This window comes from Solea senegalensis, linkage group LG14, assembly GCF_019176455.1.
Source record: "Solea senegalensis isolate Sse05_10M linkage group LG14, IFAPA_SoseM_1, whole genome shotgun sequence".
Taxonomy (NCBI): Eukaryota; Metazoa; Chordata; class Actinopteri; order Pleuronectiformes; family Soleidae; genus Solea; species Solea senegalensis.
Genome location: NC_058034.1, coordinates 9,110,995 through 9,255,173, shown reverse-complemented (window position 1 = coordinate 9,255,173; position 144,179 = coordinate 9,110,995). Strand labels below are relative to the sequence as shown.

At 40.9% G+C, this 144,179-nt stretch overlaps 1 protein-coding gene across 28 annotated transcripts; it reads left to right on the top strand.

Annotated features, from left to right (window-relative positions):
- The first annotated feature begins 54,623 nt into the window (after positions 1-54,623).
- adgrl2a (adhesion G protein-coupled receptor L2a) lies at positions 54,624-142,934 on the top strand. Of its 28 annotated transcripts, none has more exons than XM_044044105.1 (28): positions 54,624-55,316; positions 74,525-74,710; positions 92,596-92,809; positions 101,687-101,796; positions 103,337-103,396; positions 107,684-107,698; positions 108,824-109,624; positions 119,905-120,201; positions 120,896-120,999; positions 121,753-121,938; positions 122,479-122,517; positions 124,281-124,464; positions 125,143-125,265; positions 125,800-126,005; positions 126,643-126,816; positions 127,025-127,234; positions 127,811-128,031; positions 128,594-128,660; positions 132,421-132,512; positions 133,836-133,880; positions 134,148-134,174; positions 134,865-135,033; positions 135,168-135,296; positions 135,815-135,911; positions 137,550-137,678; positions 138,363-138,380; positions 139,653-139,691; positions 140,336-140,400. In XM_044044105.1, exons 2-27 carry the CDS (start codon positions 74,635-74,637, stop codon positions 139,688-139,690), a joined length of 3,831 nt encoding a protein of 1,276 aa, XP_043900040.1. In that variant the 5' UTR covers positions 54,624-55,316; positions 74,525-74,634; the 3' UTR covers position 139,691; positions 140,336-140,400. The 28 variants fall into 28 exon arrangements, with proteins under 28 accessions (XP_043900040.1, XP_043900041.1, XP_043900039.1 ...); XM_044044106.1 differs by having other exon boundaries at positions 139,653-139,705; positions 140,336-140,397; XM_044044104.1 differs by lacking the exon at positions 139,653-139,691 and having other exon boundaries at positions 138,363-138,414; positions 140,336-140,471.
- The last annotated feature ends 1,245 nt before the right edge of the window (positions 142,935-144,179 follow it).

Sequence of the window (144,179 nt, the reverse complement as noted above, 5' to 3'; positions counted from 1 at the left end):
AAATATTTTTGAGAAAAAAGTTGTAATATTACTATAAAAAGGTTGTAATATTATATAATGCAATTTAATTAAATGCATTATTGTTATGTTTAAATAGCATTTATAACTCCAATAGCCATTTCCTCCTCCACATAAGAGGATGATTTCCTCAAAGTCTGAGTGTGGGATTCTTTCTTCGAAACAGACTCAGTTTCTTGCGCACATCTTTTCACAGTCCCAATGTTAATGATAACGTGGTGCTGATGTACCAAAAGATTTTATGCATTTCGCTATTTGTGAAGCCCGAACCAAAATGTTCCACGTTCCTCATCTTGACGCAGGTTGCAGCTGATAGTCTGAGATTTTGCTTGAATCATAATTTTGACTTGATTCTCGGACAAAATTAAAAAACGATTTACATCAGTTTGGCCCTAATACTCTGTCGATGTATATACAGCATGTCTATATAAATAGAGAGAGAGAGAAAGGGACCATTTTGAGCTTTATCCTCTCATTTTTCCACTTTCATTGACAAACCACTGACGGGCTCATCAGCTAAACCTCCTTTGACATAATCCCTTCTTTTAACTACTTAAATTGTAAACATGTCTACAAGACACTGAGGCTTCTTCTCGTCCCTGGTCTGTTGCAAAGTTCACGTCATTAGGTCCAATTGTATATTGCACCAGAGTGAAGCCTGTTGTGAAACTCTCACGTCAGCTTTTAAATTTTTATTGCACTTGATGCAAGATTGTTACACTATTCTGAATCTGTAAAGGGCCATCAATGGAATTCATTATCCACTATCAACTACAAAATGATCCAGCAGCTGGATGGTGGGGTTTAAAAAAATCTATTGTCAATTATATTTTTCACTGATGAGATAGCAATGGATTTGACTTGACTCGTCAAATTAGCTTCAATAATCGCTGCGGCAGAAAATGGATAAAAAACTGTTCCTCTGTGTAACTTCTGGAACAAGATAACCAAAATGTGGATAATTTGTGCCTATGAGAAATCATTACCCACTGTTAATCATGCTGGAGGTTTGTCTTGCTCATTGTCAGTCCAGTATCGGCACACTTTGTAATTAAATCAGAGATTATCTGTGAAAGGTTTTGGTTCAACCAGTACTCGTAAACACTCAAAGCTGCAGTGACACACTCAGTTAGTCCTCTCCACAGCACCTGCAGTGCAGTCTGTCCAATCTCTGAGAAGAAACTTCATGACAACACTTACGAGGATTTTTGCGTGAAAGACGCCATTTTCAGCAATAGGTAATGCAATAATTGTTGTACGACAAACACATAGATTACATCACACATAAACAATCAGGATGAACTGAGTCGTACTCATCGGTGTCTATTTGACAATCTTGTTTAGTCTTGTTGCAACAAATAGTCCTGAAAATGAACAGTCACGGAAAGATAATACCCTTTAGTTTCACTGGGAACGTGCTCTGCTTCCCTTTGCGCTGCGAGATATAATGGACGGGGGAGTTAAAAAAAAAAATAAATCACCCGGGATTCTGACCAATGAATCATTTTATACGCACGCTTCCATTCATTTCATAAATATTCTGCCTGAGAGGGTAATTAGTGCAGGTGTTTACACATATTTCTGCCATCAGGATGCACAGTAGGATCACAGTTGGCTGCATGGGTAACAGGAAGAAGGATGAGCTACAGTTGGGCAGGTATACACTATGAGCAACAACATTTCTCGCTAACATATTCAGCAAATGATGGAGGTTCAACGTATCTCCCAACTCCCAGATTCAGTATAAATTTATATTCTAGCGAGGTCAATAGTAGAAAGACAGCTCCCTGGAGGTGGGAGTTGCTCTCAAGTAGAAAGAAAGGTTCAATAAAAAAAAAGAGATTCAAATTGCTTAACTTTACAAGGCCATATCGAGAAGTAAATCAATTCATCATCTTCCGAGCAATAATGAAACAATGTAGCTCAGAAAGCACATTATTCTACCACTGCCTTATATTGAAACTCCATTCCCCCTTTTTCCCCCAATATAAGGGAAATACTCCAGGTAACACCACAGAGACCTGTTTACCAGTTTCCTCACAACCACTGTGACCTACTGTCTGTCTGATGCATATGGCCCACTGCTATGTCTGATAAACCATCACTGCTTTCTGTAAAAAACTGATGACAGCTCTTTCCCTGAGGTGTGTCTATAGTTGTTCCATTGCCCACACCTCTTTAGCCCAGACACAGAACAGCAGTTGCATTATTGTTTTTTTTTTCACAGAACAGCAAACTAAAGCAGCACACAGACACTCTGCTTTTGACTAAAGTTAAGTGTGCCATTTTCAGTCAAATAGACCTCTCAAAGAGCTTTAGACTACATGCTGTTTACAAATCTCAGTACAATGATCAGGGCTAATTGTAGGTTCAGTATTTTTGCCCAACAAAACCTCCACCTGTAGACTGTGGAGGAGCTGTGAAGCAGGCCACTGACCTTCTGATTAATGAACAGCCTGCTCCATGTCCTGAGCTGGAGCCACCCCAAGGCTTTACTCACAAAAATAAAACACAAAAAAAAATCACGTCCTACCTGATTTAGAGTTCACTGTGGCTCGACAGAGAGTACCAGGCTTGTTTTCATGGTCATGGACACTTCCTGACATATCTTTGAGCAAGACACTTCATATGGAGTGTAAATAGAAGAATCCCTCTAAAGTTTCAATGAAAATTTCTTTATCTGGCTAAAATGTAATTTGGACACTCTGAATTAACCGTAGGTGTGAGAGTGAATGGTTGTTTGACCTGTCCAGGGTGTTCCCCCGCCTTTCACTATCAGCTGGGATTGGCACCAGCACCCTGCGTACCCTCATGTGAAGGATAAAGCAGTAGAAGATAGATGGATGGATGGCCAAAATGTTATGACAAAGATAAGTTACTTTAAACTACTTTAAACTTGCTTCACAGTATATTGAGTCATTCTTGATTAGCATCAACAGTCAGTGCACTGTGGTCTCCTTCCACGGGTGAAGTGGTAATTGTGTGTGAATGTCTCTTTGTAGCGGCGAACAACTCAGCGTGTTGAAAGGAGAAAGGATGAAGCCCTAATGTAGTTGAATAAAAAAAAAAAAAAAATGAAAACAAATTGGTCTTCAGTTAAAATGCCGTAATGTTTGGTTCATAGGTCTAGAGACAGCTGGTCGACCTTGTGCTGCCGGACAACAAAGGTGGGATAATTAAAAATAATGAAAAGTGTATCCATAGTCTATTACGTCTTGATAATATGAACCTTTCCAGTCACATTACACATGGTGTTATTCTGGATCAATCACAATGGCAGTATGGTCCTTGGAGGCCTGGCATTGATAGGAGATTTCATTAGCACCTGAGAAAACTTTTCACCGTGCAGTTACTGGCCAAACTGAGGTCCAGTGAGTGGGTTCCTTAGAGAGACTTGTGTCCTTAATTAGTTTTATTAATAGAATATATCCATCTGTATGGCACATTTCCCGTGGTTGGAGTGGCTGTTCGTACACTGCCATTTAAAAAAATGAAAAATCCTACTTTATCTTGCCAGGTGGCACTGGTTTACTGTGCCAAAACAAGTATTTCCCATCCAGAAGCAAAGTGTGCTGTAAATGATGTGTTTAACACCATGGTACTATTTTCATATATCGAAATCAATAACAACCCAGCAGCCATGATTTCCACACTGTGTACGCAGACACATCGTGTACATTGTGATTTGGATGATTCCAATTATTTGCAAAAGCGATGCTTTGACATGGCCTGCCAAAAGTGCAAGTGTCATCCTTGCTGTTATCATACTTGTACTAGTCATACAAGTTGTTGTACATGACGTAAACAACTGATAGATAGATAGTCACGTACAGTCTCAGGGCAACACCAGCTTTGATGTCTGTCAAATTCTGTAAGTACTGTGCAAATGTTTTAGGCGGAGTGAGCTATAACAATAGAAACATTATACATCAAATCAATATTTGGCATGACTACCCTTTGCCTTCAAAGCGGCCTCACTTCTCCTCAGTACACTTGCACAGTTTGTGAAAGAACTCAGCAGCTACTGTAGTGGAGAACTGACCACACATCTTAAAACTTTGACTCATCATTTACCTGATAACTATCCTACAAAAGTCCATGGTTTGAAGGCAAAGGGTGGTCGTGCCAAATATTGATTTAATTAAAATGGCTCACCTTGAATTTTGAAAATTGATTTTTAAAACATTAGCATTTATGTTTGTAACAGCTTTATATATTTTTTCCACATCTGTGTATTAAAACCTTTGCACAGTCCTGTATACATATTTATATATACACATTTTCACATATAGGAGTTGAAAGTCATACAGACTAATTTTCTGGGATGTAATAGTTAATTATGTGGTAACAGTTGAGTTGACAACAGTTGGCTGGTGGCGATGTGGTCAGGAAATCTCATGGAAGCTCAGAAAATTGTAATTGAAATACCCTGTTGTTACTGTTATTAGCCATAAAATATTACAGACAATATGGTACCTCATGGTACACTGATACCTCAATGTGCAGCTTGAACCAAACAAAGTGTTTTCTTTTCCCTATAATTCTTAATATTTTCTATATATAAACTGTACATGTAAACGTACGGATTCAGTATGTTTACATGTTGTTCTATTACTTGTTTGTTCTATTCTGGCAACAGCACTGCAGTTTCCGCGTCATAGACCGGGGAGGAAACTTTGGTGCATGTGCAGAACGCCAATTCCGACTCCAGTCCGACTAAGTGTATACATGCAGGAGTAATCAGACTATAAGTCACATTATCCAAGTATGTTAGTCTGACTAAGACTAGCTCGATTTTAGTCAGACCAACGTGTTTACATGACATTAAGAAACATGACATTAAGTCTAAGACATTGTCTTAGTCTGACTAAGACATTGTCTTAGTCTGACTAAAATTGGACTTTTAACAAGCATGTGAACTAGGATGATGTCTCCATTAGCTGCTGAACAATCAATGAATGGCTGTTGACTTTATCGTTACTTCTCACTTTTCACTGCACACAAGCACACTGGTTGGGTAAAATACCTTGGTCTTGACCGTATGACAGTAAACACAATCCAAAACACGCACACACTGTGCATTGTGCGCCCACCTTCCACCCTGACCATTACACTCGAAATATGTCACACAACTGTACTTGGGGAATACATAAAGGTAACAGTTTCAACAAGTTTAATAACAGATAAATAAACATAATTTATATATGTCCTGCAGTGCTATGGCCATTTCTTGTTTGTCTGTCCAACATGTTGTTACAGTGAGTTATAATTTTTGATGTATGAGCTAATCACAGTTCACTGAAATATCTGTCCCACCTTGTAACAGTTTCTATTATCTGGGAGAGTTTGCCACACAGGCACAGCAGGTTGATTCATTGAAAATCAACAAAACATATTTTAGCAGTGATGTCGTTTTTTACACGGTGACAATTCAAAATACTGTCAGGCTCCCGAAAGAAAAATGTGGCCAAATTAAAACTTTGCTGTATTTTTCAGATCCTTCTTTTTTTTTGTACATTATAGTTCAGTAAGTTGTATTTTTTCAGTGTCACTCATTGCTTTGAGTGAACTGCACATATGAGTCCTCTCTTTGTCCTGGTGAAAGCTCAGCAAAGTCATCATATTTGTTGTGAAACTGCTCACGACCATAAATGCAGTTCGATAACTTTGTTGTGACGCTGCAAACAACGAGCTTAAGTATGTAAAGACTCACAGACAGAAAAGGAAACATGATATGTACAAATAGAGTAATGGGGGAAAGACATACAGAAAACAGTCATGGGTTTTACAAGCACTCTTAATTATGAAGCCTCAGGTTTATCTTTCAAGGAAGACAGAACGGCTAAAAACACTCAAAAAAACACACACACCTCTACCAGCGCTTTACAACTCTATTAATGTTTATGGGGTTATAATGAATTTGGATCCATAAAAACACTTAATTGATGTTTTATTTTTTTTTCCTTTTTTGCTTAGTACCGAGTGTAAGTTATGTCATGAGGAGCACGAGAATGAGGTCTGCCAAATTCTAAATGAGGCAAACTCATGCACTCGGAGTCAATTTATCAGGTTGCCATGGTGCTACAATGGCAAAACAACACACAACCTCCTGGCAGTTTTATTCTTTCAAACTAAAACCTTAATTTTAAGCTTTGTTTTGTTTTTATTAATGACCACACTGTTTGTTTATATATTATATTGCATTCATGTATTCTTATATTCAGTCTGACCAGTCTTATTTCACTATTAAGAGAAAAGGGGTTTGAGATTTCTTGGTATTTATAAAACAAACACAAACCTTCTGGGTGAATATTATGCTGGTTTAGTGAAATCGGCAACATTTATTGCTCGTGACTTTTCGGACTTAAACTCGCCACCTCTTTGTCTGATGCTTTATTTCACCAACTTATAAATAATATGATTATAATATACAGTATGTATGTATGTATGTATAAATATATCTATATCTATATGTATATATATGTGTATATATGTATATATGTATATATATATATATATATATATCCCTGAACACATCAACATGTGTGGGATGATGTATTTTTCAATCCATGCTGTTTGGAAATCATCAAGTATTTTATTTTTGACAGCTGACTGCACTGCCGTCATTTATCAAAATACAGAATTTAATATTTGGACCAAAACACAGCAACTATAAAACATTAAATGCAAATGATTACTGTTATTATTCATTTCATTCGTTCAACATCTACCGCTTTAGGGGACGCGGCGCTGCTGGTGCGAATCCCAGCTGACACAGTGTGAAAGGCGGGGCCAGAGCAGGGCCAACATAGAGAGACGAGCAGTCATTAACTGACACACTCACACCTATGGACAATTTAGAGTGTCCAATTAACTTCTGCATGTGTTTGGACCTTGGGAGGAAACAGGAGAACCCAGGGAAAACCCCCACACACACAGGGAGACACTGCAAAATCCATACAGAAAGGCCCGGACCGGGAAGCGACACTGTATGGCCCTGCTATTCTTATTATTAGTTGTAGGATTAAGTGTTCTGCTGCATCTGCAGCTTCAGAAATGTGCACCAAAAATCTAAATGGGCTATATATGCTGAATGATTGTCACCTGATGATTACCCTCAGTAATCAAAGTCTGTAATGCTGCATTTTTCATGCGAATCTGTGCGCTCTATCAGATTGCTGCCTGAGGAATGTGGTTTCTCCTTGGACCCGGATTTTAATTAAAATAGACTGTTTTGAAGTAGGACTATAGTCATTATCTGGCAAACAGAATGGGGACATTTTTTTTTTCCCCAGACTGTAGAGGGAATACAGACTTTGTTTTCAAAAACTTAACTCGTATGAAATATTTATATGTTTTACTTGGCAGTGACGTGAAGCCTGTCTCCAGCTTTTCATGCTGCTCGATTTACAGCTGCTTCAGGCAGAGCCTCGTGAACAAGCAAGTGGAATGTGACCGCAGACGCAGAAATGTGTGCAGCACCGAGATAAATGAGCGAACGGTGCTGTTACTGTAATAGATGTGGTTCCAAATTTTATTGGAAACAATCAGTCATCGCGGTATAAATTTGTGAGATGTGAGCGTCCCTCCTCTTTATGAAAGGTGGGAGATTCTTTCGGCGTCATTTAAGTAAGGAGAGCCGCGTTTGATCATAATAATCTAAAAGCTAAAGAGAGAGAAGATGGCTTTTGAAGTGCTTGTTTTATACACGACAGTTTGTAATTTTATAGCCACGCTGTCCTGGATCCAATGGAGTCTGTTGTGTTGCATTGAAACATTGTACAAATGCTCTCACATGCTCATATACTCCGGCTCTTTCAATTGAATGACAGAGGGCATAGTGTACTGAGAAAGTGAGGAAAGCCCCTTGTGGCCATATGGCTCTGAGTCTTCACCTGTGGTCTCTTTAATTACACCGGGGACAATAGGTCAGTTGTCTCAATGCAGTTGTGAAAGTAACATCTTTACAACACAGAGAAGCATGGAGAAAGCAACTGTCAGCAAGGATTTCTCCCTGTCTCGCTGTTTTTTTTCTCCCTTTTGATCTGCTCGGCTTCGATGGTGCTAAGCACCGGGGCAAGCAGTCGTGTGTAAGAATATATTTGAGAGAGAAGAGCCATTTGGATATTTATTCCATTCCTCACTGCTGGGTGAAACCACTTAGCATTTAGAATACGGGATGAGTTCCATCTTTGCAGGTATATGACACAGTGGGCAATCACCGAAACCCATGATGGTTCGGCGGAAAGGTAGACATGGCCCTGGAAATCATTGTCAAAGGATTGTGTTTACCAGAGACGTGATTAATATTCATAATAAACAAAAGGAGATCTTTTGCATAGAGTCACATATGCTTTTCTAAACAAGAGGATACATCAAGTAGGGTGTTTACTCATATTTCCTTTACTGGTGTTCACCTTATTGAAGCTGTGGTTCAGATTATATGGAGCAAAATAAAAATGTTTAAACATAAAGTATATAAAGAGGCTATAATAATGTGCAATATAGAGTGTCTTATATCCTTTTTTTTTTCAGCACAACCTAGGCAATCTGATGAAAAACAAATTTAATTTTCACCAAATATATAAACGCACAGTTACTGGTACTTTTTATCACAGCTAAAAATGTGATATACAATGAATCATAACTTTGACTCAACAACACATGAGAAGACATTTTTAAAGCCTAATATGTGACCTATAAAAACACAACCCGCAGGATGTCCATGGAGGGAGTTGTGTATTATTCCCACGGCAAATTACCATGGGTGTACCTGCGGCAGAGATCCGTGCCACGTGAGCCTTAAGGGTTAAAGGGTTGACTTCAGAATATTCCATATTGCAAAACACCCTACTAGGTCGTGACGTAGCACAAACTGAACCGAAGACTTTCATTTATGTGCTTGTCGTGTTCGAGACAGTGTTATGGTTGGGGTGCGGAAAAATCATTTTTCAAGAATGTCAGCCACTGTGACTTTGATAACAGTAGTGGAGTTTCCATAGAATATCAAGCTGTGCAGCAAATACACAGCTCTGTGGGTAGTCAAACAGTCATACTTATGAGATGCATAAAATTGCTTGAAATAAGGTATAAGCTGGTTTACACCCAGATGGTTGCGCGTTATGTTGCACTGAGTCAAATTGAACAGAACAAAATAGTGTTTAACTGTCTCCCCTGCAGTGTCGAAATAATGACCCATCTTTGTGTGTGTTCTCTCTCTCTCGCTCACACACACACACACACACTCTCACTCACTGTTTCTCAGGTTTTTTTTTCTCTTCTTTTTTTTTGTCTTTTAGCCAATTGAGATATGTAGCTCTGCAGGAAGAGAAATGCTGTATCTCGTGAAACAAGACTGTGAAGAATTAAAAAAGGCTGTTATTAATCCAGACATTGTCAGTAAAGGGTTTCAAGTCTAATTTGTGCAGTCGTCTGTCCCCATACAGGAGACATTCCTAATAACATCTATCATAGCAGGGTGACTTCTATTTTTCTGAAGAAGGTGCGATTGTAGGATACCAAATATGTTTGGTAGTCCTCTTAACAAAACTGCAGACTGTATCCACTTCACTCATTCACATCACTTTTTGTTGATTGATTAGGGATATAATAATACATACATCATCACCCCCGCCCTCCGCCTCGTAGGGAATTATTTCAGACTCATGAGACTCACCAGCAGCAACATGCAGCTGCTCCGTTGGAACTAGAGACAGCTGAAGCTGTCGAGGAAGGACTTTCTTGCATGACCTTGCTTGTGAAGAAACCATGTCGTACAATTTGTTGCGGTATATTTAAAGGAAGAAGAAAGTGATTCATTCATAGAATTAAGGGGAAAAAAAAATCACAGTGATTCTGTCATGGTGGATAAATATCCAACCTCTCTGTACCACACTGGAAAAAAAGAACATGGCAATCACCACCGTGACCGCTACTTGTGTCTTATCAGCAGCATGGTGTGACTGATACTGAAGATCCCACGGAGCCATTAGTGTCCTCTTTTTCATTTTGACACTGACTTCTGGATATCTGCCATCACTTAATATTATATTACAGCATCAACAACCCTCCGTTTATCTTTATTACTGGCCCTTAATCTCTTGTGACAGTTAATCATGTTTCAAGTTCTTAGGGTCACTCCAGTTCTTAGCGGCTCTCAGCGCTGTCTTTGGTTTGGTGTTTGGACACAATATTTATAACTGCGGATTACTATGTGCGGCCCATCGTACGGCGTGCGCTCAGTCACAACTTGTGTCTTAATAAGTGAAGTCGCCCGTTCTCCCTCAGTGCTGGTTAGCCGTGCTGTGATTAATGTCTTCATGGTCTGGTCAAAGTGTCGATATCTTCAACAGCTGGGCCCATCTGTCATCTTTTTTACAGTGACACCCTTGAATGTAACTCAGGTCCTATCAGGGAGGCCATCCATCAAAGTGGTAAACAGAGACGTCTCACATTAGCAGCCCTGAACACTTCTCATCATATACCATAACAGACAAGCAATCATCTGATATTATGTAGTGCCACGGGCTAATGTGAAATATTAACGGAAATATACAGCACACCAGCTGCCAATTGGCTGGGGCATCTGTGCTTAGTGTAATGGGTGGGTAAAATGTAATAGTCTGGAGACGAGAGATTGTAGATTTGCTTCCAAAACTGTAAAACTAGATCAGGGCTGACATCAGTACAGAGCAAATAATTGTTTGCAGGATTCCCTTTCTCTCTCTTTACCCCCCTTTTCTTTCCTTAACCGTGGTGTGTGTGTGTGTGAGTGTGTGTAAATAAAAGGCACAGTGACCATTTACTCTGAATACATTGTGGCCGCCTATCGATTTGGGTCGCACACACGGTGTTGTAAAAATCTGAGACGCAAAGTAGAGAAGACCATTTCGCTTGTAGTTAAACTAGATCTGCTTTATAGGACACTCATAAAAGTGAGTGATATGTACAACCACCTTGGAATGGAACGCCTTCAGATGCGTTACATTTGCTGCCATATTGTTTCCTCTCGGAGGCGGGGGATGGGGGTGGAATCGGGGACGGGTGAGGTATCTCTTTATTTGACCAACATGACAGACTCACCACCTGCTGAGATAAATGTTACGGGGTGGAGGCCATGGGCCAGCTCACGTGTAGGATCAATGTCCTCGTTCTCTCCAGCACCTTCCCCACACTTCCCAATTCTCGCAGTCCAACACAGCGCTCAACCCCTGGCTGGGATTATGCTGACACGATAACAGGAGGAATACATGGACAATGGAAATCAAGATATAGAGCTTTTTGTAAGCGATGGATGTAAATGTGGGTAGAATACGTGTGGTCATTTGGAGAGCTTCCCCCTAACACAGCTGTTTTTTGAAACTAAAGCCCCATTTCTGTTTTTGTATTATTCTATCTGCTCCGAGCAAGGATAGGCCTTCTCTTTTTATATTCACAACCCGAAACATTGATAATGGTCTTAGCAGCTGTGGGGATTTTACGTATAAATGTGTTAAAGTAAAAGATAAAAATGTGGCAATAGCTCAGATAAAGCATAAGTCTCCTGGCTCTTGTGGCTGACCATTGTGGTCCATTATTTAGATTGAACCAACATAAAACCACATGGAGTTAGGAAAAAGAAAAACTCTATTAGATAAAGGAGGCCAAATTAAGCACAGGTCCCCTGAAATGGGAGGGAGGATAGTGTTTCTTTGACTCTTTGAAACCCAAGCACACTCTGGCACACGTTTAGGATGAGAGCGGCTAATTGCATTAGCACCTCTGCATAAAAAGTCAGTCAGTTATGAAAACGTAATGGGAAACAGGATTCCTCCTCAATGCTTCGCGTAATGCACAACTTTTTCATTTCCCCTTTCGGAGGATTTTGTGTTCCTTCCCATCTGCCGTGGCTGAAGCGGAGTTACCCATGATGGCAGTCGAGAACACCTCACATGTATTTGAGAAATAAAGCAAACGAGGTAAATAATCAGGACAGTTAAATGGAAGTAGTTTCATTTCCTTGGGTGTAAACAAATACCCTATGCAGTCCCCGGACCAGAGCTGTGGGTGATCGGCTGCTGTAACTCAACAGAACACTTTGCCCTGAGCTAAACATAATACTTCCTGCACTTAACTAAATCCATTTTTCAACCCTCAGAAGAGTTATCATACACCAGTGCTCCAGCGCACAAAGGCCTGCTGATGTTAAAGGTGCGCAAAACACATAAAACACCAAAAGGACGGTGAACATTAATAAGGATTCAAGAGTGAGGCAACAAGGGTTCAGATGTGCTCTTTTTTTTTCTTTTCTTTCTTTTTCCTTCAGTGAGCTAAATATAGGGACAATATGTGCTTTTTAAATGCTTGTTCCGGGTCCTTCCATTGCACTGTGATTGCCCATATTTTTCAGTTGTCCTTTTGACTTGTGCAAACCAGGACGTCGGTCAACAGGCCACTGGCCCGTCACTTCCCATCGGTATGGATTCTTCTCTCAATGCGTGGGCTCCACTTTTCATATTGCGCTGCTGAATACTCTGATCATGAACCATGACTTGCAGCCATATGTATACACAGAATAAAATGTGCTATTATGATGTAAATGGTATAGTTTACATGTAAGTAAAAAGAAAAAACAACAACTAAGTCGTCATTTTCACTTTTCACCCTGTCATGGGGAGATGCAGGAAGTCTAATTACCGTCATGGAGCAGCAGGGCTAAGTCCAAAGCCAGGATACTTCCCTGATGCCCCATATCTGTGATGCTTTGAAGGCTACGACCTAGCAGAAACCCGTTTTTTACCCCATTTGTTTAACTCGAGTTGTAATGGTGCTTGCATGTTTCCGTCTATCGCAGCAGTAAAGCAGTAGACTGGTCGGCCTAAGGTCCCGCTGTGAAGCACCAGTGGATTAAGCACATGTGAAAACATGCATGGCCACTCAACATTAGATCACTCCCCATGCTGTCCCCGAGATAGCGCTCTTAATTAGAAGGTCCCCGAATCTTGCTGCCCAAACTCGGGGTTTTACTGCTCACATTTAGTTTCTCCGCAAGTTACGATAAGACATGCATGCACAGTATATTGTGAATATTCGCTGTAATTACGCTACTTTGGAGTAGCTTTATAGCTTCCTGTTGGACCTCTCTTTCCTTCCAAGCACCATCTCCATTGTCTCTGGTGATTAGGCCGTTACTTACCTGAACTTCAACCCTAGACAATGGCCAATTTTGGCTCAGGCAGATGATGGGGTGCCGTATCAAAGCCAAACGAGATGGCTGCCAATTAGAGATGGCTGCCAATTAGGGAGTGCTTCCAGGTGCGTTTCAATGCAAAGCTGTACCAGAAAGTGCACCCTGTGGTGTCCCGATCCACAGACACTTTATAGTGGGTGGATTTTAACACAAAGTGTCTTCGTCACGAGTAAAGTGACAGCGTTCTTCTCAGTACTGAACTTGACTTTGTAATGATGTTCTTAGCAGGCGGAGAAATTGACTTGCTGCTGGTGTCGTTTGTGTGACCTCTTTTTTCCCCCCTTCCATTCTGAAAGTTAACTGGACAAAATCGAGTAATCCATTCGCCTGCTCTCTGGATCGACTTCAGTTCAAATGCTTGGAATGCTGGACAGATCCACTCCTCTGGGATACAATAGATCCTCGAACCAAATGTTGCACAGGTAAATTCGACAATAGATTTCCGCTAAAGAGACATAAGAGTTGTCCGTTTTTATCAAGTGTAAGTCTACTGCTCTGACTCGCATGTAAATGTAAATGGTATTTTTTTGTTGTTGTTTTTTTTTTAAATGACAAGATAACTTGGACTCTTTCTGACTTTCAGATATAAGACATTGCTATTTTGAGCATTTGCGTAGAACTACTGCCTTTAATTGCATTTTACTCAGAACAGGTTAAGTCACAACAAAGTCACAACAAGGGTTCTTGTGAGTGTGTTTCCTGAATTTCTTAACTACTGCACGGAATTGCACCAAAGTGGCCTTTGAAACCTATTTTTTTTTTTTTAAGCTGTGATTCAAATAAAATCAAGACAAGCTCGATAGGAAGAGCAAGCTCGCTGCTGCTGCTGAAAATGGTGAGGCGCTACCTCTGTGATTGCTAAGGCCACCATGGAATAAAGATTAGAAGAAACTCACTAATCACAGCGGATGTCATTAGCATATCACCAATAACGACATGCAAAAGAGAAAAGGAGAAGGAATTGCCTTATAATGCTGGTTAAAGCACGAATCAATGCCATGTATGGATGCACACAGCTGCTTGACAAACAGACACATTCACTTCCAAACATGGGTAAAGGAAGTGTCTAATAATGATGTTTTTTAAAAAAAATGTTTTTGTCTGAATCATTCGCTGAAGCACTTGATGTTAATATCACATTCCCCCTCTCTCTTTTGATCAGCTTTTGCAGCTGGGCTGCCCTCCCTCACTTGGATGCATCAACAAAGCGTGAAGTGGCCACTCTAATCTGGTTAAGTATTGCCTGGTTGGGGAGAAATTAGCTGAATTCTTTTAACTTTTCAAACAAACATAATGCAGTCAAACTTGCTGGATGAGAATCAATTGCACGAACTGAAAATAGGTTCAGGGATGGGGTGTGTGTGAGGGCGGTGCGGGTGGGGGGTAGGAGGGTGGTATCATTTCATTTCTGGAAATCATCTAATGCATCTATTCAAAGTCAAATGTCGCACTGGAGTCGTAATTCAGTCCAGTGAAATGAATGACGCGGAGCAGAATCTGTTGAATGCCAGAATGTGCTTCGTGAATCTTGTTCAGCCAATGGCGACATGTTTTCATCAGCGTCACCACACAACACGTTACTCCCTGCCTAAAAATGTCAAATATTGCACAGCTTATTGGTGGCATTTTACTGCAGTAATGTTGCATTTCTCATGTGTATTGAACAGAATAGCTTAAAAAAAATGTTTTTGACCCTCTTTAAATATAAATTGCTTTGAGGCCACAGTACTTAAGTGGTAAGTAACACATATAAGCATGATTTATACAAAACCTAAACTGGTGTTGTCAATTTATGCTTCCCCTAAAGGCTTTCAGTGAGCTCCATGGTAACAGACTTCATCCTCCTGCTGACATTACATCATGCTGATCGGTATATTTGTCAGTTTGTTTATTTGAATCTATACTTGTGCTATATTTATTTCATTTTTTATATAACCAGATAAAAGACCCATTCAGATCAAGACCTCTTTCACAAGCGTGACCAGGCCAAGAACACACGTCGTAGTTAATAACAACGGGGAGATAACAGTTACAAAACATTGAAATATAGTAAATAGACAAACAAAGTGCAGTTCGGAGTGTATTCCAAGCAGAGGGTGGATTAGATCAAATTTTTAACCGAAGAGGAAGAGATTTTAAACAGTTCTTCTGAGGAAGAATGATGGGAGTGCAAGGAAATGAGGTTTGAAGATGCAATCCCACACAAACGGAAAGACAAAATCTTCCAGATGCTGAATTTATATACCCCCCTTTTTCCAAACCATGAACATAAACAGAATTTATAAGCTGTAAATTCAATTTTAAATCTTGAGTGGTGAGTCAGTGGAGCCAGTTTTATTTTTTTTTTCTTTTTTTCAGTTTAACACATTAACGTAATCATTGATGACATATCGTGGTCATTTTATGAATGAATACATTTCTTAAATACAGCCTCTTATATTTCGCGGCGCTGCTCTATCATGTCAGACGCAAGTGATTCTGTCAATGGAGCTCGAATTGAATAAATCACCCTTTTCACTAAAAAAGTCATGTTTGTTTTTGTGTGTAAAAAGAAAACGAATATCCATCTATGTACCTGTCACACAATAGTGTCTGTAGATTAATTACCACAGAATAGGAAAATAAATCTCAGTTTAATACTGTTTCAATATCGGCACAACTTTCACGAGATGAAATTGTGAACAAAACAACTGTTATTGTCGACTTTCCTAACAGATGGTTTGATTGTGGGGGGGGGGTGGAGAATATGATCACAATACAAACATTTTTGTTGTATTGAACATTTTCTCCCATTGGATCTTTAGGGCAGATTGTCTTCATTTTTCAATGTGTCTAAACCCTTTGTTGGAGAGAGATCTGTTAAAGCTGTCTTGCTGCTAATAAACTACCATTATTCCCCCCCCAACAAGGCCGCGCTCATTAATAATGCTTCTGTCACATGCCCATTCTCTACTGTGAAAGACGAAAATATCATTAATTACAGTTTCTGTCACCCTCTGACAGCTGAAGCGATTGTTCCAATCCTCCACTTTCATTGTGTCCATACCTAGTGACCACCTATTCTTTACTGTCTCAATGGGGATGTCCAGCATGTGAGAGCCACAAAGGCCCTGGGAGATCTCACCACACATTGCACGGCTTCTGTCCCAGCAACACATTAGTCATCCAAGGAGCGAGTGCGAGTGCGCGCGCGGTGACAAACTCAAAATGTAGATCTATTTCGCTCTCTCAAGTACAGATTAAGAGGAGAATAAGTCAAGATTGAGCTGGTTTATGTTCATGGAGGATTTGTTGCATTTTTACCTCCGTACAGAAATATCTGCCACCGAGGAACACAGAGGGATTAGACGAGATAGACTAATGCTTACAGCTGCTGAATATAGAGACGTACATTCTTGTATGAATGCATACAGATTTTTATTGCATGTTGGAATGCTTATAACTGAAAAACGGCCAGCGTGAGTAAAAGGAAACAGTTGCGGGATGAGACGCATGCATGCTGAGTATTAACCAAGGGAGATATTCCGATTGTTTATTTTACATTATGTAAACTACAGAGAAGCCCACAGTCGCACACCAACTGTTCCCCAGAGTGTTGCTATGTCACACAAATATGTGGCTTACTTCTCCGAGTTGCTTTTATTCATGCCTCCGAAGGTAATACTGCAATATACATTAGTTAAAAAAAAGAAAGAAACGGAGACAGGAATGCATGGGTCTATTTAGTGCCATCACGTTCGTAAAACACGACGTATGAGATTGCACACAGAGCTCATTTTAATTTGTTTATGTGTGCTCACTTTGATTGGCTACATGGGTAAAATAAGCACAAACACAACTGTTTCTCTAACTCAAACGGGCCGTGTTGTGCAAAAATGAGTTAGGAAATGTTTTGTTTTTGTATCAGTGCTTTCAAGTGCATCTTTAAGAGATTTGAGCCTGTGGGACCAACACAGTCAAAACACAATTATACGAAATGTACAGGCGACTGCTAGTTGATTTAAATTGGTTATCATTCAAAGGAAATTATACAAAATTTGAATGAATATTTAGAAAGAAAAATTTAAAAAAAATTAAAGAACTGATTGACTTTATTCTCATTCAAACACTCCACTGGTGCCGTCATGTGTTGCTTTGTTTGAATGTTGGCCACTACACAGGTCAGTCAATGGACGAGAGTCAATACAAGATAAACTGCATTATCAATAATGCAATAGCCTAATTAAAACTCTCTGTAGCCAATGTGTGTATGTGTATGTATATATATATATATATATATATATATATATATATATATATATATATATATATATATATATATATATATATATATATATATATATATATATATATATATATATATATATGTTCAACTTATGCTGAGCTGGAAAAAGTACTGGCTGTGATTTATCTTTATAATAAATCAACACCACCGTGAAGAAATTAAATGCTATTGATAAATATTAACACTGGTCTGACATTCATATCAGACAAAGGCTTCTCAGGGAAAGATTAAATGTGTCGTTTGTTCTTCTTTTGCTGTCCAGAACAAAGCAAAGAAAGATTTCCTTTTCTATTCCGTGGCTGTGATGAACCAGGTTAATGGCTAAACTGTCAAGATGTCACACTCTCTGGAAGTTATTGATGAAATATTCTATCACATATTATTTTATCCTCAAACGCAGGATTATGTGACACAATAACGCAGGCTTTGGTTAAAGTGTCCCAGGATGGTTAAGCTTTGAAGGATGTGATACTAGAAACTGATACACGTGTGTAATTAAACAAGGACAAGTGATCAGTGATAATGTATCATCCAGCAGAGCTGAGGTACCGGCTTCCTACGAGCCGGTGTTACCGGAGACAAATGACTTGCAGCGGTCGCTTTTAACTTTGCACGGTGAAGACACGCAGAGGGAGTATCTCCCTCACAGTGGTGGCCCGGCAAAGACAAATGGACACTCATAATCCCCCCACTGATGGAGAATGTGGTTTATTAGAATACAATAAAGAGGATGTGCAGTTGTTTTCGTGCAGGGCTGTTCAGTTCCCGGCTCATTCCTCACCACGCTTGCTTTCATTTCATATCATTCGGTTTTGTTTTGGAGTGGCTTAAGCCATCTGCCTTCAAAGTTAGATGAGTTGTCTGTCAAGGGGGACGAGAGTCTGAAATGTATTATTACAGCCTGTTTTTGGAAATCAAGTTTGGCAAAATGCCAGCGTGCACTAGATGTTTTAACTTAAATGAAATGTGCATTCCTCTGTGTCCTCAGGATGCTGGGGCCTCATGTGCAGGAAACAATAACATGGGGCAGACTTAGCTTATATCGCATGGATATTATATTGTGCCTGATTACATGCAAAAGGTTTCTCAATCATTCTCCAATTTGTTATAGGTGAGAGAGGGGGTTGCAGCGAAGGCCGGCTTTTTAAAATACTTTTAAATGTAAGTAATTATTATAGATATTAACCCTTTGAACATGGAGCCTTTTAGGCTGTTTTTTCCATTACTATGTAACAATGTATATCCAGAGGCTATAAAAATGTGCAAAGTGGAGTGTTTTATAACCTTTTTTTCAGCGCCACCTATAGGCAATTTAGTGACATCATTTGTATTCCATTTTCACCAATTATATTTAACCTTTACAACACAGCATTTAGGCTTCTTTTTTTCCATTACTATGTTAAAACAAATACAGAGGAGACAAGAATGTGCAATATAGCGTGTGTTACATCCTCTTTTTCAACACAACCTATAGGCAATCTGATCATGTGAATTGTTTTGACATGTTCACCAACTATAACAAACACACATACTAAAATCTTTTACAATCAGATTGAATATGTAAAATTTGGAAATAAGTCACATTTCAAAGTTGGCTTGGCTCGTTTTTAGGAACAAAAATCAAAGAATCTATTTATTTTGTCACTACTCGTATAGTTTAAAAAAATATATATGTACAATATAAAATCAACAACACATAAGAAGACGTTTGTAAAGCCTGAAGATAAGGACTTGTGTGATCTGATCGAATTTGTGAAATTTGTACAAACTATGTTGTGACTTCTACACAACTACTTTGTTTTGTTTGTTTTTTGTTAAGAGATATGCACTATAGAATGAATCATAACTATGACACAATAACACATAAGAACCAGAAAAAAAATGCATTTTGTAAAGCAAAATAAAGATGTGATCTATAAACACACACCCCCAGGGTGTCCATAATAACAGTTGTGTATTATTCCCACAGCAATTTACCAAGGGTGCGCCTGCACGGGCACTAGGGGTTAGACTGTAGTTTGTAATTTTCACCTCTACATTGTCATTCATGTTCTCCTTACGCTTGCAGCCCCCAAAACACATTTGCTTTGCTTGTGTCCTTGAACACAATCCAGACCTGTGGTGTTAAAAAAGATGCTTCATGGCTTCCTGTGCCCTGTCCTCTCCTGCAGGGATCCTATACACACACACACGGTGTCAGGCCTGGTGAATGTAGATGAGCTCACCTCAGCTGACTTGCTTTTTGCTTTCTTTGATAGACCTGCAGACTCCCGCCAGGTGCTTTTATCTTTGTTAGGAAAAGAAAAGAAAAAAATCATGCCGTCTTGATCATGCAGGTAGTTCCTCATCATTTCCATAATAGCCCGTGAGAGAGATTTCACTTTAGAATATGTATTGAATTGACATCATTCATTTGGGCTCACATGGAAGTTTGCAGATTTATGTTTTAATTATGAACATAATTACCAAGGAAATAATTAATCAGCACAAATTAGCAGAGCAAATAGTTAAAAAAAGAGTTTTGGGGGAATACACAATGCTATCAGTTATAGTGAATAACAAGAATTCAGGGAGCTTTTACAAATTTCCGGAGAGGGTAGCTACGTTAGCTTGAACCTTTCCGACACGCTTTCATCCAAGATTCTTTTTTAAAATGTTTCCTGTTTTACAGAAAGGTGTCGTCGAGTAAGTTTATTTTGACTTAATGGCATTTTCTTTTACATTTTGTGGAGCCAGTTAGTCACAGGAGTGACACACAAACAGACAGGTTTACAATCACAGGAGATGAGGAGGGATTTTCTTGAGTTCCTTGAGTTAACATGAGATGCATACGTGAACCCAGTTCTCGTTCATGCGTCCTCCATCCTGAGAGAGCAATGTTTCATACATGATCGATCAAAAAACTGATCATGGGATACATCAGTATTCTGCATGTCTTCCTAATCTGGCCAGGTATTAACAGGGTTAATTAATCATCTTGATACTACAGTTGACAAATCATAGCAAGAACTTGAAACTTGAAAACACAATATTACATGACATAGCAATGAAGATCTTCATGATGATATTTCACAGAATTTTAAAGTAAAGGTGTTTATTTTGATATGGAATGATGTAAATGTCATACCAAAAACTAAATTCAACGTAATTCAAACACCAAACATGCTTATTAATATGTGATTTAATTCAGTGTTGAATGTAATACATATAATAATGTGATAATTGTGACCAAAATGTATTTTTATTGTCGTTTCAAAAACGTTGCAAGCTAACATATTTAGTTTTGTATTGTGTTTATATTCTATCACCTCTGTGGCAGCTGTGTTTAAAAAAAGTTTTTTTATTATAACTTAATATTTAATGACACCTCTGCTTTAATACAATATAAGCAAAACGGATAAACAGTTAAAATAAGTCTTTATGATTTAGGTTAATATTTGTAGCCTTAAAATAAAATCCTATATTGTAGAGGAAGAGGAAAGTAGGTGGAAGTAGGTGGTCAGTGATGGCCTTTTTAGATAGAAATTATAAGTATTAATATAGCTGCAACTATTTAAAGGGCCACCAGTCTCGGTTATTGCTCCAAAAAGTAAAAACTTGCTATTACATATTTTTAAAAATATTTCACATGGGTATTTTACACCTCATTTCTTGAGTTAAATGGCTTTAAAGTTTATCAAACATGACACCACAGAACTGAATATCAATTTTAATCTCTGTGGCTTCACGGAAATTTGCCGTTTTCGGGCGTAAACAGCGTTTGCTTCGGTAAATTTCAGTAAGGCGCATAATTGTAGCTGAGCATGAGATTAGATTTCATTCAGCATAGATTTCCTCTCCAAATCAGGTAGTGCGGTGTGGATCACCTGTCCATGAAAAGCACAGCGAAGAAGCCTCACGTGTCGCTGTGGGTTAGTATCTTAAATGCTCAGGCGAGGTGTCGTTTGTTGTGCCTCCCGAAGCGGGCTGTGCACTGTGGATTACAACCAAGGCTAACGTTTAGCCGCCAACCCTGACAAGCTCTAAAAAGCTGCCACATATGTCTGCGACGACTCCATTTGTCATATGACAACATGACCTTTGGATTCAGACCCATCTGTTCTGCTTCGCGTGTTTACATGGGAGCAAAGAAGCGCTTTGTCTCTGCTGCAACTGGAGCTCATGCAGCCCACACACACACGTTAAAAAAAATCCTCCTCAGTGTTGGTAAGCTGCTCTGCATTTAACTTTATATCTTCATTTATCTGATATAACCTGCTCTGCTGTTTTGGCCTTAATTAAATCCTGGATCACCTTCAGTCTATTGCAACAACCTGAGAGTGAGTGTGTAAGAAAATCAATGTGAGCTTAAATCTTGTTTATTTGTTCATTTAAAAGAACAGCGTTGTTTAAAGACATCTTTTACACCTGCATTACAGATATCTTTATTGTCAAATGGGGGCACTGCAAGACTCAATTCTGTCTGGTTATTGCTTTATAAAGTTGAAGAACATAACTGTTGTCTCGTCCGCTGTAGCTATTTTCATTAACCCCTGAGGGAAAGCTCTTCATTGTTTAGCTGTTAAATGCTTGTTAACAGAGTGTTTGGTGATACAGACAGATATCGTCCAGCGTTTATCTCGTATCATTCTAACACTTCGCTCTTCGTGTGTCCAAGTTCACGCCGATAACCCTAAAAAAAATGAAAAAAAATGAAATAAAAAAAGATGGACTGTTCTACATCTCCCTCTTACTTGTCCTGATTTACACTGTAAGTAAAGGAGATGTGGGCGGAGGCCAGCAGCCCCGTGTGGCTCTTAAGCACTCTGCGTTTGCCAAGAACTCATTCTCTTTTGAGCAATCAAATGAAATTCAAATGATGTGATTTAAATCCCTCTTGTAGTTTTTACCTCACCCACACATTCGCTTTGACTTGCAGTGGAAATAGACAACTTTTTGGCTCAAACTCGTCACGATGATGGTAAAACTGACTGCAGCGCGTTATGTCCACCTCCATCCTCCAGCATTTACATTAATCCCAGATGAGGCTTGATTTCCTTGTATGACTCTCCTTGACTGACGGATGAGTTTTTTTGTGGAAACATTTCATCTAATGGCCTGTATCCACTAGCGGTTATTTTGCTTTTCCTTTTTTTTAGTAACTGCTCAGACGAGCTTCCAAGCAAGCCGAGCTGCCGGCCACTGATTGGCGTGAGTGAGAGTGTCGTCACAGGAAGAGGCATAAGCGCGACGTCCGACACAAGGATCAAACGATGCCGAACTGTCGATCGGTTAAAAAAACTTGAAAATCCTGAAAACGTGGGTTAATCTTCCACATTTAGCAATGAAATGACTACCATCTCATCGTTTAACAGAGGAGTATTTAGCGACCGCACTGCTGAAAGCCGGCGTTTCGCGAGTCGCATCGCAACCCCTGTCATTGTTCAGTAACTGTGTCAGATGGAGTCTGTGCTCCGGTCATGGAGGAAGTACTGAACTAATCTCTTTAATTAACAGATTGCAATGATTCAGTACCTTGAAAATAACTGCTTTACAAGTCACTCGTTTGTGTGTGCGTCGCATATAAAACGAAGGCACGAGAGTTTCACGCTGTGATGACCCCGCCCACGTTGAGGAGGTACTATGGTAATGGGAAAACCAACCAAACTATGGAGAGGCGAGCCAAGGCGGTACTATGTAGTGGAAAAACACCTTAAGGTTGTTCATGCTATTGGTTGTTAGGACACAACACTACTGTCTTAACATGACTGACAGGACTCTGCTGTTGACCTGAACTCTGATGCCCCCCAGAAGTCTGTGTAAATGTGTCTCTGACTAAATCATACATTTAAGAAAATAATTACTGAAAACATTCAAATCTGATCTACAAGCTAAACTGAATTGCAAAGAACGTATGTATTTATTTATTGTGGTGAGGGTGGTCATATGCTTAGCCACCCCCCCCTTACAAAACAGAAATATAATACAATTCTAATGAAATGAAATGACTAATAAAGCAAAAAGTGCATTCGCATCAGTGATTCTCTCACTCAGATGCAACTTGCTGTCACTGGAGCAGTTTTCCAGTGAGCTATGCCTCTGTTCTACAAATGAGTCTCAGGTGAAAAGTTGCAGAATAACTCTCTCTGCTGTGTAAATGACACGCGAATGACAGGATGAAGAAGAGGGGGATTGATCGCGTTAATTAAGAGCGGACGATCTACTAATAAATATGTCTGAAGCCAGTCTCTCACTTGGCATTCGTCATCCTGCCAATACCTCTCCATCTCTTTTTACTCCATCACATTTTGGTTGCAGTTTTGTTTTGTTTTTCCGAACACATATTTATTACTCCTTTACATGGACATTAAACATTTGTCACATTACCGATATGGTGGACTATCTCTCCTCACAGTTTCCGTTATATTAGTGATGCAGTTATGCAGACCCGGCTGTGAATGATTTATTTTTACTTCAGATGTTTTTAACATTCTGGATAATCCTCGCATGATCTCTATTATGTTCCTTTGTGCGCGACTGTTATTCCACAATTAATTTTAACAAGTGAAAAAAAAAGCCACAATGAGTAAATACGATGCACATTTCGATAATTTTCTCTTTGTTGTCCTTTATTTACATAACAGTAATAACAATAATGGTTATTTTCTCCAAGCAATAATTTCCTCTTTTGCATTGAGCCCCATGAGCTTTTTGAAATAAATTGCCCAAACAATAAAAACAAGAGACACAGGACTATTCAAATTAGACTCACAGTCTCGGCAGGCCAAGTGTAAAATTGCTTTCACCTCATCTGCGTTGACCAGCAGGCCAGGTCATTACTGCAATTCCACCGCAAAAGTGTTTCCCTGCAAATCAATTCATAATGTGGATAATAATAAATGACTGCAGGACAGCCGGGTGTGTATGAAGACTACAAAGACTGTCTAAAGTGAATGATAATTAAGGCAAGGCCAGCCCAGAGGACTGAAACATTTTATTTCATAAAACATGACTTCACTCTTTATTTTTCTTTCTGCCCTCGGTTCACCTGCTGCATAAGAACGTAAAACATAACTTTAAAATGTCACTGCAGCCGGTTTAGTCTTCCACATGGTGCAGTGGTCTGTGTGTCTTCATTGTCTGGACATTTGGAATAAGGACGTATTCAGTTATTATTATAGTATGTCAATCATTTTGCAACATTAATCAACTGTGTTAAAAAAAAAGAGTTTATATTGTATATACAATGCAGCTTAGATGGTGACATTGGTTAAATATATTAGGCCCCTAAACAAACCATGCATCCATCTTCTACCGCTTTTTCCTCCACATGAGGGTCGGGGGCACTGTGCCAATCTCAGTTTACGTGGGGCGGAAGGAGGGGTACACCCTGCACGGGTGGTACTTATTTTAGTACCTGCTCAGTCGAGGTTCGAATTAATGTGTGACGTCGCCAGACTGCCGTGCATTGATTGGTCAAGAGCGCCGTCACAGGAAGAGGCACAAAAATCAAACCGAACAACGACGAACTGTAGAAAAAATGGGTTAATCTCCAACAATTAGGTGTTTTTAACGACAGTATTGCCAAAAGCCTGCGATCGCGAGTCGCAATCCCTGCCACCGTATTTCAGTTCAGTGACCGTGTCAGATGGAGTCTGTGCTACGGTCGTGGAGGGAGTACTGAACTAATCTTTTTAATTAACTGATTGTAATGATTCAGTACATCGAGAAACAACAGCTTTACAAGTCACTAGTCACTAGTTTGTGTGTGTGTGTGTGTGTGTGTGTGTGTGTGTCGCATCTAAAACAAAGTCACGGCAGTTTCATGCAGCCGTTGAGGAGGTTCTATATTGTAATGGAAAACCAACCAAACCGTGTAGAGTCGAGCCGTGTCAAGCCGAGCTGGGACCATATAGTGGAAATACGCCAATAGAGACAAACAACCATCCACTCTCACAATCAAGAGAAAATCCACACACACACACAGGGAGAACATGCAAACTCGTGTTCCCGCTGGGTCACAAACCCAAAGGCAAGAGTGCCAACCACTACCTAAACAAACCATTCCATTGGAAATTGTTTACATCATTTGTTTGCTTTTTGGTGCAGTGCTAAAACAATTGGTGACCACCATTATTCTTAACTGTGTCATCAGGGAGAGCTTTTTCTTCCTGACAAGTATGTTTTTATTGTCCATAAACCTTGACACATTTTTAAATCAAACTGTTGAATAATAGGGTAAATCATCTCCTCATTTTCGAATTGGACAGGGTCCATTTGAGCTGATGAAACGTCAGTACCTTTCTGATTCATTTTTAGATTATGCCCTGAAATACATACAAATTGTGTGACAATAACACTTAGCAGCCAGCAGTAGTAACTTACTCTGAAAACCTCTCAGCAATAAGTGAGCAAACAAATCGGCAAGGAGCCCTTCCTGCTACGCCACTCGCTTGTCAGTGGGAGCCATTACAATTTATGTGTAACGCTTATCTTACTGAGGAAGCTGATGAGTAAATAAGTCCCAGGGGAACAAGCCCAGATAATGTAAAGAAGTGGCAGTGGGTTTCGTTCCTAACTTAGTAGTTTGCTTTTTGCCAGGAAGTGACCCCCGTCCTGGAGAAATTTGACCTGGGCAAGGGGGTCAGCAGCTTGTCACAATTATCCTTTAGGTCCTTCTACTTCCACTTTAGGAAAAGAAAAAAAAGATTGTGTCTCCCACTCTGCTTTTAGTCAGGCGGGGGTGACACAGGAAGAGAAGAAGTTTATCAGCCCATCAGCACCATTGCATGACATGGGAAGACAGCCAGACATTCTTCTCACAGGGGATCAGTGTCTTTGGCTCAGTTTCTGTTTTGGTGCATCCTCTGCCACTTCACTGTTGCTGATAGTAACCCATCTGGCAGCCACACATGACTCGACTGCCTGGAGGTAAAGAAAACATGCAAATCCAGTCATTGCAAACTTGTTTTTTGTTTTGTTGTTGTTGTTTTTTTTTTTAACTTTATATGAATCTTTTCATGACCCGTGGTTTTTCTCTTCATCTCTGACAAAATTCTCAGAAACTGCACACCTGTAGCGCAGAGTGTTTCAGTAAATTACCCGCAGTGTGACTCTGTTGCGTGGCACTTTCACTGCTCGTTTAAAGACAGATGTTTTAAACTATAATGACAGTGTGAAACTTCTGGTTTCCTCCACTGTGTGTTCTGTATTTCTGCTACAGCATAGATCTAACGAGTGTAAAACCTACCACTTTACACATTATCTAAAGTGAATTGGCTCCTCTTTTTTGTCAGTTTTAGCCAGTGATTTTTTTTTTAAATAAAAAATAAAATATGTAAACACATAACGTATCAGTCAACATGGGTCAAAGGTCACAAATGCTTTAACTTTCACCTGTCATCATTCATTCACCTGTCCTCATAGTTCACCTCTCCTTATTGTTCACCTCTCCTTATTGTTCACCTGTCCTCATCGTTTACCTGTCCTCATAGTTCTCCTGTCCTCATCGTTCACCTGTCCTCATCGTTCACCTGTCCTCATCGTTCACCTGTCCTCATAATTCGCCTCTCCTCATCATTCACCTGTCGTCATCATTCACCTGTCCTAGGTTTCCAGGTTTTTACTCAGTAACAGATGTGATTTAAATGTAGCGAGGTACAGTAGGAAGTTAAAAAAAGTACACAAAAACCTACTCAATTACTGTAACGTGAGTAAATGTAATTCCTTACTTTCCACCTCTGACAATGTCATAAATTATTTTCAATTTACTGTCATTTTAGACATTTGTTTTAAAATAATATCATTTTGAAAAATATCTATCAATTAATCAATCTACTATAGTTAGTTCCTTGGAATAAGAAATGCTATGCTGCAGCATACTGACAAAGTTCTTGCCGAGATATTTGTCAGTTCACTGCTAATGAGCCAACAAAAGATAAATAGACATTCAATAACAGTTAAGATATTTCTGAAGGCTGGCTGTCAGATGAAGTGGGTCACACATGAAGCCAATCATTTTCTCTCTGATCGGTCCATGTGTGTGCATGGCACAGCACTCAGTCGTTGTTAATCAATTTAACTTCCTCAACAATTCGCATAACAAAAGTGGGACAAAGATTTTGCTTCCATCAAAGATAATACATATGATGTGGTATCTATATTTTTTCTGGATGTTCTGTATATACCCAGGTCGATTTGTACATTTCAAAGTATCCACTGTCTGCTCAGTGCATGCTGGCAAAAGCTCCGCCAAATATCACTGTGGAAATAATGCAGTGTACTCCTTTTTTAAAAGCCTCAATTAAATTAGCCAGTGAGTGAGTGAGTGAGTGTGTGAGTGAGGGAGAGAGAGAGCGATAGCTTTCATTCATTAAGTCGAAGCCTGGTGTCACATCTACTAAAAGTTTGAGTCTTTGTGCTTGTTAGCGATATTTTTTTCCCCACTGTGTGCTTCACAATGGGGTGTGTCATTGTTGCAGTGCACAAGCAATAATGTACAAAGTAGTTCACTTTAAGTACATTTCATTTTAATTTTCACTTAAAATCAACCATTGACCATCAGCCAGTTAATAGAGTTTGCCATTTTTCATGGGTGTGACAGCACTTCCCCTTGAGGATGCAGTCGAGTCATTCGGAAAACCAATGGTTTGTTTATTTAAGAATTTGTGGGGCAGTCTCTGTTTAGATGCACTTATTTGAGCAAGGTGGCTGTTTCTCTGGATCTGTCTGGATCAGTTTAGATTAAGGTCTGCGTTATTACTCAGCCCGGCAACAAACATTTAAGTCAAGGTCAAATATACAGTGAAAAGGGTTAGTTTGATTGTTTTGAGTTATTAATCGTATTATGTTGTTAACCTTTCTAAATATGTGATTATACGGATTATACCCCCCTACTTGCCACGAAATACTAATTTGTTCCCACTGAATAGGGTAAAACGTACACACGAAATATTCATTTGTGGCCATGAAATACTAATTTGTTCCCCTGAAATACTCATCCAGAATGCAGCAGCTCAACTGGTCTTCAATTTACCAAAATTCTCCCACACTACACCGCTCCTCCGCTCCCTTCAGGGAAATACTAATCTGTTATCAGGGAAATACTAATTTGTTCCCACGGAAATACTAATTTGTTCCCATGAAATAGGTCAAATGTCCATCTATCCTTCTTCTACCACTTTATCCTCCGCATGAGGGTTGCGGGAGTGCTGTGCCAATCTCAGCTGACATAGGGCGATAGGTGGGGTACACCATGGACAGATCACCAGTCCATCACAGGGCCACATATAGAGACAAACAACCATCCACTCTCACTCTCACACCTACAGTCAATTTTAGAGAGTCCAATTTCCCCATATTGCATGTTTTTGGACTGTGAGAGGAAACCGGAGAACCCAGAGAAAACCCACGCACACACAGGGAGACAGTAACGCAAGCAAAGAGGGCTGAAGCTTTGCGATATGTGGACAGAGATAGTGAGATTGAGTTTTATTTTAGGTTGAGAATGAGTTCCAAAGATATTCTTAAAAGCTGTTGAGAATATCTTTGGATATCATTCCCAACCTAAAATTAAACTCGATCACACTATCTCTGTCCATCATGAAGATTCAGCACTCTTTGCTCACTTCGGTTGTGCAAGTCTTTCAGTAATTCATAAGAATGTTATTAACATTATGCGTGCACACGTTTTACCTATTTCGTAGGAACAAATTAGTATTTTGTGGCCACAAATAGTTTTTTTTTCTTTTCGCCTCATGTCTGGGGCTCTGTATGATTAACTGTATTCATTCCCTTGTTATCCCTTGTGTTTTATGTGACATTGTAAAAAAAACAACACATAGAGCTGCGAGAGCAAAAGGACACAAGAAAAATCTTATCTTATGTCTCATCTGAACAATGAGGTTAAAGAAGCAGACTCGAGATCATATCTTACAGTTGCTATATGGCAAACCAATGGGCATTGAAAAGTGTTGGATTAAAAGATTTGGATTATTCCACCCTGCTAACCTCAGCCACATGAGCTCAAGTGGCAAACTGCATCCTGCCCTTTGCCGCCTCTCTGTCAGTGAGGTAATTATACTTACAGTGGTAGGAGAGGGTCAGGTACTTTCAGCCTTGGACCTGAACTATGCTATTTTCTCCATATCCATCCTCTAGTACTTCATGAATGACCATTATTTTGGTCATTCGGGGAAAAAATGATCAAAAACCACCCACTGTACAAGTTCTCATTTGTAGCAGCACTAAAATTAGTATTTTTCTCAGCCTCGTGTTATAATTGGTTCAAGTCTGTGAAACACAATTTCTGCTAAGCAGCTTTTTGCTGTTTTGAGTTATTAAACTACATTTATTCTAATGATGATTATTGTAAACAATTATTCTTGTGGTAAAATGAAACACGTGTAGTTGCTGCAGTTTTTGCAAGAAAGGCCAACCTGACCGTGAGTAATATATGTAGGTGGAATTTCTATTAAGTGCTGTGTCATTTCCTGGTGGACCGAGGCAAAGTCATTATTGGAAATGTCACAAATTATTGCTCGAGTTTTTGTGGATGGTTGTGGGTGAAAGTAACACGTCGTAAACTTTTGTAGTATTATCGACTTCCATCCATGAGTTTTTGATGCCAGAGTGGCAATTATCTCAAGAAAACCCACTGTGTTATAAAAGTGGTTTAGTATGAAAGGTATAGTTCAAGGTTTTTGGGCTGTGCTTGTATTAGACACCGACACATTAGCTATGTCCAAACCCATGGGCTGGATGCAGATGCCTCCATCAACTCAGCGCATTGTCGTTCCAACAGCGTCACGTATGGCCGGTCTTAAGACCCCAGACACCCTTCTGGGTCTGAAAGAGACACATTTGATTTAGTTGAGTATCAATGCACAAATGTAATGTCACTGTGAGCGTTAACCTGCTACTAAACAAACAGTCACTGACAAGGAAAATATATTCTCTATTATTTAAAATTATTTATTATTGGTCGTGCAAATGCTGATGATAATAATGAAGTAAAAGTATGCTGTGTGTGAGCCAACTGTGAATATCCACTAAGCCATGGAGAAGCTGGTGCTTGACTAGTATTGATACAAATGTAATAGTATAAACTGCATTAATTATAGTTCAACATTAGAGGGAAGTAAAATCACAAATATGGCCTAGCATTAGTTAGCTTATGACTTGGGCCGGCTCTGCAGTAAAGTAAATGGATTTTTTTTTTGGTCCTAACGCTTAACCTCAGTCCTATCCTGATCCCTTACCATGACCTCATACTCTGACTTTCTTTACTGCTGCTCTACTCTGAGCGTCGAGATACGCCACCAATGGGTTTATATCGGAGTTACAGTAATTGAAAGCTCAGTGTGTCTCTTTCAGACCCGGAAGAATACCATGTGCGTCTGCCAGTCGATGCCGAGGGACGTGACAGAGCTGCAGTAAATGACGCTCTCGGGATGAGAACGGGTTGGTCAACCGCGTCCTTCAAAGGAGACTGAAGTGAGACAGTCTTCCACAAAGAGAACTTACCGGCTACGTCACCATTTCGGAATTCTGGGTTCCGTTTTGTGAACGGGCAAGCAATTGGCTGCAACGGAAGGTGTTGACAAATCAAATTGAATTGGGATGCCTTACGCTGCTGCACAGTGATGCATTTTGACAACAACCAGTTGACTAATGCACACTCTGGAGGATCCAGCCTGTGGACTGGAACAACTATAGTCAGCGCTGACTGCACTATGTGCATCCCTTGTGCACCCTGCACTGAGAACCAGCCTGAGACATGATCACAGTGAGGAAAACAGATTTAAATCACATCACTTAATCTCACTGTTAGACGGCTTTCTTCCAACATTAAACTCCAGAAAAAGATAAAATCCAGATAAAATCAACCATTTTACAACACAGCACACATGAGCTGTTGATCTACTGCTGTCTCCATGTCCTGTACATTTTAGTTGGCACTACAGTTTTTTTTTCCTTAAATATTGATTAGGTCCTTAAGTATTTATTCAACTTTAATAAACAGTATCATGCCATGCCATTCAATAGTCTTTTATTATGCCATTACACATTATAGTTACATATATCATTTACTTATACTGTATTTAGAGGAAAGAGAATCAGTATTGATGTAATTAAAATATATTAGAGTAGAAAAATGAAGTAATTGGTTTAGTGTTTAACATTATCAAATGTACTTAAGGATAATATCCATTCATTCCTGCCTCCACAGAGCCAAGGTGCTACCATCCTCTGCCTCTCTCATGACATGTTTACATCTGATGCTTCTACATATTAAACCAGTACATGGCTTATTAATAGAATTTATGTGCCATATACCGTCTTGTCAGCAATAGCCTGCCTAATTATCCAAGCTGAATGTTATTGGTTTGCTTTATTAATGGTCCATGGCATTGTCAGGGACAACCAATAAATATGGCACTGGGGATTCCACCAAATGAAATGGGAATATTTCATTCTTTTAATGAAGCTCTGTCAATGCTCAGAGCATACACCCTTATGTAAATATGCATATGATCCTTCAAAGACATATTATGCAAAGGATGGGCAAGTGATGGTAGCTTACTTCCTTTTACAGCCGAGGAGCTGCTTTGAGCCACCGCGGTCCCTCATCATAAGAAAAACAACAGCATTGCATACAGATAAGCTTTACCGCATCCTTTTTTTTTTTATCACAATGATATTGTTCACTGTGTGGATTTAATGAGCACCACGGGGCCCTGGCATGACCTAACTATCATTTTGAGGGTAACCAATCCCATTGGAATTAAAGGGGAAAGCTTACATTACAGATACAGGCATTTACAGCAACGGGTCAAGGCATCAAAGTGGCACCCTTGTTTTTTTTCGCACCCTTCACTGGAACATAATGGAAAATCAAACTTCATTATCAGTACATCGAGCCGTAAAAGACAAATGTGTGTGTTACTGCTCACACTATGATTTCCACTGTGTTTTATGTGCTCCCTCAGGAGATGTTCTGGCTTGTTGCAGATCAACCATAAATCCCAAACTTGGTCTGTTTTCTTTTTTTCTTTTTTCTTTTTTTATCAGACAGGGAGGCAGCTGTCTGCCTGAAAATTGACCATGGCTCAGGGCTGGATAGAGACCTATTTGACAGGCCCCAGTGAGGACTGAATAGACAGCAGTGTCTGATAAATGGCCTGTGTCCGTCTTGATCACAAAGCACTCACACCAAGTGAGACACCAACATATAGTATGGATGAGTGAGTGTGTGTGGGCAAGTCCAACGTTCTCAATAGACCTTTGATGTCACACTTTCAGTGTTTTCCTGCTAATCAATAGAATGGAAATCACCAACAAAAACAATGTGATTAACCACTCATGATGCATCTGGGGGCTTTTTTTATGTGCTGTTGAAAAATGTAAACGCAGAGCAGATAGAACCTCCTTTGGCAGCAATAACCTCAATCAAGTGATTGCAGTAATTAAAGATCAGAACTCTTTATAGGGTCAGCGTTCTGCTGAGTAATAGCCATCTCCCTGACATCATCTGATGATAGATTTCCCACTAAATTCCGCCCCCCAATCGCCACAGTATAAGTTTTTACGTGATAAATAAACAATTCTATCTTTAGTTATCATCTGTTTGTACATGCGGTTGCATTTACCTGTAGTTTACTGTATTATTTCTTACTGAATTGAGCATTCTGCATCGTTCCTCTGGAGTCATTTTACCGAGGCATTCATATATGAGGAATACATCGCCACAGTGTTAAATCATTTCTGTATGCAGACAGTTTGTCAAACTGTGGGTGGATCAATATTAAGCAATATGAGAATATTTTATAATCCCCTCCACCTTTGGAGCAACACTGACTTTACTTACAATAAATTCTGTGTCTACATAAGCGTAACTTGGATGAGGATCTCCCCGTATCTTATGAAATATAAATGTGCGTACCTTTTTATTTTACCTGCCACAGAGCAAACAAGACATGTTTGTGTCTTATTAGTTAGTAAAAAAACATTAAAGCCAACAAAGAGTTTTAGCCAAAACTTGACAATCCAATAAATAAATGTATCCAATAAATATAAAATATGCATATTTTTGTTCCGATTTCTTTCTGTTTTAGATACTTATCTGTTCATCCCTTGGCAAACTTGCATTGGAACATGTTGGCTTTCTAACGTGTCAGTAAAATACAGAAAAGACACCAGTGTGACAATGGCATTGGTTTCAAATTCGAAACTATTCCCCTTAAATACTGTCTCATCTCAGTAGCTTTTTTTACAGGATTTGATGTGGAAATCACACGTTATTCTGAGTGCCGTTTAGCACCAAGTTGCAAAATGTAAATCCCGGTAGAAAAAAGGCTTTTGTCAGTGGGAGAGGTGACCCTAAATACATCCTTCAGTGGCTGCTTACTGATGAGTAGAAGGAAGCAAAATTGTCCTTCAAATGCTGTTATTATTTGAGCAAGCTATTGCAATGCACGGTGCACAGTGAGCCCAGAGCATGGGTTGCATTTGCTGTACACTCCACTGCAAAATGAGACTAGTCAAGCCCTAATGTAACCAGCAAAAGCTGGATAAAAATCTTTACAAACTCAATTATGAATCAATTTGAGTTTGTGTCAGACAGTCTGGTGCCAACAGAGTGGATTTTTTATTAACTTATGGTCTGGGAAGAATGAAACACTTTTCATTTGTGTACTTCAGTATGTTGCTTCATGATTCAGAGGAAGGGTGTTCACACTTTGTCTTGCAGGGACTTATCTCGCTCATGGTGCACGGGTTGAGAGGCACTCCGTTTTGTGTCCTGATTGTGACATTAAAAGAGTTTGTTTCCAGTTTGTTACCTCACTCCTTGAGATAGTGACATTTGCAAAGCAAAGCAGAAGGTATATCAACAGTTGATTGAGTAATTGGAATTAAATCCCTCCCGCATTGATTCCTATTATTTGAGTTCAGATGGATTTTTACACTGCACCCCACTGTCCTGCTCTAGCACATCAAACTGGGTCACAGGCTTGCATATTCATGATCCTCACTGACAACTCCCTGCTATTCCATGTCAAGACCTATGTTAATTCTCAGATTTGCTCATTTGAGCTTACTTGAAACTATTTAACTTCACTTCCTCAAGTTGCGAGCACTCCCAAAGCCAGTTTGACAACTGTGGCCCAACTGGAAAGAAAACACTGTGCTACTCTTAATTAATACATCTAACATCCACACAGAGATTTTCCCAACTTGTCTCCCTGCTTTACTGGGCATATGGCTGCCATTTTGAAGGGTCACTCGGGCTGCAGCTGTGATAGCTGGAGATGTTATTGATTTGAACAAGATAGCCAGGTGGCCACTGTGGTTTCCAGAGGATGCTGTTGTTTTGCACACAAATAGATTGAGCTCCAATTCTCATGCGTCACTGGAGAAATGACAGTTGCGACTTGAATATTACAAAATGTGTTCGGGCGGTTTGACCCACAGCTCATCAACATTACAATCCATGTGTCAATCACTGTCCCTCCCGCCATTATCATCGGCCAGTGGTCGCCTCTTGACGTGTGCGGACAAAGTATTTGCACATGCACACATACACACATAGGTCCCATTGGTTCCATTAAAAGTTGCTCTTGCTTTTGTCCCTGTATCATACACCTGCCATTTCCCAGGAACTCCGACATTTTCCCGGTCACTCCCTAAAGGTCAATAAAGCACTAAAGAATTGCTCAACAGAAATGACAGTATTTCACCCCCCCCTGACATTTACACTCAGTGTGTGATGACCTCTCATTAGCAAGAAAGTGGGTCATATGGATCTCGTCGTTATCAATTCTTGAGTGAGAAACAGAAGCTGTGTATGCTTCGTCTTGGGAAATAAAACAGCCCTCATGGTAGTCATTACTACTTTGCTGCCAAGAGCGCCATCATTAATTGGAAATGGTGTGGAATGCTTGGCTTCTATCAAGTTGACTGCGAAGTGAAGCTTCCACGGCCAAACTGTGGGCGCATTCACAACAGAAAACAGTAGGAAGGGAGGCAAATGTGATGGTAACGTGCCATGTTGGATTTCAAACGGAAGTATTTTAATGGGCAAGGTAGTTAAGAGAGCCATATTTCTACGTAAAGTAGAGCTTGAAATACACTGCCCTGATGTTTTTTTTCCCCTTCTTTGTTTCTTCTCCTTTCGCTCTACATTGGCTGTTTTTGTTCCTCGTTCTTTTCTCTTTACCCGTCATTCAAAATTACCACCACCCTGTTGATGTTTCTTGAAGATGATTATCCACTGAGATTGGGCTTCTGTAGCTGAACACACCCAGGGGAGCCTTATCACCCCCGCTGTAATAGACAAGAACAAAAGGAGTGGAGAGGGGAAGGAGAGGAGAGAGGCAAGAATTCCTCTGAGTTACAACAAAGAACACAGTCAAATCTTAACACACACACACACACACACACACACACCCGCATCACACCGTCTATGGCAGCTGTTCAACCTGCTCTCTGCGAGGTTGGCTCGATCCTCATCTTACCCTCGGAGGGAGATATACTGAGGCATATTGATCATGGTCTGCTTACAGCTGTCATTAATTCAGGCAACTCTGAGCTTAATGAGAAGTTTTACTTCTGCTGTCAGTGCCCCAACACACACACACACACACACACTCCTACTTAGGACACGTGGAAGCCGAACAATATATAAACAATCTTTCTCTTTATCAATTTAAGAAAACTTCTCCCTAAACACGGCATTGTTTCAGGAAACACCCAAAACGACTCTAAACGCTGTAATACATGCCAGGCCTGTATGTGGCGCTGTGACACCAAAAACAAAGAAGAAGAAGTTGAGCATGCACGCTGTGTGCAAACCTTTTCTAGGCTTTATTCAAACGAGTATAGCTTACAGTGTACACAAACCAGGGGAGAGGCAGGAAGTAAAAGTTATCATAAAGTGAACAGACCAAACAAATTTAAAAAAAAAAAAAAGGAGGAGGAGGATGATGACAACGATGACGGAGATAGCGACAGTGAATGCCAGTGAAAACACAGAGGCGGGACTGTGACATCATTGTTTTCCCATTGGTTGTCTGCACAATAATTGCGAGGGTGGTGTTCTGAGGTTTTCCCACTGTGGGACTCGTTGCCAAAAGTGACCATTTCTCTCCCAACATGCCGTTTCTGTGTGGATGCCAGGCGATACGATAAAAAAAAAAAAATCATTGGCAGATTCACGTAGACTCGTTTTCGTGTGGACAGACCCTGACTGTGACATACTGTCGATGTTGCCCCCCCCCCCACTCAATCCAACATTTAAAGCTTTATCTCATAAATGAGAACCTGTGGTAAACAGGCTAATCTGTTTGGCAGCACTCGTGGTCATGGCTGAATGAAACATTTGACAATGTTAAGCCCCTGAATCTTACTATCTCTCTCTGGCAAAAGGCCTCTCCTCTGCCTCCCTTTAGGGCTCCTTCATTGTTAATCCTACTGATCGCATTCTTCTTGCTCCTTGCCTTGCTGCAGGGGTGTGGCCGCACTTTTGTCTCGGCTGACAGAGAGTTCATTATGTGATTGGCGAGGAGCTAATGCAATAACGCTCGTCATGTGCCGCTACTGAGGCCAAGTCCAGCCATTCACACAGCACTCTGCTCTTCTTCCTCTTCACTCTCTCCCTCTCTCTCCCTCTCTCTCCCTGGCTTGTTGAGGCAGCCTGCCACCTCCTGTGGTGACAGGTTTTCTCTTAGGTATTTAATCACTTGTCTTGCAAAGCCCCTTTTAATTGATATTACCCATTGGATGATAAGCTTCTGGAGTCTTAGCGGGCATGAGATAGTCGTTCGGGTCTTTCATGCTACAATGTTTGGCTTGCTCCTCTCACTCTTTTTCTAATTGTCTTTCTCGCTCTGTAATTCTTACCACAGGTCTGTACCTTTTTTCCACCAGGTGGATGACCCTTTATTCCTCTTTGTTTGTACGTTGCTCACATTGCCTCCTTCTTTCTACTCCTCCTCCAACCTTTTCCTGCTCGAATGTAGCCCAGTCATGCATTTTGCCATGTCTCGTTGGTAATACAGGTGCTGTTCCAGCCTCATAGAGTGCAATATACTCCATGATCCAGTTAGCAATTTCATTTTTTATCTGACATACGCAGACCCATGAAACCACTATGACACGCCTCCCCTGTCACGAACTGCCAGACGTCACCGGTTAACACAGCTAAAACTCATCCAGCTTGTGTCACTGGCCGTGTGGGGATTTAAATCGAGTAGTTTTGCAGAGGTCTCATCACTCAGCACACAAAATGCTAATTTACCATCCAGCTAGTTCAGGCACATTACACACTTATGTAGAAGTACCATAATTAGGTCACTAACAATCTGTTATTTAAATTCTCTCTCACACGTGTGCATGAGCACACACAGACACACACACTCACACACACACACACTCACACTGGAAGATAACAAACCAGTGGTAGCAGCAGAATTACTCTTTTTAAAGTGCCACCGATGACATCATTCCGTATTAAACAGCTCATCCTGTTTTTCTCAGTCAGCGTCTGCGTGGCTGACACAGACTCTAGAAAATGATCGCCTTGGAATGGGCACCCTGGAGCACGCTGACTTCTTCTGTGTAGAGGGGAGTCTTTCGCTGGAAGAAGGATGATGTTATCAGGTCAAATTCTACAGGGCATTGGTTTTGCCAATAGAAATGCACATTCAGTATCACCTTTTGAATGGGATCCATCTCAGTGGGTCAAATTCAATATGAAAATGCATAAATCAGCATAAAGTACAGTAAACGAAAATTTTAATGTCAATGCATATGTATGTATATACAGAATGAATGCATTTGCACTTACCAAACTGGTTATTTACCTGGACAGATAACATTTGGTAAATGATTTGTATGCTCTCAGTGACCACTTCAGTGTAGGTACCCCTGTTCAAAAGATTGTTAACACAAATATCCAGTTAATCAATCACATGGAAGCAACACAATGCATTTAGAGGAGTGGCTGAACTACTGTGATTTTATTCTACAGTTTACAGAGAATGGTCCATAAAAGACAAAAAAGGAGGAAAATCCTCCAGGGGTCAGAGGAGAATGACCTGAATGACAAATGGTAGAAAGGCAACAGTATTCACTTGATAGAGCCAAGTTTAAAACCAAATACTTTATATTCAAATACTTTTCTGATGTAATTTACTGTTAACTTAAGCCTCTGCCCTGCTGAATACAAGTCAACGAAAGCTTGCTTTGCTCAAACGCACCCTCACACTGCAGGCCACAAAACAAACGAGTGGTTATGTATAATGAAGAGGTGCCTTCTAAAACAACTCTTAATGTAAAGATAAAAAAAATAAAATAAAATCTATATGACACCAGTGCTACATCTGAATTATTCATCAGCTGTTATTATGCCCTTTCATTTACGTGTACTAATTGGAACGGCTGCTGCACATGCTCCTGTATAGTAATTGTTATGCTTAAGCTGTCAGGTGCATATAATGAACGATACATCTCTCATGCTTTGTGTTTATGTCGTTAACTCTTTGATGATTTTTGAGTGATGCATCAAAGTGGGGAATGGATGCAGAAATGTAGCCCCCCCCCACAGTTCAGATGTTTGATTTTGCTTTGTCCAGATTTGGTCTAATGATAAATCTATCCATAAATGCAAGGATTGTCTGTGTGTCTATCTGTCTGTTAGTCACTTACCTGTCCAACATGTTGCCTAGCAGGCTTTAAACTTGGCAGGTGACTGACTGAGGGCACCAGTGTGTGCAGTGCCGATCAACGTTGGTCTCATTTGGATAAAAATGACAACAGATCTATCGCTCAAAAAGCCGTATTGAAATCTGCACTAGAACAGGATGAATTTAACTTTAAAGGTAGGGTTGGAGATCCTGGAAAAATAGTTAGAGCAGGCTAGAATTTGAATTCAAAAATCCAAGGCCCTTTCTTCAGACTTCTCTCTGAAGCTTTGCCTCCAGAGCACAGGAACGCACAACGAACGGTACTTTTCGGTGACGCTAACTTCTTTGGATACTTGTTCAAATGACAATGTGATGCGTTCACTTTTTTCTGCCATGACGTTGCTGCAACGTTGGATTTAGCAAGCTAGCACAAGATCTGGCACTGTCGTTTGTGCATGCGCGATTAGTGCACAAAGAGGTTTACGTGCATGGGGTGGGGGGGGCAGATGGCAGTTTGATTGATGCATCACGATCCAATTAATTAATTTGGACCGTTCATTATGATTGGATGAAGTTTTACAGGCCTGTCAGGTGACAATGCACAGAATGCACAGATGCAATATTCTGTTTAACGTTACAAAACCAATATTAGGCAAGACATTGCACATTAGAGCACACACATCATCATCATCATGGCTGCATAATGCAAAATAAATAAAATAAAATCCAAAATGATTTTGTCTTACAGTTTCCCAAATTTCTAAGGTGTAATATTCAAATGTATGATTCAATTTAGCTTTTTGGAGATTGCATTAGTGTGAACATTATCCCTCACATTAATGTTTCATCTGCAACCACTAAAAAGCAAAAGAAGTACAACTGAGGATTGTCCCCCATGTCCTCAGGGATTGAGACAAAACTACCAGACTGCACATTCATAAAAAAAAACGATTGCAGCCCCATATTGCCCAGCTACAAATATATCATATTAATAATTTGCTGATTATTTAAGTGAGTGAGTTTTACTTGCAATGAAGCAGCTCCTACTTTATTATTACCTCAAGTCAAGTGCCCAATCTGAACAATCTAAATTCTTCATCACTTGCATTATATATAAAACATCCTTATTTTCTACCTGGGTGTATTACAGCAGACAAGCACACGGCATAGCTGGAGCCGCAGTGAAAGGAAGTATTTTACAGTTAAATGAAAGCCTTGGGCATCCGCATTTGAAATGTATTCAGGCGAGCTGTAAAGGACCTAACACAACTCAGGACTGTAAGTAGTAAAATGAGCCGGTTAGAAAGGGCTGCAACAGAAAAAGGGAGCGAGAAGTCAAGGAATGGACTACAGACGGTGTAAAGTGTGAAAAAGTGCCAACAGTGTGGACGGGCATGACCTAAGAAACAACCGTGTGAAGGTAGAAGGACGAAGCCACCTGAGCCTCAACCTTGTCTGAAACAGGAGTGCTTCGTTGACAAGCCATCACTCAGAGACTCCGACAGGGTTTTCAGCAGACCCCCGTCGTCCGCAGCCTTTCTCCTGACACCAGCCCCTGGACACACACACACACACAAACACAAACCCTACACCACGCTGTATGTCAGCACTGTCATTAGGGTAATTGCTGATTACACACACAGTTGCCTCACCCAAGTCCACCATATGTGCATCAATCCACAACCAGCTTTTCTTACATTTGCCATGCTTATTACTCAGACTGTGAGGAATGGGGGGGGATGTTTTACTTTGAGCGGTTACAGCGTAATATTTACTGCCTTCCTTCTCTTACCGACTGTCAACTCGTGTGAGATATGGCGAGCCAGACGTTACAGGTATAAAGATGAAAACTCACGCCAAATGCTTTCATTTCGGCGGCCTGCTCAATGAGAGGTGGACAAAGTGTCACAGACGGGTAGCTGTGAAAAATGACCCTCGCTATGCCTTTAGACAGTCAAGGTGTCTGCATGATTCAAAGAACAGAATGTCCCGCAGTCTTTGACAGTCTGTCCTCTCTGACAATTTTATGTACGATCGCAAATCAATCTGGTTTGTAAAGCCTTAATCCCCCAAGAATCAAAGAATCAATGCATTTATATCTTTATTTGCTGAATTAAGTTTAAAAACTTGTTGTTTTAACAAAAATCTCTTACCGCTTGACAAACAGGTTCATCAGTTCATTTAAAACCTGGTGCAGTCACATGTCAATTTCTGTTTGGCGGGTAAAATGAGTTCTCCTTGTTAAGAATGCTCTTCGATAACCGTGTTAACCCTTTCAAACAAAGGCTTACCTTTGCAGTTGCACCAATCGGGAGCAATATAAAAGGGTTGCCATGCCAATCTGGCCCTCTCTATTTATTTTCTTCTTATGTTGATTCCAGGTGATCACACTGAGCTACCTTTTTAAATGTGTTTTTTATCGCTATTTGTGAACATCGTGAGGATAAAATTGCCCCCGCCTCAGACCTTTGTGCTCGCTTTTTGTGGAAAGGCCAAACTCTGGTGGAGGTGGCGAGGATAGTGGGATGGAGATGGCGCATGAGGTGAGCAGTCCTCCATCAGTGCCAGGTGATGAGTTTATTCGTCCTCACCCCTCAGAGGCTCCGAGGTTATGACCTCCCATCCATTCCCTTATGCTCTCATTCATTTCACTTTCATAAGCACCAGTAATGACTTTGCTCCAATGAAAGGCGGCGAGAGAGAGGGCTGAAACACTTGTTGGCGGGAAGTGGAATCGTCTTCCTCCTTTGGCAATTGGTTGTGCTGTTAGAAAATGCGGCAAGGGGCTACAGCTATTACTGAGGTCACGCAGGACAGGAACAACAATTATTTTCACCTTCTCATGTATACACTGCTGTAAGCTGGCACTCAAACAGATTGACACATGCCTGAACCTGCACATGCATTCATATATAGCGATAGCACACACACACACACACACACACATGCACACTCTCACAGTAGCTGATGAACTGATGGCTTTCCGCATTGCAATATGCTTGGGAGCCTGTACAGGGATTAGCAGCTCATTTCAGTCGCAGCGCAGTTGGCCTTCACACTCTCCCAGAGGAGCAGGACAGCTGTGCGGTGGTCCTGTTTAGAGAGCGCGCTGCTGTGTGTGTGTGTATGTGTGGAGGAGGAGTGTTTGGGGGGGGGGGTGCATAGCGTATGCTTATCTGACACCGAGGGGCAAATTTAAGATAGTTCAATACCAGCTTAACCATTACACCCCGCTGCACTTAACTGAAACGGGATAAAGCAGGTGACTCCCACACCTCTCAGGAGATGTCTTATTATATCGCTCCTCACTTTAAACAAACTACATGGTTGTGGGGATTTCTAAAGGCTTCAGCTCAGGCATGTGTTAGAGAGGATTTGTGATGATTAAAAAAAAAAGAGAGAGAGAGACGCTAAAGGGATCCAGCTAAACTTTAAAAGTAAGTTCCAGCTAATTTGAAAAGATAAACATAAACATCGGTCTCTTTTTTCACCGTGCTACTCAAGGCGCGCACAAGGCCCCGACTTTGTTGTGATAATTACACGTGAAACCACTAACTTTAATTACATTCTGGCCAGAACAAACTGCTCTGGTGACTCCCGGCTGATAGGATCCAGGTGGACCTGATTATGAAAATGCATGAAAGGTCTTGAGTGATGAGGGGTCATGTGAAGATGCACGGTCGGGATCTCACACAAACCTCGTTTGGGAAGAAACTGTAGGTATCTGTGGTCACTGAAAAGCAAATAAATATTTAAGTGGAAGTTAGCTGCTCTGTCAGGTGGTGACAAGGCTTCTGCACTCAAGGCTTCTGAAGTGTCACGGTGTGAATTCTTGGATTTGATGACCTGCACTTGAAACCCCTTTGGACCCACTGACACATTCTGTCTGTATACATAACCCCCTTTTTTTCCCAGCTATTTGGATTCCACATCAATTTTTTAAAGAAAAATGCTGCTGCACAACTTTTTACTGATTAGGAAATAAAAGACAGGTTTACACTTCAACATGTTATTTAGCATGCAATGGTTGAGGCTGTCATTGTTGCCAGCCGTATAAATGCTGGATCGGAGTTGCTTTGTTGTTTCAGGTTAAATTTCATGGCTGCTGGTGGGCCAGCTTCTGGAATCCTAAAACGTCAACTGTCAGCTCCAAAGCAAACACTGCCAACTCCGGGAACGAGTGGAAAAATGGAAACAGAACAAATCCAGGGGTCAGTGCTCCAAGAAAATAATCTTGCAGCATAATAACCTATGACATGAGTCAGGGACTCACTTCTCTGGTTATTTCCCAGGCACTCTGAGGGTTTCCCAAAAGTTAACAATAAAGGGAAAAGATCCTCACCAACTGATTTTGTAGACAAAGGAACCTTTTATTGGCCTGTATCCATCCTATTCTATCAGGCACCATGAACTGTTGTGGCATTTACATGAGAAATGGGACTAGCAGCAAGCCCGGGCTCCACCTCACAGTAAGCTTCCTCTATAATCCAATCTAGAGCATTGGTATGGCATTGCAATACCAAAGCTGCAGCAGCAGGGAACTGCTTTGTGAGGAGCGGAAGGGTCATATAATTTTGAGACCCCCAAACTGTGGCAAGGTCACTGGATTTGCTTTTCTGGTTACCTCTTGCTGTGTCGACACAAGGTGTGGGATTATGAATCTGAACTATGAATATTTGAGGGATCCAGATGGGAAATAAAGAGTAACAAAGAAAGACAGTGTCAGGGAGTTTATCATGATGTTTTTGTATAATGAAGTAAGATCCTATCCTCAAAACCTGTTGGACACAAACAAAAAAAACATAAATATTTACTAAGTCCTTAGAGACAAAGTTACAGATACAATTGTCTTCCGTCAGACCTTCAGCCATTGTGGACCTGTGCTGTAGACGTATGAGAAGAGTTCGAGCCTCATTGTTCCAAACACAACAGCTGTGACTTAATGAGTCCTTTCCAAAGTGCTCGCCCTTTGCCCATGCCTGAGCCGCTGCTGCTTCTACTGCTGCCTCCTCATTGACCACATGACCATTGTCGCCAAAGGTATTCACTGGGTCTTAATGGTAAGACACACAAGAATGCGATGGTGGCTGAGCCTCTGCCACCTCCGACTCGTGGTGGGAAAAACCCTGGACTCAATTCCAATGGCTTATGTTTACCATGACAAACCAATGACCTATGGGTTCACTTTTGTAATTTGGAGAGAACCTCCCACACACAAACAGAGGGAGACAGATACTTTCACACCCATCTTTCTCTGACTGAAACTGTGTGTCTTTCTCTGGATCCTAACAAGGATCTTGGACTTATTTATTTCATTTTGAGAACCGTAATTGTCGGCATCCCTGTTCAACACAGACAAAATAACAGGGATGGAATTCTTGGCTCACTTTTGTGTCAAAAAAACATGTCCCGACGTGGAAAGGGCACTAGTTTTGACATTAAACTCGGGCCTATTTGATCTCTGTGGATGCAGAGAGCTGAAAAGACGGGAGAAATGTTATGTCGTACAAACCTGCACCCTGGCAAAGGAAATTAGGATGTTGCCATAGCGATTGAGATGAAATGTAAAAGTAGTTCTTTAATTAAATCCAGCCTCTTTTGTAGAGTTGACAGTGAGTATGGCCGTGACAATGGGCACCCATAATATTAAAAGTCCATCATTAGACAGTTCCTGTGGAACCACGCGATTTAATTGGTTTTACTTCCACACACGAGGCGATTTGAGCGAGAGCGCCGCATGCAAGGTTTTTTCACACGTGTGTGCTGCTCTCGGGCTCATGACAGAGTTGCAAAATAAGACACTTACATGGCATTTTTCTGTCTTTTTCTCCCACACTCTCTTCAGCGGAGTTCCGTGTGATCCAAGAATAATTGTGTCGAGCGCTTTGTACTCGTTTATCCCTGTGGAGGGGAGAGAAAAAAAAGCTGTGCCTGTCAAACCGCTGCATATGCATACGAAGTGGTGCGTCTGTTTATTAAGGACGATACAAACAAATGTGTATTAAGAGCTGGGGGCAAAAGATGATGCTGAAGAGCCTGGAGTTACACATACTTAACCCCAGGAATAACACAGCATGGAGCTGTCATTTGAGTAAGGTATCATTATCACAGCAGGTCTGACTTCTCAGTGAAGGCTGACAGCTTTATGATTTGATTCACTTGTGCTGTGCAGTAATTAAAAAACAGGGTAGCATTGGAAACTCTCGAACACAAAAAGTAGAGAGCTGATATTGTATTATTTGTGAATTGTGGACAAGCCATTATTGTGTGGTTCTTATATTTGTAGATGAATGAAAATCATTTACATAAACAGCATATCTTCAATCTGTTACTCAGCAGCAAGCTTAAAAGTCTTTCGTAATTCCCCTTTTAAAGATATTTCAATTCATTTCCCCTTTCCACGCAAATGGAGATGGCATTTTAGGGTACCTGAAACGGTATTTTTTGAGTGGGAAAATCTCAAAACACCGGCCTTGTGTTTCCGCATACAGACAGCGAATACGATACTTTAGGATAGCGATGACGTCATATTCCCACCTCTCTCTTGCACTGTCATTCGTTATCTTGTGTTTGGAGACAGTTTTACCAACTACTGTCAATGAAAAGTAACCAAAGATATCACTCGAATACGTCATGTCTTTGGAGATTTCACACACGGGGGTGAAACAAGTGTTGAAGAGTAAAATAAAGAGAAAACAAAACCTATGGCTTCTCGCTGTGTGTTTCCGCAGTAAATACAGTTAGATGGATCGCACTCGTGCAGCAGAATGTTGCATTTCCTTCTCGTAAAGTATTTAGGTTAATGACAGAAAGTCACTTTTTTTTTCCCCGCTAAATACAGTACGGGCAAGGAAACGGCACGATACGTAAACTTTTTTTTAAAAAACGGCGAAGACAAAGAACGTTTAGGTCTCCTGCCGTTTACGTCTGGACGCGTGGCCTAAATTGCAGCCATACTGAGTTACTTGGAGCATAAGTCTGGATGACTGTGAAACATGAACCTCAGAGAGGAAATGGCTTGTTAAAAAACAGATAAGTCAAATCCATGATAACCTTTCACCCCTGGGGTTGGACTGGGCAGGCACTTCTCCCGGAGTCCCTCCCTCAGCTCTTGGACATGCCATGCAAAGTGAATGACATGATATTAAAGCACTTCCTCATCAAGATTGAAAGGCGTATATTCCTTTCTTTTTTTGCCTGCAAGCAGTCAATTATTTGACAAGTACACATAATGAACAATGCAAGACTAGTCAGAATTTAATCAAACAGCAGAGACAGGGGCCCAGTGCAGATGGGAAATGATTAACACAGTTAATCATACAGCCCAGCGTTAGGTTAAACATGGCAAGCCTATCCCATCATCTGAAATATGGATGGGCTCCAATGCGTATTTCCATTTTTCCATTTCCTTTTGCCCATGGAACATTTATTGCATTTATTATGTTGACCCCTATTTATTCTGCTGCATTCACAGAGGTATTTACGTTATCCCTGACACCTCAGACTCATTTCCTCTCCTTGGTGCAACTCTAACAAATCTGACAAATTTGAGTTTGCTAACACTGTAGAAATTGTCAAACGCAGTCAAATGGTAATTGATGAAAAAGTTCTTTGGTTTTTGCCTCTCAGAGGGCTGTTTTTTGAGAGATGATGCAGAAAGCAGGTCAAAGTAGAACAGATGGGCCGACAGTTATCGTTGATCCAAAGCTTTTTATTCGCAGCAGTTTGACACCAATCTACTGTATTTTATCCTTCCACCTTACAGAAATAGACTAATGATCACTGAGTTATTTGGACTTAAGTGGGGCTTTCAAATTCACAGAAACATGCTTTTTTTTTTTTTTACTCCACTGGATTTATTTTGCAGCTTCATGACCTAATTAGGCTAATTTACCAATTTAGATTTTACATTAAATAATATAATTATCGTTTTAATTGATGACACTTAAAGGTTTGCAACATTTTGACCAGCTATAACAATAAATACAACACACAAGTTAATAAACCAGTATTAGCTATACAATTACGTATAAAAACATTGGGACATTTTCCTATTCTGCTCCTTTCATTTGTAATAGAGTGTGTATTGCAGTATTGCTACATTGATTAAGTAAATAATCTTGAGGCTTCCCCTTAGCACTGGTATATTTAGTTTATTTTAGTGAAGTGACCAGTGAAATAGGCACAGTATTTACACAGTATCTGCATTGCAAATCTGCAAAACATCTTATTTTGGAAAGTCACAGAAAGTCTGGAATGAGTATTGTTCCTTCCCCACTTTAAAATGGAAGAATAATTAGCCATGATTACAAAGTATCTCTTGAGAAATTGGGACAACACAGTTTAGTTCACTGTCCTCAGAAATCAGAGTTACCCTTTATTTCCTTGTCTCTTTCCCTCTATTGGATTCATCTGCTTCTCACTGTGCCAGGGAATATACGCCACTAATCAAGCAAACTATATGATTGGATTGGAAAATGATTAGGACTCATGTTGATTAATAAACATTTGTGGCTAATGACTGGGATGAATGCATATTAACATAGGTGTACTGTGCAGGTATAGCCTTTGCTGTGTGGCTGTGGGTGCACCTGTATTACCTTTAATTGTTTAAGTTTAAGTTCATTGTTTAAGTTTTGATAGATGGAAGAAGAGAAAAAAAACATCTAATATTGTTTTTGACTCTCTACAAATCTACATCAACCGCTATGGCCAGCGTAAATTTTTATTTTTATGCCTTGGTGAGCAGCCTCTGTATTTAGAACAGTAATGTTTTATGGAAATAAGCTATATGTATTTAAAACTTATAATTGTGTTCCTTTATACTGGCACAAAGCAGTTACTTTTAAATTAGCAGAATTAATCAGAATGCAAAATTGAAGGGAGGGGTGTGTGTGTCCGCAGTGGTGAATGCTTAAGTAAGATTTTGCCTCAATTAAAAATTCAGGCAATTATTGTAAAAGATTATTGACCTCTAAAGGGACTGGTGAGGTCACGTATTTTCTTCTGTCTCTGCAATATAGTGTTCATCTTCATTAGAGAGAACAATTGAAGGCGTTTGCGGCTCCTGCTGGAGGGTATTAACGCAGACAGATTATCCTCTGCACAGTTCACTAATAAAGATGATTTCCGTTATTGTCTGTCCAGGTAAAAGGACATTTTGAAACACTGTCCTTTTCACACTGACCTTCTCATTCTTCTCATTATGGCTTTTTAGACTTTCTTGTGTGACCGCAGGTCTTTTTCATGCCAGTGGGACATTTTGTACAGTTTTCTTGTGTCAGAAAAGTATCACTTCTTGGGTTTTTTGTGTTACACTGGGAACTACTTTACTTTCTCCCAGTGTATTTAGACATTAAAGGTTACTGCTTGGTTGAAAATACATGTGTAAGGCAGTAAACTGAACACATATTCATTTACATTTTGTTGCATGATTTATTAATAGGGCCCCACAGTTGGTGTAGTGGTTAGTATTCTTGCCTTTTCAGCCAGAAGACCCCGGTTCGTGAGCCAGTTTAGGACAAGGGCTTTTCTGCATGGAGTTTGCATGTTCTCCCCGTTTGTGCGTGGGTTTTCTCCGGGTTCTGCAACTTCCTCTCACAGTCCAAAAACATGCAATATGGGGATTAGGTAAATTTGAAACTCTAAATTGACCATAGGTGAGAGTCGGTGGTGTTTTTTGTCTCTATGTGGCCCTGCAATGGACTAGCGATCTGTCCAGGGTTCCACTGGCGACCCTCATGTGGAGGATAAAGCAGTAGAGAATGGATGGATTATGTTTTGTTCATTTAGAGTCCAACATTTCACCCAGAGCGGTATGCACATGGTCTAAAGCACATGAAGCAAGTTCATTTTAGGGCCAAATCCACCTTTGCAAGTTTCAAAAATAGGAGAACAGTCAGTGTCCTGTATGTTCAAAGGGGTTGTCAGTATCCTTTAAATTAATCACCATAAACTAATCCGATCCATTTCCTATTCCCTTTAAAATCCAATTGTGCTTAGACCTTGGTAGATTGTGTTGTTTCATTATGTGAGAGATGGCCTCAGTGTGCAGTGGAAGCAGATCACCTGTGTGGATGCTTTTGTGAAAAAAAAAAACGATCTTGATTCTAACCCTTGAAATAAAAGTGAAATACTGTAGCACTGGCTTCAGAGCAGGTTTCTGTGGGTCAAAAGCACCATTGGTTTTGACCTGGACATGACCACATCTCATTTTATGCAAGTACAATCATTTCAAATAGCAAATAGGTTGGTCGACACAAACCCAGCTACTGCGATGGGCTTAAATGATGGTCTTGGTGCTGCTCTGTACTGGTTGCATAGGATCATAAATCGGTGGTAAGCTACTGAAAAAGTTTGCTTATTATTTCAGAGGTCCTTTGACCATTTAAATGGGGTGTCACAAATTTACTCAGTTGCTGCACAACCATTCTGAGTCATAATACATCAACTTGATGAATTACCATTGTGATAAGATTGTGTTTGACAGAAAGCCTTTGTTTCAGGTGTGTTGCAATCAGGAACTAATGGGTATTTCTTTGAACTCAAGTCCATTTCAAAGTACAAAGCCTTCACTGCATGTACAGTGCAAAACCCCACGTCTTTTGTTTGAAAAATGTGTCCACATTTGCACGTCACAGAGTGCGACACGGCAAAGTGAAACAAATTGGAAGTGTTGGCCTCAGCTGAGTCATATTACGAGTGACCATATATCATGTTTTCTAGGTCACAGGTGAAGCACATCTGTTTTCACTCGGCTGAGGTTCCATACCGAACATTTGAATAGAGATTCTTCACCTATATCTGTTGCTCTCCAGTACCTGTTAAAAACCAATATGCCTCTCATACATCAAACCTCAGCAAGAGCAAAACAAACCGAGAGAGGCTGTTTTGTGTGTTTCTGAAAGAGTGTGATCACAGTGAACACAGTGGAAAACAGCGTGACCATTCTTTAATGTTTATTCCACGATGCAATTTGCTTTAATTGATTTGTTTATGCGCTGCTGTCTTTTAGCAGTCAAAGGATTTGACAGTTGTGCAAGCCAGAGCCCAGCACAGCAACACTGGGCCTTGGACTTTTTTTTCAAATTTGATCAAACCCCCCTCATGTGTTTGACTTCTTTTTAATTGCTTCCTGTCTGCTGGGTCAATTAGAAGTCCATGGCTCTTTTTAGGGGGGAATGCCCTGGCAGATCTTTTTTTTTTTTTTAACAGACAGAGTGATTAAATATCTGAAATTTGAGCAGAATGGTGAGATCACTCAGTGTGACTTGATTTGATAATATTTTACTTGGTGTGCCAGCTCACAGTTCATTTACATTTACAACAGAAATTGATTTTAGGTTGTCTTACTTGGGTCTGTTTAATAGGGGAAAAAAAGGAGCCTGAGACAAAGTAAATTGTACTGGCTCTAAAAAAGTCCATTTTATTCTTATTGATATTGGGTTCAGATGCATGCTGGTGTAAATACCCTGTTATTGTTATATTATTGTTATATTGACTGAACATACAGTAAAAGGCGTAGGTGAACACTCGGCAGATTAACAGGAAGTCAGCATGTTGATTTACAACTACTATTTGATAATCCATTCAAGTTAAACATAAAATAGCAGATGAATAAAAGCAAAAACAATCTCTTTTAATCTACACTAATTACTCATGTCTATACCTGGCATGTCTATACCTGGCAGTTTGGACCCTGCTAAAAACCCGGGGCCATCGAGCCTTCTCTGTAGCTGCCCCTAAACTATGGAATGACTTACCCATCCAAATTAAATCTAAGTTGACTTGACATATTTCCTAATATACTGATATCAAAGAATGGAAAACTTGAAAAAAAATAGAGAGAGAATAACTTCAAGCAGTACCCAGCTGTCCTCTCCTGTCGAAGTCCATATTACAAGCAGTGACAACATCAACAAAAATCATTGCTGATAATGCAGTTCTTCTTTGTGTTTATTGACATAATCCAGTTTGGTGCATGAAGCTACCTTCTACTTTAACTGTGTAGATATGACAGTGTTATCAAAGTGACTTAAGCTGAGCAGCTAACTCATGCACAGTATTAGCCATTCATACCTGATGTGAAAATGACCTCTTTCGGAGCTTTAAGTTATTTATAAGTTACGTTTAACAAAACACTGGTGTTTGTGTTTACACAGGTTTTTTTATTAAGCAGAGGTGCGTAACGTCTGGTGATTAATCTGCTGTTGCTGATGTTATTATTCTGCCTCTTTCCAGCCGTGTTTGGTCATGAATAGAAATGATGTAACGTTATCTGTATGCTGTGGCTCTGTCAAGTAAAACTATCAGACCTGACCAAGGCAGTGTTTGTGTGTAAACAAGGGGAGCACCAATCATGTGTGGAGAAAAAAAACATTTGAACCTACTGAAGAAATCTAGATATCTTTAGATTTAGATGTCTTGAGCTTAATTGATTTTTTTCTGAGTTTCTAAGTCATTAAACTGGTTTACTTTAAATAAAACCACACTGAGTGCTTCACTTGCAAATTAATACCAGGCCATTTTTGTGATTTAATTTCCAAGAGTGACACTAGTTTGGTGTAAACTATAATTAATGACATTTAAACTGTTACATTTGCATCAATAATAGTCAAGCAACGGCTACTCTGAGGTGGTGGGAGGGGGGCACACAAATCAAATTCAGCTTTTGGCCCCATATAGGCTTGGACCGGCACTGGCCACAGCGCAGATACTTTTTGCGAGTGCTTCTTTCTTTGTGTTTACAGTCACACGCCAACCAGTTTGCAGTGGTCTTGCTTTACCAGTGCGATGTAGCTGTTTGTTCGTCTGTCTGTTCTGACATTAAACCAATCACGAGGACTTTTTTTTTTCTTTTTCCGACTAACACCAGATCTAAACACTGCTGTGTCGAAAAGAAACGCAGAGAGAGTCGTGTGAGGCTGATAGCCTTAATCATCACTTCGTAAACTCCTTTTGACAATTGTTTGTATTTAAGAAGTTGCACGTGTCAGTTTTTAATACAAGCCTGGCTGCTTCCTGAAATCAGCGCTGTGTTCCTCCGTGCAGTGCAGAAGCAGGGCAGCTCCTGGAGGTGGTGCAGAAGTGAGGTCAAAAAACTCCAAACGGCATGGTTACCCATGGCTACATAAATATTAACCAAGTCTCCACTGTGTAGAGAGTTGCTGCTCTGATTATCAGTCTGCTCCAAGAGTTTGATATCCTAGGAGACCGCTAAAGCCAGCTTGACAAAATTGATGAGAGAATATCAAGAAAGTCTGTGCATTCGTGATATGGAGGGGTTTCCTTTGCTGCTGGATTTCACGCAGAAGGCGTCGGTGAAAGAAACACATAAATGTGGCTGCACTTTGAACTTTTGTTGGATGAAACTGGCAACGGATATAACAAAATGGGAAACACAACCCACCAGTGTCTGACAATCGATCTTTTTATGACTTGGCTTTGCACCAGATAACACAAGTAAACATTGTCTGTTACAGGATCACTTTAACAGTGAGTCAAGTGTGTGGCACAGGCAAACTCTGTTGAGCCTCTTTCAGTCAAGCCTGGAAAAGTTGACTGCAACGAGAAAACAAAGTAGGTCAGAAGCAAACGATTGAGTGATTGAGGCTAGACCTGGCTTTGTTAATTGTGTTCTGAAGCATAAAGCCTGCCCAAATCTTTGTCCGTCATCAGCAGTAGGACAGGGTAAGCTGCAGTCCTGTGACTGGTCATGTGTGCCTGAGATGTCAATCATGTGCAAATATTTTGGGAAGGAACCAATAAGAACTGTTCGGTGAACAATTGAAGGTGCAAAGGCGAGCTTGGTGGCACATGGGCTTTGCTGCTCCTACACCAGTGACGGCTAAAGTCTGTCATATGAAAAAATGTTCTGGAGAGAAAAGCCTCTGTTTAGTGCAACAATTGTGCCACCTTTACAAGATATGATCATTTCAGAGATCATCGTAAATGCTGGCGTCAGAGACCGCCAAAAAGACGTTGCACGGCATGAGCCGGGGTCACAAGAAGAAACATGACGTAAAATTGGATGCAAAAAGGGAAATAAACGGTCGACTGAATGTGTCGGACATATTTCCGTCTTTACCTTATTTTACTGTGAGTGTGAGCAGTGTGAGCAGTACAGGTCTAATGCCCTCTGTTGACAATCCACGGAAGCAGATTCAAATTTCCCCTAAAAAAATAAAAGTCAGTTATAGCTGTTCAGTGCTGCAGCCCTACAGACACCACATGTGTTTTTAGTCTCTGCTTATAAATAAACATTTCTCCAGATATGGATATCTGCCACTGGGTGACCTTTTATTACATCTGTTTTCTCTTCTTTGTCCCTTGCAAGAAAATGGCAGCTATTATTATGTAAAATTATGCTTATGAAAACATAAGCCTGCCCCCTCTCCTGCGTTCACCTTCACCTGGGAAGCATGACTCAACCTCACATTTCCCACAGTTTTTATTGAAGCCAGGTGCGTACCCATGTCCTGTCTGATAATGTTTCTGGACAGAATTCCTCAACCAGATCATAACATGTTCCGAGACTCCAGCAGATGCAGAAATCAAGTTAAAACAGTTGTGACCTATGTGTGTTTTGTTTAGTTTAGCCTTTCTTATTTAAAGTCAGAAGCTCTGAGGGAACGATAAAAAAAAAAAAACAAACATACGAGCTGCACAGAAAATTTGATTTTTCTCAGATGGAGGAAGTTGATTTTTGTTTTATTAGGTTTTATGAGAGAAGTAAATTAAAATTATACATTAGAGCTCAGCTTATTTCCAATGGGAATGTCACAAAGCTCGCTTTAATCGTGGTCATTTTCGCCGCGAATACAAGTGGTGTAGCACCATAATGGAGGCACACAGTTCGGAGTGTGAGAGTCAGCGCCACAGTAGCCTGGAGTTGTGGATCATACCAAAGTAGAAACATCACAATTGAGGAGAGATTCTTGGTTTGAAACGCAGTAGAAGCAGAAGAAGCTTGACCACTGCTACTCAGTGGTCAGCATGTTATCCTGTGGGGCCAGTTGGGAGGATTTTTTTTGGGGGGGGGGTGGGTGGTGTAGTGTGTCTGTATTTCCTTTTGATGCTTGCTAGAATTACATTAAAATAAGTCCTCTGTCATTGGTTGAATAGGCTGGACTGCCTACTGTGACAGAGCATGGGGCCTCTCATGCCCCAAAATGAAAGCAGTGTGGCAAACTCCACACAGGGAGGAAGTCAAAATAAGAAGACTTCATTCATAACCTTGAATCCTCACTGAATGTTGAACAAAAAGAAAGAAACAAAAGAAAAAGATGAACTGACTTAATCATAATAAGTTGCAGTGATCAGTATCTTGCACTTGCACTAGACTCCGAGTCATCACGGATCAGGACTCCATGTCTGGTTTTGTTGCCGTCCGCGCGCTCAGACGGCTCCTGCAGACGGCAGCCTGCTCTCCACTGCACTGGCGCTGTTTACTGGAAGCCCGCTCCGCGCTGCCGCAGCTGCCGTCTCTACCTCCACCTTCTTCGCCACCAAGTGTCTCAACACTGTGAGTGGGATCCCTTCCAGGGGGCGAGTCGCTGAAACTTTGCTCACATTCAGTCACAGGAGCCGCGGGAGCAGCGTCGGCGGGCGGAACGGTCTTCACTCCACCACCGTCACCAGACACTGAAAAAAAGCCCACACTTTTGTTTGTCCCTTCTTTTTTTTTTTTTCTCAGTCAGTCACTCTCTCCTCTTCTTCTCCTCTCTCATATGTTGTTTTGTTGTTGCTGCTCCGGGAGTGAAAACGCACAGGGGAGCCGAGAATAGATGAGCTGCCCAGAGGTGCATGAGAGGTGTTGATGAGTTTTTATGACTGAGCAGCGTTTGCCATGGACGCGTGTGTCCGGTGCAGGGGGATGTAGTCTGCGGGCAGAGTGAGTGAGTGAGTGGGGGACCCGTCGCCTGATAACCACAGCCTCTGTCCCAGATAAGGGGAGCATGCTTCAGACATGCACACTCCCTCTCTCCGCTGCTGAGGAGTTCCCATCAAACTGTCTTTCCACAATCTGACTTTTTTTTTTTTACTACTCACATTTCCTCCATTCACGGGCTCCATTTTCTTTTTTTAAAACATTTTTTGGCGTCTGTGCTTTTCAAGAAAAAAGGTAAGAACCGTTTATTTGTTTCTCTTCTGCACAGTCAGTCTGCGTTGTATCGCTTAACCTGTGCGCATGTTGATGAGGAAACTTTTTTTTATTACCCTGCTTGACCCTGCATTTGCTTTTTGGACTTTGGATAATGGTAGGAATCGTCGTAACAGCAGCAACAATAATACAAATTATTATTAATAGTGATAATAATACTACTAATAATAATAACAATAATAGTTAAATGACGTTTTGTAATTGGCTACAATTTAAAATAATCCCATTTTACATTTTGCGCAAACTTAATAAAGTAGACTTCATAACAGAAAATTCCCTTCAGCTGTAATTTACATAGTCCGAGTCGATAGTTAATTGAAAATGGTTAATGAAAAACATGACCAGACGTGGATTGAATTGTTCGGCTGCCGAGTTGATCTTGAATGGAAACTATTTTTAAATAGAGACCGTGTGTGTGTGTGTGTGTGTGTGTGCGCGCGCGAGAGAGAGGGGGGATCAGTGCGTTTAGTTCAACCAGAACATGTAAACGCTATGAATCTGGAAAGGATGCCTCTAAATTAAGGTGCTAGCAGAGTATGTATGGTCTTTTATTTTGGTCCAATCCAATGATGGTGTATTTGGTCTGAATAGGGGTTTATTTCTTTATTCTGGGAGCTGTGACCTGTCGGTGTACTTCTCGAGAGAACCCAGGGGTTAATCCATTATAATTGGGACTGGGCTATTTGTCCAAAGAAAGAAAGAAAGGATAGAAAGAAGGAAGAATGAGTCAAGCCCAACCCGCCAGTGTAATAATTCAGTTTGGGCCAGAGATAACCCATGATGCAATGGTTTAGATGCGAAGGAAATGTCATGGAAATCAATCAAAGGGAGAAATGAAAAATGTAAAAAAAATTTTTTTTTCTTGGCTGCTCACACTCTCAACCTCAAACCTGTAGTCTGCGCTTGTAAAGTGCCAGTAATATCCGATCATTAGGGCCTGATGAATGTGACCGCGCGGCTTGTCAACCATGTGTTGAAGAGATGAGTGCAGAAAGAAGCGCACATGCATGCACGCGGTGGCTCGTGTTGCCTGCATGCGCTTTGCCCCGAGAAATGGCACAGTGAGCCGGTGATGGTCTGGAGCAGAGCAGCAGTCCTCACTGACTGATCACAATGACACACGTTTAGACCCAGTCTTCATCTGCCCTCTGTTTGTTTGTTTGTTTGTTTGTTTGCTTTATGTTTGTGTGCCTGATCTAAAGAGACAGACAACAAGCTGAATCTATTTCTGCCTGGTGCAGGGTTTTTAAATCCATCTTATTTTATTCAAACATTCTTCATAGCTCTTCTATAGTGGAGCAATCGATATGATTCAAACGAAGTGTGTTCACTTATGGTTGAAAATGTTGCTCAACCTTCTGCGAGATATGATCAAAAGATGTGTCACAAACACAATCTGATATTCATTTAGGCACAAAGGCAACTTGAGTTGAGTTTTTGAGATTGTGTAGCAAATGCATGCCTTAATCAGGCTTCAGGGACTACACACTGCTCCATCTTTTGTGCATTAAAAAAAAAAAACCCATCTGAATTAATGCTAGTGAGAATTCCAACAGTTTGTAAGGAACATATTAGCATATCAAAGTGGCTACAGCCTTCACACAATGGACAGTCGTATTTTCCTGTCACAGGTTTTGGCTGAAGCCTGAGAGAAGCCTTGAGAGTGAGTGAGTGAGTGAGTGTGTGTGAGCTGGTGAATGTGAAACACTGAAATGTGTATCTTTGCCTCACGTCTGTATAACATCTCGCGCAAAAAGAAAAACCCAAAACATAATCTCACTTGTACATATTTGCATGTCAGAGCTTCCACACAGCATGGCTAGAAAAAAAGAATAATTAAAATGCATTTCGACATTTTTTTTTTTTTTACTTGCTTGATTTTAAAGATTACTCTTTTCCTTTTTTTAAAAAAAAAAGATATTGTTGTTCCATTTGTCAGCGTCTGGAAAAACAGGTGCATGTGCACTCTGTGGACGTGATAGAGACTCCAGATTTAAGAAACTTTCTACTCGAATGTCTCATTGCCTGATATCTTTAGCTCCAGCGTGCCATTATGAGCGTTTCATGCTTGAACCCAGAGTGAGTGCGAGAGTGCATTTTTCTGTCTACAGCCTTGTTTCCTTTATAGTGCGTCCGGTTTCAAAAGAACTACAGCCTCCCTTGATCTGCGAGAGGACCAGATTGCGTCTCTTTGCTTGTGCGTTCGTTTAGACTCGACTGGATCAGTACACAGCGCACTTATATATTGTGGCTGCATGTCGCTCTCCTCCTAACTCTTTATATCACACTTGATCAGCACACGAGACGCGTAAGGCCAGCGAGTGACAAATGAGTGTGAACATATCCAAATGTGTTGCTTCATCCTCTGTGGAGATGTTTTTCCTCCAGAACAGCAGCTGAGATTTTGTGCCATTTTTCGATACTTGACTAGTGCGTTAAAATGCAGCATTCATATCCTCCCATTTTTACACAGCAAGAAGCCAGACACTTAGATTTAATTCTCTACACACTCACCACAGTAGCTACATTTGCTCACTTTTGTTTATTTATTTTTTTTCTCATATGCGAGGATGTCAGCCAGGTGTCTTTTGTGTGAGCAGCGATTGGCAAAGTCCCTATGACTGATTTAAGGGTTGCATTGTGGCTAAAAGGACTGTTTGTGCCAGTGTAGGGATGTTGGGCTTTTATCCACAGCGAACGCCAATTTCAAGCTCGTCTTTGTTTCTTCCTTCACTGGCATTACACCTTTTGTTAGCTTACAATGTAAAAAGGAACGGGGGACCAAATTCAGTGTCTCGCAAATGATGTGTTTGCTACTCCAGTGCAAAGTCAGGCAAGCGGTGGAGATTGTGAATGTGTGCAAAGTAGATGTTTGCAGTCGAGCTAAAGCGTTTAGATTTACTTCCCATTGCTTATTTGGCACGCAAATTGTAGGCTTGTGTTCTCGGATGCAGTCCTTTTCGGGCGCTTAACCACCTACACGGAGCCATACTGTGCAGATAACTGTTCGCCATTAAAGGTCATAAACAAGACTGTAAAAGAAAGCTATGGTAAATTTGATGCACTGTACAGGCCTTTGGTGGGCCAGAGTATCTGCCCTTTCATGACTGATTTTATTTTACGATTGGCAATCAGTAAAATGCTGTGTGCGCCAGTGTTGACCCCCCCACCCCCCCACCCTCCCTGCCATTTTGTGAAACATTTGTTTCCACTTGCCAAAGGCCTCTCATGCAGCGGGGGATTCGGTACCCCTGAAATGGTAGGTGAAACTTTCTGCTTGCCTGAATAATTTGCGAGCAGAACGTTACACAGCAAGGACATAGGCGGTGGAAAAGTGAGGGTCAATTCAAACTCCTGTGACAAGAAACAACATGGATATTAGCCGATGGCTCTCGGGTACTTCCCTGCTCTGGTTAAGTGGCAGCCTTCCTGAGCTTATCTGGCATCTCTTTTTCATTGCTTCCCTAAAAGGTATGTAAAAGGAACGGCAGTGCAAAGTGCAAAATGGGGTTGTGAAATCTCCCCTGCCCCTGTCACAAAACGACGCGTATGACCCAACGGTTTATGATTTTTTTTTTTTTATCTTTGCATTGTGAACACAACACAGTGTTGTCTTTGAATAACATTTGCTGCGTGCCATTAGTCGTGTGTGTGTTTAGGTCACTCCCAACAATGTCAATATAGCAGTGAACTTAACAGGAATCTGTCCACAGTGTGGGATGTTGTACTTTTAAAGAAACATTACACAGGTAACAAGATGAGCGATATCACTTGACTAAATAAAGGATAATTAGAAAATTACAAAGTGATTTTTAATGAAAAAGGGGAAAATTAATTTGTTTTCACAATTACAATTTAAACACGGTAGTATTTTAATTGGTATCATAAAATTACGGGCTTTTTTTTATATTTAAAGAATTTAAATATTTCACACACACACACACACACACACGGCACTGACTCACTGTTTGTGCTATATGTGAACAGGACTTGTCCTTATCTGTGCACAGCTGCAATGCTATTTGGGAAAATATTCAATTTCTGTGTGACAGAGGAGAACCTGGGAGGCTAGGCTCTGAGCAAACAGCAGTTATTGCGGCTCTGCCATAGCAGCCGAGAGCGAGATCTGGCTGGGAGAGAGACGGGGGGATCTGCAGACGTCTGCCAGGGGAAGGAGTAATGTCTCGGCTGGATTATAGCAGAGTGAAGCACATCCACACTTAAAAGCCCCCTTTTCCAACAAGACAGGGCTGTTATTTAGGTAGGAAGGGTCTGTTTGTCCCCCATATAGGTCGCTGTTGTCCTTGACAATTGTGACTCATTGCATGTGAGAAAAAAAGTTTTCAGTCCTTTTAAATAAAATGATTTTCAGTGTATTGAAATTCACATCATTCAAATGGCAGTTTTTGTCCGTGGCAGTGTATTTTTATTTATTGTTTTCTCTTTGGTCTCATTGGCGCTGGCTCTAGTTCTAAATGTCTGTCGGATGTTTTGCATACCAGTTGTTTTGAATACATGTTTTGCATTTGAGTAAACCGTGGCGCAGTCCTCGAATACTGAACACAAAGCTCCAAAACTATTTTTGATGTATAGCGTCAGCTGGCAGCAGCAGCGGCATCGACCTGATAAAGCTGTATGAAAATAAACCCATAATAGTATGTCTTCCAATAGAGGGAGGTGATGGTGATTATGATTGCATAAAATTGTGTGTGGTTTGCTAGTTCCCACACGAGTGTCCTTGTTGATGTAGTGTGGGGTGCTTTCAATCGGGATACCACAGTCGACGCTCACCTGGCGTGGAAGTTTTTTATGTTGGGAGTGCAGTTTACACATAATCACTGATTTGTGATGATCACACAGATGAAAGAGTACGAGGAAAAAAAACAAGTGCAAGAATTTCAACTAAATGCACTTCAAAGCAGAGCATTTGCAGTTGAAAACCTGCCAGGTGCATCTCACGGCTTATGTAATACATGCATCACCCACATACTCCGTCCTATATGCTTCTTTAGTCGTCTGCTTGATTTGAGAACGTCTGAGACTTGTGGTGTGTGACATCTTATTGTACAGTGTTTAGTTAGGGAGTGTGGAAGCTTTGTTCCAGTCGTGTCGTTGCCAAGTCAGATGGAGTGTGGCGTCTGGTCTGGGAGTTTCAGAGGAATATCACAGGCATGGTAAGTTGCTAAAAAACTAAGCTAATCAACAAAATAATCGTCTGTTCAATTGCTCGCATGCCAGACACATCAAACACAACCGAGGTTGAAAAAAAAACAATCAAATTATCTCTTAACGATTGCTCATGCTGACACACGAACACTGGTGAGCTGCTTTTGTTCGTTGGCGACATATGTGAGGGAGAGCGAGCTGGTGGTGGCTCGCTATATATTCTTTGTACATTTTTAGAATCTACATGTAGATATGCACCGTCACCTGTGTAAAAACAAAACCCAATGTTAACTTGCGTTTTTTTGGCATAGAAACTGAGAGAACAGTATTAGCCTGTTAATTTCCAACAGTGAATCATGAATCCTGCTGCTTTTATCTTCGCAGTCTCCTCCATGTGTGGTCCACAAAAAAAATGTTTCTGTTTCCTCTGCCGGCTAAAGTTTGGCACTCGCGTCTGCTCACTCTCTCTTTTGCTTTCCGCCTCATACCCCCACCCCCACAGATTTTCTTTCTCTTTCTTGCTCTCTCTCTGCGTAGATAATGTCTCTGCAAATGATTTAACCGCCCTTGTTGAGGCTTCTTCCAGTAATTGAACAAGCCTAGACTGGGTGCTTTACAGGAAAACAATAGTCACGTTATCTCACGTATCCACAAAACTCTGCCTCGGACTGGACTTTGCAGACTACTTCAAGGGTCGTATAACTGAAGAAAGGCAACTGGGGTTTTTCTCTCTAACACTAAATACAATAAGAATTTGGTGGCCGTTCATTTTCCGTCAGCGTGATTTTGTCTGAAGCGTAGCGTGGCTGAGAGGTGAAGTTACTTGCTTGACTTAGGAAAGCATGCAGGTAAGAAGGACTTGGTTATTCATTAATCTGTCTTGACAAATGATTTGAATTCTTGCAGCAATAATTAGTTACTGATTTTACAAATTGTAATAAAATTCCATGTAGACAAATGATGTGAACGCATTATTTGCATGTCCTTTTTTATGATGGTTAAAATCTCATCTAAAATGGTGTCTCAATCCTCCATATTTGACTGTGTTTGCTTCAGGTTAGAATTGGCTTTGTTTTTTTTTTGTTTTTTGGCAGAGCGAGGGGAGCTTTGATTGTGTTGTTGTGGAGTAGGATTGACCTTATGTGTCAGAATGAGGTTTTTCTAAGCCTTGTTTCACAGAGTACTCTTAGACTAAAATGGCCTTAGGAGGAGTTGATCTTGACAGAGATGCATTGTTTCAGGCAGCCAATAAACCACTGCACTGAGTGGGTACATCTGTGAACCTCATCTCGTCTACAGTGTGGGGCTAGCAACAACACGGCAACTGTCACAGCTGCACCTGCTGCTGTCTCCGTACAGAGCATCCCTCTCTGTGGCCCACAGAACCGCATCACTCTTTTCTCCGTGACAAGCCGGCGGCAGTGGTCTCTGCTTGGGTCAACGGCAGAGAATCTTCTTGGGGAAACATTGGAAAACAGAGGACAAAATGTCAGCCCCCCAAAAAAGAGATGTTAAAATGAAATTCCTGCCCTCAGGGCTAGGATTTGGTTTCATTGGAGCATGGATATAAAGTCCCGCCTGTAAAACATTGTGGGGTTTACAATTGCTGGCATAATAAAACCTGACCGCCACTTTGAGTGATCATTCTTTAGTGCATTTGTCCAGCTATGGTAACATTGTGGGGTATGATATGACAGCAGCTTGTCTCTCCATAATATTGTGAGTGATAAATACAGATAAGTGGGGCAGAGTCTTTCACGTACGCGCCGCCCTGCTTGTGTATTGAGGCCATTCAGAAGATGATGTGATCAGCTGAGAAGAGATTCAGGAGCATTAGTGGCTCTTAAGTCTTATATGTGCTTATATTTTCTGCACGGCTGCTAAAAGTCACAAAGCCAGGATCTAACGTCGTAAGAACACGACTAACCCTCTTTGCCTTCACCTCAATTTGGTTCACTGAATGCCTGAAAGAGAAAAGATGACTATTGGTACAAATGTACATCAGGACACAGCCATCATGCTGTCACAAAAAAAATATATATATTATTGGACAGGAACAATGCTGAGAGGATTTTCAGCCAGAAGAAATGATGCAACGTATCCATTTTCCTGCTTTCCTGCCAAATTGAATGTAGGAGTGTGAACAGCGATGCAGGGACACGGGTGTGACGTGAATGCAGATAGTGTGGGATTAACACAGGTGAAGATTGAGTGACAGTGGCCGGTGACTCCTCTTTACAGCTTTGCTTGTACAGCTGTGCCAGTCCTGGCATTCACTGTTGCCTGTTAGGTCCAATTCTTCTTCCACTGCCGGGAGGAGAGGTAATGAACACCTTAAATACTGCAGATAAGTTGAGCCCCTGCATGTGAATGCAGATTATTCGTGTATTTATAATGGAAATGTTTAGTATTGACACCTCTGTGTGACGGTGCAATTTGATCTTTTTGGCATTTGTACAGGAAGAATTCATTTGCAGGCTGCCCTAATTATTCATCATGCCTCCCTCTAAATGAGGTGTGAGGCAGCTCTGCTGCGGTGAATCCTGCTATAAATCACACATACTCCGCTTTATCCAGCAGACTGACCTGTTCGTCTAATTCAACTATTCGGCCCTCAGCAGCGGTTTTAGCAATTAAGACGAGTGTGAGAACTCCGGCTTCTAATTCTTCACACCTGGCGTGCTATCACTGGGAGGGAGGTGTGGAGCGGCAGGAAGGCATTAGCCACAAAATGACAATCAAGTTAGACAAGGTTACATTACAGCTTTCTACAAATCAGAACAAACACATTAAAGGCTTTTTTGATGGGGTTACTAGGGACTAATAACAAGAACTTGATTATTAGTAGAATACAATGACTGGGTGACTGTCCTGTGCACATCGGTGCCTCAAATAGAATTGTTTATTGTTTATTACATTGTGTACGTCCATGAATGCTTCCACTTATCTCAATCAGTACATTTTCAGTTCAACTTTTCTTCTTTGTCAGACAGAAACAGACTTTTTATCAAAAAAACAACAACTTTACTTGTATAGTAAGCCTTGTTCCCATTCCCATCAATTCTGTCAGACCCATCAATTAAATGGTACATGATATTTGCTGCGTTAAAGTATACGATTTCTCTTCAAATCATTTCAGCTTTTACAGACTGTTATGCCTGACTGGGACTACATAAATCCGCTCAATAAAAGTCCAAAATGACTTTTATTTTACAAGTGATTGGAGACACTATAGCTAATCCAACATCAGCTATGTATGTAAAAAATAAGCATTTTTTTCTCCCCTGTCCTGAATCATCCTGTAATAAAATCAAAGACCAGTGAAATGATGACCAGACAGTATTCTCTGAGTGCGTCTGTACCCGGCAACACATGTCTCGTTTTTAGCTTTAGCTTCAGCAGCTCAACCAATGAGTAGCTGGTGGGAATGGAGGAAAATGGGCGCCGTGTAAATGGGAGACATCAACGCGTGCATTTTTTTGTCATTTGCAGAAGGTAGAGCCACTGGCATGTCTTGTCATTCATCAGTCTGAGCTGATTACTTGTGAATGTGGAGTGAGCTGACAGGATGTGGCTTCTGCAGCCATTAACCATCCGAAATAGGTCCAGCAAGCCTGGAGGTAGGTGAGGAGCTGCGGCTCCAAGAGGCAGAGAACCTGCCTGAAGGGTGGAAAGCTTTGCTTTGCTTTGCTTTGCTTTGCTTTGCTTTGCCCAGAAAGCTGTTTGTGAGCGTGGTGATGTTGTAGTTATTTTGATTTGATTCTTCACTTCAAAGGCTTGGCGCATGATGAATCCCAGGAGCTCACGAGATGAGCAAGATTTACACATTCACCCAAAGAGGCTTGTGGATTCCATGTGCATAATGTAAGGCGAGTGTGTGCAGACTTGACTTGGGGACAGACCGTGGCGTCATCGAGTGCATTGTGTTGGTTACCTGAAGACTGTTTCACTTGGGCAGGGATCCATGCGCATAGATCCATAAATACTTTGATGGTCTGACAGGCCGGTCCATAGATGCGACGGCCCACTGGGATGTGTCCAAGTATTCCCAGTGGCCAGCGCAACACTGCATATGCTGTTATGATTCATCCCCGCAACCCCCGTGCACACCCTTCCCTGAGCAATAGCCCATAATAACCACCACAGCTGCATACTTGGTATTTAAACTTTAACAGAAGTTAAACATTTTGTGCCAAGACAGAAGTGTGTAATGAAGCTTGCAGAACACAACTGATACAACTGGAGCATGCAGTAATAGCCCCAAACAAAAGCGCTAATTGACACTGTGGATATTTTTGGTGTATAGAACAAAAAAGTATGCCAGAGATTGGGGAATGAGTCAGAGGACATGACTAAACTTTTATTAGTTAGTCAAGAAATTGCAATAAAATCTGCATAAAAGTTTAGTCTATTTGCTGCTTTTTAACCTGGTTCCCACAGATCCACATTTGTAGTAGTTCACTGCAATTAAACTTTGTGGGATGTTACTTTTAAAGCCGACTACGTGTCGTGTCATTGTTTGTTATTTGTTGAACGTTGAATTAGTGAATCGTTAGGTCATGTTTAAAAATAAATGATTAAGCCATTTTTTGTGCGATTTCTTTTCACTCTGCTGCAACGGTTATACATTTAGAGTAAGATTTCATACATATGGTTAATATTGTACACTTATTATTGATTATGCTGGAGCAACAATAAAACTCCTCTAATATAATCTGCAGGCTCTTTATTATGTCAAGAAGAAGTCGGAGGAGATGCTGTTCTGAGGATTCTTTCTCCCAAGCGACGAGTATTACCATCTCTTTTTATCACCCTCACTTCATATTCATAGTCAGCTGTAGCAATTTCACTTCAGTGGATTACCTATGTTTGAGATTAAAATCTATGCTTTACATTACATTCCGCGTGGCAGCTGAGATTTGCAACCCTTTATGCAATCCACCATTATCTGGCAATTGAGTTTGTCAATCTTTCAGCGTGTTTGGGACTGTGAATCCCTTTTGTGATTCAAAACAGGAAGGCCTTGTGACAGGAAGATAATTTCCTTAAAATGCTTCTCACCTGCTCCTGCCTTGTTACTCCCCTTGTGTCTTCAGATTCTGACTTTGGTTCAGTTATTCGGGGAGGAAAAAATAAATAAATTACAGTACATATAAAAGAAAGCGGTATTTATCCCCCCTTTTGTTATCACAAAATAGCAAACACATATTAAACATAAACATGGTGCAGTCGCGGTGGTTGCTGTAGCTGTGGGTGACGGTTTGATAACATTTTTATTTGCAGGTGTATGTGTAAGTCTGAACAATGGTCAGTTTGAAGCAGGGGGATATTTTTGAAAAGAGATATTTGATGCTTTTTAACAAAAAATGCCACACATTCCTTTTTATAATTGTCCTTGTATCGTCATATTCTACCACTGGTGTGCCATCTATTAAGGATAACCCCAGTGTTTGCGAGTTGACATCTCTCTCTCATCCAAACTGAGGCGGAAATTGTTCTCATATTTAAATATCTACACTCTGTCAGTCCCAAAGTGAGATACTGCTCCATTTTACAGTCAGCCGGCAGCAGTAAAATCCTACAGCACCTTAGTTATTAAAATAGGGGGCAGGAATGAGCCAATCTGTGCTTGTTTGCATCACAATCCCCCACATAGTGCTGATGTTATGCTAATGAAGACGGTGGAGAAGGCTCAGCCCCAAAACTGTCCTCTCTCTTCACAGCTGAAGGTGGGGAGAGGGCAGGGATTAGTGACACTGAAACTGCACAAGGAAACCTAATGATGCAGCCTACGAAATTCAAATGCGATTCAAATGAATGTTTTTGTTACGTTGCTCTGTATACATTTCATAACGGGGCTTGTCTCTATCTTTTTCCTTTTTCTTTTTTTCTTTTTACATTTTTCTCTCCTTTCTTTTTTGAGAATCTGTTTTCGTGTATTGTGCAGCCGAGTGTGTAAAGCATCAATTTCGGACGCAGCAGCCGGATGCCTTTTAGACATCGTCTTGACATGTGTCTTTGAAAAAAAGGGCCAATATCCCTTCATCAGGTTTAACAAGCACCATTACCTGTCAGGGCAGTACTGAGTGAAGGTTTAAGGCTGACAAGTGATTGCATCCAGGAAAGACTACACCTACTTCTTTTGTCTGAGCGCACTGACGAGACATTGTGCTATACCTTGTTTTAGGTTGACACACGCCGCTTCCTCTGTCTGACGAAGGCATTCATGCCATGTTTTAGATTGAAAATAGATACAGCAGCACTGGGACAGAAATGTGCGCGGATGAAGCGGGGCTATAGTAGAGCCCTTTCTCTGCTGAAATCATTTGTTTGGTATTGGGTAAGGTCCTCATGTCGTTTTCTATTTTCGGTGAGGACTGAGAATATGTGGCACCCCTTATTTCGGTTGTTTGTCCTTCCTCTAAGCAACAGAAGGTTAAATACCTCAATTAGACATTGAGCCAAGGTTGGCCGTATTATGCACAATGTCTGTTCCTGTGGAAGAATTAGCACCCTTCAAAAATGTAAATAGTCACCAATCCCGAGATGCAGTCAGTGCTTTTTTTTAAGGTTTTTACAGCGGTTTTCTTTATTAGGACAAACGATACAGACAAATGCTCCAGTGCAATGATGAGATTAATCCAGTTCAAAGCTATTATGAAGCCTTTGTTAGAAGGAGGAAATGTAGCTCAACAACCAAAGCAAACAAAGAAGTGAACAAATGTGGGGCTTTTAGGCTTTTGAGATGTGTATTGTGCAAAACATGGCTCTGTGTCTGGGTTGTACATTCAGTGGAAGTCAAGTATTATTTAATGACACATTCAAGCGAGGTTAAACACCCACCATCCCCCAATTTATACCTCGAGATAAGTGCTGTGTGCGTCTTGTTGTTTCTCATTTTGCTAAAATGAGGAAAGACATAAAAACCGATGAATTGCTAATTGTCCCGCTCACTTGTCTTCCATTTTAAGCATCTCTCACAACTCATCTCCTGGGTTACCTTCTTTGTGTTTTGTATTGCTGCACGCTACCTTAAAAAAAAAGAAGAATCATTCTGTTTAATAACACCTCATGATCTCCGTGCATTATTGATGTTGTCGCCCTTAATAGAAGGATAGAGCAGGTTTTTTAACCATTCAGTTGCTCTTTGAAAGCTGGGGTGGGAGGGTGAGGGTTGGGGTGAGCTGCTTACTGGTGCATATCTGAGTAAATACAGCACATTATTACCAGAGACTAAAACAAGACCCTGTGCATCCAATATGACTTGGACCCTTCTCTGCAAACAAACATTGCTTTATTTAGTTGAGTGGCACCACAACTAATTAAATGCAGACCCCGGTAACAGTCATTTCACTGAGTGTAACCCCAATGAGCAAATCTCTGACCTCCACTTGTTTACTTGTTCACTGCTGTTCAGTTTCAAGCAGGCTGTCATGAATGATTTAAGCAGTTTTATCTGACACCAAGTGGTTGTGTCTTTGAACGTGCAGTCTGTGTCCCCGCTGCTCGACTCCGCTTACCCACAATGCCGTGTATTCGTTTTGCATGAATGCAACAATAATGCACGCGTGCTGAAATTGAGGAGATGAGTTGGGGAGAGTGTCTGGGCCAACTGCCGGGCTCAGTTTGTATAATCCCTGATTTTTTAAAACTAATTTAGCCATGGTTAACTGGATCACACAACAAATGTTTCTTTTATTGTGTCCTAATGCGCTCTCCAAGCACAAACCCTCCAAGTAGTTTATATGCACATTGTAATTGGGCTGGGTTTCTGGATGGGGGAGTATACACTACATACTACATATGCTCTGTGTATTCCAAGGTGAATCATGCTGTCTCAAGGACTTATTGGACTTGATTGGCAGGTACTATCGCCATGAGATGCCCATATAATGGCAGGGCTCCCATTCCTGACCTTCCTATTTATCTTTCTGTATTAATGTCAGCCTATTAATTCCTAAGCGCAGGAACATTTGGCAAAGACACCGTTTAACAGCCCTGGTTAAATCATTCTTATCTCAACAGACCTGAAAGGAATAGTTTTGTGCTATCAGCAGGTGGAAATGACATTTCGAAATTTCATTTGAGATAATCCACTTCACTTTCCAGTAAAACATCAAAATTACAAGTGAAATGTATGGAGCCTGTATTAAAACTTTGTTACCATAGCAAATCACCTGGCTATAATCCATGTGGACAGACAGGTGTAGGTATCTTTCACCGCTAATAGGATTTTTGTTGCACTGCTAAAGTGATTATCCGTCTGTGGAGTTCATATGCAGTATATTCAGGCAGCGAGACATATAGCACAGGAAACGCCTCAGGAAACATTTGAAAACAACATGTGAAACATAATGTGTACAGCATATATACATATTGACATTTTTTAAATGAAAGACTCTTCACTGATAAACACAGTTCCCTCCTATTTAATACTATACCTGGAATAGAGAATTTCCCATTCCATAAAATAGTTTTTTTTTTACAATGCCTACATTTTTGTGTCCATAAATAACTTTATCTTCTTTTTCTTTTTTCTTGCCGGAGAGCTTCAGAGTTTGGTCCATAGTTGCTCCATTTAGTATCCGAAGTCCCTGACCAGTGGGGAGTACTTTAATCGATGAATTGAGTGGCTCATAAAAATGATGACTGTAGCAAACACTGAGACCAATGGGCATGACGGCCACCGCGCCTTTGTCACCCACTCTTTTTGCAGCGTGGCTTTCATGAGAACTGGCCTTTTGTTTGGACTACTGCACTGTGTGAATCTTCAATACATATTTGTTTCCAGTGATATGCATGTTGGTTTTAAGGAGTTGTAATTTAAGTTATAGCCTCTTTGGGGTCCGAGATTAGTACTCGGGACTCCTTTGTACGTCTCACCAATAAAATTAAAATTAAAAATAATATGAATGACCTCCCTGATGTAGTAAGTGTTAGGCCCTGGCCTAACTAGCAATAAAATATGTCAGACCATTACGTAACTACTTAATAAATGAATAGCATAGTCCACCTACACTATGCTGTTGTTTTCCCCTTCTCTGTGATGCATATAGTTGTCTATTCTGTGCCCCCCCCCCCATAAAAAAAAGTCATGCGGTCCTGTTGAGCAGCGTGTTCCTGGTATTTCAGCGGCTGAGCTCCTGTCAGGTCAGGGCCGTCGTTCTGGGCACCAGCAGTCAAAGAGTGTGTGGTTGGGTGTCATTCAGCTCCTCTGGCCCTGTGCTGCCTTCAATCATTCCCTCAGCAGAGGGTTTAGCCTCTGATTCCTCTCTGCCCCATATTTGACTCAGTGGGGCTCCAGATTCATCCGATCACCTGCCCAATCTCTCCCCTCAGGAGTGTGAATTTTCTGATTTACGCTTGCAAATTGTACATCTTCAGCAGTGTCAGTGCGGGAACGCAATCTCTTTGGGGAATACATTTCCTCGACAGCTGAGGCTGAACATTCTGTAACTTGAGCTCTGTGTTGCTGAGTGTTTGATTTTTTTCTTTCTCTCCCTTAAAATGGGCAAGAAATACAGAGATAAGTGGAGCATTATAGTATGTATGAGTTCATGTATGAGGATGCTGTTGGGAAATCCCAGGAGAAACCAAATGTGCTGTTCCCCTGCAACATGTGGTGGTCAGTTGGTTCTGATTTACATTAGAGTGAGTCTTCGGCCCCATATTTCCTTTCTTTCGCATTGCTGTGATGTTCCATGACAATTAACATCCCAACTCTTTCTTGAGATTTGTTGAAAGCTCGGGGGCTAATTCAAGGGTCAAGCAAGACTTGCAAGCTGTCAGTCTTTCATTGTAAGTGGAGTCCCCTCCCCCACTCGGATTCTTTATTCTGGGTCCCCCCTCTATTCTCCCAGACCTTGTTTAATGGAATGGCTCGGCTCCTCTATTCTCCTGCGGTCCTCTAACAGCTAGAGAGGGACAACACGGAGCTTTGTCTGAGGAGGCTGGCATTCTTTCACATCTGCCTCTTGTTTTCAGACCCCCGCTGCATTCAAATTTCAAACTGTCTTCTTCCAATCCCCCTCCCTAATATCCCCCCTTCCTCCCTAAGTCTTTTGGGTTTTTTTTTTTGTTTTTTTTCCTAAGGAGACCAACTGAGCCCCCGCATTTCAGAATTTTCACTACGTTGTCAATTATATGGCACATATTTCATGTACACATGTGTTGGAACCCTCTGGGCCCATGTTCCCATGGCTTATTCATTTCTCAGAGTACTTAAACATCTGCCTGCATTGACTTTATATTTAGCCAAAACAGTGCGACGCGTGTTGACATTTTAACAATCTGTGCTTAACAATCACAGATCATTGCCATGATTGTGTGCCATGATGTTGATGTTATTCATCATTTGTCTGCGCTCCACCCACCCCCACCCCATAGGAACTCAGTGTTTTTGCAGATGCTTAAACCTGTTCTGAGCTCACAGCCATGTTGAGGACTTCTCAGGAAAATAGTCAAGGATTGGGTCAGTGGTGGTTTCTGTTGTGAAGGTGAAGAGCGAAAAGAGAAACCCAGCTGAGAGGGGAGATCTGTGCACGTTAATGAGTAGACTAACAGCCAGGCAGACTCCCTCAAGTCTGTGCCGCTGGTGCCTCAGCATGTTAAACACTCACAGCATGATACAAAACATATTAAAGTACAGCACGGTTATCATCGATTTTCAGAACACCCAGCCCCGTGTACAATCAACATTCTGCATTTTTTTTTTTTCATGGCAAGAGTTTTGCCTTGGAGGCAAAAACAGTTTTAAGGCATCTTCTTTGTCTTCACATTCTGACACAGGAGGTCTGCTAAGCATGCTGCCTCTTTTTTTACACTAAGCAATGATGACAGGGTAGCAAGAATAATCATGTTGATTCAACACTGTTATCTCAGGCCTGAGAGTTATCGCAGTTGTTTTCCTTTTTTTAAACCTATATAAACGTGGACAGCCAAAGCCACCAAAGATAAACACACACACTGGAATGAATGCTTCTTACGTGATCTTTTAGTTATTCACATATTGCTTATAAGAATTTCTTTTGCACAACTATGGAAGAAAATGCCATGAATGAATAGTTTTGGTGTCAAGAGAGTGTTTTATCATTTACATTGTGTGGGAATTCACCTGGTGTGGAAATGCTGTGTGTTTATGCACACAATTTATGTATAACTAGCGCAAGGTAACAATTAAACTATCATGTAAAGCTTTTAACCAGGTCATCTTGTTCCACGGCCGTGAGTCAAGTAGGCGTATTATCAGTGTTTGAAATAGTGCTACTGGCAGAGGTCACCGAAGCTGCAACGGATCAGTTTGGTGCAGTACGGTACATCTTTTTTTTTTTTGTGTTTCCATTGGGAAGAGTACCAAAATAACCAGTCCCAACTGTTCTTTCTGTGATACCATTATTTGGTACCCCTCCCTTGGGGTACCAGAGTAAAATGGTACAGCGTCACGCTACACGGCCATCGGGTTCAGCCCACACACCACCTACCAAGTAAGCAGGTCGGTACTGTTCTCACTCGAAACGCAAGCCAGACCCAGGTCTTTACCATTCCAAACCGTATCATACTGTACCAGACTGAACCATACCATGATGGAAACCCGGCAAGAGTGAACCAGAGGGAAAGGGGAACTCTATAAAAGATAAAAGAGTGACAAGGCAAGGCATGGTGGGGGGGAAAAACTCACAATGACAGCGTAAAATGTTCTGTTAAAAAACACCAAAAAGAAACCTATACATTATGCATGAAATACATGTGTGTGCTTGTGTGCATATTTCTCTTTTTCTGTTTAAACAGGGCTCGTCACACAAAATCAAAATACCAGGCACTGAAGTAAACTTACAATTTAATATTATTATGAAAGTACTATGGTTATATTTTAATCTGAGTTTTCACAGTCCATTTCTTATTTCGGGGATACTGAAATGACTGAATAGGATTATCATCTCTCTGATCTCAGCTGCAATTCAAGTGTTGCCTGTCTCACTATAAGTGGACAAAACAGTAAGAGCTAAGAGCGTGTGCGTGGATGAGAATCCTTAAGCCCCCATGATCATTGTGCTGCTTTATTGTGGAGACAATCTGCTTAAGGCCTAATTATACTGCATCAACCTTTAGTGTAGGCTGATTATATGTGGGCACTTGCCCGACAAATACAATTAGCGCTACATGCACAGATCAAATGAAAAACAAGGGTTAGCATTTTGTTGGAATCCAGTGTTTGGTCTCCATGATCAACTGTCAACTGTCGAGTCTCAAGACTGCACATTATTCCATTGAAAGTAATATGCTGTGGGTGCAGTACTCTGTTCCTGTTAACCTCTGTTAAATGGCTCTAAAATTAGAGGTCTCAGGTGAGGTGTAATGTCATACTAGGTGAGCTGATTATGGCAGGCTTAATTATAACTTTGTTAGCTAATGTGCGCGCTCTGCATGTTTTCTCAATGATGAATTATTACACTGTCTGAGACCTCAGACAAAATGGATCAAAGACTCCTCATCCCGCGGTTATTCTCCAGTGGAAGAGTCGGCCTAACGCGACTGCGGCAGCTGTGACCGAACAAGGCAAACAAATCCTTCACTGTCTTTTCAGTGGAGTTCTCTTTTTAGCTGCTAGTGTGAGGGATAACATTCAGTCCCTTGAACCTTGCAAAACCATCGCCGGTGGTAGACGTGCAAAAAAATGGGATGTTGTTTTTGAATGTGCTAAGTAATACAAAAAAAAAACAGTTTCTAATGGGGTCCTATGTGCCTTGTTGCCAGAGCAATGCCTTATCCCATGGTGAACGTGCTAATGGTTCATGGGAGTGAGAGAACGGAGCTTAGCCCAGCAGTGTAAACACACAGACAAAAGGGAGTTGTTAGTAGTGTGAAACACATGCCTGGGCGCGCAGGTAGGAATTAGGTTTCACCCAAACACAGCTCCAGCACTGTATCCATGACAGGGAGGAGGTCATTTGCTTTTGTAGCAATAGAAAGCAAAAACAAACATTTAAACAGACTGGTTCTAGAGGGACAGGTATGGATGAGGTGGAGAGAGAGGAATTCTGGTTTGAAGACGTGTGTGAGAGAGGGAGAGAGAGAGAGAGAGAAAGGGAGGGGCTGGAGAGATAAGGTGGTTTGTGGTCAGCCACAACCATTTGTGTTTGTTTGTTTGTTTGTTTGATTGACTTAGTGTCGGTAGACTATCACTCAAACATAAGCACCGTTACTTCTGATGTTCTTTTTTTAATCGAAGTGAAATGCCACTTCGCCAATTGTAGGAAAATCCATATTTGTCAAAACAATATTAAGTTTTTAATCCTCCCTTTTTTTTCCCATTTGTTAGTCATTTATCACCAAATGAATGCAAACCAATAGGATTATAGCTGCATGCTAGCATTTAGTGTCAGGTAAAACATTTTAATGTGGTGTCGGTTTATATAGTTGTTTTGTTCACGATCCATCTTCTCTAGACAAATACTTTTATTGGTTGAAATAAAAAAAAAGAGGAATAATTCTCAGCACATGACAAATCACCCGTCCACAACTTGTGTGAGGGACAGTGGAAACTGTGTAAGTAAAGTTTTACACCTTACTTACTCATGCTCTTTGCTTAGGTGCAGAGAATATAATTAGACACGGCACTGACAAGGTTAGCATCGCTTGCTATGGGTCACAGGAATATGAACTGGGTGGGACCTGTTTGAAAGCCCCTCCCCTCTTTCGTTCCCCAGTGAAGTGGTTAGCACTCAGCTGCCATCATGGGATTTCCCCTCCCAGGATTAGTGACCTTCTGAGCTTATTTCATTTTAGTGGTATGCACGAGTTTGTAGCATTTCACAGCTTAAGGTTTGTCATTTTTTTTTTTTTTAGCGGAATGTATGTCCTGCGTCAAGTGCCTTGTGATTTAAAAAAAAAAAAAAGAAAGAAAAAAGTGTGAATGAGTGACTTGTCCTGTGAAATCATGCAGGAAGTTCACACATGGCATACGTTGATCTCTGAACTGAGCATCTGTCTCGTCTGTTCCACAGGTGACAAGATCAATGATGAGCGTCTCTGAGACCGGTTGGCTTGGACTTTTTTAATCAGAACCTTTTAGTCACAGCACAAACCTGCTGCAAAACCATCAACACCAGGCACCATGGCACACTCCTTGTGGAATCTACACACCTTCTGCTGGTTTCTCATCACACTAGCCCAAGTGCACTCCACAGAGGGTAAGTACATATCAAACTATCTTGTTTGTTTTCTATAAAGAAAACGTATCGTTTTTGCTTTTTTGCCAGCCATTTTTTACAGCATCTTTTCAATGCTCGGCGGCAGCCAGTGCCAGAGATCTCTTTCATCTTACCTAGGAATATGACATGAGCAATGAAATTGTGACTCAAGCCAGCGCTGCTCCTTTGAGTGCTGGCAGTGCTTGTGTAAGTAATTCAGCTCTGAGGACACTGGGCAGAGGCGGATGGGGGACAATCTTGAGCGGTTTCATTAGTTGGTAAATTGTGATTTGTCTGAGATTTTCCGCTTCAAAGCGTCAGTTGTTCCCAGTGGCGTCAGAGCTGGATCCATTTGTAAATTCTTTGCTTAAATGTTCTGTCTCATGGAAGACACACGTATTTCACACATCAAAAGGTATAAAGCTTGATGGTGTTTTAATCATAGCTCTCATTACATCACTCTCAGCTGCACCATAATTGCAAGATTTATGTATCTAAACTACATGCTGTATACACTAGTGTTGAATCTAAAGAATAGTGGTGAGTTCCTCAAATGTTTCAAGACTGGGTTTAAAGTAAATATCACTGGCATCATTTTCAGTGCAAGACATCAAAACAGCCATCACAGTTTTTGGTTTGCTGGTGCCAACTGTGGAAGTTGGCAAACTAATTTCGATAACTACTTTACTGATTAACAAAACTCGGTAATTAAGGATTACTTTTTCAAGTTTGAATGAAAGTCATATCTCGAGATGCTTCATTTCCACTGTAGTCGGTCACATTGGCATGATTTATAGCAATTGCAAGTATCATCTGGGCATAGATTTGAATTTTCATGTAAGAGGTCGGCAATATGAGTCATGTGTCGCTATTTTTTATTTGCTATTTATAATTGCATGTATCCCATATACAGTAAATCACCACTCTGGCTTATTGTACTGTGTAGAAACTACATGAACATATTTATAGCTATAGTTATCAGTCTTTAGTAGTCTCATGGAGTTTCTGTCCCATGTTGTAGCACCTGGGTTTCACTAAGTCTCCCATAGAAGGCACTTGGTAGTGTTTGTGAGGTGGGAAAAGCCAGGGAACGATCCCGATGCAACGCAGCACCTTATGGTTCATTCATTTATTCATTGTCTACCGCTTTATCCTCCACATGAGGGTCATTGGAGCCATTCCCAGCTAACATAGGGGGAAAGGCAGGGTACACACAGGTCAATTGACCACTCCTATGGTCAATTTAGTGTCCAATTAACCTCTGCATGCGTTTGGACTGTGGGATGAAACCGGAGAAAACCCACACACACACACACACACACGGGGAGAACATGTGAGGCCAACTCCTTATGGACGATGAAGTTAAATCTGACAAAGATGAAGTGAGTGAATTCTGGTTCATCCAGCGTTGACAGGTGATTCCACAAAGCAAACAAAATGATTTGGAAGTGTCGCAAGGTGGAAACTGTAGAATTAGCAGATGAAGTTATTTGTGACATTTGCTGTTCCTCCTTTTCCTCTCGTCGCCCGGGAACCCCTCCGCCCCTCCACTCCTCACACCTACACATACAAATACACACACATACACACACCAACTCCCCCATTTCCTCATTTCGGCCTCAGAGATCAACCCACAAACAGTTCATTACAAACAATATCCCCAAGTAAACATGCTTCATTAAACTGCGTCTACCCCTAATATCTTTTTAATGCATTTTTATAATTGAATTAAATGGGTTAGCGGAATGCTGTAAATAGTTGTTTTTTTTTCTCCTATAGTTTTTGTGTTTGACAGAGGAGATATGCACACGGCCATTTGCACACGACCAAGACGGATACTGTAACTGTTGGGGGTTGTGTTTGTTTCGATGCTACTTCTACATAATATTTTCCCTTCTACACATTTGGCTCAGTTTTTTTGACATACATTCACATGTATGTACGTGTCTGTGATCAGTGTTTGTACTTGTGCAGCTGACCCGCCTCTCAGCACCCATTTTATTTATTCTCTCCGCATCATAACACGGTACAGTGCACTGTGATTGCTTGAATCATGAATGGTGCCCAGGAGCGTCTTATTATAACATCAATGTTTTAATCAGTTTTAATATGGACATCATATGATATTAAATATCATCTTGAACAGTTATAATATAGAAGTCAAAACGTTTAAGATTCATAATGTGTAAATGAAACAGTTTCAATTCAATTTCATTTAAGAGCCAGTCCACAAATTGAATTTGTATTTAAGGGAAAGTCAACTTTACAAACTGAGGTTTACAAACTGGAGTGAATGTAAAAAAGAAGATTCAAACAAAAGACTGTTAAGTTGCATTAGGGTAGAGGTAGAATCGAGAGCTTGAGTCACAGTTCTGATATTGATGATATTGATCCTTTTTTTCCCCTAGAAAAGACTATTGCACCGGCAGTTTTAAGTCAAACTCGTATTCACTGTGTTAAACAACCAAAAAAATCAAACAGTTGAATTGCAGCATTTGCTGTTTGCTAATTAGATTACTTTCAGGTGGCTAATTTCAAAGAGGATAATATGTATACAAAAATCATCTGACATCACATGAAATTCTTGCTAGTTTTATTCATTGTGTCAATATCTGTCTATGGGAATGTTGGACTTGGTTTCTGTTCAGTTGTCAAAGCAGTGAGTTGAGTTTCAAGGTTTATATTTACATAGCTGTGTTTTTAATTAAGATGGTAGTTAATGAAGTGGCAGCCTCGGTCCATCACTTCAATTAATATACTTTATTACAACCCTCACCTACCTATAAAGTTATATATGTATGTATATGTATATGTATATGTATATGTATATATATATACACATATACATATATACATATATATATATAGGTTTAACATTAATACAAGTTTGGCATTTGGAGAGAGCTTTTTTTTGAAGAAGCAGCTTTATTTGGTGATATGTGCAAATGTCACCATAGCAACCCAGCTAAAATTAAGTTTAATTTATTATGTAATGTAATGTTGTTACTGAAGCTTGTTAGAATTATGGCGACGCAAAATCAGAGAGCAATGTGGAGGATTCTGTGTTGGGAGTGAAGGAGGTCAAAGTGTGTGGCCTGACAAATGCATATTAACTATGCATTTTATATTATGAAATAATATGAACAAAAGAAATAATAATAACATACTGTACAGTAGTAAAAGGCCATACATAGTTGAAGTACATGAAAGCAAGTGTGAAAATTCTCATCCATCCAGGTCACAGTTAGCTTCACTTGTCAAATGAACGTCCTAGATGTTTCTAGAACGGCCAATGAAATCTCACTGATTAATGATTACTCTGCTCGACCATAAGGGGGCAGCTCTACTGGGGATACCTCTCTAAACTCTAGAGAATCATGACATTAAACAGTGCAAAGCATTGTGAAGTAATTTAAGCAACAATCATTTAATAGCATTGGCTTTTGTCAGCATTGGGAATAGATGCAGTCCGAATTTTTCCTTGGTCAAATGACTCTGTGGGTTGTCAGTGACCTAAAATCATTCAGGTGCTGCCGAGTTTGAAAGAGGAACTGAAGTGAAAAGATACAGTAAGTGTACCCTATGAGACGTTGTTGGTGTGCTCCATGGTGCGTTCCGCTATTGTATGTTTCACTTCTGCTTCATAGTTTTTGTTGTTTATGGCGTGTTTGTGTTGTCGGACAAAGGTCACCAAAGGGAATAAACAGAGAGGCAAATTGGCAATGGCAAAGGAGCTGATCGCCATGTTTATTCCTGCTTATCTTGATGTTAAAGAGATATGAATTTCATGTTGTTATTTTATTACTGTGGACCCTGTGCTGTTTGTGCCTGTGTAGGAAAGGTTATTAAGAGTTTGCCATGAGTTCAGTTTGATATAAAAACTGTGTGTCAGTGACAAAACTTGTACGAACAAACCTGATACTGAGAATTTCCTTTACTTCTCTACATCCTGAAGCCGCACCATTGTTTCTCATCAAAATGCTTAAGATTTGAAGCACTTGAGACTTCTCAAGGGCAACAAGGAAGGACACTTTTAAAAGTCCTGTTTTTGTACTATGTAAGAGGAAGAAAAAAGAGACTTGAAGCCTTCATCTCAAAGTGAATAGAATGAAATAGACAATCAAGGTGTTCTGAAATGTAATTACGAAAAGTAAAAGCCCTGGGCTTAATGTAAGCCAGAGCTTTCGAGAACAGGGCTGAGCAACTCTCAGCTGCGTCACAACCCATTTGCCCCGTGTGGCCTTGCTGTAACCACAAAATCAAAGTTATGTATACAACTTCATGAATATGACAAATCTTCCACTTCCTTTGCGCCCACACAACATTTCTTGTGTCCTGACCTCAGCGTGATCTTTGTCATGGAACGCAGAACAGCAGCCAGCAGGTTCATTTTAATCAAGTCAACTAAATCCCCACATAAGGGAATTCTGCAGAGGCAGTGTGTTTGTTTATCTCTGATGATCGGCTTCTCATTCTTTCGACCAGGAGCTTCCTTCTCAGTAGCTTCACTTTAACATTTTAATACCATCTGTCAATTAGAGCCATGGGGAGTAGAGATAGATCCTTTGATGTAGCCCACTTCATCCCCACACCCGCATTCCCCGACCACTTAACTTGGTATTTAAGGTCATTTGAAAAGGTAATACTAATGTACCTATTAATTGTCACTGATTTATACTGAAGACAGCACTGAGACAATTAAAGCTAAGGGGTACATTTTTTTCTCACTTATGTCTTAGGCAAACAACTTGAGTTGGTTTTGTCTTCTCCCCCACTGCTTGATGTCATCTCAGTTATTTGCAGCAGACTGGGGAATCTGGCTTCCCATGGAGCCAGGCAGGCGTAGGGCCTGTGTACGAAGGCCCACCATGCTGTCATGTCTCTTTCATCGCCATCCAGGCTTGGCCAATAAGGAGATAAGGAGACAATGAGTGGGAGAGCAAGCAGTGGCAAGGTGTAACCATAGCCCCTGGGTCTCCTCCCTGCTGAGCACTTCAAATCCTCATTAGGATCTTCAGCAAAGGAAGGAGGGATTTTGTGGATTAGGGCTTTGTCACAGCTGGCTCCAGGTGGGTGTTTGTCATGCAGGAGAATGGTGGAGCTCTGACATCTTGCCACCCTTTTCCCTCCCACCCCACCGTGGCCCCTCCCTTCACCTGCATTGCCACTGGGGCAGTTAAACAATGCTCCACTGACTCCCTATGGAACTCATCGTTAAGGCCTTGTCCACACAGAACAACAGAACTTTCCCTGTACAATCTTTTCTTTTTAGTTTCTAAAAGTTTTAAACATGGCATGGTGTCAAGAAATATTTTCATCCACACAAAGCCCCCAAAAGTAGTATAGGCTTGTACGTGGCACTGTAAAGCTTCAACAGAAATACACCAAAAATGGAGAAGAGGATGTGGAGCATGCACATAAAGCATGTGTGCTGTGTACAAACGTTCTATTAAAATAAAACTTTAATTAAAGTATACATTAGAGAGGATATAATCAGAAACAGAGACTGGATGAACCAAGCTAGGGGGACTAAGGAAAGAAAATAAGTGTTTGTGTGCACTCAAAACACAGCCTCCATTCCAAACCAAACTTAAATGGATTCTCCTGAACTTGTTTTCCTGTATACGGTCCCTAACTCACTGCCCTTGCCAAGGTTTTTTTATTCCATTCCAGTACAACTTTATGTTGGTGTCTGTGAGCTTGGGCTGCAGCATTAGCATTCTTCTTAATAGTTATTTGTGCTGGGATAACCTTGGGAAGCATCATTAGTTTGTTGTTTACTGTCACCGTCCGTAACTCATGCTGAGAGTTTGGATGGGACACCAATGCGGCAGTTCAGACAGGAGATATTATGCCTCGTTTCAACTCCAGTTACTCTTCTCCACATATCAGTTGTGGCACAGACAATGAAAATGCTATTTTTGAGACTATTTTTCCCCTTACATCTAATTTATTTCATGCTTCCCAAGCTGTATGTTTTCCCTGTTAACCCAAGAACATGTTTTTTCCCGAGCAAACATGTGGCCATTTGTCTATTAAGTCATTAGTCTTGTGCATGTCTCACACAAACCACAGGACTTTGTTTCTCAACACATGGCTCAGTCTCTAACGTGGTCTTAATTAAGTCTCACTCTTGCCTTGGAGAGTGGTTCAGCGTGACACGTCTTCAGACTTAGCGTCAAACCGACCTTCTTTTTGCAGAGGTTCCTGCTGGGTGGGATCTTGTGCACCGTAGATAAGTCATCCATCTACGTATCCCTATCTGCCTTGTAGTTTACTGTCATGCTTTGTCTAACTTTGTTCTTTCCCTGGTAGAATTATGTGGGTCCCTTACAACTGTATCCCAAACAATCTACAAAACATATTCTCATAAACCATACAGTCTCCTCACTGAATCCCACATATGGGAAGACAGATATGACTTCTCAATCTCCAGTGTAGTGATCTACTGTATAACCCCGGACCTGTTATTCATGGTGCATTTATTGTTTTGTGCTTTTGTTGGTCGTCTCTGATCTGGCTTGGGCAGATGTGACTCGCGACATATGGGCGTCTTTCTGTAAGCAAGCTTCAATTTGTCAGAGATATGCCTCCATTTGAAAATGTGTGCTTTTTTTGTTGTCTGATTTTAGCCATGGTAGTGGAAGGACAACTTGGCAGTATCTCAGGTCGCCTGGAGAATCAAATTATTATAATTTTTTTTTTAAAAAAGGCACAAATATCTGAAGCTTACCATATGACAACATGTTGCTGTGTCGTGGACATCAAGGACTGCAGATGGACCTCGCACAGCGGCTGCTGTCTGGAAGGGGCGGATGAGGGGAATGTTTTTGATTATCCAGTGTGGATGGTATTTCAAACAGGAACCAGCATGTACACCTTGCGCCAGACAAATGAAACTGCACAGCTGGTCAAAGGGCATATGTAGTGTGGTTTCCTGTTTGCCACTGTAATACTGTGGGATTTCAATATGATTAGACTGCAGTGGTTGGGTCACAGAGAGTGCAGCACTGCAATATTCAATTGCTATCTATATAAAGCAAAGCTTTTAATGTGAATTGCAGGCTGATGTTGACTGTTGACTGCACACTTTACTGTTAGGCTTCATGGTGAGTTATATAGAGTGAGCAGTTTACTCTCTACACTAACTGATCTGACCATAAATTCCACTTTAGGAATAAAGACATTCAGCAAGTATAATTTGAGAACTTTCATTGACACAAGCCTGTATGTTTTCTGTTCCATATCAGCTAAAACGCCTATTTTAAATAACAACAATCTGCAGGTGTTCAAGGGATATGCAATCACATTTTCATTGTGAGGATAATTTTGGAAAACGCGTTCACTGGAAAGTGTGGTTTTGATTTGGCTGCCATGCATTGAAAAGTGAGTGCACAACATTTAATGAAAGATTCTGTTGAGGGATCATAATATATCCTATAATGCTTGTGATTTCGCTGACTGTACTGTTAACACTCAAGAGGCAGATGCAAGATATTCATACTTGCCCTTAGTGGAAATCCTCTTTGTCCTCTTGCTTTCAGTCCTGATTTAGAGCAGCTATAAATCCTGAAGAGGCTCCTGTAAACTACACCCATTAATATAAAGGATTTAGAACCAGGGCCTTTGAAGAAACTCTGTAAGTTAACAAGCTTCATAAATGGACACTCCGGGTTTCATTGATACATTCAGTTTTTTTTTTTCCTCATTTGTACAAAGTTGTAATTGCCCTTTCTTAATAATGAGGCCTGTCTAAAACCTGCCTGACCAAAGGCAAACTGCTCAAACGTTTCCTCAGTCTACAACAACGTTGTTTTTGCCCATTGCCTTATTTATGTATGGCATTATTTATAGAGGGTAATTCACCAAGTTTACGTTTACTCATTATTATTTGATCACCGGTAGATCACTACATGCATCTATTATTATCTTCTGACCTTGTCATAATGACACATATGTCATAGGTTTGGGCCGTCGCTCTTAAACGCAGCTCTCGAGTTGATGATGGGATAAAGACAATAGTCGTCAAAGATATTTCTCCCCGGTGAAAAAGTGTCCCAGATCAATATCAAATGCAATTACTCAATTTCAAACAACTCTTGTTTGTACAAGTGTGTTTTTTTATAAGGCTTGCTGCTCAGTTGGAGAATAGTCTCATCACACTTGCTCTTGTGCATTCATTTCAATCACACACAGACTCACACAGAGTCATCAAATTATTATCTTAAATATCAATAAGCAATAATTACAGGAAATAAATACGGCAGACATCTGATAGATCTTTAGATGAGAGCTTCGGTCCCTGCTGTGACAATACGATGGCTGAAAACAGATGAAATGTGTGTGAAAGTTTGGAAGCTCGGGCTTAGTCTATTGACTAACCGGGTTTATCCAACTCTAAATCTGTTTTAATGAAAGAAATTTTGGCAATGAGCGAGTGAACAATCAGTTTGCTTACATATGCAATGGAAAGTCATCATGATCAGATTCAGGCTCTGGATTATTAGGAAAAGCAGCCAATACATCACTGACAAATTGAAACGAGAGTAAATTCAATTTGAACTTTGCCAGCCTTTTCTTCAACCACTAGAAGATGGAACACAAACAAGAAACGCTTTAGTTTCCCTTGTGCTGCAATGGTCAGATAAGTACCGTGTCGGTTTGCAGAACACATGTGGAAACAGGCAGGAGACAAAATAAAAAAAAAAAAGTCAACGTACTGTATATATTTAAAGGACCACTGTGTCACATAAAAAAGAAAAAAAACACTTAGCGTAGAACGAGGCGAGTCTGCAGTTGTGTCTGAATAAAAGCTGCATAAAGAATTCAGCAGGAGCAGCAGTCGTGTCACCGGGGCATGACTACCCAGTTGGTCAGGGAATTTAAATGCCAGGCAGGGGTCAGTTGAAGCAGCTGAATAATATGGCACAAATGCATGCACATGAGCATGAGGTCTCAGGAACAGGAACCACTGCTGTGGTCTACCTTCGCGAGTGCACTCGAGTGGGAATGCAAACCAAGCAGATGGACCCTTGTCACTTGTGGTGACCCATTGGGAAATGTTTCCTTATTGAATCGAAGAGCATCAAAGGCTTCATCGGAGCGGAGAGGGAAGTCTGGTGTGCCGACGTATCCGAGTCCTGAGGAAAAAACGGAGGAAATGATATATAGACCGACCATAGCATGAGCTGACTAACACACCACATATCCGGTCGCAAGAAATATGACTAACATTCTTATCGCATTTAAACTCTCTATCATTTGATATAGTATGAAATTGTCACTGATAAGGCTGAGTAATGAGGTCCAAAGAGCTTTCTGTTGCAAAATGGCACCATAATTTATGGCCAGCCCAGTATCAGTTCTACTTGGGAATAAATCACCACATCAGTCCGCCACTTATGAAGCAAAGCATGCTTTAAATGTAGTCGCCTCACTGTGCGCTTTTAAAACGTAAAGGTGTCACTGCAGTTGACGCACGCACACACACCGGTAACTCAGAAATCAGTCATTTCTGAACTTTTAAATGACTGATTTCCCTGCGTCTTTAAATGTATCACAAAAGTGCAATACAATGGTCAGCCGGCCTTGGCCTGTTTTTGATAATAATAATAATGTATCACTGTTTAAGGCTTAAATCTACCAGTGACTGTTTGTTAAGGACCATGAGGCAGAATTTACTGTTTGATGGTCACCACAGCCATTTCATTACCAGAAGATGTCCTTGCTTTTTTGTGTGACCTAAAAAGCACTTCTCCTCTCTCTCTCTCTCTCTCCCTCTCTCTCCCTCTCTCGCTGTCCCACACAAACACACAGTCACGCACACACATACCACCTGGCCCCAGGGCTATCCGATATTAGACAGTTAGATGACATTGTGTGCTTGTGTGAGTGCAGTCAGCCGACATGTGCAGATGATGTGAAGTCAATAATGCATTATGAAAAAAGGGGATTTATGACCTTGATGAGCACCGCAGAGCTTAATTAGGCCTAAAGGTTGATTTACATACAAGTGTATATGGAATTTGATGAGGCTGTGTTTTCCTTCCGCTGTTCTGCATTTTCATTCCGTCTGCTGACAACACTTAATACTTTGTATCTGTTTAAATTATTCTATATCAGGTACACATTAAGACATGTCTTGGCTAGCAATAATCTGCAACTGGACACAGTGAAATCAAGCGCTAAGCCACAGAATGTGTCATATGTGCAGTGGGTAGGGTTGTTGTCTCACAGCACGGTGGTTTGCGTGTTGTCCCAGAGTGCGTGTGGGCTCGCTTTCCCTCTCACAGCCCAAAAGCATGCAGATTAGGTTAATTGGACACTCCAAATTGACCATAGGTGTGAGTGTGAGAGTGAATGGTTGTTTCGTCTCTGTATGTTGGCGCTGCGATGGTTGGGCGGCCGGTCCAGGGTGTACCCCGCTGTTCGCCTCATGTTAGCTGGGATTGGCTCCAGCCCCCCGCAGCCATCATGTGGAGGATAAAGCAGTAGAAAAGGAACGAAAAAGGCCAGAGAATCAAATCCCTCTCCTGTACAATGATGGTATTTCCTGTGTTGGCTTATGTGTCTACAAGCTCTGGTTAGAGATGAGGTAAGGTCTGTGAAAAGAAGCCAACCTTAACACTAAGAGCAAGTGAGAAAAAAAAAAAAAATCTGTCTTCTTTCATTGTGTCTTTTCCGAGAGAAATGACAAGATCTTTTTCAGAGTCATGTACCTATATCAAAGATGCTCCTGATAGCCCCCCTGCTGTTGCTATGGAGGTAGCAGAGATGTAAATGAACTGGAGTGAACTGGATGGTGGAGAATACAAATGAGGCTGGAATGCTTGGTTCCCCTGCTGCTCTTTGCCTCTTTTTCTTCTACCAATATTTCCGTCTCCCTCTCCCTGCACAAGTATATTTCACGTATTTTGACACATGAAGTGAGTATTTGCTTGGGTGTGTCTTTATTATTATTTCTTTCTTTTTTTTTCTGCAAGTAGATTCAAATGTATTTGTAGTGTGACTTCAGAGGTAAAATTAGCAAAATTTGCCAAATGTTCTTCACATTTTCTGTGTAATGCTGTGCATCATGAATGGTTAAAATAAGAACATGAAATGACTGGGGTTTTTCCCCCCCAATCAACTCAGATATAAATATGAGCTAGGATTTTGTGTCAGTCTATTCTGTGATACATATGGCATAGTCTCAACATCGGTTGTCAAAGACTTTTATAATCTACAGATGTTCTGGCCTGAATTACAGGGGAGAAAAAAACCTCTACATGAGCGACTGTCGTTTGCCGTTAGCCACGCTCAAAAATGACATCAGCTTTCAACACACAAAGCAGAAAACAGATATGCACTTTTAAGTTTCTGTCAATGTTTAGAAATTCAGAAGAATATTCAAATCTTTTTTTTTTTTACAATGGCCACACAGTGTGCAGTATATCTCGTAGTCTGCTGTTTGCAGGATATATGCAATATTTTCTTTCTTCTTCTCCTCCTCCCCTGTGTGGACATGACTTCTTTAGAACACATCCTGTTGTAAAGGAGATTCTGGATTATAGAATCAGCACTGTGGGAAGAGTCTTGACTTAAAAATGACTTTTCTTCACAGACTGTGAAAAGGGTTGGGGTGGCAGAACCCGGAGACCTCAAGCTGTATTTCCTGTGTCCGCAGAGCTAATTCTATAGGCCACACATTTCTTTCACCCCAAATCCCCCCCAGCATGTGACCTTGTTGGCTCAAGAGTGCCAAATAATGGTTGGCTGAGCGGAGATGCTAGCTCATTTACAAGCAGCTGTTAAGCTCCCGTCAGAATAACGAGATAAATCAAAGGGCTGTGTTAACGTTAGACGACAAGCGTCAGGAGCGTCCCTGTCACACTTTAGTCTGGCTCTTGACAGAAAAAATTATCTGGTTTCACATCAATATAATCTGCAGACCTCTTTTGTGCTCTGGCCACAATGACGGCAGCATGAGTGGCTGAATGGACCTTTTGACGAGCCCCTGCTTTGCCCCTGAACTATCTTTAAAACTGTTTACATCAGGAAGCATCTCCGTTGGCTGTAGTACATATGCCGGGACTTGAAGTTGTGCTCTAACACATATTGCAGCTATAATAGCAGAAACAAAGACAGGAGAAAGAAAGGGAAATAAGGTTTACAATTCTACAATATTCTTGCATTTTTTAATATAGCAATATGCCTGGCAAAAAAACAAAAACAACGCAATGTCAGTTTTTTCCAATATCGTGCAGCCCTGCTTTACACCTTTTCTGTCATCAGATAGCGATCAGATAGCGCTTCACCACATGCATTTACACGTGTTATTGACATGCCTCTCTGGTGTCCACATCAAGATCCGATTGCAATCCGATCTTGACGGTCATCCTCCGTCTTCTTCTGCAACACACTACAGCGCCAACGTCCGATCACAGAAAACACATTTTAATGTCAGGTGTAAAGGGGGGGGGGCCCGAGTCAATGTGTCCTTTATGCTGCATAATCAACACAAAGCATGTGTCTTGCATTCAGTAAATGTATGGCTGTTCCAGAAGCTGATTCCATCTTCTTATACTTGACACGTCCTTCATGACATGTCTCCTAGATTCATCACAATAATGTCAAGCTTCAGAGGACTGTGCATGGTAGGCTGTCCCTACATGGCTGATGCAGATCCTAATGACTCCTATTTTCTGTGAAATAGGAAGGCATTCGGTTTTATTACCTCAGCCTCAGTTACAGTCATATCCTACCAGATGGTCAATGTCCAATTGATTTGGCTCATCAGTGGAAACAAAAGGATTAAAACATTACAGCACCAAAGAGATGGTGCATAATGGGTCCCCCTTTACATTTGGGAGTTTCTCACAGTTCTTCAGCTGTGGAATCATCACAAAGGTTACACATGGTAGTAAATGCCACCCTGGGAAGCTTTAAATAGAGGTTCCTCATTGGTGTAATAAAGTGCTATTACCCATGGAAATGGAGGTCCTGTACACCAATCAAAATCAATTACTAACACATGAGAACAACATGTACCATAAGGTCAAGTCAAAAGGTTTAGTGATCACATATTATATAAAAGCAAACAGCTGTTTTGTTGATGGCAAGACACAAAACCACTTCAACCACAACAGTTATTTACACTTGTTGGATGTGGAACGGTATGGTTTGCCTTTGTACGATGGCACTGATCGCTGCTCAGTACAGTGCTTGTCACATGAGGAGGAATTGAAATGTTTTTTCTAGTGGCGGTGGGGTGGATGTGAGACCAGAATGGCTGATTAGGGAGTGTCAACAAGGCCATGAGAAGACTCTAGCCACATGTCTCTGCTGCACTATGTTGCCATGGCCACAGGATTGAGCTTTTCACATATTTTGTTTTGGCTCTATTTTAACTAGCCTCAACCTATACTCTAAAGTGCATGACACAAGTGGATTTCATCAGAGTCAAAATGCACCATTGCTAATTAAATTTTACCATAAGGCTACATCCACACTTGCACTTCTTATTTTGAAAATGCATGACTTCATGGCTTCTTTTCCCACCTGCTGTTCACACCACTTTGGGTTTTTCATGCCCCTAACATGGAGAACATTGGACATTTCTGGATGAGCAGAAAGTGAGATAATGATGCAGTCTCTTAACAATTGGATCTTACTAGTTACGACTCAAATACTGGTGGTAAATGCAAAGTGTTTCTACAATTTCCTGTCAGTAACAGTTCCACTTAGTTAGTCCAAGAACAGAAATCCCCTCTGCTGCATTTCACCATAGCCATGTCTTATTAATAGTATTTTCTGCAACTCCGCAACCATCTGTAAAGAGACAGCCTGCTAATGTAAGTGAATTTAATGTGAGGGTGTGTTACTATGGACGAGGCTTACTTCTGATACAGACCTAAAACATTGATTATATTATTATATTATATTTTAAATGTACTTTACGACAAAATTCCTTCAAACTTGCACATGAACTCACAGATGCCAACAAATGTAAGGCAGTAAGTAATTCCAGTTGTTTCTGCCGGGACACATGGCTTTCCCGCAATTAGTTGCCGTGCGGAGAATGTAACTCTCGGCTTCTAAGGTGTTTGATTGATATTCATTGCCCTATTCAGCCCATGTGTAGGTTTTGATGCACTATCAGAGTGAAAGTACATCAAAGCAAGTAACTAACATCTCATATTTGGAGGAGGTGTCTGAAGTGTGTGCTACCTGTGAAGAGGAGAGTGCTCACTTTCTCCTTTGAGTTTTGTAAGTGTCATGTGGCTCTATTTTCGCACCAGTGTGCATCAATGGCGTGTGGCACCATTTTTGTTCGCTCGGCAGTCGCTTCCGAATCATAGGAAGAGCAGAGGTAGAACGCCACCGGAGACGCTTCTGATTTCATACAAGGTGATTTGAGAAGACTTCTCACAAAAGCTCAAAGTAAACGTAGAGAAGAAATGTCAATATTTCACTACACAGTGACATTCTTAAATCTTCTTCCGCTACCATATGAGAAGTAAATAATTTGCGTGTGATATCATAATCTACAAATAGTTATTCTAATGGTCCTTGGGCAAAAAATATTCTTTATGAATATTTCATTCTGTTGTGCTTGCAGTGCATTGTCATGTCACATTATGTTCTATGGCAGGCATGTTCAAAGTCCGGCCCGCAGGCCAATCACGGCCCTTGGTGAGATTTTTTACGGCCAGCAGCTTCAGTTTTATAATGTATTATTTATGACCAGGGAGGGACAGTCACATGTCACCCCATTAGCTCAGCTGTGAAACTAGAGTCCCGGATTTGAAACCCACCTGTGACAGACGGATATATTCACTCATCTCATATTATGTTGTGTTATTTGACTCCAGATGTGACTGCGTGGCATAGATTTGGTTACATTTCCATTTAAAAATTATAATTGTGACAATGAAAATGAAATTATTATAAAACAAAAAAAAAGTGCATTTGTATGTAAATGTTACTGTTAAAAAAGGTCTAAAGTGACCGTTGGCCAAGTTCGGACACCCCTGATCCTATGGTGTTTTGATTTAATCGTGTCTGTATGAAAAGTGATTTTTTTTTTTTTACCCTTTCATTATTCAATATAAAATAACTTAATTATACACAGTACATCTTTTAATTTGTGTATTTTTACAATTTGTATGTATTTTTGGTTTGTATGTGCTTTTGATGAAATTGCAGATCAGTGGTCAGGGCCAGTATGACCACAACACAGGGGTACGACAAGCACACAATTATGAAACACATTTCACACACAAATATCTCATATGATCACAACAGATAATTAATGAATTTGATTTGGTAACGTATTAGAAACATATCAGAAAATGAAAGACCACGTGTATTATGGTCATGCATGGAGCTGGAATTAGTTTACCGGATTTCTGATTTCCACATTGATTTGTCAGTGTCCCTCATCTCCCAGTGTACCAAAAGTACCATCTGACACCAGGGTGAGAAAGTAGTTTAGCATGAAGGTCTAATCAATAGAGAGAAGGTCCACGATGCACAAACCCAGCTGGCATGCAAAAGGACAGCAATTTACTTTGATTTGAACACAAAAATGCATCATTATTACAGAGCGGGTTGAAAGGTTGCTGGTGTATATCACCCGAGGTCTTGTCGTATTCTCAAGCACACATTTACCTCCTCAATGCTCCGGTCTCAGTTTTCCTATTTGAACAGAGAGACTGCATCAATTCTAAATCCCAAAAGCAGAAGCGGTGATTGCAAAGGCACAGCGGAGTGATTTAGATGTTTTAACAGCGTTCTTGGGACGCGGAGGACCGGTGTGTTTTGGCCGTGGATTTGGATTCAAACTCTTGCACACGGCCAAAGAGCCAAATCACATCAAAAGTAGGCCAGCGCCGCGTGTGTTTCGCATAAAAGTCTTTATGACCGCTATAGTAACAGGCAAATGTAGTACAGCATGTATGGCATGATAATGTATTAGGTAACATACAGTATTAGGAAAAACAATATGAAGATCTTCAGCTGTGTGACATATATTTTTCATTTTCTATTTTAATGTTGTCGTAAACAGACAAAGCTGTTGTACAGTTGCTGTCAAATACTGATCCTTACATACCATTCCTTTAATTCCTTTTCCAGTTGGGCTTTTTCTTTCAAGCCAGCTTCTCTGATAAAAAAAGGTGTGACTATTTTACTTCCCATATGGCTGAAACGACATTTGAAAGCCTTTACTTTTCATGACTATGAAAACAATCAGACTTATTATGTCTTATAGAGGATAAATAGGCCAGAAAAGCTGCTGTCCCCCCCATACAATTATATCCTCAGTTTACCCTGAGCTTTTCATAGACAACCTTAAAAGGAGCAGTTTAACCTTATTGGTGCACAAGTGATAGATCAGGCAATGCAAACTGACATTTATCTCCTTTGGAAAATATCACAGTAGCATCTCCTGGTGTGCGGCACTATACAGAATGCTAATCCCCTGCCATCGCAGCGTAGCATTTAATCAGACCGAGATAATTTTATTGGTAGTTAAGCAATGGAGCGTCCAGTGGGTTAAAATAAACCTTTTAACTAAACAGTTGCACTAAGTATATCTCACAGGATGACTCAAGAAAAGTGCTTAGTAAATATCAAATGTCCGTATGGATTGGTGTGACTGGGGAGGTTGTAGCGCCACTGTATTTGCAATGTCGTTAGGGGAATAGATGCTTAGAAACAGAGACAACATCAAGTCACATGTAACATTGTTATTTAGAGACTCAAATGGAGAAATACTTGGCAAATTTAGGTCACAAAGGCACATCTAAAACTGTTTTTTAGGCTTTAAGCCACTCTCCTCTAACACTTGACATGTAAAATGCTGCTCCGACTCAAAATATCTCACATTTGGATTGGTATAGTTCTGAATGTGGAGATTCACTAGTCGTGGGTTCACAGTGTAAATATGGTTTTTGGCATTGTTCACGTTTGCACAGCACAAAGCCACAATATTGATTTCTCTTCTATTTTTCCTACCCCCCTCACCCTGTCTGACAGACAGACACACACACACACACACACACGGGTTTGTGCAGCAGCTATTCTTCTTAGGACACTACATTGATATAAACGAAGCGTTATCCTGAACCTTAATCATCCCCACTTGATGCCCAACTAAACCTAACCATGATTCACACCCAGCCCCTTAACTTATCCAGTTCCTGAGAAATGAGCTCTGCTTCATCAGGACCAGGTTTCCATGAGGTTTACTGGTCCTCAAAAAGGTCCTAAAGAGGTAACAAATACAAGAACACACGCATATACATAAACGCTCTTCTCTTTTTTCAGCCTCCCAGTGGCTTTGGTTTGACTGTCAGCACTGCAATGTGGATTAAATTGCACTAATGTTGTACTGATGCTTTTCGTATTCTTTTGTTTTGCTTACAAAAATGTGCATTGCAAGTAAACCACAAGTCTCCAGTGACTCGTGAGCCTGTGGTGATGACAGTATATTCGCATATTGAAATGAAACATGAAACAGCCGCGTGGCAAAGAAAAGGAAATAAACGAAAAAGCAGGTGGCTGACTTTTTAAAAATAAAACGGCCTGGAAAATAAATTCTTAATTTGGGCTGCTTTTGTCTGTCATATCGGATCTCATTGTGGCTGTAGGCGTTGTATTAGTGTGTTTACTTGAGATACTAACAGCTCACTGGGGCAGTCCGCGTGTGAAGTCTGATGTACAGCATGTCAGGCAGTATGACATAGCTATGCAATTTCTTTTAATCAGCAATTATTCCTGCTGGTTACAAGCAAGAAAGTGTTCCTATTGTGTTTATGCAGCTCTGTTTCTTCCCCCTTGCCAGCCAAACTATGCATTTCTCTTCCATTTTCACTGATAGAGCTCTTTCTCTTTCCTCTCAGGGTTTAGTCGAGCTGCCCTGCCATTTGGCCTAGTACGGAGGGAGTTGTCCTGTGAGGGTTATCCCATCGATCTGCGATGTCCAGGAAGTGATGTCATAATGATTGAAAGTGCCAACTATGGCCGAACGGATGACAAGATCTGCGACGCCGACCCTTTCCAGATGGAGAACATCAACTGCTATCTACCAGACGCCTACAAGATCATGTCACAAAGGTAAAAGTGGCCGCACCACACTGCAGTGCCAATAGTTGTTGTTTTTTTTTGTTTTTTTTTAAATGAGGTATCTGTCAGAGTTGCAGGACCCTCAGAAAATAATTGAGAGGGCTCAGCAGTAACAGTTGCATAGTTGCCCTGAGCAACCATATCTGGAGCACAGTCAAGCATTTAATTTTGTCTGGTTGCCCCTGTTGGCATCAATTTCCCCATGTTTAAAATAATCTCCTGCTTCCCCTGCATTTGGAGTAAAATCTTCCACCAAGGAGAATAACAGGACAGCTCCAGGACTGGGTTAGTATACTGACAATCTGAGTCCAAGTGTGTTAGCACCAAATACTGAGACAGCTGGACCTGAATGAAAGAGAATAAAAAAAAAAACCAAAAAACAACATCATAACACGACAGAAAAATAACCCAACAAAAATGACATAGACACAAATTCACATTTATGAACATAAACTTTTCGGCAGCGTTCACTCAGAAATGATGACTCCTATGAGGTAATTCATCCGTCTATTGTTATTGGCTCTGATAAATACATTACCATGCAAATGTGCAATTTACATTATTAGTCTGTTACTGTTTGCTTTGTTCTGCTTATTAGTGAGGCCGAGCAACTCGCTTTTAGTGAAATCTGTTCAATATGGAAGGGTGTAAGTGTGTGTGTTTAACAAACATAATGATTCATTAATTGTGTTTAGCAGTTTTTGACCACCAAGATAAAACAACATATAATTTAACCTTAAATGGGACATTTAGTGTAGAAATAGCCTACAGTGTTTTGCTTGTAATTGTGTTTTTATAGCACATGCCACTTGACATTAGAGTAGCACTCTTCTGTGCTGGCCCTCTGGTAAATCCTTTACTTGGCATGACCACCGTAGACATACACCATGCCTTCTAAACTCCCAGTGATTGATCACTGACCACAGATATACCCGTCATTTGCAAAGCCTCTGTCTCTGTGGCCATCACTCATGTGAAATGAAGGATGATTTGGTGTGGAAAACAAACCCCTCTGAGGTACATGTTCTTGCGTGCACTCACATGCATCTCAGCAGGGTTCCACTGCTTGCACTGTATACGTGTGACCTTATACATGAGACCAGTTGTCACATAGGTATGCCATCTGAGCCCAAAGTGCACAGGATGGAATGACATATGAGTGCCACAGAGAGAAATATTGGATGGTATGAGACCGTCAGCAACTCCTGGCAAGTCGCCTTGGGAAATAAAAAAAATAATAATAAAATAAAACAGTAGAGCCCTTGTATTCAGGGGGTTTATTGTCAAGCCTTGTTTGATGAAGTCAAATAGCTGACTCACGTTGTCTGTGTTTAAAGGCTGCAGCCTGCCTGCTCCCTGTTTGCAACCCTGTGTATTACAATGCCCTCACCCTGGCTTGAACAAAAACAGTCCACTGAAGCACAAACACACAGATTTTCAGCAGGAGCCGCCTGACAAGAAAAAAAAAAGAAAGAAGGGAAATGAAAAAACAGTCGCGTCCAAACATTCTCCACCAGCGCCTGCAGAGGAGTCAAGTTTATTCCTCATGCGCATATTGTAAGAGTGCCAGAGGCCATAGTTCAGATGTTATTTTAAATGTGATTTTAGCATTTCAATGGAACTGCTGAGCTATCGTCCTTGGAGCAAAGGGAGAAATAAGTGTGTTTTATGAAACGGGCCTGATTACAAAAGGTGTCTCTGGTGTGGGTTAAAAAAACTCACATAAAAGGTTTATATCTGATACCAGTGGAAAAGTAAAATAGAGATCAAAAATACAAAAATAGTGACTATGGCTCATTTTTATTTCAAGTAAAAAATTCCTACACTATTTCTTTTTTTAATCTGTTCAAATTCTTGTGAGCTCCAGGAACGGGGAGGAGCGGTTATGTTTTATGTGAAAATGAACCACAAATTCGAAAACACAATTTAGTTCTTACAAGCAAAATAAATATCCCCCGTCCAAGAAATGCGATATTGTTTTTTGTCTATTTTGAATTTAAGGCTTGCGTTCACCATTACAGAGTCTGAGCACGTCATTTCTTCACCACAAGTCCAAACTGAGCTGAAACTTTCCATATGTGGGGCAACCCGTCGCACACACACACACACACACACACACACACACGCTGTGGAGGTAAAAAAAAAAAAATCCTACTGTACCGTCTCAATCAGTAAATTAGTGAAGTGCCGAAAATATTTGTTGCCATAATTACCCTGGCCTACTAATTTCAGTGTGAGGGAAAAATCTCACTTGTGTGGAAAAGTGTGTTCACTTTTGCGCACGTGAGACTGACGTGTGGAGAATTACATCGAGGCTTCACCGAGTTTTGATAGATCCTGTTGGCACTTCAAGTTGTTTTTATATCTGGCTGGCATATTATATTCATGAGCACAATGATTTTATGAAAATAGCCTTAGGACTGTTGTGGCTCAATTAGAACATTCAGCTGCAAGCAATTAGTCGACTCAAGTGGGTGATAATCTGTACAGGAATTTTTCATGTGGACACCTCTCTCCAGCAGATGTGAGAACTGCATGGCAGTACAGTTTGAAAGAATTAATTTGTTGATAATAATAGTCAGTGAGTTGATTTTTCATGTTCTTCGGCTCAGGATTTTTAGTTTTAATAATTTCATTTCCTCATCTTCTCTGATGATAATTAGTACAATTGCAAGCGCTGTAATATCTATGAGATTAAAACTGCACTTTCGATATATTTAAATACTACTTGTGACACCGTCGGGTCGTGCACCAACCATCTGGTTCTTAGCCTTTAATTGATTTAATTGTAACCCCTAGTCCTAATCACAGGAGCTTGAGGAGTAGCAAAGATGACACGGTCGCATCATGACGAATACCTTTCAAAAATCGTACATATACAGATATACAATATGAACCCGTGTCCCAAATATATCGATTGCCCGCTGACTAATGAGCTTCATTGTAAGTATTCAATGACAATGTCATTGATTGTTGTAACCTAACATGGCTGGGCCCTGTCGCTCATGGCTTTTCCGAGGAGCGTCTCATTTTCAAGAATGATCAATGTCGCGGTGCTCTTTGTCAGAGGCTGTAAAATTCATCTGTGGCATTTCAGGACAGACGTGAGCTGGACTGCGGTGAGTTGTTCTTAGTAATTGTTAATTAAATATGGACCTCAGGAGCTTGAACCTGTAGATTGGGGATGTAATATGCAATTAGATTCAATATTTTCAACACTTTTCACGAAGCAAACAACACTTTTTATATCGATTTAATCGTTCAAAAATCTTGTTTTTTATTGTTGGAAAATACATTTGTTCTCTGAGCTTCTCTGAGGTGTTTTGTTTGCAATTCTGACAATGGGCGGACCTTAGGAAGCTGCCTGCTGATTGGCTGCTGAGTTTTGGAGCGACAGCCCAATGGACAGGAAGTAGTCACGGGCATGGAGTGGCTGTCCGTTGCTGTTAGTCGCTGTTAGGCACCTTGGTCAGAATCGCCAACAAAAAAACCAAGTGTGTTTTTCAAACATATTTTTGAATGATTAAATCGATATTTTATTTCTTAAAAAGTGTTGTTTGCAGCTGACTTGAAATGTTAAAATTCATCAGCTGTATTTTCCAGGTTTTTGTCGACACATTTGACGCAGTCTTCGAGACCAAATAACGTTGCCTACACTATTTATATCAGTGACAGGACTGCTTGCTGGGCTCTCCGAGGAGCTCCATTGTTGCCGCCTGACAGCACACTGCCTTGTTCTTTCTCTCTGGACATACAGTGTCAGTGTTTATTTAAAGCACAACAGATTAAGATTTCATAAAGATCCAGATTCAACTCGGGCGTTGCAGAGGGGTGTACACAAGTTCATGAGCCATGAAACTGCTCTCTACTCAAGACTTTATCTGCGATGATGTGCTAAATTAAAAAGTGTCTGAACAGTCATTAGTGCACATCATTAAACAAACATCTACTAATGCCAACAAGTAACACTCATGCAATAAATTTTATGTCAACAAAAACTTTTTTTTTTACTCATTAGACTATGGGGGAAATTGATTTTGATCGGTTTACTGACATGAATAATAATAACAACAAGGCAGATAAACAGTAGATACAGACATATGCCGTCAGGTTATGACATACTTTTGATTGCTATTACTTCATTAACTATTAGACTATTGTGGGCAATGTTGCAAATCAATGTCATATTATCATATTGATAAGCCAGATCACTAATGTTATCATATACATATTCATAATATATATGTATGAATCTGAAAAAAAGAGTCACGTGAATCAGCTGAAATCAAATTCAACTGTCTCAAAAAATCACAATCGGAAAAGGGTTCAAATCAGTTGATATCGTAATTATAGTGATTAAATGTGATGGGTAAAGTGTGATGGAATCTGTTTGATAAATGAAATGATATTGATATCTATGAAATATTTGTTGTATTTATATTGTAATATAGAATTGTTTTTTCATTATTACCTGGCCCTGTTTGCAACATTGAATCAAATAAAATAAAAAGTTTGATTCATATCTGAAGGCTGACCCTGTGACTTATCTTGTTTTACTTTAGTTTTTTTTTTTAGCTTTTTGCATGAATGTGACACCACTGCCTTCTTGCTTTCTTTTAAATTTTTTTTATTACGTAATTCAGCGGCATGATGATACACCTTTGCTGGTTTAATAATACATTGCTGTTGATCGACGGATATGAGTCAGACAGCAGTCGTACTGACTCTGTAATAGACTGGACCCCCACCACCACCACCAAATATTGCATAAACACAAGCATATGACAGTAATTACAAGTTTCTGGGATGCCGTAGCCGGATATTGGGTCAGACCTCGAGTTGAAAGCAGGATGCTAATGGTTAATTCCTAACAACCTATTTCCTGAAACACTGTTGGAGCCCCCCTTAGAAAATACTCTAAGCATAGTAATGTTGAAGGGAACATACATGTGATGTGTGTGTGGGGCATGTGTGTTTCATGTCCTTTTTTTTTCCGGTGCCATTCTTTGGCCCTGGAAATTATTTAATTTTTCAGTGGCCTGTCTGCTATCAACAGCCTTGCCTCTTGAGAGAGATGTCTGCCTTGATAATTGTGCCATGAACCTCATCAGCATTTCAGATGAAATGGAGCTAGACGGGTCACTTTGAGTTTAAGAGATGCTAATTTGATTGAAATTCAAACTGGGAGCACCAGGAAGTGGATTGTGCCTTTTTCTGTAATGTGCTCCCCTCACTCATGTCGCCTTTTCTCCTCCAGTTACACAGCGATGGCTCTCAATGCTGTCGCTGGATTTTCATACTGTGAATTCCAAGTGACTACTTAGGCTTTAAACAGTGAAGGATAGGCGGTCATTGTGTTATGTCATATGAGCGGCACGTGTTTCATGGATTTAAGAGAACAAAATCATTGACAGCACTTGAATGAACGGCCTCAGAGTTGTATTCGCGCGCCTTTCCATATTCTTCTGATGTTAAATGTAGTGGCACCAACTATGTGTACTGAATAGGACATTTTATAGTTAAAATGGTGTAAATAGAACATAAATAAAGCTTTCATTTTCAGGTGTTGTCGTGTTTCTGGGCAAAGCTGCGTTACAAACCACAGCACATATGGTGTCATTGATTGAAATGACTTTTATTTTTCCTGAGAAATGGATTGGCTAAGCAGTTTTGAATTACAGTTGTTTATGGTTCTTTAGACCAACTGCAAATGAAGCATTTCACCGCCTCGTCTTAGTGGAAATATATAGTGCTGCATTTCTCTTACTTAAGGCAATTTATTATATGTTTAGCACACTACTCTCTTGTCCAATTATTCATCAGACGTGCTTTGAGATGACAGCAGAAAAGGTTAAATTGCATTTAGATACATGGCGTCAGGGAAAGCTATCAGTTGCACCTTGTTGGCTTCTTCTCGCACAATCTCTCAGGAGGGAGTGCTCATTTCGGAAGGATTTGCAGCATTTATGACACTCCAATTGTGCTCATGTCTGCCTGTCCCAAATGGTCAGAGATGTGATGGGATTACGTTTGGAATACTTCAGTCTGATTAACAGGCTGATTAAAGCAGAACGTAGCTTTGTCCTGTACTTATTCAGAATAGAATAGAATTTTATTTAAATAGGGACAAATACGTTAAAACTACACTAAAACACAGAACTTCATGTTAAAATGACATAACACATTGAAATATAAATGTGCATACATAACAACTGCAAGCTAAACTACATTACAAGACATAATCAGTACGATAAAATATGATAAAACTTGCTAAAACTACACTTGATAGTACACTAAAACACAACTTACAAGTCAAATAAACCTTATATACCGAAAACAATTGATGATACAGCTCTGCTTTTCTTTTAGACAGCACTTCATTTTGAACCACTTTAAGATATTTATTTATTTATTTTTTTAAATCAATATAAACATGAATACGTCTTATAAATCACGCAGACACCATAGCGCGTACAGTGTGATGAGAAGTTTCCCTCGACATGATCTGAAATATCAGCAGTTAGATAATGTCCCGGGCTGAAGCGATTTTGGGTTAAATGTGTGTCATGTTAAGCCCTTCAACAGTTGGCTCATTTTCTCTTGCGGTGCAGGATAAAATTAATTTTTAGGGTACTATTTTTGCCTCGGTATAATCCTGTTGAGCAGCCAAGGTATTTATAGAAACTGGAAGTTTCACTCTTGAGAAAACTGTGGAACATTTTCGGTTAACTTAACATTCATTATGTACATAATTAATTACTATATAGCCTCAGACTATCAAAAGCAAGTCAGGAATATCGTATTTTACATGTATTTAATTAGAGTGCACTTTGAAACCTGCGTCTGGGTATAGGCCCAAATGTTGAACTTTTTTTTTTTTATGTGAGGAATTTCAATTACATGCACTCTCTCAATCTGAGGGCTGGGTTTATACATAGTGTCATTGGGGCTTTGTCAGTTTGTCTCAGGAGATGCCCGTGATTTCACAGATCAGACAGAGTAAGAGTCATGCAATCCCAGCTCTAAAATTAGGGCAATATATCAGAAAGAGCTATCAACAGCTATGTCAACATTGTTTCAAAAAGAAATATGAGAATATCCCCCCCCAGTGCTTATGTTCTGTTGTGTAATGGATTTGACTGGGAAAAGATGGCAGGTATACGTCTCATTAGTGTCATGAATTTTATTCTCAATATCATTCTGTTTCATATGCCGAGCATAAACCACGGCGTTCATTTCCTGCGCTCATTGGGATCTGTTAGATAAAGCGCTGCAATTTATTTTTGCCCCCTGCATTACATGCTAATGTGTGACAAAATGGGACGGGATCATCAAAGTGACCATATAATATATGTAAAATACTGCAGAGTCATGAAATATTGCCCGCAAAAACAAGCGGGGTATTATGGGCCCAGCATGACGTGCATGTCTTAATTCCAAGGCGGTCATTCATTTCCATAAAAACAAATATAACATGCTGATTTTCTCATCTGTTATCGCGGGCGAGGGTCATTAATACAGTGAAACGACCAGTGAGACCTTCGCTAAACACAGACACATACTGAGTCATAAAGTGTTATTATGACTATGTGATACGATACATGACCGAAATATTCCCCCTCTCATGATGAAAATGTTCTCTGTCATTTGTGTTTTAAAAAATAAATGAGCAAACTTTTGAATGGCATACAGGCAGACTGCAGTGAAATGGCCAGCGAGAGTAACAATGTTTTTCTTTTTTTACTGTTATTATTCTAAATTCAATAATACATACTGTTTCATATGAACAGAGGAATAACTTGTTTCATTTGCTGGATAATACTTTACTGCTGTAAACCACAATTTCTTATTTTATGGTATGCTAAATGGTGGTTGTTTTCAATCTGAAACCTAATGAGTACACATTTGTAGCCCACGTGCGTCTGATCAATGGTCTCCACCTCAACGGTAACCAACTCCGTACTGTTTCACAGGGCAGTTATTACCTCTGCAGCCCAAAGCAAAGACAAAAACCCAGAGCACAATGCAGTGCAACCAGTAATACAGTTTCCAATGATTTGCTGTAAATGGGTGCAAAGGCCTATGATAAGAAGAAACAAATATCATCTGTGGTCCCTGCTAAATCAGCAGAACAGCGGTATTGATCTGGCGCCTTACATTGCCAATAGAATTTTAAGTCCCCTCGGTAGCACATGCGGCTTTCTCGGGCTATTGATGTCATTATCATGATTTCAGTACAGCAAAAGGGTGGTCACCTGCAATTCCCCGGGTCTCAGAGCAGACCACAGGCTCAATGAGAACGTCTGCTCTCCAGATGTTAAAGGCATGAAGCAGAATTAACGTCAGACACTTCTGCAAGGCACTGCCGTAAGGGTAAAAAAAAAAAGGAATGCACAATTTCATTTTTAAAGATTGATTCAGATCGAATTCAAAACCCTGTCGGAACAGTTACTGGAAAAGGGCAGAGGGGACGGAAAGGCTATGTAACCTTTTGGATTCTTCCATTTAGCTGTAGACAATCATGCAAATGATTTGAGCTCTTGGAAATAGTTTTGAAGAAGTTTAACACTGCACGTGTACTGTAGCTGCAAAGATTCAAAAGGCAAGAGCTGAATTATAAGTGGTTCACTTGGCCCCCGACTTTATTGCCGAAAGAGTTAAGAGCATGCAAACTCCTTTGTTGGTGAATATGAATATTTCACCATCTGAACATGAGTTAAGAACATTTGTGTTTGCATTATTGAAACATCTTTACTCCACATGCACACAATGTTTTTGACATTTCTAGCAGTGTTGCAATTGAATTTACTTCAGAAAACAGTTATTGGTTATTAAACGTGTTTCTTCCTGTTTATTTGTCCCTGACAGATGTAACAATCGGACCCAGTGCATTGTGATCACAGGTTCAGACGTCTTCCCCGATCCCTGCCCAGGGACTTACAAATACCTGGAGGTCCAGTATGAGTGTGTGCCCTACAGTAAGTACGACCCTTCTGTCGTGAGTTGAGAACTTTACCCCCCTTTTCCTCTCCCACACATCACATTCTCAGTGTCTCTCCTCTTGTGCCCTCTATCTCTTGTGTCACATCATATCTTGTCCAATTTCTCTCCTCTGCCTTGTCCAGACAGTGAGCTTTCTCCGTTTGCAACACCTTCCGGCACCATTTTCCTCTGTCTCTTCTTCCATCTGTGTCAAACCATGAACATTTCGTGAAATATGACCTGTAAAAACCCTGTGGTTCTTTTCTGCACCGCCTTTATTATTGATGTGCTCACCATATTTCTTACGGATCAAGCATTCCGAGTGTGAGGCTGCAGAATATAGGGAGGGCAGAGAAAGTAATGCTAACTCTCCATGATGGCAAGTTAGTGGTTCATTACTCAAGTCTTGTACGGAGACATCCATCAGGAGAAAACACAGCTCACCTTGATGGCTTAGTGAATAGTACATCCATACAACAGGTGTTGAAATATGTTAACAGATGTTTCATTATGTAACAGAGCAGAATGACTCCTCTTGTAAGTCAACAAGGTAATAATTCATCTAAAGAGATAGTGTTAACATTTTGTCTTCTTCATGGATGCTAAAATATTCATTGCCATTCAGCCTCCAAACAATCTTTAGGTTGCCCTTTGCGTTCGAATTCCCCGTTGTCCTTTAAGCTGCCGTGTTCATTTGCAATTTGTGAGGGAAATTCCCCCATGTAACCTTTAGAAACTGATTAATGACAAAGATAAGATGACTTGTGAGAGTCACTAATCAGGTGGAACTGAAATAATTAGAGTGGGAATGATGGCTAGATTTAAGCATTTGGCAGCACTTGCAGGTATTAAAAAGAATCTCTTGTACACTGATGTCTTCAGATATGTTTCATATGTCAAATCTGCTAAAAAAAAAAAAAAAGAAGCCAAAAAACCATTAAGTCCATGTATAAATAATGTACCTTAATTCCTCAGAACTTTTTGTGTTTGACATATCACTGCTACACTGCTCATTACCAGTATACCTGTCCACACTGTTGCCCCTAAGTGTTAAATCAGAACATATTAGTGGACATCATTAGATGGTGAACCTCATTACATTTTAAAGGTTAACCTCTCCAAGGCTTTGAGAACCTGTAATAATGAGCCAGCTCATCAAGCGAAGCCAAATCCCGTAGCCTCTACCTTACATGTCAAAGAATGTTTTTGCACCTTTTTCCCCTCCGTTTTCATAATGCCTTATGTTAAGTGACTTATCGATTCTGTGTCTTGCTGTGTTACCTCAAACCTTAAGAGCAGGATTAGCCTCAAGGTTCACTCATGTTCACCGTGCCCTGTTCTGATTACCTTTTGCCTCCATGTTGCATCAATGAGACAGACAGGACTGCCATAGTGTGGTGAACAGTAAACGGCTGCCCAAGGACTCCCACGTCTGGCAAAGTCTGTCTCACAAAAGCAATTCCAAACAGGTCCTCACTACTCTCTTGAGCAGTTTCAAAAATGCATGTCTGTAGCCCCGTCTTTTTGCTTCTCAAGGTCCATGCCCAACCAGAGTAGGACCAAGAACACAGAATGTATCCTATCGCAACTGCCCTGGTAAGTGCTTAGTGTTCTCCCAGTCTAATGTAGTCCACACAAGCCCAGTCCAGCATTCCCCCACTCAAACCCTGTTGTAAACTATGTAAAACTGTCGTTTAAAAGCCATGTTTTGTTTCCCCAACAATCCCCTGTCTCCTCTGATGCCAAGATAAAATCCACTCAGATTTCCACACTAGATCAAACCAGTACAGCAGGACTTTTCTACTTTTCACGAGTAGATCATATGCCAAACGCCAAGATTTGTTGATTAAAGACATTGCATTGGATCAGGAGCTTAGGATCCCTGGATTTGCTGGGACACAAGCCTTGAGAATCTTGATTTGCAAGAAAAAGTATTAAGTCCCCATTAAGCTGATCAACGATGGGACCTCAGACAGTGACCTCATTTTGAGTCATTACCACTGCACCTCGAAGTCTGTCTGTCCCATGAAATACAAGCATAATGACATGATGACAGCTGCCTTTTTTCTGTCACCGACATAATATAATTTGTTATTTCATCGATTTATTCCGTTGTCTTTTTACTTCCGCGCAGAGACCTTTCCTACAAGTTGAATACATTTCCACCATTTTCACCGTTTTGGCTTCGTAATTTTGGTTCCTGCCACGAATGCCCTCATTAGCAACATCACCTTCATGTTCCAGCCAAGGATGTAAATTTCGCCTTTACCTAGCACTGAGTCACCCTCAGAATTGGCTCTAGTATCTGCTTCAATCAGGCAACATACAAAAACAAGATGTTCCTTTATTAATAAGCCTGTTCTGTGTAGGCTATTTGAAATGAGGAAAAAAAAGGAAAAGTCTCATCCCTTTTCTACATTTGTATAAAGTAGAACAGGTCCAGTGGCCCTAAAACGTGTCAAGATGTCCATTGTCCATCACATGCTAATGTTAGTAAACGCTGAGGTCCATGTGATTATACTGTAAATGCATGAGTTTTGACTCCCCATTCGTTTTCGTGTTCACGAAAAGTGTGTTTTTTTTTTGATGCATTCAATCCACCTATAACAATGTAGGAAAACAGATTCTATAACAGCCTAATCAATGGGAGTCGTTCTGAAAAAGCAGGAACTCCCTTGAACAGTGGTTCTCGACCTTTGTTGAGTCACGACCCCCCAGAATCACAACACCCAGATGCAAAGATATGCTTTGCTCAGGCCACATACAGCAGCAGACGCACTGTATGTTGGCAAGTGTTGTTTTCGTCTCTAAATATTTTGGCATGTCATTACTCTAAACCCCACAGCTTAGCAAGTGGGCGTTTGTGCTGTGGAATGGTGAAATGAGAATAGCTAAATTAGGGGGTGCATGTGCAGGTGCGGCTTTGTCCTTATTACAGAAACCGAGTGGAGGAGACAGACAGACAGACAGACAGACAGATAAACAGAAAAAGTAATTAAGTTCAGTTTCGTAGGCTGTTTTTTTTCTTCTTCTTGATTTTAAATAGAACATTTAGGTCCTTATTTTATCCTGACTTAAAATGATGAACGTGAATGTTTAGTGTTAGTCTGGGTTGGATTGTGCCGTCTTTGTTTTAATTGTTTCTGTATTGAAAGTGTCTGACTCTCTTCCCTTCCCCCTGTGAAATCTGCAGGTAACCTCCACGGCTATGTGACTCTTTCTCTTCATCCAGTGACAGATTTATGTTTTTTAATTGCTATTTCAATTTTTTTACATTTCTACTAACATCATCGTGTTTCCATCTTGTGTTCTTTTCTTTCCAGAGGCACACAACGCTATTTTCTTTGTTCCTCTTGTCTATGTCGTGGAATCTGCTTCTGAGAATTTAACTGCTAACGTGTTTGCTCCCCATCCTTGGTTTCGTAGTTAGCTGCAGGACACTTGTATTTCTTCTCCAGAATGTCGTGAATTGTGTATGGATCCTTCGTAATCTCGTTTTACCACTGAAGCCTACGTCGGAATACAAAGTCTCTTAGGATCCTGCACTAATTGGAGTTTGAGAGTTGCAGAATTCAAGGAGAACCCAATTTATTATTGAGTCAGAAAACCATGAGATTAAATTAGTAATCAGTCCAAATGTACCTTCAATATCAAAGAATTTATACCCTGACCTAGGCTTCTGTCTAAGTGAAGATACATATTGTCTCATAATCAGAATACTTTGCATCTGTGTACACTTATGAGGAAAAATGAAAATTGAGGTCTGTTGTCGTTAAACAGAACGGACAGAACAGACTCACTGACTGTAGTGATTGTTAGTGAAGTTGCCCTCAGAGTGCCTTGTTAGATTATAAATATATAAAAAAAAGATCAACAAATTAAACTTGTTGTTATGAAATATGGAATGAAATAGATGCATTTACACTCATAGTATATAATAATGTATTTACTGTAATAGCAATTTACATTGATTGAGTAATATTAGTATCATGTGGTGACTATAATTATTTGTCATCGTTCACATTGGTTCTAGAATCAGTGGCGGTCGCTAGTCTTTGAAACAGGGGAAGCTCATTACAGGCCCAGTTATTTTTACATAAACTCTTACATAAATGCACTATAAAATTGTTTTTTTTATGTACAAATGAATATGGGCTGTATTGCCGAGCAAATAACACACACACCGACCAGCTATTTGGTTCTGCCTTTCAGACAGTTCCCCCGATCATCATGCAGAAGCCCGGCATCTGCCTCCACCCACTCCCCCATCCGTCACGTGCAATTTTGAAATGTAAATACAACACAGCACATATTTGACAACATTTGAGAGGAAGCCGAGCTTCCCTTGCTGTCTTAGAGCGATCGCCACTGTTCAGAATGGTAAAATGACATCTTTATTGTACTCACTCGTGTTTTTTTATTCCAAAAGATATGCTGTATGTGTGCCGTATACAAGCTGTATCGCACCGTAGGGCTGGAGGACATGGACAGAAAATGCTTTCAAATCAATCAATATTGATAATCATAATTAATCATGATAAATGTTGCATGGCTGAAGATTGATTTTTGTGTAAGTTAAAGGGGAAATGTGTAAGATATACGCTAACATGGTTTCTGCACTCCTAATTCAAAACTGGGTTTCCAAAACAGACCACAATGTTGCTTCTACTCTGGTCAGGACATTTTTGAAAGGGCTATTTAGGATTTCTTTGGCTTGGTAATGTTCAGCATGTCTAACCCACTCTGCAGGTTGCTGTGTTAGAGCAAATGTGGGTGTCCATGACCTGCATTATTAAGAGGGTGGTACAACAGACCAACACATCAAACCAAAACATAAACAGAGTTTGCAGGTTATAAATGAAAATTAAAATTGGGAATACACTGGCTGCATCATTGTTATCACTAAAGCCAAATTATTCAAATTTAACATAAAATTCAATGTTATGACTTAAAAATAAAACATTTCTTACATATAGCCCCTTTAACAAAACCTGTTCATTGTGGTTTTAAACAACAACCACCACCATATATTTCACACAATAAAGTAAAATGTTATAAGTGAATGCATGTGTTATAATTCAACGTGTGTTTGTGCGATACATAAGCGTTAGAAATAGGTTATATATACTGTTGTTGAATTATTGTCCTACCATACCTCAGCTAGATTTAACTTTATATTGAAGTAATTCAACATTATCCATTCAAGGACAATTTTAAAGGTTAAAGGGGTTGTTTTCATAGAAATGGAAATATAGAATCAGCCTGGTTCATGGTGGTGGATCGATTGAAAGAGTACACATGTTTAAAGCAATTTTGTTTGGATAAAACGGGGTGAAATATCACACATTTACTGCCATATCATCCACAAGATGGCCCTTATACTGTTCTATTATACCCTATTGTACCATTTCAATATTTAATTATTAATCAAAGGAGCATCATTCATCATGTGACTCCCATGTGACTACATCCCCTGTGTGTCAAAGAAAAAGCCGGTATCCTTTAATAATGTCAGCTGTTTCAACTGACTGAAGTCATGCAACTGATGACAGCATGTCGTTAATTATTTAGATTAAAAAAATAAGAAAAAAATCTACCCACCACTGTGTTAAAAACCAAGCTGTTATAATTGGACATGAACACAGTTGTGATCAGATCACTGGTGTACTAATATGACTTTTTTTCCCCTTAGACCGGACCTTCTTGGCTGTATGTGTCAACTTTTTATCACCTTGCCTCCTTTCTCTGAACAGGCGTACCTGTCTCTGTCTCATGTCGCATAACGTGTTCTGCATATGTAACCGTAGTTATGACAGATAATTCATATTAATCTCTTTTTTCCCCTTGCACTCCTTTCATTCTCTCTTCCAACGCTTAAAATAGAAGTGGAGCAAAAAGGTAAATAACAGACACGAAACCCCAGCTCCTTGTTTTGTGGCATCTGGTTGTAAACTACCTTTTTTTCCCCCATGGTGGCCCCTACAAACCCATCGCAGACATTATCTATACAGCCCCCAACTGTGTTATTGATGACTACAGTAGTGCAACAAGAGAATAAGCCTGTCCATAAGGAAGTAAGCCAAAAGATATAAACGGGGTGTATTGGCTGCAGTCCATATAGGGGCCTCCACTCCTCATTCTCCCTGGGTGCTTCTTCTACTCAGCAGAACCTCATATTGCCTGGCTTCAAACCCTTTTCCATAGCATGCCATGGTAACAGTGTTTCTTGCCCCCTTTTTTTCAAGCTATTGCTTCCTGTTGTCCCTTTGCTTTCCAAGCCTCCCTCTCTCTCTCCCTCTCTCTCTCTCTCTCTCACATACACACACTCCTCTCCCCATGACTCTCACTTGACCACTTGCTGCTTTTTTATCTGTTGATTTTTTTGTGCCTCCTCTTTTGCCTCAGCACGACAGCCAAAACACCTCAAGACGTGTTTAATCAAAGTTTTTTTTCTCCAAAATTTTTAACGGTTGTGACATTTTGCACCACTCCGGTAGAAACCATAGCAAAAGGTGGTGAAACCAAGACACAACTAAGTACACAAACACTTTGCAGACTCTGCCGACTCCTGCTCTCTCATAACCTCTCCCGTCTTTTGCCACGTGACTTAAGTTGTTGTTTACAGGACCAATTGTTTTGTTAAATTTTGTTTCTGTTCTGTTTCCCCTCATTTATGTTCTATTCCCAACAGTAAATGTCTATGAGGCCACGCTTCTTTTTTTTTTCTCTCTCTCTCTCTCTCTACTTTATACATTTAAACATTATGTTTAACACTTTTCCTGTTCCTTTTTTCTTCCTATGCACAAAACCACAATCCTTACACTGCCTGTAAATATTGACTATAGCCGTTAGTTGTGTTGGCCACTTTTCTAATGTGTGTTTGTCCCCATTCCTCTTGGACATCCTTTAAAAAAATGAAGACATTACTGATTTTATTGACATTACATATAGTTTAATATAATCTAATATTACACATGTTAACCCATGCCTTTTTTTTTTATTCTACTCTTCTTCCATTACTAGTTTTTCTTTGTCCTGGGACCCTGAACGCTGTCGGTGATCCTTCCTTTGTATTTGAAGCGGAACAACAAGCTGGTGCCTGGTGCAAAGACCCACTGCAAGCTGGTGACAAAATCTACTTCATGCCTTGGACTCCTTATAGGACAGACACTCTCATTGAGTATTCCTCCTTGGAGGACTTCCAAAACGCCCGACAAACCATCACATACAAGCTCCCCCACCGGGTAGATGGGACTGGATTTGTGGTCTATGATGGGGCCGTGTTTTTCAACAAGGAACGTACGCGCAACATCGTGAAGTTTGACCTGCGGACTCGTATCAAAAGTGGTGAGGCAATCATCAATAATGCAAACTACCACGACACGTCGCCCTACAAGTGGGGTGGCAAAACAGACATTGATCTGGCAGTCGATGAGAACGGGCTGTGGGTGATCTACGCCACGGAGCAGAACAATGGCATGATGGTAATCAGTCAGTTGAACCCCTACACGCTGCGCTTTGAGGCGACCTGGGACACGGCATATGACAAGCGCTCAGCCTCCAATGCCTTCATGGTGTGCGGAGTACTTTATGTCGTCCGCTCCACCTATGAAGACAATGAAAGCGAGGTCAGCAAGAGCCTGATCGATTACATTTATAATACCAAACAGAACCGTGGGGAATATGTTGATATCCACTTTCCAAACCAGTACCAATACATTGCAGCTGTGGATTATAATCCGCGCGATAATCAGCTCTATGTGTGGAATAATTTTTACATCCTGAGGTACAATCTGGAGTTTGGCCAACCCGATCCAGCACATGGTAAGAACCCAAACCCCCTGTCATTTCTCCTGCAAACAATAATGTAAGATGGAATTGCTGAAATTGTGATTTTTTTTTCTTTTTGCTGCTGTCAAGCGCTCTTTGTTATTCCTTTGGAATTTTCCATCTACATATCAAGTGTCACAGCTGACTGATTTTTAATTTAGAATCTCATATGTGCTGGATATATTCCCAAAGTCTAGAGAATGATCGTGTATAGGGAGAGGGGTGTTCTGTGATAAACAACACCTTAAAGCCACGTAGCATATCATGAGGGATCAGTATCTCAGGGATTCGGGGAGGTTTGTCATCCGGGTGTTCTCCCAGTTGGCAAACGCTTGAGGGACCCCTGCTAGCGTACCCCTTATTTTAGAGAGCGTGAGACAGGGAGAGACAAATATGCTCTCACGCCTGGAAACATACATGCCTGGACAGGTGCAAAGTCTTGCCTGGGGCAAGGTTAGATCACAGTGATGCTGAAACTCCAACTCTTTCGGAGTTAAAGTTCTGTCTAGGAGAGAAAGAGATGGTGGACACGAAGGAGATGGATCAATCATTCAGAGTCGAATCATTTAAAATATGCACCATGCTTTTTTTAATTCAGCTGTCAAGAGCTTAGGAGAGACTAGCCCAGGCTTGTCATAGTCCTTACACTGAGACTATAACATTAATTATCCTAATCCCTTGCATACCCAGAGTTCGAAGTCAACGCAATGTTCAACGCAGTCAGTAATGAGCCACGGAGGTCAAGCAACTTTTCACAGATTATCCAAGAGCTCAGTGTTTATTAATGTGTTTGCTTGTCTAGCTATAAATATGGGCATGGGCTAGGGCGGCTGAAGTCAAATTAGCCAGTGGAACGGCATCAGTCTTGCCAGGAAAAAAAAAAAAGCAAGTCTGACCGGGACAAAGAACATCAACCAGGATTGGAGGCGGAATTTGTGTGCACATGTGTGTGTGTGTGTGTAAAATCCTGCAACAAACACGCGGACAAGGACAAACAAGAAAGTCCAACTTTTTTTTTTAATTTCCCAGCTCTGAATAACGTGTTTGAAGTTTGACAGTTTTGAAAATGAAGTTCATTTAGAGCAGCTACAGAAGTACGCCACAGTCACAGCCACAGACAATTCCCTGAGTTTAATCATGTCCAAAAAATTATTTTCATACACTCCAAATGAGCTGATTTCAACCCACATGCTAAAATACCAGATAGCTGCTGTAAATTGGTAATAATAACATGATCAAATATCACCTCTCTTCTATAAACACGTGTGATTTGTCCCCTATACACTATATACACAAGATTTCACAAGCTCTGCAACGCTCTTTATATTTAGCTTGGCTGTTATGGATTCTTGGAATAAGCTGTGTATAGGCAGACTGCACACTCTATTGATTTATTCATTTGTTGAATGGATGCTGATTACCGATCATTGATCAAGATCAGCGGCTCTTAAAGGAGCCACCCCGACATAAGACTAGATTTATGCTATCCGTGTGAGTGGTGCCTCTGTGTTTGTGTGTTTGAGAAAGCATTCGATAATTGTTAACTCTCAAAAACCAAACAGGAAACTGCCGTCCTTCATGTCAGTCTCGCTCCCCACAAATACGTTAATGACTCATCTCGACATTAACACATTATCCAAAATCTATTTACTGGTGTTATTAAACAGCTCTGTCCTGCCATATTTGCACCACCGCTCACACGTCTTTATGTAATTGTCAACAGGGACTCTGCTCTCTTGTCTTGACGAATGAGACGTGCGCCTGCTGCTGCTGCTGCTGCTGCTGCTGCTGCAGCTGACTAATATATGTTGAGATGCAGCTGATGTGTAGAAAGGAGAATGGTCCAGGATGATCATCAAGATGTCAATAAACTTGTCCTCCCACATGGTTGATGTTGGCACATAAATGATGGCACTTTTTTTCTGGCTGTCACTGGACGCCTTCTCTGTTAAATCTTGATGTCTGCACTAAAACAAGCCATCAGAATGCGTCTGCGGTGTTAAAAGTTTTCAAGTAAATGTTTTAACAGTTCTCTGCAAAAAAAACAAAACAACAAGTTTTAAGTTTTGCTCAAACTATCGCAAGCGCCTCGTTTTATGACACGAACATGCAGAAAGCATTGTTAACACAGCAGAGCATGGCTAACTCTTAATGTAGATGCCAGTGCTGTGTTAATTGTTCGTAGGTTTTGTGTTTACAAGATTTTTTCAGATCTTTCTCTTTAAGCAGAATACAGAGGATGAGTCAGTGTGCTCGTGGGGGTCAGTACTGACACTGTCACTTGATTCCCTCTGTCGGGAAATGCCGTCACATCTCAGTAATGTTTGAGACCCTGTGTGGCAGACGGTTGGGTACTTGTCAAGTCTAGTAACATCGCTCGTGTCGAGGCAAGATCATCGCTTGTAGGATTATGGGAGAGTAGATGGGGTCACGTCCAACGAGCAGCTCCACAGGAAGTGGACATAAAATGGGTCAGTACGTTCCTCTTTTAGCTTTGACCAGCAGTGCGATAATCCATTCATTTAACCGTGGCCCCATGTCTGTTTCCTTTCTTGCGTATAGGAGCTAATAGAAAGACATATTCCTTTGTCGCGTCTTGCAAATGAGATGATTAAATTGATTTAAATGAGGTATGCCCAGAGAAAACCCATTATGCACCTATTTCCATGGACCGTTTATTCATGCCACGCTCTAAAAAAAGGTCTCAAACCACTGAGTAAGCATATCAAAAGCTATTTTTTTACCAGAAGTATGCACAAACAGAACGATGGGACACAGGTGAGCCTTGGAAACCTTTTATTCATCCCTTGTTGCAAAATTAGATTCTGAATCACTTCCATAAAAAAGCCCCCAGCGCTGCAGTTAACGCCCACACAAATCAAGACCTCCTCTTTAATTGTTTAAATGTCAATACATTTGCATACAGTTTCTGTCTTTGCTGCGGCCCCAAATTATACATTTGCAAGTGGGGATCGTAAGGAAGAGAATGACCCAATTTGTTTAAAATTACAAGGTAGAGCTCACGGAGGCGACTTGCCAATTAGCTTACAAAACTCTGCATGTGGTCAAAACAATGCCCTGTAGATGTGTGATATGAAAGTGCTTTACAATGCAAAAATGCTCAGCTGTTACAGATGCTTGCGAGTCATATGCATTAGCAGTTACCCCAGAGAGCCTACCTCTTATAGTCTGATGAATATACAACTCTTGAATAAGCACCACCATGATTCATCCCTGTCTTCTGCAGCACCTACATAGAGGTCAACTTGTGCGTGGCATCATTTACAGGAAAAACACAGGAAACACACACACAGAGAGAGAGAGACAGAGAGAGCGATGGATAGTTTTTACATCAACCTGAAGCTTGTACAGCCATCTCAGGTGGTCAGGTTAAAATGGCAGAGAGTTGTGGCTGCTCCATGTTAGGCAGTGGTACAGGAGCAGGGCTCAGGATGTGTAAAAAACGGCCAATTTGTTTGTTTGCCTTGTCAGTGCACCCCACCCCTCTGTCAGCTGCCCAAGTGGACAGCGATGGGAAAGGAGAGGGTATTGATGTGGAAAATCACCTTTTTTGCTTTTGTTTTTCTCTTCTCTTGTCATATTCTCCTTTTTTGCAGTTTTTTTTTGTCTGTCTGCTTACACTGCTCTCTTTCAGTATCTCTCTATTGCAGTCGGCCTGACCTTTTCTGCCTAGTCTACCTCTTTGTCTGACTATCTTTCTCTCTTCAGTCTCTCTTTTTCCCCCTCCTTTTTTTTTTAATACTATTTCTACTGTAGCTTTCCATTGTTCTGCCTCCTCCTCCTCATCCATTGTCATCTGTGAGCTATGGCTTTACATCTGGATATGTCGACACGTACAATATATGCATCTTGTTTGGCCGCTCTTCAGCTCAACTCTCTGACTGCACACTAAGGGACCGGATTGAAGTAAATCCTCAGCTGTCTTTGGAAAACTGCAAAAAAAACAGGACAGACACGCACATCTCGTACATAATAATCAGGAATCGAGCACAACATAGTATATATCCAGAAACACATTAATTCTAATTCTAACCAAGAGAACATCTTAATATTTGTCATTTACACGACCATATTACCCAGAATAGACTGACACTTTCTCAAATCTTTAAAATCTCAATTACTATTATTGACAACCTATGAAAAGATATGAACTACCAGTGATGGACTGATTCAACAAGTGCCTTATTTTTATAGCACTTAAAAGTGTCTATAGATCTTTGAATTTTCCAAAGGTTAGGGCACTACTGGGGAGTGTATCTGCAGCAAAAGGCCTCTTTTTTTACTGCTTTACTATAGTGTCTCCCTATATGCCAGCCACTGTTCTTTATTCCTCCCATGTAGCATTTTTAACCAGCAGTTTATGACACAGCGTGACGTTATTCCTTCGACATCGTGACCCACTGGTCTCATTCTTGGTTACGATATCGGGGCTGAATTTAACTGGGGCGATAAAAGGGGGGGGCAATCCCACGATAGGGATTTACAGTCTTGTTCACAGTGTCTCTGATATTACATCGTGGGATAATACCTAACCAGTGTGCTGTCTGGCGGCAATAAAGGCTGCTCAGCACATGAGGTCAGAGGGTCACCTGTTTCCTGTGAAATCTGATCGTGATCTCTGCCGCTTCTCCAGTGCTGAACGTCCAGAGACATCGGGACCAGTTGTTGCCAGTCCAAGGCGGACAAATTAATTTCTCACCCAAACACACGTACCTGGAGATAATGTTTGCTCATAGTCCCAAGCTGCCAGTTACCACTTTACCCTGGAATGTCTGCACCTGCTGATATTGAACTACTGTGCACAGTGTGGCCAAATGATCTACCGACAGCGTACGAGCGTGTGGGCAGCAGCAAAACCGAGGTTATGAATTTAGAACCTCTCAAAGAGTTGTTGGACATGAAAGTGAGAGGAGGGAGTGTGATTATGGTCTCGGCTGAGCCCCGTGGCCGACTACAGACTACAGTCTGTCTGTGAAAGGAAGCATATTAATAGAATTATTAGTCAACTCCCCACTACCCGACACCAACACCTTCTAGGAGATTTCTTTTACCCAGGGCTGATTATCATGTCTTCATATTTCTACTTTCCTTTAATCTCTGTGTGCGTGGATTTGCATGACGGTCCGTGTTCCCCAGCTGTGCTAATGTGCGTATGCATGTGCAAACTTATGGATGTGTGTGTCTGTGCGCAACTGTGTACGAACAACCCTGAAATAGACACCCTTCTGTGTGCACAGCATTAAATATCAGTCCGCTTGGCACACTTAAGAGTTAATGCTTGAAATTTGAGGCACGTACTGTACTGAGAGAGAGCTGCAAGGGGTAAGGCAGGCTGGTGTCTGGCAGCTGCTTTGTCTGTTCTCTATACTTTGGTGTCATTTTGTGTGTGAGGGTGTATATGAATGTGTACATGTGTTTGTAAGAATGCATGGATGGATGTGTGGGAGTGCACTCTGACTGCCTGCCTGGCTGTGCCCATATGAATCAATGTGTTTGTGTTGTGAGAAAGAAAAATATTGGACACAGCAGTAAATAACATAATCCAGCTATTAGGTTTTGTTCCCAACGACATGGACGTATACTGTACACACCCTCAGAAGGACACGACTCCTGGGAAATTATGTGAATTTTCTCTCAGCTTTCTTCATATTTACTGCTGATACCCAAGCAATCACACGCCATGTTCCCCTCCACGGCAACAAATGCAACAGAGTGAAAGACGTGTAATGCAATTTCCTTTGTGTATTATTGTTATTATTGGTAGATATCAAAATGCATCACAAATGTATTATAAATCATCACACTATTTCATACTCAAGAACAGCTCCATTTCCATAAGCACGGCCGCGTCCAGCGAGGACTGAGCGAGTGAAACAGCGATATTTCAGCAGCAGCATTAGCAGTGGGAATAATTTACACTTTTGTTTGTTTGTTTTTTTTCACAGTTCAACGTCTCATTTCAATTAACATACACTCAGTGCTGGATGTTTTGAAAACTGGTGGGCTATTCGTGTATTTTCCACCCACCATATTCTCTTGGTCTCCACACAAAAAACAAGCATGGTCCTAATGGCAGAAACAGATTTTGAATTGTCTGAGTTCCATCGACTTGTTAACTCTTTTCTATTCTTTTTCCATTTGGCGGTGATTACCACCCAGGAGCCACATTTCAGTTCCCAAAAGACACTTTTTTTTTTTCTTCTAACTCTAGCACAAAATCAGTGTCCCACTAAAATGGGAACAAAGGCAAATCCCCTAAGCAGCCTTGTTTTACATCGCCACGAGATAAAGCCATGGCAGAGTGGGGTATAGACATGGGATGAGTCAGAGCTGGTAATCATTTTTAACTTTTTATGTGGGAAATTAGCTAAAATAAATGATTTGTGTGGGTTCCCTCACCATCTTTTTTTTTTCTTACCATTTTTCTTCCCCCGCAAGATAAACATCACCTGATAATGTGTTTGAAACATTACCCAGATGAACAGCCATGCAGTGCCGACTAAAAGTGAAGTCATTAAGCATAATATAAAAGACACACATGCTGTCAGCTTTCATTTTTCATCCCGACATGAATACTGAGTCCGGGTAAAGTCTAATCTAAACATGTGTGTGGATGGCTATATGTTTGCATATGCTCTGACAACATTCCTAATACAGCCTGGATCCGTGTCTCCCTGTCCGATAGTCTAGATGTCATCATCTCTGTCATTTAATCAAAAGAATACTGCACAATGATTGTGTTAGGCATATGTTTCCACAGACAAAAACAGTCATTTCAAGTCTTAGTGATGACTCATAAAAGGTATGGGGGGGAAAAACAATTCAATACCCTAACCTATAGGTTAATTCCTTACATTTTGAATTGGATTAAATTAAACCAAGCTAAATCATAAAGGTAATGAGATTACTCTTTTGCTGGCAGGGTTATGGGTAGACACGCTATATGTACACAGAAACAGCAGTGGTCATAGAGGCTGCATTGTTTATGTATGAGTCTTGCAGGGAAACATAGCCTACATCCACATTAGCCTCTTTTTTCACAAAGGGAAAGAGGATTAGTGTGCATCACAAACATTAAATTGACACCTCCCGACTGAATCATTTTAGCCCCTCTGCTTATGTCATTTTCACACTATTCCTTGGACACGTACAGCTGTAGTCTGTGATGGTGCACGCATAGGTAAACAACGTTGAGCAACGTCAGCATAGTCGTGTTTCTTTTTCGGATTTCCTGTCTTATGCCGCACAGACACTGGGTAAGCAAATCCACCTCACACCTTTTTCCCAACAGCGAAATCCATACATGTTGCAATCCCTTTCCCAAAAGCTTTAGGAGAGCCAAGCCCATTAGTTGTAGCCTCGAATTAACATTAATAAAACTAACATTAATTTCCTCCCCAGTCTCTCTGCCGATAGCAGGTAGCAGTAAAAAAAAAGCACTTCAAAGAAATTGTATTGTTCATTTGTAACTAGAGCGTGGAGCTCGACATCCCAGCAGGTCATGACAAGCGGCCCTCTTGAGTGAGGCGGGCAGACAAGATATAGTTGTTAGTTGACATGCAAGAGGAATGTGCTGAGATCACAGCCGATGCCGCGTTTGATTTATTGGTTGTAGTTGCGAGCCCTTTATCCTAAATCATGCTGCCTAACAGTGATTCATTTTCATTTTATTTCTGTCTGGATTCTAAACTCCCCACCCACAAAGACGTGGATCTTATCATTATTATCTTTCATATTTTGGAAATGAAAAACCTATAATGGGCCCCGTAGAGGGCCTGGGATCTTGTGGAAGTTTAATGCAACCCTGACCCCTGAAAAAATATTTTCACACTTTGTCAACACAGACATTAATATTTCATTGCTGCAATATTACATGTGAGTATGACATTTACGGTGGTATTTTGACTTCCTTTTTTTGGACTTTTACTGTCACCTGGGGGCGACTGTCGCTCAGTGGTAGAGCGAGTCGTCTCGCAACTTGGAGGTTGTCTACATGTCGATGTATTTTGGACACGTTGCCGCTGATGGCCGTGCCGGCAGCGTTCGAGTGGGTATGAAAGATGTGCGATAGAAAACGAGCCGCGCATAGATGCGCTGTGTGAATGTGTGAAAGGCAAAACTGTAATGTGAAGCAGCTTTGAGTGGTCATCAGGACTAGAAAAGTGCTGTATAAATACAGACCATTTACCTTGCTAAATGCTACTGCTGCGAGGACACTCAGCACAGGTTTTTGTCTCAGCCACTTTGACAGGCCGAGCAGCCGTGAATCTCACTGTTAAGTAAAAGGATGCAGGTACAGGGGAGGAGAGACAGGAGAAAAGGATGCTTCGGTGAATTCAGCCAGCCAGGTCTGCCTTCAGCTCAGTGTCAAAACATCCAGTCAGCTGTGTGCACCTTTATGTCACCTGCTTGTGTGTGTGTTTGTGTGTATATGTCGTCCCACCAGGAGAGAGAACACAGAGTCATCTCATCGGGTCATTTATTCATTCATTGTCTACCGCTTTCTCCTCCACATGAGGGTCGCAGGAGCCGCTGCAGCCAATCCCGGCTGGTCGCCAGTGCATCGCGGGGTCAACACACAGAGACAAACAACCATTCACTCTCACATTCGGTCAATTTAGAGTGTCCAGTTAACCTCTGCAGGTTTTTGGGCTGTGGGAGCAAATCAGAAAACTCAGAGACAACACACACACACACACACACACAAGGGAGAACATGCAAACTCTGTGCAGGAAGGCCCTTGTTCAGAACGGGTTGCAAATTCTTTTTCCTGCAGGCACCAGTGCTAGCTACTACTCTGCCGTGTGGCCCCTCACCCGGTCAATACAGCCTAATAGTCCACAGGTAGCAACCAGCCTCAAAGACGATTTCCCTTCAGCTCAACTGAGCTGAAGCCTTTCATCCACATCACGGGGCATGTGGTGTTTGTAGCACTTGTGCGTGTTGTGTGTGCTCGTGTTTAGCAAGTGTAGGAGGGGTGGTTTACAGCCTGATGCCTGACCCCATTATTCAGTGAGAGCCCACTCTCCACAGAAAGAGAAACAGACTTCTTCCTCTTCTCTCACATGTTTATGAATTCCTCCTGACATCATTTTCTTTGTGTGCATTTATTTTGCCCCTCCCCCCGTCTCCCCCGTCCTGTCTCCCCGTCTTTGTCGCTGCATCTCGTCGATGTTTTCACCAGCGGTTGTACTACCAAGAGTGTCAGTGCTCGGCTCGAGCTGTGCAACGGCACCTCTTCACATTTGCTGCATGCTCTACAGGCAGCCTAATGGAGGAAATCAAAGTACTCAAATGTGATTAGATTCACTGTGCACATTGCATTCCAATCAGAGCTCCTTTGACGGATATAGCACTTCCTTTTTTTTTCCCTTTCGTACAGTGCGGTGTGCAGTATCAAATACTTTGTATTTACAGACATTTCATCTATGAAAACTCCCTCATGTTTGACTTTTATGATATGTAATTACAGTGCTGCCCACTTTTCTCTGCCGTATCATATGACAAATGTCCTCACACTTTTCTCCATAGTGCCTCATGTTAAATGTAAAGAGTGCACTATTTTCTCCTTTCCCAGGACTGAAACATATTGTTTTTGCCTGGGGCATTGCATGAGTTACTGCACACCTGTTTTTATCAGAGTTGTAGGGAGAAACGACTGTAAAATGAAGGTTCAGGCACCAGTGGTACGCGTACAGGTTCTGTGTTGCTCTAGTGAAATTTAATCAGCCATGCCACAAAATCTCCCAGGCAAGAATGATTGCCAGCCAGGAGGATGTTACTGTAATTATTGTCTTGTTCAGTGCAGACTGAGTGCCTCGGATAAGCCATAGTCAATGGGAAGGCAAATACGCTTGTTGCACAAAGCACTTAGCAGCAATTTACACAACAGGATACTTGGATATATACGCATTAAAGTGTTGAACATTTTGAGAAAAAAAAAAATTAAGGATGTTACTCCGTGGACTCGCCATTAAAATTTCGTGGTACATGAGGGCCCATGAGAAGGTCAGGGTTTGAATCCCTTCCAAAATGTCGTTACCAACATTTTTGATATTAACCACATTATGTGTCCCAGGTGGCCACACTAATGAGCAGGCTTGAAACTGCTGCCATGGTTCAAACTACAGTTTTGTTGTTCTTTGTATCCCCATAACGGCATCGTGTTTATCATGAGAAATATGTATGCCACTGAGAACCAAACTCCTGCTCCACCCTAATGTAATGTGTCTTTACCCTCTCTCTCTTCACAGCTCCACCACTGTCAGAAGTCACCACATCCCCTCAGCCTCAGAGAACTACAACCGCCACCACAACAACCACAGTGCACCGGGGCGTGGCCAACACTACTGCCACAACAGGGCTCAAGGAAGGCAGCAGGGGAGCACCCAAGCCACCTCCCGTGATTCTACAGACTACTTCCCCTCCACCTCTGGAGTCCTTCCCTTTACCCCAGCGTTACTGCGAAGCCACAGAGAGAAGAGATATAATGTGGCCTCAGACCCAGAGGGGCATGCTTGTGGAACGACCTTGCCCCAAAGGAACGCGAGGTAAACAGGGCCTGTGCTCACCTCGGGGCCACATACAGCACTTGCTGCTTTCAGTGTGACCTGAAGAGTTTGTTAGATCTGCCTGATATTCTCCCTTACACTTGTTGTTATGATGTGTAAGCACTAGACTGAGTGGATGCACTTGGAATCAGTGAGGACTGATGTAATGGTGGTAATGGTTTTTGCTTTTGACTGTATCATTCCAGGTTGAAAACATGATTACAAAATCCGTAACGACTGTGTCTCTCAGAGCCGGCTTAGAGACATGAATCTCTCATTTGAGTGTGTGTGAAATAAGGGCTAATTACGATGGGGTAAAAGTGGCTCGATAAGCTGTTGAATTTTTTTTTTTAGAGAGAATTTACTTTGCAGAAACATTTGTGACACTATGTGTTTGGTAGTTTACTGAATCCAGCAATTTCTCTGTAATTTGTCCTCTGACAGCACTGAAGCAGCCTAACATAGTGAAAACAAAATATGCCTGGGCTGATGTTTCTGTGTGCATGCTCAAGCAGACGATGTGGCCATTTTAATGATTTTGCATGTTTGTAAATATGTTGTTCGGTTGCATTTTCCTCTTCTTTTTTTTAAATCTCTAATTTGTCCTTCGCTGCCAAGTAAAGGACTTCATGAGTAAATAAATTAGACGTGACTTGACTGAACTTGACTACTCTGTTCTTGTTTTCCCTGTCAGGCACAGCCTCTTATTTATGTGTCCTTTCCACTGGGGCCTGGCACCCAAAGGGCCCTGATCTCAGCAACTGCACCTCCCACTGGGTCAACCAAGTAGCCCAGAAGGTTTGTATAGGCAATGCCTCACTGTTTTCCTCCTAAGCAGAATGTGTTTCTTAAAAACAAAGAAGGTGCAGACAAAATAATAAAAACACGTCCTTATGGAAGACGTCAACTCTGAATGTCTTTCTCACTGTTGCAAAGATGGGAGTAAATCTGGGTCAAATTAGCTTGAAAGCTGCATTTGTCAGCTATAGAAGGAGTCTGGAAAAGAAGACTTTGATATGAATTTTATAGGACAACTAAAGCACTAAATGTCTCGCATTGCAGTCAGAAGAACTGCAAAATTATATATTAAAGAAAAATGTGACACCCAACTCGCTTTTAAGTAGAGCAGACACAGTAGATGAAAGTTAGATGATATTATGCCTTTAATATAAAGCAGCTTTGGAGAAAATTACTGTTCCCCTTAAATGTAAGGGCCTTTTACATGAACTCTTTGTATTTCCTCTACTCTGAGTTTAATGCATGCAGATCGAGGAGCAGATATGTCCTGTGTGTACTTGTTTTTTGTACTTTTTTTTTTTTACTTCACCACACAGTAAAAAAAAAAAAATGCTACCATGGCAACATCTCCTGCTCGAAGAAAACATTAAACCCTTTGTTCATAAATAGCATTTCAAGGACTTGTTTAAGTGTGATAAGTCAGAATTGCAGATGTGAAGAACCCGCAAAGTCGCTTTTTCTTGCATTCCTCTGACACTCATTTACTCTCCCTTCCACCCAACTCCACCCCCCAACCCACTCCACCCCCCGCAGATCCGCAGCGGTGAAAATGCAGCGAACCTCGCCAATGAGTTAGCAAAGCACACTAAAGGCCCCATCTTTGCTGGGGATGTCAGCTCCTCAGTGCGCCTCATGGAGCAGCTTGTGGACATTCTGGATGCTCAGCTGCAGGAGCTCAGACCCAGTGAGAAGGATTCAGCTGGACGGAGTTTTAACAAGGTATTAAAAAAAAAACACATCACTATTTAAAGAAAATCCTTGACTGAATTTTCCCACAACCTCTCTCTTGCTGAATCACTCTGCAGTCAAGGTTTACATGACCTGTGGGGGTTTATCTGTCAACTTAGAAATGCAAATTATTTTTATTTTGTTGGTTTGTTTTTTTCCCTTTGGTCTTCCTCCCGAATAACACTGCGGTAATACAGCTTGTTGTTGTTATTATTGGTCCCCTTAGTCCCTGTTTCAAAGTCAGATATGTTGTGAGACAAACAGAGCAGAAACAAAATGGTTGCATGGTTTTAGACTCTGACGAGGAGGAGACTTCTGTATTCTGTCTGTGTTTGGTTAATTAACATTAGCCAAAGCACTTTGTGGTCGTCAAGCAGGTCAGCAGCACATGAGACACCTCAGTGGCTGGAAACGTCGCTGAATATTTAGTCCAACCAGCACCTTGTCTTTACAAATCATTTGAGAAGCTTGATCTTGTGCAAATTATGTCTCTGTTCTTTTTTTTTGTTTTTTTTTTCTCAAATAAAAAAGCTTCAAAAACGAGAAAGGACATGCAGGGCGTACATGAAGGTACTGGAGAAATGCTTCTGTCCACTCACTTGCTGCTGCCCCTTGCTCTGTTCCTGATAATGCCCCAACCCAAGTTCAGCAGCATGTGCTCTGCATTGTCATGTACTCCCTCCTCCCTGTGCTTCCTGTTTTGTTTTTTTGTTTTTGAATAATTGCCTAATACACAGATGCTCTTGCACCCAGTCAGAGAGATGTCATCTCCAGTTACTGCGGTGACTTCTTTTCATGGATGTGTCGCTGAGTTTTTTTGTTTTTTGTTTTTTTCTTCCCCTCTATGCATTGACAGTTATGGTTTATTTTGTTTTTCATTCTCGTCTACGTTCAGTTCAGTATTGCACGTCTGGTAGCACACACCACGACAAACAAACACCCTTACGTTCCTCTCATTATTCACTTACTAAAGAAACTGCTGCATTGTTTAAATTTCCGCTGCTTTTATACATGTTGATTCCCGTCCGCGCTTCTTTTTTTTCCTTTTTTTTTTGAAGGACCACGACCTGACCTTTCATCACAAGTAATATAAAAAATTCACCAGAACACAGGTTTAAGGTCATAGAAATCATTTGTTTCATAAATTATAGGTGCAAATCTGAAGCTGTATGTGTGTAATAGGGTCACTTAGGTCAAATCATTTTTTTTTTTTTTTTCCTCGTTTCATTGAATGCTATCAGGATCACACATCAAAGTATTTCATCCATATATATCTTTCTACCATTAGGGAGCTCATTGTCCTACACCTGCCACCAAAGTCACCCACCACAATCCAGATCTCTCCTTTGGGAGGGTATTAAAATGGATTGAGCTAATTAGCCAGTCAACGGCCATGCACTCATAAAAAGAAAAGAGGAAAAAAAAAAATGGGGGGGAAAAAAAAAATACACACACAGCGTCTCAGCACCTCTCTTAAAAATGTCACATCATCAATTTGGTTTTTAATGTCACGACATGTGGATTTAAAGTCAGAGGTACTGACAGTATGAGAGAAGGTTTGTCACTGCAAATGGAATGACAGCACTTATTTGACTAATGAGAGAATGAGAGGATCTGGGACCACAGATTGTTGAGTCAGCAGTATCTGACATCTGCCATACTTGACACAACATCGCATTAGCAGCCCCCCACACCCCCAGCCTTTCCACTAGCCACGGCCTGATTAGACACATTGATTTAATTTATTTCCCCAAGAAAGCCAAGCGTCATGGTGGGAAGTGTGGAGGGGGAAAAAGGTTTGCAGGAATCATCCATTTCATGACAAAAACACATCACATCTATTATTTGCATTCTGCAGCATGCATTTCGGGAAGACTAAATACAAAATCTGTGTTTAAGTACGAGTTGACTCCAGTTCAGGAGTTAAAGAGAAGAAAAATGATGCTGAACATTGAAATGAGAGAATTTGAACAGCCTTTGGCACTTAAACAGAACCCTGATACCTTGTTATTGGACAGAGCAAATAGGCTCAATACACTGTGACCCGGCGTTTGCCCTGAGGCAATGTCCTTGAAAAAGAAACTGAATCTGCACCAACTCTCTCCATCTGCAGTTTCTCCTTCATAATCAATAGACTTTCAAAAATATTGCCCTGTATTATTTTTCCCTCATCATATTTATTTAAATCACATCAGACGTTGTCATGCATGTCACTGCTTATGTATCTGCTTTATGCATGCTTTCTTTTTTTTCCCCCCCCTTTCCAAGACACTCGAGTGTCTTTGGTTTTTATTTGCATTTATGTTTGTTGGTGTTTTTTTGTTTGGACACAGGCCATTGTGGACACAGTAGATAACCTTCTGCGACCAGAGGCCTTGAAATCTTGGCAGGACATGAACAGCACAGAGCAAACGCACGCAGCCACCATGTTACTGGATACTCTGGAAGAGGGGGCCTTCGTCCTTGCCGACAACCTCATGGAACCCGCCTTTGTCAAAGTTCCTGCAGACAATATAAGTAAGTAAGGCGGAGTTTGTGGCGAACAAATGACAAGCATTCTCCACTGATGCAAGCACAGTTAATTTGATTACTTTCAATTCGTTGAGAGCAACTCTTGTGATAGGAAAACAAGGCCTGCCACTTGAAAATGGACTTGTTTTCATAATAAGCCTTTAAACCTCAGGGGAATAGAAGAACAACGCATATTAGGTTTAACGAGTCGCTTACTGACAACGTGATGAATATCAGACAATTAAATAGACTGGATCGTCTGATTGCGCACGCTTAGTTTACAAATGTATGCGTCGAGACCTTGTAACTCTATACATTAATGTGAACATTAGCCTGCTGTGGAGTCAGAAAAACTTCATTGTTTATCCACAGCCTCCGCTTAGTTCCCTTATTTTCCTCGGCATAAATGAAGGTCATTTTCTCAGCACTGTTTTTATGCACATTAGAGAAAGTCTGAGTGCAATAAAATTATCAACCTGTGACTGACATATTTATTGTGCAGCTCTGTCAGCTCCCCTTTAATCGCTGCAACATTTCACTGTGTGTAGAAATGTCAGAAAAAAAAGCTTTGGCGTGATCTTTGTCCTGGAATCAAAGTTATATAATGACTATAATGACTATATAATAACATCTTGTTGTCTTTTTACCTGCATCTTTCTTCTGTAACCTCCCTGCACCTGCCAGTCCTAGATGTGTACGTGCTCAGCACAGACGGCCAGGTTCAGGATTTTAAATTCCCACAATCCAGTAAGGGTGGGATCTCAATCCAGCTCTCGGCCAACACTGTGAAGCTCAACAGCCGGAATGGTAAGCTCTCCTTCATTTACCCAAGAAAAAAGAGAAAAGAAAAAAGATGATGCCTTTTTCATCTAATATGACAAAGGGCTTATTCAGTGTTTGAGCAACTACAAAATGAATCTATGTGTGTATCAAAAGTGGAAAAACTCCCACACACGGGAATGACTTTACTTAGTTTTATTCATGAGTGAACAACTTCTGGCTTCTTCTGGTTCACTCAGCTCAATTGGACAAGTACTCACATATATTTATGTGCCTTTTTCTCCCACTTCCACTCTAGTTTCCAGTCATGAATAGTATTAGTGGAGAAGCATGACAAGAGGGAGTCTTGTAATTTAAACGGATGCATATCAAATCTTTCAAAACTGACCTTGCACTGATTTGTAGCGCCACATTCTTGTCGCATACACCGAAAATAAACCTCCGGACGACGGAATGCATTTTGATGTTTATGAAAGACAAACTGTGTACTGTTTACATTACATTGTTATTCTTACAGAACCCTGACGTTTCCTCATTCTCTGATGTCTTTTCGGTTTACAGGCGTCGCCAAGCTGGTTTTTGTCCTCTACAAAAACTTGGGCCAGTTCCTGAGTACAGAAAACGCCACCATAAAGATGGCCAACGAGGCTTATGGTCGTAACGTGTCGGTGGCTGTCAATTCCGACATCATTGCTGCCTCAATCAACAAGGAGTCCAGCCGCGTATTCATTAATGACCCAGTGATTTTTACCCTGGAGCACATTGATGTGAGTCTCCCAGCTCGAATGAAATGAGAGGTCATATTTAAAAAAAAACAAAAAAACTGCAGGAGGGAATCTGCAATTTGAATTGTAAATGTCTGTCTGGGTCAGTCACCAGTTTATTTAAGTCATTGAACATCAAATTAAAGGAGTCTTTAGTGAATTCTTAATGAAAACTAATTCTTTAATCAACATTGGGATACAAATGATACCCATTTTCTTTTATAGTGGGGGAATTAGCTCCTAGATTAGCCATACAATCTAGGATGAAATTACTGGAGCACCAATTATCTTCCGTCTCTTAAAGTTGTCACGAGAGCTCCCAGAGGGCCATGTGTTACTCCATTCTTTATCAGAGAAATTGTGCAATTCTAAAGACATGCCGTCAAACAATTATGCGTCTCCATTATTAAGGCCTCAGCACCAGCAAGCATGCTTGGGTGTATTTTGCAGGCATGTGCCAAATGAGATACAACATATGAATTGCCTCATAAGAGCTGTGGAGTGAACAATCCTCATCCATGTCATTGTGGAAAAAATACTTTGTATGAGTAGGGGGTAAATGGCCTCCGTGTTCTACATGTACTTCAATTTCAGGCAGTCAATTATTTGGACACTTAACCATATCTCTTGTTATCTGCAGATGGAGCACTACTTCAACTCCAATTGCTCCTTCTGGAATTACTCTGAGAGGAGCATGATGGGCTACTGGTCCACCCAAGGCTGCAAACTCCTGGATTCCAATAAAACACACACAACCTGCTCCTGCAGTCATCTCACCAACTTCGCCATCCTCATGGCCCATCGCGAAGTCTCAGTATGTCTGTTTTTTTTTAATTTGTGCAAGTCAATAACAGTTTCATAGATTTATAGATAGAAAAAATGAGGAGTTCCTTATTATTAAATCATTTTAAAATCTGAAAGGAGTTGGTGATAAATAATATTATTTCAGCTCCTCCTCGCAAACTGAATGTTTCCAACTCATCAATTGTAATATGTAATCGTTTCTCATTCACCTCCCCCAGGTCAACGACAGAGTCCATGAGCTACTGCTTACCGTCATCACCCGCGTTGGGATCGTGGTGTCCCTCGTCTGCCTCACCATCAGCATCTTCACCTTCTGCTTCTTCCGGGGCCTGCAGAGTGACCGCAACACCATCCACAAAAACTTGTGCATTAATCTCTTCATCGCTGAGTTAATATTCCTAATTGGTATCGATATGACGGAACCCAGGGTAAGCTGTGACGATTGCAACCTATTGATTCAGTTTTGATTCATACCTTCTCTCTTTGTCTTTTGCCTTTAGTGTCACACCCCCACACACACACACACACACACACGACAAAGCAAAATACCCTTTCAGAGTGAAATTGATGAGACTTAAAGCATTGTTTGTTTTTAACCTTCCCAGCTTGTCCCTGACGCTAGAGGGACAGCACCATTAATATACATTATTAAGGAGCCATGTCTTCCACCTGACAAGTCTATTTTTTTGCTTAAAGCTGCAGACACTGTGACTGCATCCATATAAATGTTAACTTGTTTTTTCCATCAGTTTCTATAAGCACACAAATACATTTAACAAACTCAATCATGTTCTGAGCTATATGATTAAATCTACTTATGTATGTGTATATGTATATGTAATTTTAATGTGTTGAATTGAATGGGTTGAGAATGAGAAGGTCGTCTTTTAAGATGATGGGATATGTCATATTTACCTATCTGAGACTATGTGACACATTGACATTATTCCACACACTAACTGTGGTTCATCGTTCAAGTATATTGTTCAAATGTTCTGGTGTAGGTTGGATGTGCCATCATCGCAGGGATCCTTCATTTTTTCTTTTTGGCCTCGTTCTCGTGGATGTGTCTGGAGGGCGTCCAGCTTTACCTCATGCTTGTAGAGGTCTTCGAAAGTGAATACTCGCGGAAGAAGTACTACTACGTGTCCGGTTATCTCTTCCCTGCTATCGTGGTCGGCGTCTCTGCAGCCATTGATTACCGGAGCTATGGAACCAAGAAAGCGTGAGTGCTGCATTCTGAGACGTGCTGGACACTGTGGTGTAAACTTACCCGCCGTGTTTGTACGAGCGACTTTTGAAAAAGAAAATCTACTCATAGTCTCTGCAAAAACCGTCTGCGCGTAATGTACGGCGCCTGCTTCAACTCTGACAGGAATGGGCAGCTGCTCAATTTTTATGTCATTTGAAAGTGGCTGACAGACTCAACACTGTGGTTTCAGGGGGCGCAGCTACATTAATGCCTTTCTGCTCAAAGACCCTCCTGTGACCTCTTGTTTGTAAATGCTCCCTTAAAGAGAAGAGCACCATGCTGAAAAGCCTTTTACATAGATTAATGGCCATAGCCCAGCTAAAACCCAGCTACTTGGGGTCGGCCCTCTGTTTTAATATTCAGCCTTTGATATGAGCGTTTAAATGTGCTCCAAGTTAAATATTAGCTAGAAATGATGCACTAAATGTTACCAAAAATGGATTTCCGTCTAACTACTTCAGCTGCAGACACAGAAATACAAAGCTGATATTTGTGTTGCTTCTCAAATCTGAAGTGTGTTTGTCCTTTGTCATAGGTGCTGGCTAAGTGTGGATAATCATTTCATATGGAGTTTCATAGGACCTGTCACCTTTATCATCATGGTAAGCCGTTTTCTTTTCGTTTGAATACCGTGACTGACAGAGTGAGGAAGGGACTGAGAGGGTGATATGAATGAGACGGTGGAGGGAGCTAAAGGAGGTGAGATGTTGAACTGAGGGACGAGTCGGCGGGATTTTTTTGTGCACTTTAAGTCTCATCGTGAGATGACAGGTTCATTTTGCAGCAAGGAAAAAGATTTTGAGGCATTCTTCATTTCCCTCCTCTCACTGGCTGTGACAAGGATCAGGGTTTGATAATGTACTTTTTACGCATTTGCCCAACTCCCATGAAGTCTTACTTTGCAGACCTTGCCAAATGGCCTTCAGGTTTACAATATTTAAGATTAAGGGGAAAGAGAGATTAAAAATCACCTCAAGGCTCAATTTTACAGCACATATAGTAAGATAGCACCGAAAGATTAAACAGCTTTGCTTTTTTTTTTTCACTCCTCCGCATCTGCCTCCCTGTGTGTTTGTCTGCCTGTAGTAAATAGCAGATGACAGTGTCGGGGAGAAGCAAAGGCACCTATCTGTTTGGTCAAGGACTATCAGGGGTGAAGGACATATAGAATATCATATTGACATATGCCCCATTGAGGCATGCAATTATTTACTGGTCATGACATTATTATCTTCTGCTCCACCAGAGAGGTTCAGAAGAATGACACCTTTGGGAGTCTTACCTCCCCGTGCAAAAAAAAAAAAAAGAGGAAGAAAGCAGGTTACAGTATATCCACCATACTAGAGTATTGTCTTGCCCTCATGTTACACCAAAGGAAGAGGAAGCGTCTACAAACTTGTCTCACTGCTGTGCAGGGGAGGGTGGCATTTGTTCAGTGCTGTGTTCATTATCCAGTATAATGGTTGGCACTATATCTGCACATGCGCTGACCTCTGCTGAACGTCAAACTGACACTGAATATATACTGAAGACAAAGGGGCACCCGTGTCAAATTCCGGCAGGTCTCTGCACACCATTGGCAGCCTGCGAGGAGCTTTGAAAGTGAAGTTATAGCTCTTTGTCTGTGTGGGAACAAGATAAATAAAAGATGAATCTGCACACTGGACCGCATTTCACACTTTTCCTCCCTCCATTCAAAAATGACGATGATTGTGAAATGTCGGTTTCTCTTTTGTTTTTACTGATTTATCTCTCTCTAGTGTTTGTGAGTATATAATTCAAAGAACGCTAAAATGACTTAGAAGCAGACACATCGCTCCCTGTCCCAGCCACACAGGAATATGTTTCCTTTTTCCTGAACTCGCCACGATGTGCATTAAAAATGTGCCCGCAGTGGAAATTATGATCGGGATCCCGATGGTGATGGCCGGAGAGATAGACTCGTGACCCTGTGAGGAGCTCATGTATTGTAGCAGAGCTAATGTGTGACAGGAATGAGGTTTTGCTGCACGGACTCAGGCTTCACAAACGGCTTCTGTGGTTCGGTGCAACAATTGACTCAAAAAGACAAAGTGCTGTGGAAAGGAGCATCTCAGGGGAACATGCAGGAACAAGGTTTGTCTACACGATCCGTGACCCTGGTTTCTCTACAAATTGGCTATGTCCTTGGCAATGAGGGAACACGAGAGAAGGAGAAAAAGAACATAAACAAGAATAGAGGGGGGAAAAAAACAGTGCTGCTTCGGTTCATGTCGAGATTACCCACATGGCACCCTGACCATGTTTGTGCCAAGTAACATTGGTTTTGACCTGGGGTGGTCATGCTCGTTTCTCATCCTTTTGTTCCTCCTTCTCCTTTTATTTCTTCTCTTTTTTTTCTTTTTTAATTTTGGCTGAAGCGGCTTCCAAATACGGACTGAAAACAAAAGCTGGAGGAAGCCATTTAGATCCTTTTTCTGAGGCTGTGGTTGCCCTGTCTCTGGGCACAGGGGGTATTAGCTCCATGAAAAGCGAACATGGAAGTAATGAGTGGTGGGGGGAGCCATTAGTATGCTTGAAATAGCTTCAACATAAGACCTCTTGGATCATGACATGTCGCGAGCAGTTCTTATCATCCGGACAGCTCCATCTGCACCTTTAATATTTTATCCCTGGCAGTTCATTTGGAGTTCAGTGTGTACACACACAGTCCAGTTCAGAGGGGTAAAAGCTTTCTCCTCTGTCCCAGTGTGGCGAGGTGCTTCTGCATGGCTTGCAGTGATGATTCAGAGACGGAGAGATAGAGTGCAAGATCGAGGCGAGGCAGCGCCGCTCCAGCGAGGGGGATCCCCACGGGAAGGGCTGAGAAAGCATGTCGGTGGGGGTAGGAACATGTGCCGTGCTGCTAGGTTACTTTAAAGTACTGCGTCCCTCTCCTCTGTCTCATTGGATCCATGTCACCACTTCAGGCTGTGTGAAAGGGATTTTTTAAAAGTCCTCGCCCTCCTGTTACTCCTCCCTCCCCCACTGTTTGACTCACGCAGGCAACTGATAGAAATGATGGCTGATAGCTGCGAAACAAAACATTGTTTCAGCACCATCTGTGAAATAAAAGAAGGTTCACAATTCAGAGGGGTTTTTTTTTCTTTTTTTCTTTTCCACCCCTTTTTTTTTTTTTTCCTCTCACTGCCTGGGTTATTGTGTGCGACTCCATGAGCTGATTGCATGTGGAGGAGTGATGTATTGATCACAGGCAGTCTTTTGATAGCAGTGTGCGCCAGAACATGGATAATTCCCGTGCAAGAGTGAATGGCCGTGGTCTGAGTCCAGCTCATAAAGGTCATTCATTTATTTCATGCCCTTATGATGGCAACATCATCTCATTTTCTACCTTTCTGACAGTATCCTAGTGTTTAAGTTTTTATGACGTGGTTCTTCAGTCGCTCATGTAGCACAAAGACACTGCACGTTTCACACGTTTGTCTGCTGTAGTTTTTGTATTTGTCCAATCCTTTCATGTGCACAATTGGAGACACATTTTATTTTTTTTTTTGCTTTCTCTGATACTCCCTGACATCATTTATACATGGCTGGCTCACAGTACAAACACAGTCTGGTTCGTCTGCTGTGAGTGCATGTACATGCTGTGTCAGGGACTAGTTTGCCACAGAAGAACTCTTTTTGAAGTAAATTATTTTGAGCAGCTCCTCGCTGGCCCATCCAGCCTTTGTGTGTCAAAATCACACTATTGATTTTTAAGGCATAGTGCATACAAATGCGCAGAGAAACACGCCGCATATTAGTATCGTTGACTCAACCTGACACGTGCCACTGGTTCTTAAAGATTTAGTACATTAAATCAAGCAAGTAAATGCTTTTACCCTCGCCCCCTTTCCCATTTTTCCTCACTCACTATTTTTCCTTCTGTCTGCACAGAAGAACTTAAAAATGATACCTTGGTACCGGGTCATACCTTATAATATTTCCCTCTGCTTAAATAGCACAAAAAAGATGATATGCATTTGTCGCACCAGAGGTTTTCTTGTTTCTCCTGTTCCTTTCACTCCCTTGTGACTTTGCCAGACTGTTACTTTTTCTCTTTCTTTTTTTGTACTGTGATGGATTTTAATGCATTTCCATGCTCTTATTGATATAGAATGACACTAAATTTGGCGCCAGTCAGCCCGTCTGAGCCTGGCTGGAACGATAGATGTTTATTGGATTAGTCTGTGGACATGCAGAGATTTGAAGGCTCTCCCCTTTTAATATATTTTATAGACAAATTAACAGGTTTTTTTCCCCCTCTCTCTCTCTCTCTGTGTGTGCTGTGTCTTGAGTCATACATCTTCATGCATTAACGCTACTATTACTCTGTTTTGACAGCTCAATCTCATCTTCCTGGTCATCACTATGTACAAAATGGTGAAGCACTCTACCACCCTGAAACCAGACTCTAGCCGACTGGAGAATATAAAGTAAGTAAAGTGACTGAACATGCCGAACACCACTATAAAACTTCACAATATAACACTGCTAATGCCCTCCAGGAGAATAAGGCTCTTTTACTCTTGAGGTAATGATGTTTTATTTATTTTTTTCTACTTAATCATATTTCATAGGAAAAAAAAGAATTAGGTGTTACACCTCAAAGCCGAGTTTCAGTGCTGGACGAGTGAGTGAATGTTTGAAATGTCTAACGTCTGTTTTCAGGGGGTCGGTTGTTTTTTTTTTTAAATCATCCAGCTCAAATGGATTTAACAGAAGGATGCAGTACTTTTGACCGCAAAGATCTCAAATGTAATGCAGATTTCGATTTTGACTTTTGGCATGACTTTGCTTGTCATGATGGCTACATAAACTCTACGAGTCATCTTTTCATCCTTTGTTGTTTTCGCTCCAAGCCACTCGCCGCAGAGCTGCGCTGGCATGACACACACCGCTCTGCGCCGGCTTCAGCCGAACTATGAGCAGTTGGTTCTTGTAGGGTGGGGTACAGTGGAACAGCTACCATGTGTGTGTCAGTGCTGCTGGAACATGTCAAACTTTCTTTTTCTTTAATAGATCTCAGCTTCTAACCCCAGAAAGGAAAGAATTCCTTCACAACACAGCAGCCACCGTCACCCCCACCACCATCCCACTTAGAGTTGAAGCTTTCTGAGCGGCATCAACATTTTTGATCGTGTTGTGCTTTGAGTTCTCAGAGGCACTAATTGTTTTGTTTTGTTTTATTTGTGTATGTGCTTATGTGAAAACAATAGCTATTCGCTGTACTTCAGAATCATTTTCCAAGCTTTTTCCATTCGGTGTCACATGATTCCATTTCTCAAAAAAAAAAAAAAAAAAGAAACCACAGCTAAGTCCTAGTTTTTTTCATTATATTTCCATTATACAACTTCCACAACTTGGTAAAGAAGCATCAGTGTTATTTTGCCATTTTGGCAGTGTGATAAAACTGCAATCAGGAAAAACAATCAGTGAAGGGCTTATTTAGACATGTTGGTTTATTTGAGATAGATTACTCCCTTATCAAGACAACCACAACAGAATTAAGCACAGTGACACTCAGCTCTGTGTGCATTTGCTCTTCTATGTTGGAAACTCTATTCTATTACACGTGTGCATTGTGCAGAAATGTTGTATTAATAGCTGTTTCTTTGTGATCCTTTTTCTGTTTACTGTGCCAAAGTTAGCTTTGCAGCGTTGTTACTGCATGTTGCATGTAAATGCCAAGTTAACGCACACCCTCTCCTTTATCTCCTGCCATTCTCTTCTTCTCTCTGTTCCGTGGTCCGCACCAGTAATTATCGCGTTTGTGACGGCTACTATAATACCGATTTGCCTGGGTAAGCTTTTACTGCACACCTCAGATAATTTTACCCACACAAGTTCACACACACACACATATATATACAGAAGCAGAAATGTAAATTCAGCCACAGACAGTGTGCTTTGACCAACTGCTTAATGCAGAATTCGTAAGTTGAGCTACCAGCAGCAAACAGCACACAACTTCCCTTGGATCAAAGTTGAAGTTATCTCACACAAATGCCGACTAACCCGGGCCGCTGATCTAATTGTGTTTCTCTCTTCCTGCTCATCATGCTCTCTAGCTATGAAGATAATAAACGGTTTATCAAGTAAGCACATGTTGCAAAACACGTCCGTTCTCCAGCCTGCAGTTTATTTTCTCTCCTCCTCTCGTTTATTCCTTCTTTTTCCTTTGACTTTTTCTTTTTGCCAGTCCATCTCCTTCCCAAACTACAGCTTCAAAGCTATTCACCCACGTGCCCGTGTCACTGTTCACCGTGTCCATCGTCTTGGAGTCCCGTGCTGTCGTTGTTTGTGTTGTAGTTGATGATGGTGGTGGTGGTGATGCTGTGCGTGTGTGTGAGCATTGAGCTGAGACCACTGCAAGTGTCTGAAGGCTCCACAGGACCTTCACACACAAGGCAGGGAATCTCCCTTTTTTCCTTCTCTTTCCACGTCGGCCTAGTTCTCCAGTTCTGACGACACACTCACTAGACAATACTTAGCATGTGGTCGTATGCCGTGCTCTCTGATTACGCCGGTCTGTATGTGTTTAGTCCTAAAAAAGTCATTTATATGTTTGCCTCCCTCTTGTCTGTTTGACGACAGGAATTACATTGAAGTTTGGACTTAGAGTGTGTGTGAATGGAGGGGTGGGGACAGTGGGGAAAGCGGTGTTTGCTAGTTTCCATTGTAATGGTGATTGCAAATCCCAGTTATTATACTGTCACTGAATGCCTCTCATGGAGAACTCTCCTTTTTCTTTTCTTTTTTTCCCCCCTTATTTGTCCTATTTGTAGATCCTGGGTCATGGGAGCATTTGCTCTGATGTGTCTGCTGGGCCTGACGTGGTCCTTCGGTCTCTTCTTCATCAATGAGGCCTCGCTTGTCATGGCGTACCTTTTCACCATATTTAACACCTTCCAAGGAATGTTCATCTTCATCTTCCACTGCCTCCTTCAGAAAAAAGTAAGCTGCTTGCCATCCACACTGCTCAGCGGCATGTAAAAATCAGCCGGCCACGGCATGCTGAAACGCCGCTTGCTTGAAGTCACGTGTAAAGTCAACGTTCTATGTCAACATGCGGCTCTTTGCTCGTGCAGGTACGCAAAGAGTACAGCAAGTGCTTCCGCCACACGTACTGTTGCGGAGGGCTGCCAACCGAGAGCTCACATGGTTCCGCAAAGACGTCCACCGCGCGGACCAGTGCACGTTACTCCTCTGGCACACAGGTAGACCCACCTCTTCACATCTATAGAGTCAAACCAGAACAGCACAACGTTTCAGAGGTAGATCAAGAGACACAATCATAATGGCACATTTTGCAAGCGGCATCTGCTGCACTGCATGAGTACCTTTCTTCTTGTTCTGCCCCTGTAGCACTTATGTAATGCTTTTTTTTTTTTCCAACATCACACGCATGGGAAATAGTGCCGCATAATATGTAAAGAACAGACCACATTTGCTCTATCACTTTATACTAACGGCTAATAATCATTAATAGACCATACACCCAGATGTGCTGGAAGGAACACCTTATTATTTAAGGTACTCATGCCTGGAGCTCAAGTTGACTTGGATGAGAGAACTTTTTTAAAGAAACACTGGCGACAGAGGAAGATGGCACAAGTGCTGCCCTTGCCTGCATATGAGTGGGGAGTGATACATATATACAAATAAATGAAGGTTGCTCTGAAAAGTGAGCGGGCTTGTGTTGAGTCCTAATGACTGACCCTTCTTGACCTGACAGAGTCGCATCAGGAGAATGTGGAATGACACCGTAAGAAAGCAAACAGAGTCGTCCTTTATCTCAGGTGACATCAACAGCACCTCCACCCTTAACCAAGGTCAGTTCACGCCTCTTCACAAGCACACACACATTTCATCATCATTCTGCTAAAAATATCTCCTTCAAGTACCAATGATCTCACACCACCGTGCAGGACCCTTCCTTGGTGAGCATAATGAACGCCTTCTGTTGGAAAACACAAAGCCGTGCAGTTAAAGGAGAAGGGGATGAAAAAGACCTATGCCTTTAGTTCGGTCTCCCTCTTCTGCCAGCGAAGGATTAAGAACAATCCCTCCTCAAATACTCTGTGCGCTGTCACTCGGAGCTGGTAACGTCAGTCTTAAATTGGGGCACGGCTCGACGAATGTTTTTATTTAAAGTGATGGCTGTTGAGAGCTCATACCCAAGCTCAGGGGAAACAGGGACACAACTAAAAACGGGGCATGGGGGGTAAAGTTTTATTACAGGCCAATCTTAACGCACAAAAAGGGGCCATTTGTTGCCAGGCGTAAAAAGGTGGCCTCTGTTACTTTGCAGAGAGATTTATGAAGGAGGGAGAAAAGTGTCATTTATTATTTAGCCTGAGCACAAATATGGTGATGAGAAGATGATGTTCAACTCTGGCCGACCTGGGGTGCTTAGTGTGTTGTTAGGCTTTCTGCTGCCTCTGAAATGGCTTTCCAGGCATGCAAAGGAAGACAGGGTTTACTCTGCCTTCACTTTCTTTCTTTCTTTCTTTACTTATTTATTAATTGTTTCCCTGTCATGTTCCACAAGGTTAAACAAGAACACCTCAGGCTTCGAAGGATATTATGACTCATTGATATATCAGTAATAATATAGAAGTAAGAGGTTTTTTTTTTTTTTTTTTTGTTCCTACACCATTTCCAGGAGCTCTTAATGTAAAGGTTGGATATTGATCACTGTGGGGTGTAATAGCCTGGTTACCCAGGAGAGTCGGTGCACTAAAGCAGGGCTCTATCTTCTGGAAGCACTTCCCTGTCATTAAATTCATCCCTGGAGACTTTCCAACATGACAGATGGCATTTAACACAGGTGATAAATGGCAGCCGAACATCCTTAAAACATACTGGAAACTGGTGCGGTGGGGGAACCGAAAAGGAAAAAAAGCAACGGCCAAATGTAAATTTAAATGAATGAATTTGATCTGAGAAACTTAGAAGGAGTCTCATTTTGACATTGGGCAGATTTTACGTTTGGACCGTCTTCAAATAGGGAAACATTTCACATATCACAGGATCATTTATAGGTAAAAGGAGACTTTTGTTTTAAAATGATATACAATATGTTCCAAAAAAAATAAAATATGAAAAGCATGAGATGCAATAATGAGCGCACTCTCTCTTGTAATGGATTGGGTCGTGACTGAACTGCAACACACATAAAAAATGTACTTGAAATCAGAAACACCTGCTATTTACAGTTGATCAATGTGAGGAAGGCGTGCGATTATTTTGGGCATTTGCAGACGTCAGCGGCTTTGTTGCTTCCCAAACTTAAATCACTGGTTCTCAACTTCAAAATAAACACCCCAGTTTCAGATGTTGCCCACATGACACCACGTCCCCTTGAAAGACGAACTTACTGAACAAGTCCTTCATTTCTTTCCGTCATTAATCTTTCTGTCACTTTCTGTCACAAACTTATCTGCTCCTCTTCTGTCTTGCCATTCCAGGAATGACTGGGAATTATCTACTAACAAATCCACTCCTCCGACCACAAGGCACTAACAACCCTTATAACACCTTACTGGCCGAGACAGTCGTATGTAACACCCCCACGGCTCCAGTGTTTAACTCGCCAGGTGCGCCTCCTTAATACTTTTATCATGCTTTCACTCTCTCTGCCTCCTCTCTGTCTTTCTCTCCCTCTTTGTCTCTTGGACTGAGTATACAGTCAGCCAAATTAATAGCGGGATGTTTTGCAGTATCACCTTTCCCTCTAGATCATTGTCTTCCAAATATTTGATCCAGTGCTCATTTTTGTGTGTGCGTGCAAAGAAAAAAAAGAACCACGGTGTGTGTCCGTGTGAGAGAATATGCAGACGTTTTCATGTCGGGCGGAGATTTTTGTGGTTTGTTTAAATCCAGCCTCTCTGCTCATATTTCTCTGAACTGGACATAATGATTAAGATGGTAAAGAGATACTGCACATTCTGCCGTGAGATCATGTAAACAGTGGTGTAGACTTGAAGCTACAATATAAACGGCGTAATTATTAAGATTTATGGTGGCGAATTTATCAGGTGATTTGTTACTCGTGCTTTTGTGGGAGTTTTCCCGCTTAAACACGGATCAACGTGAAGAAGCACTGAGATGTCTTATGTATGAAAATGTTTATAGCTAATACACGTGCAAATATTCTGGAAAAACATTGAAGGGTGTGGGAAGTGGGAAATGTTGTGTGATTCTTGTTTTCTATTCTGTCATGAAACTGAAACGGCATTTTTGTGTCATGTTTTGTGCTCTTCCCCTCTGCGTCCCTCTAGTGACCTACAGAGAGACAAGTATGGGAGTAAAACTTAACTTTGCCTATCAAATGTAAATTTTTTTCAGCATGCTTTTTAAAAACAACCAAAACCCCCCCCTTGGCACAATCACTGGTTTACTTAAGACCATTAACACACACTCAGTGAGCAAGTGGTTCACAAAATTACCGACCCAAATTTCAACTCTTATCTGGGAAAAAAAACCGAAAGAAATGCAACATTTCTTCAAGCATTTTGAATAAATATCCTTTGAGATCTGACAGCTTTATCACAAATACCCATTACTCTGCTTCTCTGTCTCTTCTGCCTAATTTGTGAATTTAATAGACCAACATGTGTTGCTTTTTTTTTTTTCTCCTCCCTCTGGAAGAAAAGAGCATTTTTCAAAAAGGTTTATTTATCCTTCCTTTTTCTTTTTTTTTTTCCCTTTCCTTTTCACTTTTCTTTTCTCCCCAAGTTTCGATCCTCCTGTGGCACTCAGCGATCTCAGTGTCCTGTAGTATTTCCGTCACACCTTTCCTGACAGCACCTGTCACCGGACACTAAATTGCCTCCTGTTGGCATAAACACATGGATGTCATGGCAGCGGCTGTTTGTTTTGTTTTTTTCCCCCTTTCTCTACTATTTTTTAAACTTTAAATGCCAAATTTCATTTAATTCCCAATAAGCTGTGCAAAATCCGCACCTTTAACATCCCTGCTACAATCACTCTTATCACTTTTTTTTAATCACATTTTCACATCTGTTGTTCTTCATGGAGGCTTGTCAGCCATAACAGAGCACATTTTTCCTTTATCTCCTCGCTCAATCACGGCATCACTAATATTTATCCTTTTTGCTGCTGTTCTCCATGACCTCCATGCTTTAAGAAATTCCTAACATGACCGCGTCTGACCTGTGCAGCGGCTTTGTTTTTCTCGAGCTGTTCTGCTAGTGGCCCGGGTCTCTCTGGGAACTGTCACTGTGACGGATGCCAAGTGCCGGGCTGCGGGCGCTCTCTGACCTTTGCCAGCTTTCGGGCGCATAAGCTGCCGACAAATGCACAGAAACTGTGGCGGTACAAACAAACCAAATAAATAGATAAATAACCAAACAGGGAAAAAGAAAAAAAGAAATAGTAGCTGTTGGCATTTTATTCATCAAAGAAAAAAAAAAATGGTGTTATGCTTATTTATTTCATTTGCTGAACCCTTGCTCTTGCTAAGTTTTACTTTGTGTTTTTGTTGTTGTTTTTTTGAGTGATTCTTCTTCATGTTACAATAAATCATTTTACTTTCTTTTGTACATCAGCTGCTCTTAGACCAGATAGCCTGAGCAGACAGACATGATGTGAGTTGTCTTAAGTGAGTCTTTTCACCTGCTGTGTGTGGTGATGGTGGAGTGCTGCTTGTGGGCTCCCCTTTGTAGTGAGAACGACGATGGCTGTCTCATGTTGATACACGACTACTTTCCCTTTTGTTTGTCCATGTAATCTTTTCCCATCTCTGTCTTTTTCTTTCCTTTGGCACATTCAACCTATTAGTTGCTAGAAAACTGCGTGTTGTAGCTTGCCCGTTTGTGGCTCCATACCTGTGGACATCCACTTTTGCCCCATGTATTGTGATGGTGATTACTGTCTCAGCTCATTGCCTTAATGTTGTTTGGGATCTTTTTCATTGCATTGTCACTTTTGTGGCAGACTAAAAATGCACAATGCTCCGCTTAACTCAAAGCAATTTTCAAAAAGGGAAAGTCGAAATGTATATATGAGAAAGTAAAATGATTTCTCATTGCGACTAATGCATGCCTGTATAATGTATGTCAAGGATTGTGCCTACTAACGAATTTATGGCATGGCTTAATTTGACTTGAGTTTTTTTGTGTTTTTTTTACGTGAAACTGCATCCTAAACAGCATTAAACTGTGTTTTGTTTCTTTCATGGTCATTGGTATTGACTAATGCAAACTCCCCTCACATATCCTTCTCTTTCCAGGGCACTCACTGAACAATGCGGTGAGGGATACAAGTGCAATGGATACTCTACCGCTAAATGGTAACTTTAATAATAGCTACTCGCTCCACAATGGGGACTTTGGCGACAGTGTGCAGGTAGTAGACTGCGGCCTCAGTCTGGACGATGCTGCCTTTGAGAAAATGATCATCTCCGAGCTAGTACACAACAACCTGCGTGCCTGTAACAAAAACCACCACCAACAGCAGCAGCACCCAAGTTTACATCATCCGCCCCATCAGCCGCCACCACAGTACCACCACCACCACCATCACCACCACGTGGAGCGGGCTCCACCCAAGGTGACAGTGATCGGCGGCGGCAGCCGCAGCGAGGACGACGCCATCATGGCCGACACTTCGTCTTTGGTGCACATGAGTGACACAGTGGGTCTCAGGCTGCACCATCAGCAGGAACTGGATCCACCGCTCATTCCCCAGCGGACTCACTCCCTTCTTTATGCACCCCAGAAGAAAGTGAGGACTGACGGGGGAGTTGATACCTTTGTCAGCCAGCTGACGCCCACCAACCCCGACGATAGTCTGCAATCCCCAAACAGAGACTCCCTGTACACTAGTATGCCTAATCTGAAGGACTCGCCGTACCCGGAGAGCAGCCCTGATGTGGTGGAGGACCTGTCCTCTTCTAGGAGTGAGAATGAGGACATTTACTACAAGAGCATGCCTAACTTAGGTTCTGGACACCAGCTCCAGGCCTATTACCAGATAGGCCGAGGGAGCAGTGATGGTTACATTATTCCCATCACTAAAGAGGGCTGCATCCCCGAGGGCGACGTGCGGGAAAGACAGATGCAGTTAGTGACAAGCCTTTAAATGTATTTAAATCATCTCCAAATCTCCTCCTGCACCTTTTGCAGCCTTTTCCTGTTGAAGGGTACACGAGGGAAGGACGAGAAGGGAGGGAAAGGGAAGAGTTTGTTTTATGTTTGAAGAGAGCGATTAGAAGCCCCGTCACTCACATCGGCCGTTTACAAGCCTCCCTTCCCTCATCTGCATCGCCATTCCCAAACGTCCTTACAGACCAATAGACATGTTGCACAGCGACGGCCGTGCAAAAGTTATTAAAAAGACTGTACATAAAATGCAGAGTCAGATTTTAAGAGACAAGCCAACTATGTATTTAAATGTGCTGCTGCTGTTGAATAATTGAGAAAAATTTAAGGTACAAAAAATAAAAAAATTTAAAGTTTTTAAAAAGACAAAAAAAAAGAAAGAAGGAATAATTACTGGCTACATCAGATCAGCAATTTCTCAGTCGAAAGGTTGTACATACACCCTCCAACATCCTCTTTGAAACAAGTTTGTTTGCTTTGTTTTTTTTCTGTTGTCTTTTTTTATTGAAAACAAAACAACACACCAGGACCTGGACAATGTTTATGGAATGTTCCTTATTGGACTCTTACAAAAAGGAATATGAAGTACTGGTTGCCCAGAGTCATTCACCATGAATTCTGGATTGTATAACCACTAGCAATCAAGCCCCTGGCCTTATATTTTCTCAACTGTACATTGAACTGTTGTCAAGGAAAATGGCTGAAATATATATTTTGTTGTATTGCTAGTGTAAAATAAAAATCCATGGGGGAAACCGTAAATATTGAACAAACCTTTTAACTGCAAAACTTTACGTTTCAGAGACTATTGTGTAGAAGTTGCACATATGTTATACAGTGTGTTTATGGTCTCACAAACTTCATTCTTGTTAGTATGTTTGAACATAAAAGCTTATGAAAAGAAGGATTGAGCAACGATTACAAAGATGCATTCTCACTTTTTTCCCACTTGTGAACAGTGTTTCAACACTTTTTTTTTGCTTAATAAGTTCCATGATACCATCCGTTGCAATATGTTTGTTATTTTTAGTAGATCGGGGGAGTCAAAACCCAGTAAAAGTGATTTTATGCATTGCACAGTTTTTTGTTGTGTAATTCTGAATGAAATAGATCTTTTTAACAGTCATGGCAGAGTGATGGGCAACTTTCTATCATAAATGTAGTTCTTCCACCTGGTTTTGGACATTTTATTTATTAAAATCTTTCCAAAAAAGATCCTTGGGAAATCTGTGAATATTTTCCAGCACTGGTATACATGCTGTACTGTAGCTCATGTTTTTTATGTAAACATGTTACCAAGGGGCTCGTCAATTAAGACTGATGTACAGTTCAACACTTGTTTAACAAATAAAATAAATGTGAGATTTTTGTCAATTGCCAGTTGCTTTTTAATGGGTTCTGTTTGGATTTGTTTTCTTCTTTTTTTGTGCTATTTGAAGATCAAAACATACACCTTTGACTCAGGTCCTAAGCACCTTGAAAGATAAATAGGTGAATTTGCTTTTTTTAATTCACTTGTTTATGTATTTTTTTGGTTGTTATTGTTTGTATTTTTGTCTGCTTTTCCTCAATCTCAGCAAAGTAGAGCTCATTTCACCGTCATGTGTTAGAGAAGCCAAATCTTTCCATGTGATTCAAAGATGAGAAAACTCAGGTAGGAAAACTGCATTGTAAATGTTCCGCTGTGTGGCTGTAACACTAATAAAGGTTCACGATTACACTGGTTCACAGCATTGTCCACTTAGTATATTATTGAATGAGCTCTGTAGTCCTGGTACTATTAAGAAGTCCGGCACGATAAAAAAAAAGAGTCTTGTAAGATGTTGGCTTTAATGCCGTGTGGGAGTGGAAACACGTCCGCAGATATAACAAGCAGTCAATGCCACACTTGGCTGGTGTTGGAGAAATATATTAGATATAATATGTGAGTATGACCTGTATTTGCTCTAATTAACGCCTGCTACAGCTACTGCTGCTGCTGCCGCCGCTGACGCCCACAGTCCTGCACATCTTATGCCTCAGGTTGGCTAATGTTAGTTTATGAAGCATTTTAATGTAATTCTAGTCTAGGCAGAGTGACAGCTCTCAGCAGGGAAGCTGAAAATTGCACTGTTTACCATTTGGCACGGAAGGCAATGACTCAGAAGTTAGCGGGGGAAAAAAAAAATGCACTTTATGTCAGAGCCGGTGCACATAATGCTGTGTGGGCTTTGTGTTGTTTTGACTTTTTCAACAATTACGTGATATTTTGTGCAATTATCCAAGGCTCCAAATTGTCATAAAAGAATTGTTTCTTCTTTTTTCTTTTTTTTCTTTTTTAATCTCACCCCTTGAACGTCAGTGAGGAATCAAGTGTAGAGGTGATTGTTGATTGCTGAAATGGCAGACTTAATGACGTGCATAATAATAAGGACGGGGAAAAAAAATAAATTCATTATATTGATTTCCATCCTGCATTGTAAAAAAACAAATACAGCCACGGTTGTTTGCGTGGGAGCCCTTGTTTGAATGCACAATGTGTCAAGAATACTTCTGAAAATACACACGTACAAGTTTGACAAAAAATCATTTTAATCATTTTAATAAATAACCTGAGATGGCTCATTCAGCACATAATAGAACACCACATCACTAGTTTCACGGAATACTAAAATAGCTCTTTTTTTAAACTTAAATGAAACCTTATTCTCTTTATCTGGAATAGAATAGAGTTGTTTCTGTCTGAAATGCATTTCCAACACTTCTGTAGTAAGAGTCAGTAGTTCTCCTCGGCAGACATATAAATAGTTGCCACTCCTTTTCTTCACCAACCTCTCTGTAGCTGCTCTCTGAATTTATTTTCATTATTAAGTGCAGGGAAATATGATCTCGGATTGGCTATTTTTCTGTACCGGGGAATGTGGACTCGGCACACTCTGGGTTTGCGTGTGGTCTTCTCACCATGCAGGAGCCTCTCTAATTCACCATCCATCG

Coding starts and splice junctions, on each gene's coding strand:
- adgrl2a (XM_044044084.1), top strand. CDS start 74,635: ATGGCACACTCCTTGTGGAATCTACACACCTTCTGCTGGTTTCTCATC. Junction 121,000..121,752: donor TCAACCAAGTAGCCCAGAAG/GTTTGTATAGGC, acceptor CACCCCCCGCAG/ATCCGCAGCGGTGAAAATGC. Junction 135,912..137,549: donor CACCTCCACCCTTAACCAAG/GTCAGTTCACGC, acceptor TTGCCATTCCAG/GAATGACTGGGAATTATCTA.